The following is a 144,179-nucleotide window of genomic DNA, read 5'->3' on the forward strand; positions in this document are numbered from 1 at the left end:
TAACACAAAAGCGACCATATTACATTACATGATGTTTCGACCCATCCAGAGTCTTAATCATTATGTTGTTGGTTGCTGTATGACACAGCTATTCGGTTATTAAGAAGAAAGGTCCCAAGTTCAGGGTGTCATAGAAAAGATACTTTATAGTCGTCAGTGCAGGGTGTTGTGTGATATTTTCGATTCACGGCTTTATGCAGTGCTCTCGCGCCTTGCTGTGCTGCTGTCTGCGTCAGTTTTATGCACTTCGGAAAACAAGAAAAAAGCTGATTGGAGGCCAGAGTAACTCTGCTGCCTCTTTATACTGAGTGGGTCCCTCGGGGGTTTCATCTGTCGTGTCACTCGGCGATTTAGATGGAAACCTCAAAGTGCTCAGCATAGAGCGCCGGATACATGTGATCCTAAACGTTATGTAAAATGTTCCCAATAAAAGCTTCAACTCAATCCACAAAAGTAGCAAGTCTCCACTCAGGTCTGTCATCTGTCAATGGAAATATAGGGGGCTTCCACGTTACTGGTAGCACAAAGGCTCTGAAAAGCAAAATGGCTCCTCACCCCTCATAAGAAATTCAGCAAATTCTGCGCTCTGAAATCCAAATGCCCCCCTCCCTTCTGAGAACCCCAGTGTGCCTAAACCACATATAGCGCCCACGTTTGGCATTTCTGTAGTGATGAGAGCCCACCTAACTTACGGGTGCATGTCTGCAGAAGCAGGAGCTGGGCATAATGTACTGGTCACTACAACAGCAGTTTGCAATTTACTCAGTAACATCAATTACAGCTTGTTTCTGGAAAACACCCATGGAGTCAAAATGGTCACTACACCTGGAGATAAATTCCCATAGGAGCATAATTACCAAAATGGGGTCACTTGAAGGGGGATTCTGCTCCTCTAGCCCTTAGGGGCTCTGTATATTAGGTTCACAAACTGTTCTAGGAAAATCTGCGCTAAAGAGACAAATAGCGCTCCGTCCCTCCTGAGTTTCTCCGCATGGCTAAGGCTACTTTCACACATCCGTTGGTACGGGTCCGTCGCTATGCGTCGGGCCGACGTATCGACGCACGTTGTGAAATTTGTGCCCGACGTGGGCAGTGGATGCAGTTTTACAACGCATCCGCAGCCCATTCTGCAGTCCGGGGAGGAGGGCGCAAATGGGGGCCGCCGTGGCATTGTGAGGGTCTCTACTGCCTTTGGTATCTCAGAGAATTGCATCAGTGGAATAAATCCTAGCTATTATGGAGGCAGTTCCTTACAGCGCTAACCCGGACCACTTTCTCTGAGCCCCTTTGCCCAATGCTATGCCCCCCGCTGATTTTCCTTTATACAGTTGGGCGTAGACCGCATGCCTTCTCTGTAGGCTCCGCCGTGTTTTGATTGGCTGGAGTCAGGAGAAAAAGAGACTCCTCATAGAGATGTTCTGTGGTACACGCCCAGTTGGCTGAAAGGGAAAATGTGCATCTTTATTTGTGGGGGCCATAACTGTGTTTAATAGAGGGACACAAAAGAAAAGCTGTTCCCGGATCTGTGGAGCAGGAGATGCCCAGTGAAAGACCCCTAGAACGGACAGGACACACAGCTGGGGAGTGTAGGCTCTGGGAGCAGCGCCCGGCTGAGGAGCACGGGATGACGTCACTGGCGCTGTCCCTCCCCCGGTGCTGATTCCGGCTCCCGCACCTGCGCTCACCTCCGCCATCACATCCCTGAGCCGCCGCCGCCATGCTCCGGCCTCGGGCGGCACAATGACACTGCCAGGCTCCGCACCGCACTGACCTGCCGGGCCAGGACTCGCCATGATCTCCCCCGTCCTGGGCCTCGGCCTGCTGCTCTGCTCCCATCTGGGGGGCTGCCGGAGGGTCTCCTCGGGCTCCCCTGCTCCGCAGCTGACGGATCTCAGGTCCCAGATCTCCGGGGTGGAGGAGCTGCTGGAAGAATTCCGCAAACAGCTGCAGCAGCAGAGACCACCGCAGGAGCCGGGGCAGGAGGCGGAGGACCGGCCGCAGGGCAATGGCCGGGAGGCGGAGGAGGAGGCGGCAGCGATGCAGGAGCAGCTGCAGGAGGTGGCCGTCCGCCCCTCCGGGGACTCCGGCCAGGATGTGTGCAACTTCAACCGGCTGGAGGACTACATCATCCGCACCAAGGACTCGCTGGAGGCCGGCGCCACCTTCCTGCAGGCCCCGGGCGAGGTGTACAGCTGGAAGCAATGCCTGCAGGTGTGCTGCTCCCTGCCCCGGTGCTCGGCCGCGGTGGCGGAGAGGTCCGGCCGGGGCACAAGCTGCTTCCTCTTTGACTGCAGCCACCGTGGGCACAGTGTGTGCCAGTTCTCCCCGCACAGGGACTACAGCAGCTTCACCCTGACGGGCCGCAATGCTTCCGGGGCCTCTCCTGGCACTGTGACCGGCAGCCTGGGTAAGAGGTGGAGGGTCAGGGTAGACCCTTGTCCCAATCCCAGGACCTCTTGTCGTCTAGTGAGCAAATAAGCTATTAATTGTCCACAGAATTCGCAAATGTTCACATTTCCTGCCCACCCATCCAGGTGCCCAGTCACCCACCCATCCAGGTGCCCAGTCACCCACCCATGCAGGTGCCCAGTCACGCACCTATCCCGATGCCCAGTCACCCACCCAGGTGCCCAATCACCCACCCATCCCAATGCCCAGTCACCCACCCAGGTGCTCAGTCACTTACCCATGCAGGTACCCATGCAGGTGCCCAATCACCCACCCAGGTGCCCAGTCACCAACCTATCCTAGTGCCCAGTCACCCACCCACTCAGTCACCCACCCAGGTGCCCACCCACCCATCCATCCCGATGCCCAGACACACCCACCCAGGAGCCGTTACCCATCCAACTAGGTGCGCTGTCGTCCATAAATCCAGGTGCCCAGTCAGCCACCCACTCGTCCAGGCTCCCCAGTCACCCATCTATCCAGGTACCCAGTCACCCACCCAAAGGGGAAAACGAGACAGAACCAATAATTAAGTAAGGCACCAGCTGGGCATCTTCTCCAGATCTATGACCATAGGATATGAGCAAATGACCAATAGTATGTCCACCGCTGACTGAGGGTACAGTGTCACTGATGCCAAAGCTCCTATTCATAAATGCCTTCATTGATACACTTATAGGGGTTGTTTTTCTTTATTTTTACTTATATGTATGTATTTTTGGCTACAAATTATCTTTGCGTTTCAGTAAAAATGTGGCCCCAGTTACCAATCATAGCCTATGTTATAGTTTATAGGAGAATGAGTAAACTGAGAATAAGTCAGTGAGCCCACTATGACAGTTTGATGGGAATTTAGAACTCTTACCTGTCTCGTAGATGGGATGGGGTGTGATAGCGCCCATCCACCAAAATTATTAATAATTAAACCTCTACTTATGCCAAAAATGTTACTCCAGTCCCTGTCTGAGGTAACATTTCTGGTAAGGCTCAAGGAGGTGCACACCACCCCATCTCATATTTTATACAGCAGTCCATCCTAGTCACTTGTCAGGATGAGCTGAAGTCTGAAGAAACAAAGCTCCTGAGACCTGTGTCTCAACTGACAGAAGATGTAAGCACACATACCTATGGTGAACTGAGAAGTGTGTGACAGGAGAAGAAATAAATCTCGCTGACTGAGCACAAAGGATTTTTTTCTCCAGTCTCAGTCCTTTGTATTCAGTCAGCCCGTGAGAAGATTATTTTCTTCTATCACACACACATCTCTGGCAACTGTGGTATGTACGCTTATGATACAGCTCCTGTCGTTGAGACACAGATGTCAGGATCAGTGTTACTTCAGATTTAAGTCCATTCTGACACGTGACTAGAATGAGCTGCCATTTAAATTATGTGACAAGGGTCATTCTGTTACATTCTTAGAGGACCCCCAAGTTCTCTGTATATTCCCTCACACTGAATGATCATGTTGGCCGGGTTACCTTGAGCTGACCATCCACCTATAACGAGCTGGTGCCCCTTAAGTTAGCTAATCTATGATAATCATCACACATAACATAACAACAAGAAAGATATTGGTGAAATAAACAAAAAAAGTGATTAAGTGAAGTACTATGGTTTAGCTATGGCTAGATTATTATTATTATAGATTTTTTATAGCACCATTTATTCCATGGCGCTTTACATGTGAAAAAGGGGGCAAATATAGACAAATACATTAAACATGAGCAAAAAACAAGGCACACAGGTACATAAGGAGCTGTCCTCGAGGGCTCACAGTCTGCAGGGGATGGGTGATGATACACTAGGAGAGGGTAGATCTGGTTGTGCGGTGGTTCAGTAGGTTGAGGATCGCTGCAGGCTGTAGGCTTGTCAGAAGAGTTGAGTCTTCAGGTTCTTTTTGAAGGTTTCTATGGTAGGCGATAGTCTGATGTGTTGGGGTAGAGCGTTCCAGAGTATGGGGGAAGCACGGGAGAAGTCTTGGATGCTTTTGTGAGAAGAAGAGATGAGAGGGGAGTAGAGAAGGAGATCTTGTGAGGATCAAAGGTTGCGTGTAGGTAAGTACCGGGAGACCATGTCACAGATGTATGGAGGAGACAGGTTGTGGTTGACTTTGTATGTCATTGTAAGGGTTTTGAACTGGAGTCTCTGGGCGATAGGAAGCCACTGAAGGGCTTGGCATAGGGGAGAGGCTGGGGAATAGTGGGAAGACCGGTAGATTAGTCGGGCAGCAGAGTGTAGGATGGATTGGAGTGGTGCCAGAGTGCTAGAGGGGAGGCCAGAGAGTAGGAAGTTGCAGTAGTCAAGGCGGGAGATGATAATGGCATGCACTAGTGTTTTTGTGGTGTCACGGTCAAGGAATGCGCGGATTCGGGAAATATTTTTGAGTTTGAGATGGCAGGAGGAGGCAAGGGCTTGGATATGTGGCTTGAAAGAGAGGGCAGAGTCAAGGATCACCCCGAGGCATCGGGCATGTGGGACTGGGGAAAGTGAGCAGCTATTGACATTGATGGATAGGTCTAGTGGAGGGGTAGAGTGAGATGGGGAAAGATGATGAATTCTGTTTTGTCCATGTTCAGTTTTAGAAAGCGAGCAGAGAAGAAGGATGAAATAGCGGACAGACAGTGCAGCATTTTGGTAAGTAAGGAGGTGAGGTCAGGTCCGGATAGGTAGATCTGCGTGTCATCGGCGTAGAGATGATACTGCATACCGTGGGATTCTATGAGCTGTCTCTGGTCTGGTTGTCACTCGACTTTTAGGTTTATACCGATTTTTCCAGAAATACACCTGAAGGATAATACTGCCAATAGCTTAACATCCAGACTATGCCGTTTCTTTTACATGGAGGAAAATGAGATACAGTAGGATAGATAGATATACATGATATTTGATAACATATTACCATCATATCAACAGTTCAGCTAATTAGTCGTTTTCGGAAAGGAACATTCACTTCCTGAGAGTCAGCAGATGGCACAGCAGATGGTGATGTAGCCCACCACTGTATATTATGTGCGCACCGATGTCCAATACAAAATATGTTCACAATATGTTTCTAGTACTAACCGTGCTCCAGATCGAAGATTTACCAAAGACGTTAGATGTGGAGTTCATGTCACGGAATTTTAACAAGTGTCTTTACGAGACACATAGAAGATACCTGATGTTAAAGAAAGTGAATCTTATTCTTACAGATGCTGACAGACCGCCCCACAGCAATGCAGGACAAGATGTGGTTCTTCAGCTGCCTGTCGATTGGGTTATCCTGGATGGACGTGAGAGCAGTGATGACCACGCTATCATTCGATATGAATGGACTCTGCTTCAAGGGGACCCTTCAGTAGAGATGAAGGTAGTATAGTATAGATTATTTTATGCATTATAGTAGTGTTCACACTAAGTCTTTTTTCTGAGTTTTTTAAACGGAGAACGTTTTTGCGGAGTCGGCGGTCGTTTTCCTGAGGTGGCCGCACGTCATTCTTCCATTGGTGCTGCCACCAACAGCTTCACTCTATTCTGTTAAGGATGATGAGAAGGATGCTTTAATTAACTTCCTCTAGAACTGACATAATATTAAATATGTGCACAGCAAAACGTTGTGTGAATTTACCCTCAGGGTTTCTTCATCCTAAGATGTTTTTCAGGAGTTTTTGTTTTTTTAAGAGTGGATCATTTCTTAAATTGTCACGAGTGTGTCCCATCTGAGTGTAGAAGGTCACTGTGTATTGTGAGTTGCAGATATTCCATTTAGCCTGTGTGTTTGAATCCCATATTAAATGAATATGGTTTCCTTTGGTGCTGAAGAGGTTAACGACCCATTCTATGCTGGTCAGAAACGTGCAGCTCCATTTCCAGCTGCTTTTTATGTGGTCATTACCTCTTCCTATAAAACCTGGCCAGACCCTCTCTGTCTTTGCTTCCTAGCTCTTTGGAGACACTGTGCTGAATAGCAGTTTGTTGTTGTCACTGGAGAGTTGTCTTCCTGTGCTGTGTGCTAAAGCTAAGTGGTACAGGAGTGGAGTTTTTGTATAAGTGTTATGTGGTTTGCTGTAGTACGTTTGTGTTTGTCTCCTGGTCCCTGTTCCCATTTAGTTTATTCCTCCCTGTCCTGATCCTCCTCCTTATTGTTGGTGAGTGCTTTTGTATGACAGAGTGTTTCTGTTATCCCTGTTTTGTCTTTGTGTTTTGTTTACCTTACATTTCTGTCCCAGGCTCCATGGTATGGGGAAGGGGACAGGTCAGGGTTTAACAAGAGCACAGGAAGGTAAGAGATTCAGGCCTCTACCTTCATGAGTACCCCTGGGACAGGGATAGTTAAGGTCCCAGTTCCAGGGACAGTTTGAGGCCCCTGTTCTTTCACAAAGACAGTCACAGTAAATCCTCCTTAACCCCTTGCAGACATTGGGCATAATAGTACCCACATATCAGACTTCCCCTGTTTGGTGCAGGCTCCGGCGCTGAGCCCACACCTTTCCGGGCACATGACAGCTGACAATCCACCCGCGGCTGTTAACTAGTTAAATGCCGCTGTGAGTGTCTGACAGTGGTATTTAACTTGCGCTTACCAGAAGTGCGTCGCTAATCTGCCCCCCATCGGTGACCCCGTCACATGATCGCAAGTCACCAATGAAAACAATTCAAAATGCCAGAATTAAGGTTTTTTGGTCGCTGCTACATAATAATAATAATAATAATAATAATAATAATAATAATTTTATTTATATAGTGCCAACATATTCCGCAGCGCTTTACAATTATAGAGGGGATTTGTACAGACAATAGACATTACAGCATAACAGAAATCACAGTTCAAAACAGATACCAGGAGGAATGAGGGCCCTGCTCGCAAGCTTACAATCTGTGAGGAAAAGGGGAGACACGAGAGGTGGATGGTAACAATTGCTTTCGTTGTTCAGACCAGTCATAGTGTAAGGATCAGGTGTTCATGTAAGGGTGCATGAACCACTTAACAGCCTAAATATGTAGCAGTACAGACACAGAGGCTATTAACTGCATAAAGCATGTGAGAACATGATGCGAGGAACCTGGTTATGGTTTCAGTTTTGTGAATGGGCCACACAGGGATAGTTAGGTTAATGCGTTGAGGCGGTAGGCCAGTCTGAACAAATGCATTTTTAGGGCACACTTAAAACTGTGGGGATTGGGGATTAATCGTATTAACCTGGGTAGTGCAATCCAAAGAATTGGCGCAGCACGTGAAAAGTCTTGGAGACGGGAGTAGGAGGTTCTGATTATTGAGGATGTTAACCTCAGGTCATTAGCGGAGCGGAGGGCACGGGTAGGGTGGTAGGCTAAGACCAGGGAGGAGATGTAGGGTGGTGCTGAGCCATGGAGTGCTTTGTGGATGAGGGTAATAAGTTTGTACTGGATTCTGGAGTGGATGGGTAACCAGGGTAATGACTGGCACAAGGTAGAGGCATCGGTGTAACGGTTGGTGAGGAATATGATCCTGGCTGCAGCATTCATGACAGATTGGAGAGGGGAGAGTTTGGTAAGAGGGAGGCCGATTAGTAGAGAGTTACTATAGTCCAGACGAGAATGAATAAGAGAAACAGTATTTTTTGCAGAGTTGACAGTAAGAAAAGGGCAAATTCTAAGCCAGTGATCGGATATGGGGGTTGAATGAAAGCTCAGAATCAAGTATGACCCCAAGGCAGGGGGCATGTTGCTTGGGAGTAATGGTGGAACCACACACAGAGATGGCAATGTCAGGCAAAGGTAGGTTAATAGAGGGAGGAAACACGAGAAGTTCAGTTTTTGACAGGTTCAGTTTCAGATAGAGGGAGGACATGATGTTAGAGACAGCGGTAAGACAATCACTGGTGTTTTCTAAAAAGGCAGGCGTGATATCAGAAGAAGTGTATAATTGGGTGTCGTCAGCATAGAGATGGTACTGGGAACCAAATCTACTGATTGTTTCACCAATAGGGGCAGTATACAAAGAAGAGGAGGGGGCCTAGGGCTGATCCTTGAGGAACCCCAACAGTAAGAGGAAGATGAAAGGAGGAGGAGCCAGCAAAAGATACAGTGAAAGAGCGGTCAGAGAGATAGGAGGAGAACCAGGAGAGAATGGTGTCCTTGAGGCCGATGGAGTGTAACATAGTGAGGAAGAGCTGATGATCCACAGTGTCGAATGCTGCGGAGAGATCTAAGAGAATTAGCATGGAGTAGTGACCATTAGATACATTGCATTAAAATGTAATAACAGGCGATCAAAAGATCATATACACCGAAATGGCATCAATAAAAACATTAGCTCGGTGCGCAAAAAATAAGCCCTCATCCAAACCCACTCTTTAAGCCCCCCATCCTTGCTGAATTCCGGATATTAACTGCCTATTTTCTTTTTAACCACTATGTATGCGACTATTCTAGTAGCTATAGTTCTGTTGGATATAATCTACAAACACATACTGATTCAGACTCTTCAAAAATTATGCAGCCATCAAAATATCAAATTTCTACTGCATTGCAAATGTGAACAAAGAAGATGCAGATGGAAAGGTAGGAGCCCAATGACCCATGATCAGCAGGGTGGATTTACAACAATGGCTCATTGTGCTGTACCTGGGAACTCTGTCTAAAGGTTATGAGATCGGTCACTTTGCCTCGGAAAATATATGCTGGCCCAATAAAGTATTCTAACCTGCTGCTGTGGCATCATTTCTTCAGAAGACAAATAATTCTGCACATTTGATCGATGGATGGTCTATACTCTATCCCATTGTTGGGGTTCATTCGTGTGTGTACCGACATGCAAATATTATTAAACTAACCTGTCAGGTCGGATAACGCTATTAACCAGTAGATATTGGCAGGTTTTGCGTTGGGCAGATGCCCGGCTGCAGTCATAGAACAGGGGATAGAGTTATGTTAACCTGAGACAGAATTGATCATATGTTTCAAACAATTTCTGTGCTTTGTCTGACAAGGGGGCATGACCTTGCTGAGAAGGGGCCAAAAGCCAAGCCAACTTGGACTAGGCTGTCTAAAGATGCTCCCAACAGCACAAACCACTGATGAATGTGCCTCTTTACTTGGACAACCCATTCTCAATCACTAGGTTTCCTCCAATTAAAATAAAAACACATCTATTCCCCATCGGTGTCATCACTGGCTCTCTTGGGGCTCAATATCCCAATGTAGCAAGGTCACGTGATCCTTGGAGCCAATCAGCAGCCACTTTACTCTCCCATCAGTAGGCAGAAAACGGACTTTCAGAGCCACGGCTGCTCACTCAATTCCTCCGGATGTCAGATTTATCTTAAGGAGCAGACAGGAAAGTGGCCACTTATTGGTTATGTCATGTGAGCCTCGGGAGAGCCAGTGGTGACACTGCTAGGACGGCACTGACATCGGAGGTTAGTACAGGTGTTATTATGAAGTTTGCAATTCTGAAGTTTGTTTTATTAGTGTTTCTGACCACCAACGTGTATTTTTGTATTCACATTTTTCTGAACTTTTTTTAAATCTCATTCCATAATGAGGAGACCATTAGCAAGTTATTAAAGCAAAGTCTTTGGAAAAAGACGCCCTGGCATCTTCCGGGCATCTTATGAACCTTTCCATTGACTTGTATTGTAACGATAGAACGGCTTCTGAGTGGAAACCACCTGAAGAATGGTCGGATATCTTTGTTTAACAGCTTGGCGTGTTTGGAAACCTGAAGCGGCATAAAAGACGCTCAAAAGATGGAACATATGAACAGCAAATCTACAGGGTGGGCCATGCATATGGATACACCTGGGTGGGCCCTGTATATGGATACACCTAAATAAAATGGTAATGGTTGGTGATATCAACTTCCTGTTTGTGGCACATTAGTATATGGGAGGGGGAAAACTTTTCAAGATGGGTGGTGACCATGGTGGCCATTTTGAAGTCGGCCATTTTGGATCCAACTTTATAAATGACCCACCCAGGTGTATCCATATAAATGGTCCACCCTGTATTTAAGGCTTTGTTCACACTGTGTATTTGCCAACTGTGGAAAAAAATGGGTAAATCTGGTACGTGAAAAATTGACATCTGAATGAACTCTTAAAAGCATCTGCAATACTGGACATAGGAGGAAAAGCTCTCTAATCCCACAGAACCCCTTATCCAGTACATCACAACAGGTCATATACTGTTGTGCTCAAAAGTTTACATACCCCGGCAGAATTTTTGCTTTCTTGGCCTTTTTTCAGAGAATATGAATGATAATACCCAAACTTTTTCTTCACTCATGGTTAGTGGTTGGGTGAGTTGGCGAGTGATGGGCAACTAACAAAATCAACAGTCCTCACATTCACACTGCTAATTGGGCATAATTGACACATTTAATGAAAGGGGGTGTTCTAAGTAATAGTAGTGTGGAGTTCAATTAGTGAGGTAATTCATTCTGTGAAGAAACAGGTGTCAATTATGACCCTTATTTACAGAATTAGGGCAGAAAATGTGTCTGCTGGTTTTAGCTTTTGCTCAGTGAGTAAAATGGGTCATTCCAGACATTGTACTCAAGGAGAAAGAACGTTGATCAAGAAGTTGATTAGAGAGGGGAAAAGAATATAAAGAAGTGCAGAAAATAATTGGCTGCTTAGCTAAAAAGATTTGCAATGATTTAAAATGGAAAACAAAACCCCAAAACACATGGTAAGAAAATATATACTACCATCTGCACAGCTCATAGAATCTCAAGAATGGCAAGGAAGCATCCATGATCATCTTCAGGGAGATCAAAGAAGATCTTCAGTTACCGTACTTGTGAGTCCTGCAACCATCAGAAGACGCCTACGTGAAGCCAAACTATTTGCAAGAAACCCTCGTAAAGTATTAGACGTGTTGAAAGGGTTACAGTTTGTCAAAGAACACATTGACTGGCCTAAAGAGAAATGGCACAACATGCTACGGACAGATGAGACCAAGATTGTTCTTACTGGATCTAGAGGTTGCAGACAGTTTGTGAGACGAACCATTAACATTGAATTCAAGTCACAGTACACTGTGAAGACTGTAAAACATGGAGGTGCAAGCATAGTGGTTTGGGGATGTTTCATATACTATGGAGTTGGGCTCATTTATCGCATGCAGAACACCATGGACCTGTTTGAATATATCAAAATACTGGAAGAGGTCATGTTGCCGTATGCTGAAGCAGAAATGCCCTTGAAATGGTTGTTTCAGGAGGACAACGACCCCAAGCACACCAGCAAGTGGGCCACATCATGGTTCCAGACCAACAAGATTGATGATATGAAGTCCCCAGACCTCAATCTGATTGACAATATGTGGAGTGACATCAAAAATGCTGTTTTTAATACAAGACCTAAGAATACAAAAGAACTGTGGAATGTAGTTTACGCAGCTATCTGTTTGCAGGTGTCCGATGTTGGTTGACTCCTTGCCGCACAAATGTACAGCAGTTACCAGAAGAATATTAGTTCAGGGAAGCAAGTTCTGTAAACAAACTTCAGACAAAAATGCAGACACTGCTATTTTTTAAGTAGCCTATTATTCGTTTTCTGCATTTTCAATCAAAAATTGGTGTTTTGTTCATGTTTTCATTTGGAAGTGAATGTGCAGTGCTCACAGTGCCTTAGCGTATTTGGAAATACTGTAATGAGGATTGACTTTTTTCACAATTCTTTTCAACACACTGCTGTTATTTGGCACTTAACTGTTCATCCATGCAGACTGTAGCAAAATGAAATGTAGAGCGTAGAGCATATTCTTCCGGCAACTGTTTGGTAAGTACTCATGGGTGACACATTAACCGACGTCCATGAAGAACAGATGGCGGATGATAAGGCGATGTGTTTGTAGAAATATGGCTGCTAGACCTTGTACAGACAGCTAATGGCCCGGCAATATCTGTTCACCTGCTTCGGTGACACCTGCTGCTTCCTCCAGTTACAGTCACTGTCGTCTTGGTTTTATGTTGTCGTATTGATCTGCGTCCACAGACTCATGTGCTATACAAATAGTAGGATATTATATAGGGCTTGTCAGAGATTTCTAACCAGACAACCCTTAGGTTTTTTTGTGTTAACTTGGCCATAAGTGACCATTTCAGTAGAATTCGTATACGTTTGTATATTTTCCTTCACTACTTTTAGTCTTTACATATCTCCCTGAGTGTGTCGGGCACAAGCCTCACTGCATCGGTCCCACTATGCCTGCCATATAGAAAATAGCACATCCCTAAAGATTATTCTATCACAAATCCAACATAACAGTTGTGACTCCGCTGCCAGACAACCCAGTGCCTTTACACCATCGAAAGACGCAAGTTCTGAGCCGAAAGAGGCGTTCTAGTTTTAATGGATAAATGTTATTTTTTTTATTTTACAATGAAGAGTAATATGGGGGTCAAGCAAAATAAATCTCCATTTGGTGCTGACGTGGGAGACAATAACTTGTTACTCAGGTAGGTTTCTGGTTACTCGGGCCTATTTATTGGTTGGAGCGTGAATCACAAATAAATTGAACCTTATTAATGATAGAAAAATTAACATAACAGTTTCTGTGAAGCAACAAGTAGCCCAATAAGTGACACATCACTGGAATCTGGGTCTCTGCTTTTACATCATGCTTCTGTCAGATAGCGTAGCAAAAAACTGGTGAGAGATTCCTTTCAACGTTGTTGTTGGTATGGTTCTCCAAATTACATTTATTAGGGCAACCTCACATTGTGGTTAAATGAGTGGGACCCAGCAGATGGCTGAGGTTTTTTTTCCAATGATGATAGTATCACATTAGCCTGGCTCAGAGATTTACTTATCTCTAAACTACACATTGAGCCTCTCTATTAAATATTTTTTGTTTCATGCCCCCAAATGGGGTTAATTTTGCAGGTTAATAGCGTTCTAAAGCTGTGCGACTGCCACACTGAAAGCCCCGCTGCCAGGAGGAAATTAACTTTATTCCTTCCAGCAGCTTCCCGCTTTCAGTCATAGAGGTGCAGCCAATGCGGCTTCAGTCATGGCTCAGTGTATAGAGAACGGCCGCTGTAATCACGTCCCGACGCTGACTGATAGCTGGATCTGCAGTACATCATTGCTGAGATGACTGTCAGTCAGTGCCAGGGCGAGGTTACAGCGACCGCTCTCTATTCACTGAGGCCTTGACTTTATGACTGAAAGCAATGGGCTGCCCAGAGGAATAAAGCTCATTTCCTTCTGGCAGTGGGGCTTTCAGTGCGGGCACCGGGCAGCTTCCGAACGCTATTAACCTGCAGATTAACCCCATATCTGCAGGCTAATAGCATTTGGGGATATGACAATTTCCCATTAAATGGGGATGTAATGTATTGCTGACCCGCTTGTTGGTATGGTTTGTGGAGGTTTGATGTAACCCTCACTAATGCTCTGACCAGACTTTACTGTATGTCAGATGTTACATTGAATCCTATTATTTACTTTGTGATTGCGTCCTAAGGCTACTTTCACACTAGCGTCGGGCTCGGCCTGTCGCGGTGCGTCGGGCCGAGGTTCCTGACGCTAGCGTTGTCTCCGCCGCACAACGGGGGCAGCGGATGCATTTTTCCAGCGCATCTGCCGCCCCATTGTGAAGTGCGGGGAGGCGGGGGCGGAGTTCCGGCCGCGCATGCGCGGTCGGAAAAAGCGGACCGTCGGGAGCAAAAAACGTTACATGTAACGTTTTTTGCTCCCGACGGTCCGCCACAGCACAGCGCAACCGTCGCACGACGGTTGCGACGTGTGTCATTGCGTCGCAAATGCATCGCTAATGCGTCGCTAATGTTAGTCAATGCAGAAAAACCGCATCCTGCAAGCACTTTTGCAGGATGCGTTTTTTCGGCAAAACGACGCATTGCGACGTAACGCAGTTAACGCCAGTGTGAAAGTAGCCTAATGTGTGCTGTATCCCAACATGTGGCTCAGATATGTGGTACCGTCTACTAATAAAAGCTCTGTATGTTTTACCTTTCTAAGGCTACGTTCACATTTGCGGTCAGGGCCGCAGCGTCGGGCGCCGCAGCGGCGCCGCATGCGTCATGCGCCCCTATACTTAACATGGGGGCGCATGGACATGCGTTGTGCTGCGTTTTGCGCCGCATGGCCGCAAGCGTTGGACGCAAGAAACGCTTCAAGTTGCATTTTTTTTGCGTCCAACTTGCGGGCAAAAACGACGCATGCGGCGCAAAACGCAGCGTTTTAGCGTGCGTTTTGCCGCGTTTTTGTTTGCGTTGTGCGCTGCGGCGCCGACGCTGCGGCGCACAACGCAAATGTGAACGTAGCCTAATATGCACCTCATAGAGGAGGACATCTTATTTAGTGGAGGGCAGGATCTTTTTTGAGAAGAAGTTGGTTTAGTGAGTGTAAGTTATATGTACTATGTGTTAAATAACGGCAGTAATATCTCGATCATTTCCATATGAATGGTTACAGGAACTGGACAAAATTGTCAACAGTTAATGACCACTTGGTGTTTGTATAGGTTCCCCAACCAGGGACACTTAGGCTTTCCCACTTGGAAGAAGGAGCTTATACCCTGCAGCTGACTGTCACTGACACATCTGGTCAGAAGAGCTCAGACAACGTCTCCGTCAGCGTCCTCCCTGAAGAACGCCATAAGTCAGGTAGGTCCCTTCATATTACTCATAGTATACCAGTCTATTACCCAACGTTTTCTTCTGTTACGGGCTTCTCCCATGTTACTATATGACTGACAATGAGTAGGATATACCATCATTTACCGGCAGCCCGGGACGGAGTTAATCTTTTAGTTTATCTTCCCTATATAGTGTAACACTAAACTGACTCTGCATTGCTGGACGTTGGAATAGTCAGGCTTCAGATCCTCTAGACACATGTACCAGTGTGTGACTGATGGGCTGTACTGTCTCCAACATCATGTCGGACAGATCTGACGCATGCGAGCAGGTCATGGTGGGACGCCTGTCAATCACCGCTGATTCCTGAGCATACACAGTGCGCCAATGAAGCTGGGGAGCACACCCGACTTATGTGTGGAGGCTTGGGGAGACAGTAGTCAGGGAGCATACTAAGCCAATCAGTCACCAGTCGGCGCATTCTGAGGCTTGACTCTTCTGTGATCCAGCTCCTCCCACTTGACTGAAAGCAGGTAACTAAGTTAGGAGGAGAAAACACCCTATGAATGTCAGTGTTTGTTTCAGAAATTCATGTAGGGATTACAGGTTACAAAACTAATACAATACTGCAGGACGTTTAGAGGGGGAAAATGATCCAACATGTTCACTTTAAATTATGGGTTTTTTTTCACTTCAGATACTCCTTCTTTATTAAACTTCAGAAATCATCTGCTATTCATGCAGATAACTTCCCAATCGCTGGGACCCGCACCCCCAATTACAGGGAGACCATTGTAACCTGATAATATTGTAACCTCATAGGTCCATACCCGCTCCGCTCCAGTTTGATAAGACTGCCAATTGGCATGGGACAGGAGAAGCCCCTTGTCTCTGACCCTTGCAGGGTCTTCTGACTTTGCAGATTGGATAATTGTTTAGGGATCTATCACTTTGCTGTGAGAAATTTTAATATATGGCCTTTGTCTGCACGTTGGAGAAAGCATGGACTTATGTATTCAATAAAACTTAAATCTTCTAGAGGTGACATTATAATTGCCTTTCTTCCAGATTGTTTGGGAGCAAGCAAATCTTCAAAAAAAAGTTGCTGGTGGCTACACGAGGTTGCACTTTTCATTATTCGGGGCGGTGTGCTTGTCCTGAGTTCCCTATTAATGGAATCATATATGCTGTCATTAGATGGGTACAACCTTTATATGTGGGCAAAGCTTATATCTCCCACCTGCCTCTCCCCTCTCAAAAAAAAATCTACCTAAGGCCGGGGTCACACTTGCGAGTTCAATGCGAGAAAGTCCCGCACATCAATACCCGGCACTGCCGCCGGCACTCGAGAATGGAGCGTTCAGCTGCATAGAAATACATGCAGCCGCACACTCCGGTCCCGAGTGCCGGCGGCAGTGCCGGGTATTGATGCGCGGGTTTCTCGCATTGAACTCGTAAGTGTGACCCCGGCCTAAAAGAGATTCTTAGAATTATGTAAATCAGTTGTCTCATGCTCATAAATGCATGAAATTGCAAAATACTTGTAAAGACAAGCAACTTACTTTTCGAGAATGGAGGGTTTTTCAGTTTCATTGTTTACTACTTGTAGCCACCTCTGCAGTCTATCAGGGCTGGCCGGATTATGAATACTCCCATCAGCCGCTCCTGCTGTCACTGCTATTAGCGGCAACAGGTGCAGGCTGATGGGAGTAAGGCTAGGTTCACATTGCGCTAGGTGAGTCCGTCTAACGAACACGTTTTTAAGTACTGAAAACGCAATATAACGCACATACTAACGCGCCCATAGACTTGCATTGTCTGACGCATCGTGACGCATGCTAAAATTGGCATGCGTTAGTCACATAACGTTTTTTTCTGACGGACCTTGGAACGTGGCTTGCAGCGTTTTCGGGTGCGGCCAAGCTAACGCAATACTAACGGAAGCGTTAATTCTGCCATTGATGGCTATGGCAAACGCAGCCAGACGCAAATCTTAAAAAATTTCCAAATAGAACCATACGTTTTAATAGCGTTTGAGGGAGGTCCATGTGGTCATATGACAGGAAACAGGATTTCGACCATTTTAATGTCACAAGCACACATCCTGAGGCCTGCTGCACGTGAGAAAGTGTATAGCAAGAGATCACAGGAAATGTAAGTACATTTGTATCTATATATATATATATATATATATATATATATATATATATATATATACACTCACTGGCCACTTTATTAGGTACACCTGTCCAACTTCTTGTTAACACTTAATTTCTAATCAGCCAATCACATGGCGGCAACTCAGTGCATTTAGGCATGTAGACATGGTCAAGACAATCTCCTGCAGTTCAAACCGAGCATCAGTATGGGGAAGAAAGGTGATTTGAGTGCCTTTGAACGTGGCATGGTTGTTGGTGCCAGAAGGGCTGGTCTGAGTATTTCAGAAACTGCTGATCTACTGGGATTTTCACGCACAACCATCTCTAGGGTTTACAGAGAATGGTCCGAAAAAGAAAAAAAATCCAGTGAGCGGCAGTTCTGTGGGCGGAAATGCCTTGTTGATGCCAGAGGTCAGAGGAGAATGGGCAGACTGGTTCGAGCTGATAGAAAGGCAACAGTGACTCAAATCGCCACCCGTTACAACCAAGGTAGGCCTAAGAGCATCTCTGAACGCACAGTGCGTCGAACTTTGAGGCAGATGGGCTACAGCAGCAGAAGACCACACCGGGTACCACTCCTTTCAGCTAAGAACAGGAAACTGAGGCTACAATTTGTACAAGCTCATCGAAATTGGACAGTAGAAGATTGGAAAAACGTTGCTTGGTCTGATGAGTCTCGATTTCTGCTGCGACATTCGGATGGTAGGGTCAGAATTTGGCGTAAACAACATGAAAGCATGGATCCATCCTGCCTTGTATGGAGCATCTTTGGGATGTGCAGCCGACAAATCTGCGGCAACTGTGTGATGCCATCATGTCAATATGGACCAAAATCTCTGAGGAATGCTTCCAGCACCTTGTTGAATCTATGCCACGAAGAATTGAGGCAGTTCTGAAGGCAAAAGGGGGTCCAACCCGTTACTAGCATGGTGTACCTAATAAAGTGGCCGGTGAGTGTATATATATCTCTGTATACATCATGGGAGTCTGTATTGTCCAACGTATGTGTGTGTACTACAAATGTATTGCTTTGTTGCAGATGTCGGATAGTGAGGGAAGCAGCAGCAGCGTGTCTGCGGTTTTTTCTTCTAAGTCGGTAGGCTTGCACTTTAAAAAAACACTAAAATTTGTGTGAAAAACCAGTGTTTTGAGCGCGTCTATAATCATGTTTTTATTGCAAATAGGAGTCTTCGGAGCCCGAGGCTGCTAGGCCTCCCCCAAAAAACAGGCAAAACCCACAAAGGTACATGGAAGGCATTTTTAGTCTAGCAAGCATAAATTTATTGATTCAAGAAATGTAATTTTTTTTTTTCATGTACATACACAATAGGTTGTGGCTCAAGGAGGACACAAGAGGAAGAAGGTTCCTCGCCGTCTGTCGTCGCCACAAGTGCCAGTGGTAAATATAAAACAAGAAAATATCCAACCAATATTTATCTTCAATATATCTATTCACTTTCTATCTGTATATCTATAAACTATCTATCCTTTATCTATCTTGCTCTCTCGCTTTTTCTATCTATCTATGTATCTATCTATCTATGTATCTATCTATGTATCTATCTATGTATCTATCTAGCTATCTATCTATGTATCTATCTATGTATCTATCTAGCTATCTATCTATCAATATATCTATCTATTTATCTATCTATTTATCTATCTACCTATCAGTCTACCCAAAAACTGATATTGAACCTTTCGACATAACGTTTTGTGTTTACATAGTCCAAGTCAGCGAGCCAAAAAAAGAAAAGGATTGTGGTTGACGAAGAGCCGTTGACCATTCACAACGAGACACTGATCAACCTTGTGGAAGCCAACCCCTCAATATGGGACCAAAGCGACAGCTCCCACCATGACATCGTGAAAAACCACAAGTTGTGGGATCAAATTATCTCTCACTTCGATCCCCGATACATGGAGAAGTCGTCAACCTCAAAGAAAAAAAATTGGTAAATATTGGTGATGTTAAATTGTCTACTGTCTATGTGTCAACTCTCAACTATCTATACACTATTTCTTAAACCATTTCTCTATTCTATCTAATAACTACTATCTATCAACTATCTATCTACTATCTATATCTATATATTAACTATCTTAACTAACTATACACAATTTTAAAACTATCAATATAAGAAGTATCTATCTACTATTTATACTTTTTTTTTTTTTTATTTTATTTTTTTAAATTTAAAGCCGATGCGGTCCATACCCGTTGGAAATCAATAAGGGACCGCTTTGTCCGTGACTACTGGAACAGTCAAAATCCACCAAGCGGATCAGGTGCCAAACGGGTGACCCCGTATGTGCATCACGAGCAATTGCTCTTTCTGCAAAAAACAGTGTCTCAGCGCTCGTAAGTACAAATAGGTCTGTGTGCGAGACAAAATTTTTTGATTCAAGCAAAATAATTTTATTTTTGGGGGGGGTTTACAGCATGATATGCAGTACCGCCGCGCCTAGACAGGCAGAGGAACTGGAGCCATCTCCACTGGAACCAAGCCAGCAGACGGACGCTGAAGATGTGTCTGGCATCAGCGAGCCACGATCTGGGGAGAGAAGCACTGTGGCTTCAGGTGTGAGTGCCCGGTTGCAATTGCAGCGTGGACGCAAGCGAGCATCACAAAAAGATGAAGCTGATGCCATTATTGTCGATGGACTCCAACGGGTTGAGGACATGTGTCGTAGTGAACTCAAAGACCTGAGGCGGGAAATTACCGACTTGCAATCCCGCGAGTCTGTTTATTCTGCAAATGAGTGGAAGCTACTTTTTTTGTCCTATGTGCCTGTTGCACAAAATATCCCGGCACACAGAAACCTTTTGTTTAGGCAAAGACTGAATGACCTTCTTGAGGAATTTGTGGGCCCCCAGGAACCCGCTCCATCGAGAACAAGAAGCCTAGACATGCCGGCCTACAACCCTCAATATAGAGGCCGGGGTGAAACGAGCATGGAACATCAGAGACAAAGTAGCAGTCCATCATACAGTTGGGCAGACAATACGCCCGCACAATACCAGAGTCTATAGTACTGCTCACTGTCCACAGCCAGGTGCATCCTACTGCGTTTCACGTTTTGTTGGTGAATAATTTTTGGCACCCAATGTTATGTGTGTTTTTTTACATCCCTATGGGATATCATATTAAAATGTGTAGCAACAGTTCTTTCATACACATTCTGAAACTTTAGTAAAATGTTTAAAATATATGATTCTTGTATGACTTTAACTTTGAGCACAACATAATAACATGAAAGTAATAACTTTTTACAAGACATAAGGTTGTGGGAAATAAAACAAACCAAAAAAAACCCAAACACTTTAAAACAAAACAGCAGGACACAGCTTCAGACTTTAAATAAATTTCACACGTGTCTGTCTTGCCATGGAACATGCCCTTCATGTGTGAAGTAGTGTGCAAATTGGTCACGAATCCTCATTATTTGAGCTGTAGACCGAACTGCAGTAGATTCAATGCTAATGAGGTTCGACTCGCATTCATCGGGGTCAACCACCTGGGGTTCATGTCTGGCCACAAAATTATGCAGACAGATGCATGCCTTCACAACACGGTCCACATTTTCTGGTTGCAGTTGCATGCAAGTTAGTAGAATTCGCAATTTTAATGTCAAAATACCAAATGCACACTCCACATAACGTCCTGCCCGGCTCAAGCGATAATTAAAAATGCGCTTGGTGGAGTTCAGACTGCGGCTTGAGTACGGCTTGAGGAGATTTTGTCCAAGTTGGAACGCCTCATCACCAACTAAAACATATGGCAAACTTGGGTCTTCGGTCCCCGGTAGAGGTCGTGATGAGGGTAAGTTAAAATTGTTGCTGTACAAACATCTCCCCGTGTTGGAGTCTCTGAAGACTCTGGAATCGTGTCACCACCTCGCGGTCCGGGGCACCTACTTTCTCTTCCCCGCCTGTTCTTACCTCCTCCGGTTCTGTCCTGAGCCAGCAGGGTCACGCTCCGGTCATCCGCCGGCGCTCCGGGGTCCATCCCTGCAGACATGCGGCCCGGGTCCTTGCTCCCATGTCTGCTGCACTTCCTCGTTCCTCTCCCTCTCCTAGGGAGTGCATAGGGGGCGGGCAGGCCAGCTCTCTGGCTTCTTAAACGGCCAGCCCGTTCCTACTCACTGCCCCTCCTCCCGGCCTATCACCTGCAGGCTGGAGGGATAAAAGGATCTCAGTCACTCCTGGACTCCGCCTGGGCAACTTCTATTATCCTGAAGTTGCTGCTCCAGGTCTTGTCCTGCTATGCTTACCAATCCAGTTTGCTTGCCTTACTCTGTGTTCCTTTTTCCCCTAGGATCGTGTCTGGCCTTCTCGGCATCCTGTGTCCTGGATCCTGGACGATTCCCTGCAGTCTTCAGCCTGCTTCCTAGTTCCACGTTCTGCCCTGTCTTTTCAGTTCATTTCTCCCCAGCCTCGCAGGTCGGTTTAACACAGGTGTCTGCTTCATCGGACCCTCTATTGGTGGTCAAGGGGAAATCCCTGTATAGGGGTCACTCCAAGCCTTGGACTCCTTAGAGGCACCCTGGTGTTGTGGTCCTGTGGCCCTCCTTTGGGGAGTCTCCCCTAGTATTTGTATTACTTTACAATAAACCTTTTGAACCTGCTTTCTTGGTCTGGCTCTCCCTTCCTGGTATCAGCAACCGCTGTATTTGCGGTCCAGAGGGTCCACCCGATAGACCCATCTGTAGGGCGTGACAGATTTTGCCCAGGCCATGGACCCCGCTGATGCCAGGTTCGATGCTCAGAGGGAGCTTGCTAGTCTCCGCCAGAGCCAGGAACAGGTTGTTGTGTTCATGCGGACCCTTGAGGCCCGTCTAGGTTCCCCTCAGGGGGTGGATGCATCTTACTCCTCTCATCTTGCAGATCTACATCAGGAGCTGGATCAACAAGGACGGATACAGACCCAGATGCTGGAGTACATGACGTCTGTTGACGAGCGGCTCTCGAATCTACAGCGGTCTCCTCCTGCCCCGGTTACTGCACCCGTGTTGGATCCCGTTGCCGTAGGAGGCGTCTTCTCTTCCCCTCGTCTCTGCAAACCCACCAGGTACTCTGGGGATCCAAAAATGTGCAGGGGTTTCATCAACCAATGCCAGCAGCATTTCAGGCTTCTCCCTCATCAATACCCTACGGATGTGGCGAAAGTGGCCTTTCTGGCATCACACCTGGAGGGCGAGGCCTTGGCCTGGTTCAACCCACTACTGGAGAGAGAGGACCCCATTGTATCTGATCTGCGGTCCTTCTTGGACACCTTCCGGAAGATCTTTGATGAGCCAGGTCGATTGGCTTCGGCCACGGAGGAGTTGTTCAGCTTACAGCAAGGTACTCTCTCGGTTGGCCAATACGCCATACAGTTTCGCACTTTGGCTTCGGAGCTTCGCTGGTCTGACGAGCCCCTGATCGGTGTCTTCCGGAGAGGGTTATCCAGTCGCCTGAAGGACGAGCTTGCCGTACGAGACCTCCCCGATACCCTGGACGAATACATCTCCCTTGCCGTCCGGATGGACCGCCGCCTACAAGAACGCACCAAGGAGAGAGCCCAGGAGAGAAGACCACCTCGATTGGCACCCTCTTTACAGAGGCCCCTGTTACCAGGTAACGCCTCGTCTGCCGAAGCATCCGAACCCATGGAGGTGGATCGTCTCCGGCTGAGTCCCCGGGAGCGTGAGGAGAGAGTCGCCCGGAGGTTGTGTCTCTATTGTGGTGGCTCCAACCACTTCCGCCGGCAATGTCCCAGAAGACCGGAAAACTCCTCCACCTAGGACAGGTAAGAGAGGCCATCCTAGGTGAGAGTGATACCTCTCTACCATTAACTGTTTCCATACAGGTGAAAATTGGTGACAGGCGGTTCTCAGAGTTGGCGTATTTGGACTCGGGATCTGCAGGTAACTTTATTCAGCGAGACATGGCTCTCCGCCTCGGCATCCCTATACACCCCCTGCAGCATCCCCGCACCATCACCTCCGTTGATGGGAGACCCATACAAGACTCCGTTGAGGGCATTACCAGTGAGGTGGAGATTCAGATCGGAGCTCTCCATACTGAGAGGATTGCCTTTCTCGTGCTACCCACTCTCTCCCCACCTTTCTTGCTCGGTCTGCCATGGCTGCGTATGCATGAGCCAGTCATAGACTGGCGAAGTGGGGAGATCCAGCGTTGGGGTTCGGCCTGCCATAGCCATTGCCTGCTGTCCGTCCGGCCTATCCGTTTGCCTCCCTCACCTACGTCCTTGCCTGGACTTCCGGAGGCCTACTGGGCATATGCGGACGTCTTCGATAAACGAGAAGCAGAGGTCTTGCCCCCGCACAGGCCTTATGATTGTCCCATCGATTTGGTTCCAGGTGCCTCTTTTCCTACAGGACGAATCTACCCACTGTCCCCTGCTGAGACCCAGGCGATGTCAGAATACGTCACAGACAGCTTGGCCCGGGGATTCATCCAGAGGTCCACATCCCCTGTCGGAGCCGGGTTCTTCTACGTGAAAAAGAAGGACGGGTCTTTGCGTCCTTGCATTGACTACCGTGGATTAAACGCCATCACGGTAAAGAATAAATACCCTCTGCCTCTTATTCCAGAACTCTTCGATCGGCTCCGGGGAGCCCGGTTGTTCACCAAGCTGGACCTGCGAGGGGCTTACAACCTTGTCCGCATCCGGGCCGGTGACGAGTGGAAAACCGCCTTCAACACCCGTGATGGGCACTTCGAATACCGGGTGATGCCCTTCGGACTGTGCAATTCACCAGCCGTCTTCCAGGAGTTCGTGAACGACGTCTTCCGTGACTTGCTGTACGTATGTGTTGTGGTATACCTAGATGACATCTTGGTTTTCTCCCCAGACCTACCCACACACAGAAGAGACGTCCGACGAGTTCTCCTTCGATTACGGGAGAACCGTTTGTACGCCAAGTATGAGAAATGCCTCTTCGAGCGGTCTTCTCTGCCGTTCCTTGGATACATCGTCTCTGACTCTGGGCTGGAGATGGATCCTGATAAAGTGTCGGCCATCATGAACTGGCCTCGGCCGGTCGGGATCAAAGCCATCCAGCGCTTCTTGGGATTCGCCAACTACTACCGGCAGTTTATCCCGCACTTCTCGGATCTGGTCAAACCCCTCACTGCACTCACACGCAAGGGAACACCTGCTAATGGATGGGCTCCAGAGGCTGAGTGCTCCTTCCAGGCACTCAAACGGGCCTTCTCCGCCGCACCAGCCCTGCACAGGCCCGTCGCTGAGAAGCAGTTCTTTCTGGAGGTGGACGCATCCTCCACAGGTGCCGGGGCCGTCCTCACGCAGAGAGCCGCCTCCGGACGTAAGGTCTCTTGCGGCTTCTTTTCGAAGGCCTTTTCCCCCTGTGAGCGGAATTACTCCATTGGTGACCGTGAGTTGCTTGCCATCAAAATGGCCTTGGAGGAGTGGCGTTACCTCCTAGAGGGAGCAGTGCACCCGGTGGTGATCTACACTGACCACAAGAACTTGGCCTATCTCCACTCTGCCCAGAGGCTCAATCCTCGCCAGGCCCGTTGGTCTTTATTCTTTGCTCGGTTTGATTACCGTCTTCATTTTCGTCCCGCAGCTAAGAATGTCAAGGCTGACGCCCTCTCCCGCTCTTTTCTTACCGACGATCATGAGGAGGAACCTCGTCCCATCATCGATCCATCCAAGGTGATCATGGTTGCACCGCTCCGACTGTCGCAGGTACCCCCAGGGAAGACGCTGGTGCCTGAACCTAATCGAGAACGCATCCTCCGCTGGGGACATTCCTCCTTACTAGCTGGGCACGCGGGTCTGACTAAGACCCTACAGTTGATCGGCCGGTACTACTGGTGGCCTGGGATGCGTCAAGAGGTGACAGACTACGTCTCTGCCTGTTCTTCCTGTGCCTGCAACAAGACCCCCAAACGGCTTCCCGCCGGTCAACTCTTGCCCTTGCCTGTACCATCAAAACCATGGCAACACATTGCAATGGACTTCATCACGGATCTTCCTGCATCCTCCGGGAATACTGTCATCTGGGTCGTGGTGGACAGATTTTCCAAGATGGGTCACTTCGTTTCTCTGCCTGGTCTTCCTTCGGCACCCAAGCTGGCCGAGTTGTTTGTTCTACATATCCTCCGGTTGCATGGGTTACCCTCCAACATTGTTTCCGATAGGGGAGTTCAATTCGTGTCCCGATTCTGGCGGTCTCTCTGCAGGAAACTCGATATTACCTTGGACTTCTCTTCGGCTTATCATCCACAGACTAACGGACAGGTGGAACGGGTAAACCAGGTGTTGGCAGGTTATCTACGGCACTTTGTCAACGCACACCACGACAACTGGACGTCCCTACTGCCTTGGGCGGAGTTCTCGTACAATAATCATGTTGGTGAGTCTTCACGTAACACTCCATTCTTTATTGTATATGGGCAGCACCCGAGGATCCCGACCCCCTTGGACATCGCTACTACCAATCCTGCAGCAGAGGCCGTGGCTCGTGACTTCGCCGACATCTGGAACAAGACTCGTGTAGCTCTTGAGAAAGCATCCCAGCGTATGAAGGACCATGCCAACAAAAGAAGACTTGATGCCCAGATGTTTCAACCGGGTGACAAGGTATGGTTATCAGCCAAGTACGTCCGCCTTAAGGTGCCCTCCTTCAAGCTCGGACCTCGGTACATCGGACCGTTCGAGGTGTCCCGGAGACTCAACGATGTGTGCTATCAGCTACGACTGCCTCCTTCTCTGCGAATACATAATTCTTTCCACCGTTCCCTCCTCAAGCCTGTGATCCTCAACCGCTTCTCCCAGGATCCGGGAGAGCGTCCTCCTCCTATATCGGCCAATGACGAGTATGAGGTCAGTGCCATTCTGGACGTGAAGAAGAGAGGGCGTGCCACATGGTACCTGGTCGACTGGAAGGGGTTTGGTCCTGAGGAGAGGTCCTGGGAACCGGAGGGCAACATCCATGCTCCTCGTCTCCTACGTCGGTTCCTTGCCAGTCGCCGCCCGGGGGGGCCTGGAGGGGGGGGTACTGTCACCACCTCGCGGTCCGGGGCACCTACTTTCTCTTCCCCGCCTGTTCTTACCTCCTCCGGTTCTGTCCTGAGCCAGCAGGGTCACGCTCCGGTCATCCGCCGGCGCTCCGGGGTCCATCCCTGCAGACATGCGGCCCGGGTCCTTGCTCCCATGTCTGCTGCACTTCCTCGTTCCTCTCCCTCTCCTAGGGAGTGCATAGGGGGCGGGCAGGCCAGCTCTCTGGCTTCTTAAACGGCCAGCCCGTTCCTACTCACTGCCCCTCCTCCCGGCCTATCACCTGCAGGCTGGAGGGATAAAAGGATCTCAGTCACTCCTGGACTCCGCCTGGGCAACTTCTATTATCCTGAAGTTGCTGCTCCAGGTCTTGTCCTGCTATGCTTACCAATCCAGTTTGCTTGCCTTACTCTGTGTTCCTTTTTCCCCTAGGATCGTGTCTGGCCTTCTCGGCATCCTGTGTCCTGGATCCTGGACGATTCCCTGCAGTCTTCAGCCTGCTTCCTAGTTCCACGTTCTGCCCTGTCTTTTCAGTTCATTTCTCCCCAGCCTCGCAGGTCGGTTTAACACAGGTGTCTGCTTCATCGGACCCTCTATTGGTGGTCAAGGGGAAATCCCTGTATAGGGGTCACTCCAAGCCTTGGACTCCTTAGAGGCACCCTGGTGTTGTGGTCCTGTGGCCCTCCTTTGGGGAGTCTCCCCTAGTATTTGTATTACTTTACAATAAACCTTTTGAACCTGCTTTCTTGGTCTGGCTCTCCCTTCCTGGTATCAGCAACCGCTGTATTTGCGGTCCAGAGGGTCCACCCGATAGACCCATCTGTAGGGCGTGACAGATTGTTTGTCCGGCCATACGCACCAATATCCACAGCTACGAAACGGTATCTTGCATCCGCAATAGCCATCAAGATTATCGAGAAGTATTTTTTATAATTATAGTACAGGGACCCACTATGTGCTAGTTTCTGAATCCGAATGTGCTTGCCGTCAACGGCACCAATACAATTGGGGAAATTAGCCACATCCTCGAACTGTTGGGAAATCGCTAGCCACATTTCTGATGTCGGGGTTGGTAGCACAAGTGGTTGCAAGTTGTTCCAAATGGCATCACAAGTTTCCCGAACCAGTTGGCAAATTGTTGACTTCCCCAGTCTAAATTGGTAATGCAGTGACGCAAAAGATTCTCCGGTAGCCAGATATCTGTCGGCATTGAAAAAGAAAAAAAAAAAGGAAATTGTTTAGGATTTTAAAGGACAACTAAAAGGCTACATACAATAGAATATTCAAATGAACATTATGCCCCACGATACCTACATCTAGTCTTTGTCATTAGAATGAGAAAAAAAATGTATAACTAGATGGGTATTTCCTGAAGGAACTACAGATAGTGCTTTGGAATGGTGCCCGGGCTGCCCCTGCAAGACTTTCACACTTGGGTGCCCCTCAGGCGCTGGTTTGGTAGTTGTAGCCCCTCAGGGTTGAGGCTTGGTGGGCCGGGTCACTCTGGGTCCCATTTGGTGGGCCGGGTCACTCTGGGTCCGATTTGGTGGGCCGGGTCACTCTGGGTCCCATTTGGTGGGCCGGGTCACTCTGGGTCCCATTTGGTGGCCCGGGTCACTCTGGGTCCCATTTGGTGGCCCGGGTCACTCTGGGTCCCATTTGGTGGCCCGGGTCACTCTGGGTCCCATTTGGTGGCCCGGGTCACTCTGGGTCCCATTTGGTGGCCCGGGTCACTCTGGGTCCCATTTGGTGGGCCGGGTCACTCTGGGTCCCATTTGGTGGGCCGGGTCACTCTGGGTCCCATTTGGTGGGCCGGGTCACTCTGGGTCCCATTTGGTGGGCCGGGTCACTCTGGGTCCCATTTGGTGGGCCGGGTCACTCTGGGTCCCATTTGGTGGGCCGGGTCACTCTGGGTCCCATTTGGTGGGCCGGGTCACTCTGGGTCCCATTTGGTGGCCCGGGTCACTCTGGGTCCCATTTGGTGGCCCGGGTCACTCTGGGTCCCATTTGGTGGCCCGGGTCACTCTGGGTCCCATTTGGTGGCCCGGGTCACTCTGGGTCCCATTTGGTGGCCCGGGTCACTCTGGGTCCCATTTGGTGGCCCGGGTCACTCTGGGTCCCATTTGGTGGGCCGGGTCACTCTGGGTCCCATTTGGTGGGCCGGGTCACTCTGGGTCCCATTTGGTGGGCCGGGTCACTCTGGGTCCCATTTGGTGGGCCGGGTCACTCTGGGTCCCATTTGGTGGGCCGGGTCACTCTGGGTCCCATTTGGTGGGCCGGGTCACTCTGGGTCCCATTTGGTGGGCCGGGTCACTCTGGGTCCCATTTGGTGGCCCGGGTCACTCTGGGTCCCATTTGGTGGCCCGGGTCACTCTGGGTCCCATTTGGTGGCCCGGGTCACTCTGGGTCCCATTTGGTGGCCCGGGTCACTCTGGGTCCCATTTGGTGGCCCGGGTCACTCTGGGTCCCATTTGGTGGGCCGGGTCACTCTGGGTCCCATTTGGTGGGCCGGGTCACTCTGGGTCCCATTTGGTGGCCCGGGTCACTCTGGGTCCCATTTGGTGGCCCGGGTCACTCTGGGTCCCATTTGGTGGGCCGGGTCACTCTGGGTCCCATTTGGTGGGCCGGGTCACTCTGGGTCCCATTTGGTGGGCCGGGTCACTCTGGGTCCCATTTGGTGGGCCGGGTCACTCTGGGTCCCATTTGGTGGGCCGGGTCACTCTGGGTCCCATTTGGTGGGCCGGGTCACTCTGGGTCCCATTTGGTGGCCCGGGTCACTCTGGGTCCCATTTGGTGGCCCGGGTCACTCTGGGTCCCATTTGGTGGCCCGGGTCACTCTGGGTCCCATTTGGTGGCCCGGGTCACTCTGGGTCCCATTTGGTGGCCCGGGTCACTCTGGGTCCCATTTGGTGGCCCGGGTCACTCTGGGTCCCATTTGGTGGCCCGGGTCACTCTGGGTCCCATTTGGTGGCCCGGGTCACTCTGGGTCCCATTTGGTGGCCCGGGTCACTCTGGGTCCCATTTGGTGGCCCGGGTCACTCTGGGTCCCATTTGGTGGCCCGGGTCACTCTGGGTCCCATTTGGTGGCCCGGGTCACTCTGGGTCCCATTTGGTGGCCCGGGTCACTCTGGGTCCCATTTGGTGGCCCGGGTCACTCTGGGTCCCATTTGGTGGCCCGGGTCACTCTGGGTCCCATTTGGTGGCTCGGGTCACTCTGGGTCCCATTTGGTGGCCCGGGTCACTCTGGGTCCCATTTGGTGGCCCGGGTCACTCTGGGTCCCATTTGGTGGCCCGGGTCACTCTGGGTCCCATTTGGTGGCCCGGGTCACTCTGGGTCCCATTTGGTGGCCCGGGTCACTCTGGGTCCCATTTGGTGGCCCGGGTCACTCTGGGTCCGATTTGGTGGCCCGGGTCACTCTGGGTCCGATTTGGTGGCCCGGGTCACTCTGGGTCCGATTTGGTGGCCCGGGTCACTCTGGGTCCGATTTGACGGGCGGCGCCACTCTGGGTCCGATTTGGCGGGCGGCGCCACTCTGGGTCCGATTTGGCGGGTGGCGCCACTCTGGGTCCGATTTGGCGGCCCGGGTCACTCTGGGTCCGATTTGGCGGGCGGCGCCACTCTGGGTCCGATTTGGCGGGCGGCGCCACTCTGGGTCCGATTTTGCGGGCGGCGCCTCTCTGGGTCCGATTTGGCGGGCGGCGCCACTCTGGGTCCGATTTGGCGGGCGGCGCCACTCTGGGTCCGATTTGGCGGGCGGCGCCACTCTGGGTCCGATTTGGCGGGCGGCGCCACTCTGGGTCCGATTTTGCGGGCGGCGCCACTCTGGGTCCGATTTGGCGGGCGGCGCCTCTCTGGGTCCGATTTGGCGGGCGGCGCAACTCTGGGTCCGATTTGGCGGGCGGCGCCACTCTGGGTCCGATTTGGCGGGCGGCGCCACTCTGGGTCCGATTTGGCGGGCGGCGCCACTCTGGGTCCGATTAGGCGGGCGGCGCCACTCTGGGTCCGATTTGGCGGGCGGCGCCACTCTGGGTCCGATTTGGCGGGCGGCGCCACTCTGGGTCCGATTTGGCGGGCGGCGCCACTCTGGGTCCGATTTGGCGGGCGGCGCCACTCTGGGTCCGATTTGGCGGGCGGCGCCACTCTGGGTCCGACTTGACGGGCGGCGCCACTCTGGGTCCGATTTGGCAAGCGGGGGCACTCTGGTCCGATTTGGTGGGCTGGGTCCGATTTGGTGAGCGGGGCAATAATGATAAGACTACAGATAGGGCTTTGTAATTGTGCTGTACTGTCACTTTAAGAGCTGATATTATCTGACAAAACTTGTGACCTGGTGGGCTGGTAGAGTTTATAGGCGTTGGCATAGTAACTGGGTCTCACTGCGCATATCAATGAGGTAATCAGCCAGGTGGCAGTTATTTTTAGAAATTGCCTCAGAAATCAGGCCCATTGTAAACGTATTGGAAAATTTCCCTATTGAAATGCATTGAGACACTTTTTTCAAACGCAAATTGCGCCAAAACTACAAATCCGATCGACACGAAAAATACTTAGCACACCTCTCAAGAACGCTGGCTTCGAAATGACACCTCACTGGAGTCTGTGAGTTTAGCGGTTCGGGCCGCATTACGTGCGGACTGAATAATAATAATAAGAATAAGAAGTTTACCACGGTGGAATAACAGTATAGTGCTTTGTTCCAAAGCACTATAATTACCTCACAGTCACTACTAAACGTTCCTCCGCACAGATGCTTTCAAGGAAAGTGCTGCGATGATGATGTATCTCAGCCTTCACGTGTGAGAGCAGAACATCAAAGGTCTCAATGGACATCCGTAGATAGCGTTGGAATTTTGAAGGGTGATCCCGAAGCTGAAGGTACAGGGTGTGAAAGGCACCATATGTACTCCGCAAGAAATTCACTTCGTGGATCCAATATCTCCTTTGCGAACTACGCTTTCTCTGGCGAAGTCGCAACCGCATCAAGCGAAATCTAACGAGCTCAGACACAAACATCTTGCTAGCAAAAGTTCACTCAATGCTTTCAAAATGGAGAATGAGTCTACACCCACACCCCGATGATGACAAAAGGAGAAAAAAAAAAAACAACAAAAAAAAAAACTTTATTGACTGTGACAAACGCAGACAAACGGATACATCGCGAACGGACATCCAAATGAGGGAAAACGGGGTCACAATCGTTAACGCAAGCGTTAACGTGATGCCGATTTTTCAACAAAATTTAACCTTTTCTGTACATGCGTTTAACGGATCCGTTTAACGCCATGTACTTGATGCAATGTGAACCTAGCCTAAGGCTGCCGTCACACTAGCAGTATTTGGTCAGTATTTTACATCAGTATTTGTAAGCTAAAACCAGGAATGGAACAATCAGAGGAAAAGTATAATAGAAACATATGCACCACTTCTGCATTTATCACCCACTCCTGGTTTTGGCTTACAAATACTGATGTAAAATACTGACCAAATACTGCTAGTGTGATGGCAGCCTAATAGTCCTGTCAGCCGCCACCTGCTCTCATTGTTCTCACTTGAATACAACTCTCATCATTCTCCTCTGCTCGCGCTGATTACCGGCAGAGCAGGGGAGAATGATGAGAGTGGTCTTCAGCGCCGGGGAACAGCGCTTACTGTAGTGCTGCTTCTCAGGGGCCTGGACGTGTCACACGGATGACATCCGAGTGTGTCATCCATTTGCACGTGTGCGGGACATTTTGCGGTAAAAAACGGACATGTCTACGTGTGGGTCACAAGGACACATGGTCTGTGGAAACACACTGACATATGCACAGACCCATTCACTTGAATTGGTCTACCTGTGTTAGTGTCTCTGGTACATGTGAAACCTGTCACCACACGTACCGGAGACACGGACATTTGAAAGAGACCTAAGTCAGAGTTACTAAAGTTCACATCTGATCCATGGGAAAATATTGCCATCTAGTGTCAAACACAGGAACTTCACATGCAATGCATTAAGAAAATATTTACATGTAAGGCCAAATTCACACATCGCAGATTCGGAATAATTTACTGAACGATGCAAGTCAATGGGTTTTTAAAAAAAAAAATCTGCACAAAAATAAAAGCATGCTGCGGATTGCAAGGTTGCAGCATTCTCATTTTTGTTTGGATTTTCAATGCAGATTTATTTATTTTTCTTACCTATTAATTCCCAAAATTCATCATAGTTTCCACTGGGGTTCATGATCTAAATTCCCTATCATTGGAGTGTAGAAGGAAACTGGAGACTTCAGAGGAAACCCTTGCGAAGGTGGGGAAAGAATGCAAACACCGTGCAGATGTGGTCGCAGATGGGATTTTATCTCCGGACCCAGTGCTACAAGGGTACATCACCCGACTCAGTGCTTAGTAATGGACTTGGGTGACACTTCTATTTCTGCAGCATACATTTTCTGCAATGTGTGTATGTATGCATAATGAGAATTACTTAAAGAAAATGTGCAATAAAAATATTATTTATCGCCATTCAACCTCCAAAAATCAAACCAGCAAATCCACATAGAATTATTTGTCTATTCAATGTCCAAACATTATTAGACTTAGGCCTGGACATAGATGAAGAACACAAAGCATGGCTGTCCATTTCACCACGTCTGCAGAAGCAGGGCTGTGGAGTCAGTCGGAGCCCAATTTGGTGGAGTCGGTGTCATGGAAATGGAGTAGTCGGAGTTTTGGCTTACCGACTCCACACCCTGTGCAGGAGGGCCCACACCTAGTGATAGATAGACCTGCAGGCCTCTAAAACAAGAGTGTGTCCACCTACGTATCTAACATCTAGTATACCAATATATCAGCACAGCTCTGGTCCCCTTCTGTTAGCAGGACTGACACACACCTTTAGTATCGGAGACGTGTAGCCCCCCAGAGCTTTCCCCAGTAATAGGCAGTCGGGGCATTTCTATAGGTAATCCCCCCACTGATATAATGTACACTGTCTCCTTCTCTCGCAGCGTCCACATCCTGCAGCGGAGCCTGTTCCCGCTACCAGTTTATCTGTGACGACGGCTGCTGCATAGATATCACACTGGCCTGTGACCGAGTGGTGCAGTGTCCGGATGGCTCTGACGAAGCCTTCTGCCAGAACCGTGAGTCATTCTGCACCACATTCAGGAGCATCAAGTCATGACTTGAGGCATCACACCTGCTGATGCTTCATGAAAGCTGCCATCGTATGTCTTGTCAACAGCAGCCATAATCTTGTCTTCAGAAGGACGGACTCGTTCACATGTGTTCGGTATTTGCGGCCCACTTCATTATTGCTTTTAGTCTCGTTCTTTTGCATTTGTGCCCAATTCTGGTTTTAATTTTTACCTTTTTTGAAAGTCTATTTAATGTGTTTTCTTTATCGCCTCTCATTGGGGGACACAGGAACCATGGGGTGTATGCTGCTGCCACTAGGAGGCTGACACTATGCAAATAAAAAAGTTAGCTCCTCCTCTGCAGTGTACACCCCACCGACTGGCATTATACTCTCCAGTTTAGCTTAGTGTCAGTAGGAGGTGGACACGGGTCTTTCATTAGACCCTTTTCTACCTCAATGTGCGTCGTTTCTTTTCAGGTTTTCCGGAGGGATACAGGGTGAACAGTCACACCTGTAGTCCCACAAGGCGGACTATGAGTACGGCGTGTACTGCCACCCCGTATCCTCATAGATCCCTATCCAGGACCAAGATCCTAGCACACAAGCGTGCTCAGAAGTCCGGTCCTGGCTCCGTCCCCCAACCCACTCGCCCACCAGAGCCTGTCGGTCGGAGGAGACGAGGACGTCCATCACAGAGCCGTGGACGTCTCATTCCCCCCAGGTTAGTAGCGGACGACGTGGGATGTTTAGGTGAGTATTTCCCTAAACTTCCCAGATTTTCCCCTGTTCTCCCCCGCAATGTGGGGGAATAGAAGTTCCATTAATGCGCGGGGGGCTCCCAAGCAAGACTGGAGGCGCCTTGCGTTCACCGAGCAGAGGAGCTCACGCAGCACTCCCTCATCTCTTCTGCACAGCACGATCTGCGCAGAATACAGCATCTCAGGGCAGGACTTCTCCATCGACAAGTGGGACTTCTTACAGGACCGGGTCCGTGAGTAGCTGCTCTGCAGACTGACACCCCCCTCTGCCCCACTGTCCCCTAACCGCTGGCATTTTCTTCAGGGACCTCTCAAGATGTCTAACTCTAAAGGGGGCCGCTCTCGTCCTCCTACTTCTTCAGCTTCTGTCTTAGTCAAGTACTTTGCATGTTCGTCCTGTAACAGCAAACTTCCCTCAGGTCAGTCCTCTCCGCTCTGTCAGGCCTGCAGCAACCCAATTGTTCCCACTGCCCAGGTTCCCCCGGCTGATCCGCCCGAGAGTGATACCCCCATCCCAGGCTGGGCCTCCACTCTGTCTCAATCGGTGGCCGATTTAACACGGGTGTCTCAAACTCTGGTGTCCGTGCTGGATCGATTACCTCTGCAGACCCCCGCAGTAGCCAGCGGGTCCCAGGAACCACCGCCCGAGCCCTCCTTGATACGCCACAAAAGGTCCAGGCAGGACTGTCGGTCTGAGTCCTCTTCGCGTTCCATCTCGCCACACGGCCCTCCCCTGCGGTCGGTGTCCCCCCGATCCTCCTCCCCTGAGTCAGGCGAGGCTCTCTCTGATGCGCCCTCGGAGGATATTTCGGAGCTGGATTCTAACCAAATCGCCACTATGAGGGATATGGTCCAGAATCTCATTGGGGCAATAAACCAAACCTGTGGCATCAAGGATCCCTCTACGGAACCCGCAGATCAGGCGGTTTCGTTTAGACGGGCCAAACCACCTTCCAAGTTTTTTGCTCCTCATCCTGAATTCGTGGAAATCTTGTCCAGAGAGAGAGAGAGAGAACCCGACCAGACGTTTTCAGAGGGGAAAACGCCTGGGTGTGTTATATCCTTTTCCTCCAGAACTTACCGCCAATTGGACGGTCTCTCCCTCGGTGGATCCCCCTGTTTCCAGGCTGTCCACCAACACGGTGCTTCCACTGTCTGGCGGAGCATCTCTGAAGGACTCTAACGATAGAGTTGTAGAATCCTTTGCGAAGTCAGCCTTTGAAGCGGCTGCGGCAGCGCTATGCCCAGCTTTTGCTTCTACTTGGGTTTCTAAATCTATTTCCAAATGGGCCAAAGATCTCCGTCGAGGTATCCTGGACGGGGCGCCTCCCGCGCAACTAGCGGAGCTTGCCAACCAAATTTCCCACGCTGGTGAATACCTGGTCTCCGCCTCCCTGGATACCGCGTCTTGTGCGGCTCAGGCTTCCAGCAATGCTGTTGCCATCCGCCGGACCGTTTGGCTCAAGGCCTGGCAGGCGGACTTATCTTCCAAGAAGTCACTTACCAGCCTGCCCTTCCAGGGCTCTTGTCTATTTGGTTCCCAGCTGGACCAAATCATTAAGGACGCCACCGGAGGTACAAGTTCTCTTCTCCCCCAGGCTAAGCCTCGTCGCCCTCCTAGACGGCAGTTTCGTCCCTTCCGGCCTTTTCGCCGTTTTGCGGCGTCTAGCTCCTTTTCCCAGCAGCAACAGAGGCCACAGGCACGTCAAGAGAAGAAGGCGGTGTCCTTTAGACCCACTCCGTCCTGGCGTCCTCGCTATTCCCAGGGTAGATCCTCCAGGTCCAGGACTGGAAGATCCACCTCTGCATGACTCTCAGCAAGACTCCAGCCCAACTCCCAGGATGGGCGGCCGTCTTCTCTTTTTCAGGGACGTCTGGCTTTCCGCAGTAGAGGACGCATGGGTCAGGGAAGTTGTATCTTCGGGATACAAGATCGAGTTCGTTTCACGACCCCGGGATCGTTTCTTCGAATCCCGTCCTCCAAGAGATCCCGCTTTAGTTCCGGGCTTCTTTGCAGCCATCGCTTCTCTCCTCAAAGCCGGGGTTATCGTTCCCGTACCAGAAAAAGAACGTTTCACGGGTTTCTACTCGAACCTTTTTGTGGTACCGAAAAAGGACGGCAAGGTTCGTCCCATTCTGGACCTCAAATTGCTGAACAGGAGAGTTCATCTGAGACGCTTCAGGATGGAATCTCTTCGTTTCAGTAATTGCTTCCATGGAGGCCCAGGAATTTCTGTGCTCAATCGACATCCAGGACGCCTACCTACATGTCCCGATTTTTCCTGGACATCACCGTTTCCTGCGCTTTGCAGTGCTCCGGGAACATTTTCAGTTCGTTGCCCTGCCGTTCGGCCTCGCAACCGCGCCAAGGGTGTTCACAAAGATCATGGCAGCACTGATGGCCATCTTGAGGGTCAGAGGCCTGGTCCTTTTTCCTTACCTCGACGACATCCTCATCAAGGCTCCGTCCTTTGCTCAGGCTCACGAAAGCCTGTCTATTCTTATCGACACCTTAGTCCGTTTCGGGTGGCTGGTCAACCGGAAGAAGTCCTGCCTTATCCCTTCTCAGCGCATCATCTTTCTGGGCATGCTCTTCGACACTCGCCAGTCCAGAGTCTTCCTTCCCAAAGACAAGAAATCCACTCTTTTTCGGGACATACGCTTGCTCCAGGGTCCTCGGCCTCTCTCTCTCCGTTCGGCCATGAGGGCTCTGGGGAGGATGGTAGCAACATTGGAAGCGATTCCCTTCGCCCAATTTCACTCGCGGCCCCTCCAGCAAGCCATTCTGTCTCAATGGGACAGGTCTGTCTTCTCCCTGGATCGGCCAATCCGTCTCTCTTCTCGGGTCAAACAGTCTCAACTGGTGGCTGACGTCACCTCTTGTCTCCCAGGGCAGGTCCTTTCTTCCAGTTCACTGGCAGGTGGTAACGACAGACGCCAGCCTGCTCGGCTGGGGTGCGGTGTTTCGCCACCTAACAGTCCAGGGCCGTTGGTCGTCGCAGGAGTCGTCTCTGCCAATCAATGTCCTCGAAATTCGGGCCATTTTTCTGTCCCTCCGCCACTGGGAAACTATTCTCAGGGGCCTGCCAGTCCGGGTCCAGACGGACAACGCCACGGCCGTGGCATATGTCAACCATCAGGGGGGGACCCGGAGCTCCCTAGTCCTTGCCGAGGTCTCCAGGATCCTCCTTTGGGCAGAGGCTACAGTTCCAGTGATATCGGCGGTGCATATCCCCGGCGTGGACAACTGGGCCGCCGACTTCCTCAGCCGCGAGGGCCTCGCGGCAGGGGAATGGTCCTTGCATTCGGAGGTCTTCCATCAGATTTGTCTTCGATGGGGGACTCCGGACGTGGACCTCACGGCGTCTCGAATGAACAGGAAGGTTCCGCAGTTCGTCTCCAGGTCTCGCGATCCTCTCGCAGTGGGCGTCGATGCTCTGGCCATCCCTTGGTCACAGTTCGGGCTGCCTTACCTGTTTCCACCCCTCCCACTTCTTCCCAAACTGTTGAAGAAGATCAAAGCGGAAGGAGTGCCGGTCATCCTGATCGCCCCGGATTGGCCCAGGAGAGCTTGGTTCGCAGAGCTCGTCAACCTTCTCGCGGACGCCCCCTGGCGCCTTCCAGACAGGCCCGATCTGCTGTCTCAGGGTCCGATCTGCCACCCGAATTCTCGGTCGCTCAGTTTAACGGCGTGGCTGTTGAGACCGCGGTTCTAAGAGCGTCCGGCCTTTCAGACCGGGTGATTCATACCATGATTCAGGCTCGGAAGCCTTCGTCTTCCAGGATCTACTACCGTACTTGGAAGGCTTACTTCCGTTGGTGCGAGTCCAACCGCGTTCCATCCATGACCTTTTCCCTGCCTTCTCTTTTGGCCTTCCTTCAGGCAGGACTGGATTCGGGCCTGGCTCTTAGCTCCCTGAAGGGCCAGGTTTCTGCGCTTTCCATCCTCTTTCAGAAGACTTCTCGGCCACAGGTTAAGACCTTCCTTCAAGGAGTGGCCCACACTGTCCCGCCGTACAGGGCCCCTGTGGATGCATGGGATTTGAACCTGGTACTGGACGTCCTGAGGGTTTCTCCCTTTGAGCCCCTTCGGGAGATTCCTCTATCAGTTCTATCTTGGAAGGTGTCCTTTCTTGTGGCCATCACGTCTATTCGCCGCGTTTCCGAGTTGGCGGCTCTGTCTTGCCGACCTCCGTTTTTGGTCATTCACCAGGATAAGGTGGTCTTCCGACCTCCACCTTCTTTTCTTCCTATTTCAACCTTCCACCTCAACGAGGACATCATTTTACCTTCCTATTGCCCAGCTCCGACTCATCCTCTGGAGCGCTCTTTGAACAAGCTGGACCTTGTCAGGGCTGTGAGGATCTACCTGGATAGAACCTCCACTTTTCGAAAGACTGATTCCTTTTTCGTCATTCCTGATGGCACGCGCAGAGGCCAACCGGCTTCTAAGGCGACTATTGCTCGCTGGATCAGAATGGCAATTTTCGAGGCTTACCGGGTCAAGAACAGAGTGCCCCCTCCTGGGATTAAAGCTCACTCTACCCGGGCAGTTGGCGCCTCCTGGGCGGTGCGCCACAGGGCTTCCGCTCTACAGCTTTGCAAAGCGGCAACTTGGTCTTCCATCCACACGTTCGCCAAATTTTACAAGGTCCATACCTACGCTTCGGCGGATGCCAGCCTAGGCAGAAGGATCTTGCAGGCGGCAGTGGTGAGTCCTCTGACCTGATGGAAGTCTGTTTTTCCCGCCCTTGGGACTGCTTTGGGACGTCCCATGGTTCCTGTGTCCCCCAATGAGAGGCGATAAAGAAAACAGGATTTTTTGGTTGCTTACCGTAAAATCTGTTTCTTGGAGCCTCCATTGGGGGACACAGCTCCCTCCCAATGTTTTCTGTTATATGTTTTTATGACTGTTCTTATGTTTACAATTCTCAAGTTTGTGGTTATGGTTTTTCAATCTTGTTTCTTATCTCCTACTGCTTTCTCACTAACTGAAGAGTATAATGCCAGTCGGTGGGGTGTACACTGCAGAGGAGGAGCTAACTTTTTTATTTGCATAGTGTCAGCCTCCTAGTGGCAGCAGCATACACCCCATGGTTCCTGTGTCCCCCAATGGAGGCTCCAAGAAACAGATTTTACGGTAAGCAACCAAAAAAATCCTGTTTTTGTTGTTGTTGTTTTTTCTACATTTATCATTGTGAGTGGGGTTTAGTGTTTCCAGATTTTTTTTGGGCCGATTCATAAAGTGCGATTTTTTTTTTTTTTTTTAAAGTTTCAACATTTTGGCAAAAATGTACTCCAGAATCCCCCTTCTCACCCACAGTAATTTTACATACGCCTGAACCTTTTTTTGTGCAAAATTTTACAATGTTTTAGTGGAACATGCAACATTTTGTGCTAAAAAGTCGCAAAAAGGAAAAGCCAAAAATAAAGATCATTTTTCAGTTTGTGCAAAATTCATGGCATTTTGAAGAATTTGGAGCCCAAAAAATTAATAATAATTAATACCACAAAAATGAAGAAAAGCACAGATGATGAATCTGGCCCTTTTATCTTCTTACGTGCAGACGTGCACAGTACACTATAGCCAGCTCCATGGGGTTACTATACTTTGTATATAGTATATACTGCAGAGCATGCAACTGCAGAACCTGTGGTGCTGCAGAGCCACTGCTAATCTCTTCCTACACAGCTACCAAATCTTCTCTTGTGCCTACACCTTATTGAATGACATATATAACTTTCTCATTTAGCCAAAAGAGGTTCTTCAGCAGCTGCTCTGTGTATTAGACAGTTTTGTGCCCCAGCTGCTGCAGCTCCTCTTTTGTATTGAAAAATGATCACATCTCACTTGTACACACAGAAACATGGCAGGATGCCGCTTGCAGTTTGTTGTTACTGTTAGCTTTGGATGCTGATGTCCGTATGTGTGATATATAACTAGTCAATCATATGTACTGCAGTCAGTTCTGGTCGGAAGACTGTGATTCACGTATCTGACAAGACGAACAACCATGGCACGGGAGGTGAGGTCAATAAAGAGCGAGAATCCGCTGTGGAAAAATCAAGAATCTCAGGACAGAAGATTTCAGTGTCCACCGGTGTAAAAAATCGGACGCTTCTCGAGGAACTGAATGTGGATAATAAATTCAAGACTGGTAAGATATTTAATGTAGCAGGTATGTGTCATATAGACAATCAAGAGATAGGACCTGGTGGTTCCAACATGGTTCCTAACATCCGGATTCCTTTTAATATCTTTATAGAGGTCGGAACTCTGATTTTCAGATCCCGTCCTCTATGTCTATGTATGAACACTGACTTATACAGCTCTAGTAGATCTGCCTGGAAAAAGTTCCTCAGCTCCCCCTAGTGGCAGCTGCCGGCAGAAGAATTTTTTTTTTTTTTAAAGGGAACCTGTCAGTAGGTTTTTATACCCCAAACTAATATGATCTATATTATGTTGCTGTAATACTGAATACCTTTGTTTTAGCAATTTGTGTTTCCTTTTCAAAGAAATTCCTGGTCCACTTTTTATGATAATGAGCCACAAGTGAAGGAATGACTGCTCCTGCCTGAGATTTCGGGTGGGGGGGCAGGTCACTGAAAGAAGATGGACCTGTCAGTCCGTGATGGGAGACCGTCAGCGGGCAGGGAATGAGGGAGAGACTCTGGAGAGCTGTAAGTGCAGGACCAAGCCCCTGCGGCTCATTAGCATAAAAATTGGATTTATCTGAAAAGGAAATGCAGATTGCTAAAATAAAGTTATTAATTTACTCTGCATTACAGCGACTTAAAATAAATATTATTTTGGGTTATAAAAAACTGCTGACAGGTTACAGATAAGCTAAGAAGTGGCAGCATGACATTATCTTCAGTATTATTGTTTCCTATGATTCACTTTGAAATGCTTTTAGGAGTGGTCATAAAACATTTTAGGGATCATCCGAAAAATAAATTACTCAAATACTTCAGATGTCTAGAAATAATATATAAGCCAATGAATAAGAATTAATTCATACAATTACTAAACTTATAATGGCCACTATGGTTTATATGACCGTAATGTTTAGCAAAGGAAATATATCTGTTCTTAGATATTATGTATTTTGCCTTTGTGTAGGAGCCATTATACCTTCCACAACGTTGGACCCAAGTGGAAGCATGAAAGTGGAACCAGGTATATTTCTGATTTTGTATATTTCCAGTTACAAAAACAACTTGCTTTTTAATGCTGTTATTGAGTGACCTGTAGATGGATTAAAGGGGTTTTTGAGTACGCAAAGAGAACCTGTTACCTACAGAAACACTATTTTCCTGTAGATATAGGGTCAATCTGCAGGTAAATAGCATTTATACCCAGGGTGCAGCGCCTACAGGGAGAAAATAAAGTTTTATTTTCTCTGCAGCTGCTGACCTCCAGTCATCAGGATGGTGCGGGGAGCAGTTACAATCACTGCTGACCATGTACTGACTGTACTGGAATCACTCCCTGGCACTTTGATTGACAGTCTGCCCTGCACGCATACTCTGCCCGGCAGGCTGCCAGTTGAAATGCTCTTTGGATGATTACAGTTGTGCACACTGAGTAGTGCGCGATAATGGTAACTGCTTCCTACACCACCCCAATGATTGGAACTGAGCTGCTACATTGAAAACGCAACCTTATTTTCTCCCTTTCAAACAGAAAAACATGGCGCATACGAACCACCAGAAAATATTCTAAAAGGTGTATTTTTAATGACAAGTAATTTATAGTATACAATGCAATACATGTAACACAACAGATTTATCATTAACAGAGCTTTTCAAATCAGGTCAAAGGTGCACCAAAAATGTGGTGTCACCCCACAGGAATGAATACTGGAAAAACAGGCCTTCACATTAGATTCAATGTATACATAAAGTGACATTGCAGATACTTGTAAAAAATGGCATACTCCTAACATCACATAAGGTGTAATATACAAGTGCTTCTCACAAAATTAGAATATCATCAAAAAGTTAATTTATTTTAGTTATTCAATATAAAAAGTGAAACTCGTATGGTATATAGAATCATTACAGAATGATCTATTTCAAGTGTTTATTTCTGTTAATGTTGATGATTATAGCTTACAGCCAATGAAAACCCAAAAGTCATTATCTCAGTAAATTAGAATAATTGCCAAAAACACCTGCAAAGGCTACCTAATTGTTTAAAATGGTCCCTTAGTCTGTTTCAGTAGGCTCCACAATCATGGGGAAGACTGCTGACTTGACAGATCTCCAGAAGGCAGTCATTGACACACTCCACAAGGAGGGTAAGCCACAAAAACTCATTGCTTAAGAAGCTAGTTGTTCACACAGTGCTGTATCCAAGCATATTAATGGAAAGTTGAGTGGAAGGAAAAAGTGTGGTAGAAAAAGGTGCACAAGCAATCGGGATAACCGCAGCCTGGTAAGGATTGTTAAGAAAAGGCCATTCAAAAATTTTGGGGAGATTCACAAGGAATGGACTTTTGCTGGAGTAATTGCTTCAAGAGCCACCACACACAGACGTATCCAAAACATGGGCTACAAGTGTCACATTCCTTGTGCCAAGCCACTCATGACCAATAGACAATGCCAGAAGTGTCTTACTTGAGCCAAGGAGAACAAGAACTGGACTGTTGCTCAGTGGTCCAAGGTGTTGTTTTCAGATGAAATTAAATTTTGCATTTCATTTGGAAATCAAGGTCCCAGAGTCTTGAACAAGAGTGGAGAGACCACAATCCAAGCTGCTTGAGGTCTAGTGTGAAGTTTCCACAATCAGTGATGGTTTGGGGAGCCATGTCATCTGCTGGTGTAGCTCCACTGTGTTTTATCAAGACCAAAGTCAGCACAGCCGTCTACCAGGAAATTTTAGAGACCTTCATGCTTCCCTCTGCCGACAAGCTTTTTGGAGATGGAACTGTCATTCTCCAGCAGGACTTGGCACCTGTCCACACTGCCAAAAGTTCCAATACCTGGTTTAAGAACAACAGTATCACTGTGCTTGATTGGCCAGGAAACTCGCCTGACCTTAACCCATAGAGAATCTGTGGGGTATTGTCAAGAGGAAGATGAGACACCGGACCCAACAATGCAGACGAGCTGAAGGCTGCTATCAAAGCAACCTGGGCTTCCATAACACCTCAGCAGTGCCACAGGCTGATCCCCTCCATGTCACGCTGCATTGATGCAGTAATTGATGCAATAGGAGCTACGACCAAGTATAGAGTGCATTTGCTGAACATACATTTCAGTAGGTCAACATTTCAGATTTTAAAATCATTTTTCAAGCTTGTGTTATAAAGTATTCTAATTTACTGAGATAATGACTTTTGGATTTTCATTGGCTGTAAGCCATAATCATCAACATTAACAGAAATAAACACTTGAAATAGATCACGCTGTAATGGTTCTGTATAATATATGATACTCACTTTTTGTATGGAAGAACTGAAATAGATTAACATTTTGATGATACTCTAATTTTTGGAGAAGCAAAATTATATGTTATAAAGTCAGTGACCATCAAAGTACTATCCCAAATGGTGGTGGAGCAAGTCATATCATTAATGACTCTTACCCATATTTATAGCTGTAGAAGTAACACGCTCCCCTACTGGCTTTTTGTACAGGTATCTCCTCTGTCACTTTATGTGTACATAGAATCTAACCCCTTCCCGACCTTTGACGCCACGTAGGCATCATGAAAACCCGTGCCAATCCGACCCATGACGCCTATGTGGCGTCATGGAATGATCGCGTCCCTGCAGAGCGGGTGAAAGGGTTAACTCCAATTTCACCCGATCTGCAGGGACAGGGGGAGTGGTACTTCAGCCCAGGGGGTGTGGCTTCACCCCCCAGTGGCTACGATCGCTCTGATTGGCTGTTGAAAGTGAAACTGCCAATCAGAGCGATTTGTAATATTTCACCTAAAAAACTGGTGAAATATTACAATCCAGCCATGGCCGATGCTGCAATATCATCGGCCATGGCTGGAAACCCTGATGTGAGCCCCCCCCCACCCCACCGATCGCCCCCCCCATCTGTCCCGTAGTCCCCTCCGTCCTGTGCTCCGCTCCCCCATCCTCCTGTCCACTCCCCCCGTGCTCCTATGCCACCCCCCTGTGCTCCGACGCCCCCCCCGTGCCCCGATCTCCCCCCCGTGCCCCGATCTCCCCCCCTTATACTTACCGAGGCTCCCGGTGCCCGTCCGTCTTCTCCATGGGCGCCGCCATCTTCCAAAATGGCGGGCGCATGCGTAGTGCGCCCGCCGAATCTGCCGGTCGGCAGATTCGTTACAAGTACATTTTGATCGCTGTGATAGAACCTATCACAGCGATCAAAATAAAAAATATTATAAATAACCCCCCCCCCCTTTATCACCCCCATAGGTAGGGACAATAATAAAAAAAAGAAAATATATATTTTTTTTTTCCACTAGGGTTAGGGTTAGGGGTAGGGTTAGGGTTAGGGCATGTGCACACAGTGCGGATTTGGCTGCGGATCCGCAGCGGATTGGCCGCGGATGCGCAGCAGATTGGCCGCGGATGCGCAGCGGATTGGCCGCTGCGAATTCGTAGCAGTTTTCCATGAGGTTTACAGTACCATGTAAACCTATGGAAAACCAAATCCGCTGTGCCCATGGTGTGGAAAATTCCGTGCGGAAACGCTGCGTTGTATTTTCCGCAGCATGTCAATTCTTTGTGCGAATTCCGCAGCGTTTTACACCTGTTCCTCAATAGGAATCCGCAGGTGAAATCCGCACAAAAAAACACTGGAAATCCTCTGTAAATCTGTAGGTAAAACGCAGTGCCTTTTACCTGCAGATTTTTCAAAAATCGTGCGGAAAAATCTCACACGAATCCGCAACGTTGCCACATGTATGCAGTCCTGCCACATGTATGCAGTCCTTGACCAGCTGGTCGAGGGTGCATACTGCTGTGCGAGATGTGAGCACATTGTGCATTTGGAAACCCAGATACTGGATCTAAATGTGCAGCTGGCAACACTGAGATCCATAGACAATATGGAGAGGAGTCTTCTGCTCACAGAGCAGACGCTCAATGGGGTAGATGAGGGGGGGGATGGTAGGATGGAGCTGCAGGACAGTGTGGCAGTTAGCTGGGTGACAGATAGAAGGCGGGGTAGAGGGAAGAGTGCCAGGGAGGCTAGTCCTGATCTGGCACACCCCAATAAGTTTGCTAAGTTGGCAGATGAGGGGGGTGCCAGTACAGGGGTAGCACTGCTGCAGCCAGGCATGTCCTCTGAAAGCCGGAGGAGTGACTGCTCCAGTAAGGAGGGAAATAGGAGAGCAGGGCAGGCCAGACAGGTGCTGGTAGTGGGGGACTCAATTATTAGGGGAACAGATAGGGCAATCTGTCACAAAGACAGGGATCGTCGGACGGTGTGCTGCCTACCTGGCGCTCGAGTCCGACACATCGCTGATCGGGTGGACAGATTACTGGGAGGGGCTGGTGAGGACCCAGCGGTCATGGTGCACATTGGCACAAATGACAAAGTTAGAGGTAGGTGGAAGGTCCTTAAAGATGATTTCAGGGAATTAGGCTGCAAGCTGAAAGCAAGGACCTCCAACGTGGTATTTTCCGAAATACTGCCTGTACCACGTGCCACGCCAGAGAGGCAACGGGAGATTAGGGAGGTTAATAAGTGGCTCAAGAATTGGTGTAGGAAGGAGGGGTTTGGGTTCCTGCAGAACTGGGCCGACTTCTCAGTTGGCTACAGGCTCTACGCTAGGGACGGGCTGCACCTCAATGGGGAAGGGGCAGCTGTGCTGGGGGAGAAAATGGTTAGAAGGTTGGAGGAGTGTTTAAACTAGGGATTGGGGGGGAGGGTATTCATTTTATAGGAGGGGAAGATAGTGCAGATAGAGACCTGGGCACAAATAAGGAAGTTGGGGGTGGCGGTGGCATGGGGGGTGGGGTTAGAACAGTTAGTAATTTAAGAAAGAATAGAGGTACAGAGAGTAACGTCAAGTGCATGTATACTAATGCCAGAAGCCTCGCCAACAAAATGGATGAATTAGAACTAATGTTGTTGGAGCATAATTATGACATGGTGGGGATATCTGAGACGTGGCTGGATGAGAGCCATGACTGGGCTGTTAACTTGCAGGGCTATAGCCTGTTCAGAAATGACCGTACAGATAAGCAAGGGGGAGGGGTGTGTCTATATGTAAAATCTTCCTTAAAACCCATCCTGCGTGATAATATAGGTGAATTTAATGAAAATGTAGAGTCCCTGTGGGTGGAGATAAGGGGAGGGGGAAAAAATAATAAATTACTGATAGGGATTTGTTATAAATCTCCAAAAATAATGGAAGCAATGGAGAATATCCTCGTAAAGCAAATAGATGAAGCTGTGACTCAAGGAGAAGTCATTATTATGGGGGACTTCAACTACCCTGAAATAGATTGGGGAACAGAAACCTGCAATTCCAGCAAAGGTAATCGGTTTTTGACAACTATGAGAGACAATTACCTTTCACAACTGGTTCAGGACCCAACAAGAAGGGGGGCACTGCTAGACCTAATATTAACCAACAGGCCAGACCGCATATCAAATATAAGGGTTGGGGGTCACTTGGGGAATAGTGATCACAAAATAATAAGTTTTCATGTAACCTTTAATAAGATGGGTAGTAGGGGGGTGACAAGGACACTAAACTTCAGGAGGGCAAATTTCCAACGGATGAGAGAGGATCTTGGTGCAATTAACTGGGATGATATCCTGAGACACAAAAATACACAAAGAAAATGGGAGACGTTTATTAGCATCCTGGATAGGACCTGTGCACAGTATATACCGTATGGGAATAAACATACTAGAAATAGGAGGAAACCAATATGGCTAAATAGAGCTGTAAGGGGCGCAATAAGGGACAAAAAGAAAGCATTTAGAGAATTAAAGGAAGTAGGTAGTGAGGAGGCATTAAATAAATACAGAAAATTAAATAAATTCTGTAAAAAGCAAATCAAGGCAGCAAAGATTGAGACAGAGACTCATTGCCAGAGAGAGTAAAAATAATCCCAAAATATTCTTTAACTATATAAATAGTAAGAAACTAAAAAATGACAGTGTTGGCCCCCTTAAAAATAATCTGGGGGAAATGGTGGATGAGGATGAGGAAAAAGCCAATATGCTAAATGACTTTTTTTCATCAGTATTTACAAAAGAAAATCCCATGGCAGACAAAATGACTAGTGATAAAAATTCCCCATTAAATGTCACCTGCTTAACCCAGCAGGAAGTACAGCGGCGTCTAAAAATAACTAAAATTGACAAATCTCCGGGCCCGGATGGGATACATCCCCGAGTACTGCAGGAACTAAGTACAGTCATTGATAGACCATTATTTTTAATCTTTAAAGACTCCATAATAACAGGGTCTGTACCACAGGACTGGCGTATAGCAAATGTGGTGCCAATATTAAAAAAAGGGGCAAAAACTGAACTCGGTAATTATAGGCCAGTAAGCTTAACCTCTACTGTGGGTAAAATCCTGGGGGGCATTCTAAGGGATACTATACTGGAGTATCTGAAGAGGAATAACCTTATGACCCAGTATCAGCACGGGTTTACTAGGGACCGTTCATGTCAGACTAATTTGATCAGCTTCTATGAAGAGGTAAGTTCCGGACTGGACCAAGGGAACCCAGTGGACGTAGTGTATATGGACTTTTCCAAAGCTTTTGATACGGTGCCACACAAAAGGTTGCTACATAAAATGAGAGTAATGGGGATAGGGGAAAATATGTGTAAGTGGGTTGAGAGCTGGCTCAGGGATAGGAAACAAAGGGTGGTTATTAATGGAGCACACTCGGACTGGGTTGCGGTTAGCAGTGGGGTACCACAGGGGTCAGTATTGGGCCCTCTTCTTTTTAACATATTTATTAATGACCTTGTAGGGGGCATTCAGAGTAGAATTTCAATATTTGCAGATGACACTAAACTCTGCAGGGTAATCAATACAGGGGAGGACAATTTTATATTACAGGATGATTTATGTAAACTAGAAGCTTGGGCTGATAAATGGCAAATGAGCTTTAATGGGGATAAATGTAAGGGCCCCTTCACACTGTGCAATCAAAGTCTGAACGAGCGTTCGATTTGTGACGTTTATCCGTCCTCGTTCCGAGGTTGCAAAGTGTGACATGGCGTTACGATCTGCGACGCAGCCCAGCATCGTACGATGTGAAAGAAAGAGCAGAACTTTCTTTCGTCGTAAATGTCTCGCTGTGGCGGTCGAAATCGTAGTATGTGACGGCGGTCATACGAGCTCGTAATGCGACTACGTGGGTTGGGCTTCCGCATACCTGTCTCCTGATTGGGCGTGACGTTTTAGCACGCCCATGCTGGTAATACGTCACGCTCGGAGTCGTAGGACTATGGCGGTGTGAAGGGTAGCGTACGATTGCGACGCGTGACGTTCACATCGCAACTACGTCAGAAAAAGCGTTAACATCGTAGAGTGTGACCGCTGGCTACGAGCTCGTACTGCGATGTCGAATATGACGCAAATGCGTCGTAATCGTAGCAGAATCGACCAGTGTGAAGGGGCCCTAAGGTCATGCACTTGGGTAGAAGTAATAAGATGTATAACTATGTGCTTAATTCTAAAACTCTGGGCAAAACCGTCAATGAAAAAGACCTGGGTATATGGGTGGATGACAAACTCCTATTCAGTGGCCAGTGTCAGGCAGCTGCTACAAAGGCAAATAAAATAATGGGTTGTATTAAAAGAGGCATAGATGCTCATGAGGAGAACATAATTTTACCTCTATACAAGTCACTAGTTCGACCACACTTAGAATACTGTGTACAGTTCTGGTCTCCGGTGTATAAGAAAGACATAGCTGAACTGGAGCGGGTGCAGAGAAGAGCGACCAAGGTTATTATAGGACTGGGGGGTCTGCAATACCAAGATAGGTTATTACACTTGGGGCTATTTAGTTTGGAAAATTGAAGACTAAGGGGTGATCTTATTTTAATGTATAAATATATGAGGGGACAGTACAAAGACCTTTCTGATGATCTTTTTAATCATAGACCTGAGACAGGGACAAGGGGGCATCCTCTACGTCTGGAGGAAAGAATAATAATAATAATAATAATTTTTATTTATATAGCGCCAACATATTCCGCAGCGCTTTACAACTTATAGAGGGGACTTGTACAGACAATAGACATTACAGCATAACAGAAATCACAGTTTAAAATAGATACCAGGAGGAATGAGGGCCCTGCTCGCAAGCTTACAAACTATGAGGAAAAGGGGAGACACGAGAGGTGGATGGTAACAATTGCTTTAGTTATTCGGACCATCCATAGTGTAAGGCTCGGGTGTTCATGTAAAGCTGCATGAACCAGTTAACAGCCTAAGTATGTAGCAGTACAGACACAGAGGGCTATTAACTGCATAAAGTGTATGAGAACACGATGCAAGGAACCTGATTATGTGTTTTGTTTTTTTTCTATTTTTAATAGGCCACACAGGGATAGTTAGGTTAATGCGTTGAGGCGGTAGGCCAGTCTGAACAAATGCGTTTTTAGGGCACGCTTAAAACTGTGGGGATTGGGGATTAATCGTATTAACCTAGGTAGTGCATTCCAAAGAATCGGCGCAGCACGTGTAAAGTCTTGGAGACGGGAGTGGGAGGTTCTGATTATTGAGGATGCTAACCTGAGGTCATTAGCGGAGCGGAGGGCACGGGTAGGGTGGTAGACTGAGACCAGAGAGGAGATGTAGGGTGGTGCTGAGCCATGGAGTGCTTTGTGGATGAGGGTAGTAGTTTTGTACTGGATTCTGGAGCGGATGGGTAGCCAGTGTAATGACTGGCACAAGGTAGAGGCATCGGTGTAACGGTTGGTGAGGAATATGATCCTGGCAGCAGCATTCAGGACAGATTGGAGCGGGGAGAGTTTGGTAAGAGGGAGGCCGATTAGTAGAGAGTTACAATAGTCCAGACGGGAATGAATAAGAGAAACAGTAAGAGTTTTTGCCGAGTCGAAAGTAAGAAAAGGGCGAATTCTAGAAATGTTTTTGAGATGCAGATAAGAAGAGCGAGCCAGTGATCGGATGTGGGGGGTGAATGAAAGCTCGGAATCAAGGATGACCCCAAGGCAGCGGGCATGTTGCTTTGGAGTAATGATTGAACCGCACACGGAGATGGCAATGTCAGGCAAAGGTAGGTTAGTAGAGGGAGAGAACACGAGGAGTTCAGTTTTTGACAGGTTCAGTTTCAGATAGAGGGAGGACATGATGTTAGAGACAGCGGTAAGACAATCACTGGTGTTTTCTAAGAAGGTCGGAGTGAAAGCAGGAGAAGAGGTGTATAATTGGGTGTCATCAGCATAGAGATGGTACTGGAAACCAAATCTACTGATTGTTTGTCCAATAGGGGCAGTATACAAAGAGAAGAGGAGGGGGCCTAGGACTGATCCTTGAGGAACCCCAACAGTAAGGGGAAGGTGAGAGGAGGAGGAACCAGCAAAACATACAGTGAAGGATCGGTCAGAGAGATAGGAGGAGAACCAAGAGAGAACGGTGTCCTTGATGCCAATGGAGCGGAGCATAGTGAGGAGGAGCTGATGATCCACAGTGTCGAATGCTGCGGAAAGATCCAAGAGAATTAGCATGGAGTAGTGACCATTAGATTTAGCTGTTAGTAGGTCATTAGAGACTTTAGTGAGGGCAGTTTCAGTAGAGTGTAAAGAGCGGAAGCCAGATTGAAGAGGGTCGAGAAGAGAGTTATCTGAGAGATAGCGGGTAAGACGGGAGTGGACCAGGCGTTCCAGGAGTTTAGAGATGAAGGGAAGATTAGAGACAGGTCTATAATTAGCGGCACAGTTTTGGTCGAGGGAGGGTTTTTTAAGTAATGGATGTATGATGGCATGCTTAAATGAGGAGGGAAAAATACCGGAAGTGAGGGAAAGGTTGAATATTTTTGTTAGGCGAGAGGTGACAGCCGGGGAAAGGGACTGGAGGAGATGTGACGGAAAGAAGGTTTAAGCATAATAACAGACGCGGATTCTTTACTGTAAGAGCAGTGAGACTATGGAACTCTCTGCCGTATGATGTTGTAATGAGTGATTCATTAATTAAATTTAAGAGGGGACTGGATACCTTTCTGTAAAAGTATAATGTTACAGGGTATATACACTAGATTCCTTGATAAGGCGTTGATCCAGGGAACTAGTCTGATTGCCGTATGTGGAGTCGGGAAGGAATTTTTTTCCCCATGGTGGAGTTACTCTTGCCACATGGTTTTTTTTGCCTTCCTCTGGATCAACATGTTAGGGCATGTTAGGTTAGGCTATGGGTTGAACTAGATGGACTTACAGTCTTCCTTCAACCTTAATAACTATGTAACTATGTAACGTGGGCACATAGCCTTAGGGTTAGGATTGGAATTAGAGTTAGGGTTGGAATTAGGGCTAGGGTTGGAAATAGGGTTAAGATTAGGCTTGTGGTTAGGGTTACGGATAGGGTTAGGGGTGTGTTGGGGTTACAGTTGTGGTTAGAGTTGGGATTAGGGTTAGGGTTGGGATTAGGGTTACGGCTGTGTTGGGGTTAGGGTTGTGGTTAGGGTTATGGCTACAGTTGGGATTAGGGTTAGGGGTGTGTTGGGGTTAGCGTTGAAGTTAGAATTGAGGGGTTTCCACTGTTTAGGCACATCAGGGGTCTACAAACGTAACATGGCGCCACCATTGATTCCAACCAATCTTGCGTTCAAAAAGTCAAATAGTGCTCCCTCCCTTCCAAGCCCCGACGTGCGCCCAAACAGTGGTTTACCCCCACATATGGGGTACCAGCGTACTCAGGACAAACTGGGCAACAACTATTGGGGTCCAATTTCTCCTGTTACCCTTGCAAAAATAAAAAATTACTTGCTAAAACATAATTTTTGAGGAAAGAACAATTATTTTTTATTTTCACGGCTCTGCGTTATAAACTTCTGTGAAACACTTGGGGGTTGAAAGTGCTCACCACACATCTAGATAAGATCCTTTTGGGGTCTAGTTTCCAAAATGGGGTCACTTGTGGGGGGTTTCTACTGTTTAGGCACATCAGGGGCTCTGCAAATGGAATGTGACGCCTGCAGACCATTCCATCAAAGTCTGCATTTCAAATGTCACTACTTCCCTTCCGAGCCCTGACGTGCGCCCAAACAGTGGTTCCCCCCCACATATGGGGTATCAGCGTACTCAGGAGAAACTGGACAACAACTTTTGGGGTCAAATTTCTCCTGTTACCCTTGGGAAAATAAAAAATTGCGGGCTAAAAAATAATTTTTGAGAAAAGAAAAATTATTTTTTATTTTCATGGCTCTGCGTTATAAACTTCTGTGAAGCACTTGGGAGTTCAAAGTGCTCACCACACATCTAGATTAGTTCCTTGGGGGGTCTAGTTTCCAAAATGGGGTCACTTGTGGGGGAGCTCCAATGTTTAGGCACACAGGGGCTCTCCAAACGTGACATGGTGTCCGCTAGCAATGGAGATAATTTTTCATTCAAAAAGTCAAATGGCGCTCCTTCCCTTCCGAGCCTTACCATGTGCCCAAACAGTGGTTTACCCCCACATGTGAGGTATCGGTGTACTCAGGAGAAATTGTCCAACAAATTTTAGGATCCATTTTATCCTGTTGCCCATGTGAAAATGAAAAAATTGAGGCTAAAATAATTTTTTTGTGAAAAAAAAGTACTTTTTCATTTTTACGGATCAATTTGTGAAGCACCTGGGGGTTTAAAGTGCTCACTATGCTTCTAGATAAGTTCCTTGGGGGGTCTAGTTTCCAAAATGGGGTCACTTGTGGGGGAGCTCCAATGTTTAGGCACACGGGGGCTCTTCAAACGCGACATGGTGTCCGCTAAAGATTGGAGCCAATTTTTCATTCAAAAAGTCAAATGGCGCTCCTTTCTTTCCGAGCCCTGCCGTGTGCCCAAACAGTGGTTTACCCCCACATATGAGGTATCAGCGTACTAAGGACAAATTGGACAACATCGTTCGTGGTCCAGTTTCTCCTTTTACCCTTGGGAAAATAAAAAAATTGTTGCTAAAAGATCATTTTTGTGACTAAAAAGTTAAATGTTCATTTTTTACTTCCATGTTGCTTCTGCTGCTGTGAAACACCTGAAGGGTTAATAAACTTCTTGAATGTGGTTTTGAGCACCTTGAGGGGTGCAGTTTTTAGAATGGTGTCACTTTTGGGTATTTTCAGCCATATAGAACCCTCAAAAAGACTTCAAATGTGAGGTGGTCCCTAAAAAAAATGGTTTTGTAAATTTTGTTGTAAAAATGAGAAATCACTGGTCAAATTTTAACCCTTATAACTTCCTAGCAAAAAAAAAATTTGTTTCCAAAATTGTGCTGATGTAAAGTAGGCATGTGGGGAATGTTATTTATTAACTATTTTGTGTCACATAACTCTCTGGTTTAACAGAATAAAAATTCAAAATGTGAAAATTGCAAAATTTTCAAAATTTTCGCCAAATTTCCATTTTTTTCACAAATAAACTCAGAAATTATCGACCTAAATTTAACACTAACATGATGCCCAATATGTCACGAAAAAACATTCTCAGAAACGCTAGGATCCGTTGAAGCGTTCCTGAGTTATTACCTCATAAAGGGACACTGGTCAGAATTGCAAAAAACGGCAAGGTCATTAAGGCCAAAATAGGCTGGGTCATGAAGGGGCTAATGTGAAGGCCCTTTTTCCTGTATTCATGCCTGTGGGATGACCCTATGTCTGCAGGTACATAGCATTTCTGGAAGTGACAGGTCCCCTTAAATAATAATGACCCATAGATGGCTATTAATATTCAATGACCACTGCTGATGAACAGAATAAAGAGGCTGTGAGATTCTAGTGAGCGACATGTCCCAGCATCATACATACTGCTAGTACGGTGTCTGGCATAGCACCCCTGTCCTATCCAAGGGAATTCCGGGATCCCCATCCAACATACGGGATAGGTCATTAATATTTTAGTCCTGGAAAATCTCTTTAGATATTACATAGTAAGATAAATCACGTGGTAGTCAGTATTGGCATGCAGTTATTTTATGTTGCAGTTGTCGGACTCAGACTTTCTGTGCCCAAGATATAATTGTGATGTAATACAATGGAGCTGTAGGGTGTAAGCGGGGCGCATTGACACAAACATGCGAGCAGGGCCCTCACTCCTTTTGGTATCTGAGTTGTGTTATTCCGTAATATCTTTATGGACTGTACAAGTCCCCTCTAAAATTGTAAAGTGCTGCAGAATATTTTGATGCTATCAAAATAAAAATGTATGTGTTATGAAATATATGTACTAGATGGAGGCCTGATGCTATCACATCGGGAGGGCGGTAATGTCACGATGGCGGCAGGCTTTGCAGCGTTGAGAATCTTCCCCCCTCCATGTACTCTCCCACCTATCCACTCTGTCTTTCCCCATGTGCTGACTTCTCCATGTGCTCTCTTCTTTGACCTGTCTACCCCATTTGCTATCCCCCTATTGGCGTTGATATTTGCTTTTTAAAGGGGTTTTCCCACGAACAAAAGTTCATTTTATAAATTGTCTGTGTCTGACTGTGTACAGAACATACCACATCTCCTGGGCAGGGGAGGAAGCAAAAGACAATACTGACGTTATAGCAGATCACAGAGGATACATTTTGTGAGGTAAAACATTGTTTAAAAACAGTCAGTAAAATATTTTACCTCACAAAATGAATCCACTGTGATCCCCTGCTGTAGTGTCAGTATTATCTTTTGCTTCCTCCCCTGCCCAGGCGATGTGGTATGCTCCATACACGGTCAGAGTCAATTTTTAAAATGAACTTTTGTTTGTGGGAAAACCCCTTTAATGTGACCGGCTTCCTCTGCTTGTAGTCAGGTTGCGCATCTGCCGCCGGGATCAGCCGAATGATTCACGTGGAATTCGCTCAGGCACAGTAAATCAGACCGCCACCAGCTTTGTGCAGACAGATAGCAGCGGTCACATTAAAACGGCGCATGCCCTCCTCCTGTACGGAGATGGCAGTGGTCAGTGAATCATTCGGCTGATCCCGGCGGTGGCGTGTTTGTGATGGTGTTCCGCTGGTGGTACCGCACGAGAAGCTACCTACAGCATATACAGTGTGTGAGTGTGTGTGTGTGTGTGTGTGTGTGTGTGTTGCGATGGTGTTCTGCTGGTGGTACCGCGCAAGAGGCTGGTACCACCAACAGTTTCCATATTGAGACACCCATCACTTGGGTGTCCCAATATGGAGGTCGGTGAACTTCCGCCGCTTGGATTTCTGGGATCCGGACACATCTGGACAGAATAGGATGTGAAGACATTACAAGGTAAGTATATCTTAAGATACACATACATATACACACACACACACGATGGTAGGTTAATGCTAGGCCTCACTTATATTGGAAAGTCATACTTAAAGAAGCCATGACACCAGTAACACACACAAAAATATTTAAGTGATTATGTAACTATTACAGTGCCGGCTAAAAAAAAAAATCTGTACACTTGGGAGGCAAAAAAAAAAATACTTTATATGTAAAATCCGTGTCATGATTTCACTTAAAAGTGCACAGAATGCAAAACCTGTCTGATAGCAAAACTGGCTTACGACTGCAGATAGTGATAAAATGTAAGCGTGACATGACGAAAAACTAGTAATAATGAAATATCCACAATAAAACACTGGAATGTTAAGATTTTTGTGGTTTTGTTGAACTCGTAAAGCTTTTTTTTCGCTGGCTCTGTAGTATATTAGTATTAGATTTTTGGAATGATATACCAGTTAGGCCGGCGTCACACTCAGCGTAAGACAATACGGTCCGTTTTTTACGGCCGTAATACGCAGAAAAGTCCCCAAAATAGTGATCCGTATGCCATCCGTAGGCAGGGTGTTTCAGCGTATTTTGCGTATGGCATCCTCCGTATGTAATCCGTATGGCATCCGTACTGCGATATTTTCTCGCAGGCTTGCAAAACCGACATCTAATGGATTTATGTGCTCAAATGTTCGTTAAAAATATATACAGTATATATATATATATATATCTATATATCTATCATTGAGATAGAGAGAGAGATATATATATATATATATATATATATATATATATATATATATATTCTGTATTTATATTTAATTCAGCGCGATATATGTGAAAAGCCGGTAATTCAATTGCCGGCTTTTCATTTCTCCTTCACAAACCCGACAGGATATGAGACATGGTTTACATACAGTAAACCATCTCATATCCCTTTTTTTTTTGCATATTCCACACTACTAATGTTAGTAGTGTGTATGTGCAAAATTTGTGTGCTGTAGCTGCTAAAATAAAGGGTTAAATGGCGGAAAAAATTGGCGTGGGCTCCCGCACAGTTTTCTCCGCTAGAGTGGTAAAGCCAGTGACTGAGGGCAGATATTAATAGCCAGGAGAGGGTCCATGGTTATTGGCCCCCCCTGGCTACAAACATCTGCCCCCAGCCACCCCAGAAAAGGCACATCTGGAAGATGCACCTATTCTGGCACTTGGCCACTCTCTTCCCACTCCCTTGTAGCGGTGGGATATGGGGTAATGAAGGGTTAATGTCACCGTGCTATTGTAAGGTGACATTAAGCCAGATTAATAATGGAGAGGCGTCAATTATGACACCTATCCATTATTAATCCAATTGTATGACAGGGTTAAAAAACACACACACAATTATTAAAAATTATTTTAATGAAATAAACACACACGTTGTTTTAATATTTTATTGCTCTCTCAATCCACCTGAAGACCCTCGCTTGGCAAAATAATAAACCAACAATATACATACCTTCTGATGAACTGTCACGTCCCACGAAGTAAATCCATCTGAAGGGGTTAAATCAATTTACAGGCAGGAGCTGTGCTAAAGCACTCGCTCGTGCCTGTAAACCCCGGGTGCTGAAAGGAAAGCTGGGTGATCTGTACTTACATTGAGTCGCAGAGAGGCGCCCTCTGCAGGATGAACTCACATGAACTCGAGCGTGGGAACTTTTCCAAGGCTGCAGTTCATGAGAACATCCAGCAGAGGGCGCCTCACCGCAACTCAATGTAAGTACAGATCACCCAGCTTTCCTTTCAGCACCCGGGTTTTACAGGTACGAGCGAGTGCTTTAGCACAGCTCCTGCCTGTAAACTGATTTAACCCCTTCAGATGGATTTACTTCGTGGGACGTGACAGTTCATCAGAAGGTATGTATATTGTTGGTTTATTATTTTGCCAAGCGAGGGTCTTCAGGTGGATTGAGAGAGCAATAAAATATTAAAACAACCTGTGTGTTTATTTCATTAAAATAATTTTTAATAATGTGTGTGTGTGTGTGTTTTAACCCTTTCATACAATTGGATTAATAATGGATAGGTGTCATAATTGACGCCTCTCCATTATTAATCTGGCTTAATGTCACCTTACAATAGCAAGGTGACATTAACCCTTCATTACCCCATATCCCACCGCTACACGGGAGTGGGAAGAGAGTGGCCAAGTGCCAGAATAGGCACATCTTCCAGATGGACCCTCTCCTGGCTATTAATATCTGCCGTCAGTCACTGGCTTTACCACTCTGGCGGAGAAAATTGTGCGGGAGCCCACGCCAATTTTTTCCGCCATTTAACCCTTTATTTTAGCAGCTACAGCACCCAAATTTGGCACATACACACTACTAACATTAGTAGTGTGGAATATGCAAAAAAAAGGGGATATGAGATGGTTTACTGTATGTAAACCATGTCTCATATCATGTCGGGTTTGGGAAGGAGAAATGAAAAGCCGGCAATTGAATTACCGGCTTTTCACTAACACCGCTGCGTATTTCTCGCAAGTCACACTGCTGGTCCGTGTGGAAGCCGTATTTTTCTCGCCCCCATAGACTTTCATTGGCGAATTTTTTGCGCAATACGGTGACAAACGCAGCATGCTGCGATTTTCTACGGCCGTACAAGACCGTATATTACGGATGCGTAATATACGGCTGATAGCCCCATAGAGATTAATTGGGCCGTGTGTAATGCGTTTTTTACGGACGTATTTTCGGCGCTCATACGTCCGTAAAACTCGCTAGTGTGACGCCGGCCTTAGTCTGTAGTGGTTTTAGGATATGCTCCGATATAGCAAATGGATGGAATAAAGACATTATCTTATTGAGGCATACACTTTATTTTTCTAGATACCGTTTCATTAAAAATGGACAAAGGTGAAGCGGAGAATTTCTTAATCTCGAAAAATACTGTAAAGGGAAATGGACACCCTGCACCTGAAGCCGGTAACTTTTAGATTTCTTTTATGGTCAATAGCCACAAGTCAAAGCTGCACATCTCCTTTCCGTTGAATAAGTGTCATTTGGAGGATCTGTACACAAGTCACACAAACACAGTGTACATATTATACAAAAACAATGCCCAAGGTATACAAGCTCAACGTGCATTCAGTATTCAAGCAGAGCGCACACAGGATAAAAGCACGGCGCACGTCATACAAGCAGAGCGCATACAGGATAAAAAGGAGATTTTTGTGTACTCACCGTAAAATCTTTTTCTCCGAGTCATCATTGGGGGACACAGGACGAATGGGTGTTATGCTGCTGCCACCAGGAGGACACTAAGTTAAACACACACAAAAGATTAACTCCTCCCCTGCAGTATACACCCACAGGCTGGACAATCCAGAGCCAGTTCGGTAACAAAGCAGTAGGAGTAAGCCAGTTAACAAACAGAAAACATGTCATAGTCAAAACACAGACTGAAAAGAACAATTGAGCCAACTAGGCTAACAGGGAGGGTGCTGTGTCCCCCAATGATGACTCGGAGAAAAAGATTTTACGGTGAGTACACAAAAATCTCCTTTTCTCCTACGTATCATTGGGGGACACAGGACGAATGGGACGTCCCAAAGCAGTCCCTGGGTGGGTCACCAGAAGTTATAAATGCTGAGCGAGCCTACAAACTACAGATGAGACACAGCCGCTTGTAGGATTCGCCTACCGACGGAAGCGTCTGCCGAAGCCTGAAAGTGCACCTGGTAGTGCTTCGTGAACGTATGTAGACTGGACCATGTAGCAGCCTTGCAGACCTGTGCTGCCGATGCCTGGTGCCGGATGGCCCAGGACGCGCCGACTGACCGGGTAGAATGAGCCTTGATCCCCGGAGGTGCGGCGTGACCCTTGACACGGTAGGACTCTTGGATGGCGGAACGAATCCACTTGGCAATGGAGGCCTTGGAAGCGGGTAGTCCCTTCCGTGGCCCCTTCGGAAGAACGAACAAGGCGTCTGACCTACGGAGAGACGCAGTCCTGGAGACGTAACGTCTGAGACCCCTCACTAAGTCCAGAGTGTGGAGCGCCCTTTCCGTGCGGTGGGAAGGAGCAGGGCACAGTGAGGGAAGGACAATCTCCTCATTAAGATGGAAGGAGGAAACGACCTTCGGAAGAAAAGTCGGACATGTCCGCAGAACCACCTTGTCCTGGTGGAACACGAGGAAAGGAGGTCGGCACGACAGAGCTGCCAGCTCAGAGACACGTCTAATAGACGTGACAGCCACGAGGAAGGCAATCTTCCAAGACAAGAACAGCAAAGACACTTCATGCAAGGGCTCAAAGGGGGGCTCTTGAAGAGCACAGAGAACTAGGTTCAGGTCCCATGGTTCCAAGGGCATCTTGTAAGGCGGAGCCATATGAGAAACACCCTGGATGAAGGTCCTGACCTGCAATCTGTTTGCAATCTTTCTCTGAAAAAGAACCGAGAGAGCAGAAATTTGGCCCTTAAGAGAGCTGAGAGCAAGACCCAAGTCTACGCCTGATTGGAGGAATTCCAAAATGTGAGGGATAGAAAAACGGAGGGGGAAACGTCCCCGCTTCCTGCACCAGGCGAAGTATGCCTTCCAGGCGCGGTGGTAGATGCGCATAGAAGAAGGCTTGCGTGCGCGGAGCATGGTAGATATCACCGTCTGGGGCAACCCCTTCTGCCTCAGTACCCAGGACTCAACGGCCACACCGTTAAACACAGGGCCTCTGAGTTCGGGTGGTAAATGGGCCCTTGAGACAGGAGGTCTGCGCGACTCGGCAGCCTCCAAGGTACGTCTGAGACCAGTTGAACCATCTCGGCATACCATGTCCTGCGCGGCCAGTCCGGAGCGATGAGAAGTACTGGGATCCGTTCTGCCTTGATCTTCCTGATCACCTTTGTCAGAAGAGGAATTGGGGGAAAGATGTATGGGAGTCTGAAACCCTGCCATGAGAGGACGAGAGCGTCGGCTCCGAAGGCTGAGGGGTCGTGAGACCTGGCCATGAAGACGGGAACCTGGCAATTGAGGCGAGATGCCATTAGGTCCACGTCCGGGGTCCCCCATCGAGAGCATATCTGGTGAAAGATTGCGGGATGGAGAGACCACTCTCCGGGATCGAGGCTGTGGCGACTGAGAAAGTCCGCTTCCCAGTTTTCCACGCCTGGGATAAAAACTGCTGAGAGTATGGAATGATGTGTCTCGGCCCAGCGGAGAATTAGCGTCACCTCGACCATGGCCGCCTTGCTGCGAGTGCCCCCTTGGCGGTTGATGTAGGCTACCGCAGTGGCGTTGTCGGACTGGACTCTGACCGCACGGCCGGAGAGGAACGGCTGAAAATGACGGAGAGCCAGTCTGATTGCCCGAATCTCTAGGATATTGATGGGCAGCTGGGACTCCTGCGGAGACCAGCGACCCTGAGTCGAGTGGCGCTGGAACACTGCACCCCAGCCGAAGAGACTGGCGTCCGTTGTGACAACCAGCCAGTGCACCGGAAGGAAAGACTTCCCCCGAGTCAGGGAGGACCTCTTGGTCCACCACCTGAGGGACTGTCTGATTGGGCGAGAGAGAAGGAGACGGCGGTCGAGCGAGGCGGGATTCCTGTCCCATACTGCCAGAATGGCGTGTTGTAAGGGACGGAGGTGAAAAACCGCAAAGGGCACTGCCTCCATTGCCGCCACCATCCTGCCGAGTACCCTCATGGAGAAGCGTAGGGAGTGAGAGCGAGGTTGAGTAAGCTTCCGGACTTCTCTCTGAAGAGTGGATACCTTTTCCGGAGGCAAAAGTACTAGACCCTGAGAGGAGTCTAAGATCATTCCCAGGTAGGATATGGTTTGGGCCGGGACTGGGGAAGATTTTTTGAAATTGATTTTCCAGCCCAGGCGCAAAAAGGTATTTATAGTGACGTCTACCGCTTCTGAACAGGACCGGAAAGAGGGGCCTTTTATGAGGATGTCGTCCAAGTAGGGCAACACCACTATGCCTCGAGCATGTAGAATGGCCACGGCAGCTGCCATGACCTTGGTGAACACCCGAGGAGCAGTGGCCAGCCCGAAAGGTAGGGCGACAAACTGAAAATGGTGCCCCTGGACCGCGAAGCGGAGGAAGCGCTGATGAGACGGTAGGATGGGAATGTGCAAGTAAGCGTCTTGAACATCTAGAGATGCAAGGAACTCGCCCTCTTCCAGAGAGGCAATTACCGAGCGGAGGGACTCCATACGGAATTGACGTACACGGACGTACTTGTTGAGGAGCTTGAGGTCCAATATTGGACGTACTGAGCCGTCCTTCTTTGGTACAATGAAAAGATTGGAATAGAAACCTTGGTACCTCTCGTTCTGAGGTACCGGGATGATGACCCCGTCTTCCCATAGCGATCTTATGGCCTGAAAATACTGACGGACCCTTGCTCTGGGAGGAGGGGACTGGAAAAAACGAGATGGGGGAAGAGAGACAAACTCTATCTTGTAACCGAAGGATACCAGTTCGCGGACCCATCGGTCGGGAACTACCGAGAGCCACGCGTCCCGAAAGAAGAGTAGGCGGCCGCCAACTCTGTCGGTGTCCTTTGGCGTCTGCCAAGAGTCATTGAGGTGGAGACCTGTTAGGTCTGGGCCCCCTGGACCCCTGTTGTCTGGGTCTGCCTCTCCAAGAGGGAGAAGGTTTGTAAGATGGCTGGGAGGTTCTGTCCTTGCGCTGACCTCTCCCGGCGCCGGGTGGCGCGGAGGGAGGATTGGACCAATTGGAGCCGAAATGGAAATATCGGCCTCGGCCCTGTTGGTTGCGAAAGGGGCGAAAGGTCCGTTGCTGGGGAAGGAATTTGCTCTTTCCCCCTGTGGAGTCTGCGATTATTTTATCTAGTTTGTCCCCAAAAAGGCGTTCGCCCTGGTATGGAAGGGACGTGAGAGATTTTTTGGATCCTGAGTCCGCTTTCCAGTCCCTGAGCCAAAGGGATCTGCGGATCGTGACAGCATTGGCCGCTGCCTGTGAGGCACAGTTGGCCGCGTCTAAGGATGCGGAAACTACAAAGTCCCCCGCTCTGGCAATCTGAGTGGCCAGGTGTGAAACCTCGGGGGGTAAGTCGGCGTGTAGTGCTGTAGAGGCTAAAGACTCGGCCCAATGGGTCATGGTTTTTGCAACCCATGTGGCGGCAAAAGAAGGGAAGAGAGAAGCCGAGGAAGCTTCAAAAGCCGAGCGAGCCATCTGGTCAATTTGTCTATCAGTGGGATGCTTGATGGACGCGCCCTCGGAGGAGGATAGAACCGCCTTGGTGGCTAGCCGCGACACTGGCGGGTCCACGGAGGGTGACTGAGACCACTCCTTAGCAAGGTCCTGAGCAAACGGATACTTCAATTGCATAGCCTTCTGACCTGAGAAGCGTTTATCCGGACGGACTCTGTGGAGATCGACAATGTCCTTGAATTGAGGATGCGTAGGAAAAAATCTATGAGCCTTTGTGGTTCGCCCGAATGACATGGGATGAACCGCCTTGGACGGGGTTTCCTCCTCTAACTGTAGCGTCTGACTTACCGAGTCTATGAGAGAATCTAGGGTCTCTTGGTCGTGACGATACTCTGGGGAACAGGACACGCTGGATGCGTCGTCCAGAAAGGATTCCCTGCTATGAGCTGGGGATGAGTGACGAGAGACTTCGCTCTCTGAGCCGGAGGGCTGATCACGGACCGGAGATATTACCCTGGACTTCTTTCTAGATGAGAGAGGGCTTCTGGAAACGGTACGACCTCTAGGCCGAGAGGGGTTTTTAGGCCGCGTTACATCATCCGTGGAAGCGCCCTGGGTAAGGGACGGGTCACGGAGGGACTGTACCGTCCTTTCCAAGGATGCCACAGATCGAGCAAGGGAGGACGCCCATGCGGGGGTACTAGGCTCACTACATTCCGGGTCAGAGGCCGGAGTATCCTGTGCCGCAGACATTTCGCAGGCGGAGCACAGCGGGGTAGTGTGACCTCGGGGCAGAGATACCTTGCAGGAGGTGCACACAGCAAAAATAACAGAGTGGGTCTTTCCAGTCCGTTTTTGCTTAGACTGTGACATCTTTGCCATAAAGTGAGCGTACTGGCAGGGGAAGAGACAATCCTACTGAGTGCGTCTCACCAAGTTCTGCGGTGCTTGGCAGGGAGATCCTGAAGTCCTGTGCGCTGTGGTGCTGCAGAGCCGCCAGCGCACTTCCTGGTCCAAGATGGCCGCCGAGATGTGAGAAGGGCGCTTCTCGGGAACGAGAAGCGCCCAGAGAGAGAGAGGGAGGGGGGCGTGTCGTGGGCGGGCGGTGGATTCCCTGCTATGCGCGTCGGAACGCTGCCATTGCCACCGCCATCCTGCTGTATGAGGGAGGGAGTCTGATTGTCCGTGTTGGAGTCCGGCCCAGGGCCGGTAAACTGTGCCACCGCCCTAACAGAGCGCCGGATTGCCCGCCATGCCTCCATTATAAAGCTGCCCCGCGGCTGCAGCGCCGCATTAGAAAGAGGATAAGGGATCCCTGAACGGGCGGTCCCCTGTCAGCTGGTCGGCCCCCGCACTTACCTTGTGCGATGGGGCCGATGCTCCATCCACCTTCACCTTAGTAGGGAGAGGGTGGAGAGCTTCTGCCGCCGTGCAACATCCGCTATGTTCAGTGGTGATGCAGTGGGCGGCTGCACGGACGCCATGGCATTCTGTCCGGCTGTGCCCTGGCTCCAGGAAACTTAGGTGGATGATTAGTCCCCGTGGTCGCCTGACAGGGAGGGAGGGAGATCGGAACGCTAAGGAACAGTCGCCACACTGGAAAGTGAGCCAGGGCTGGCATCCATCGTCGCGGGAAAGGATACAGGAGGAACGCTCCATGTACTTGCCCGTTGTTGGTGCGGGAGAGATCAGAGCTGAAAATTTGCCTGTCGCTCCCTTCCGTTAAAAACAAAAATTGGTGGGGTCCTGAGGACCCAAGTGCCTCCTGAGACACTAAGTAAGAACTGGCTCTGGATTGTCCAGCCTGTGGGTGTATACTGCAGGGGAAGAGTTAATCTTTTGTGTGTGTTTAACTTAGTGTCCTCCTGGTGGCAGCAGCATAACACCCATTCGTCCTGTGTCCCCCAATGATACGTAGGAGAAAGTACGGCGCACATCATACAAGCAGAGTGCATACAGGATAAAAGCACGGCGCACGTCATACAAGCAGAGCGCATACAGGATAAAAGCATGGCGCACATCATACAAGCAGTGTGCATACAGGATAAAAGCACGGCACACGTCATACAAGCAGAGCACATATGGGATAAAAGCACGGCGCACGTCATACAAGCAAAGCACATATGGGATAAAAGCTCTGCGCACCTCATACAAGCAGAGCACATATGGGATAAAAGCACGGCGCACCTCATACAAGCAGTGCGCATACAGGATAAAAGCACGGCGCATGTCATACAAGCAGCGCATACGGGATAAAAGCCCGGCGCACGTCATACAAGCAGCGCATACGGGATAAAAGCACGGCGCACGTCATACAAGCAGAGCACATATGGGATAAAAGCACGGCGCACCTCATACAAGCAGTGCGCATACAGGATAAAAGCACGGCGCACGTCATACAAGCAGCGCATACGGGATAAAAGCACGGCGCACGTCCTACAAGCAGAGCGCATACGGGGTAAAAGCACGGCGCATGTCATACAAGCAGAGCACATATGGGATAAAAGCACGGCGCACGTCATACAAGCAGAGCGCATACGGGATAAAAGCACGGCGCACATCATACAAGCAGAGCGCATACGGGATAAAAGCACGGCGCACGTCATACAAGCAGAGCGCATACAGGATAAAAGCACGGCGCACGTCATACAAGCAGCGCATACGGGATAAAAGCACGGCGCACGTCATACAAGCAGCGCACATATGGGATAAAAGCACGGCGCACCTCATACAAGCAGAGCGTATACGGGATAAAAGCACGGCGCACATCATAAGAGCACAGTGGAAACAGAATACAAGCATAGCACATTTGTCATACAAGCACAGTGCATGCAGTATATAAGCACAGCGCACAACCATGCACACGTTATACAAGCAATGCACATCATGCACACGTCATGCAAGCACAGTGCATACAGAATGCAAACACAGTGCTCATGTCACAGAAGCACTATGCCAAAGAGATAGAGATAGATAAAAAGAACATGTTACACGATGTATTCAAGCATGGTACACACATCATACAAGCATTATGCACACTTCACACAAGCACAGTGCACACATTACATAAGTATAGCACATACATCGCACAAGCACTAGGCACGAGTCATAACAGCACAGCATTTGTCCCATAAGCACTATGCACAATGCATAAAAGCACAGCACATGTCATACATGCACATCACACAAGCACATTGCACCTGTCATAATGGCACAGTACACAGTATGCAATGCACACCTCATCATGGCTTAGTGCACGTGTCACACAACCACAGTGCATGTCAGACACCTGGAACAAATACAGCACACACAGTTACAGAAACCACAAACACACCCGATGTTACTGCACAAACCACATTTAACCATGTCAGTAAAGCGTTACATTGTAATGAATAATGACCACATTCACAGCTATCTCCAACAAGCTGAATCCCACAGAAGCTCATCTTGATTATTAAGTTCCACCTCATTCCAACTGTCTATAAGCTTTTCCTTCTAAGAATGTCTTTGCGCAGCTCCCCTCCGGGCCCCAGTGCAGCGGCACTGGCAGTATAGGAAAATAAATGCCCCTCTCCTCCCAGATCAAAGTCTGCTGTTAGAAGCAGGTGCCACATGTATAACATCCCACCACTGAGTTCGCGTTTCTAGGCTTTCCCGAGCCCATACGTTTGCGGGGACAACAGAGGTGTGGAGGCGGGCGAGGGGGTTCTCACATTGGGGTGTACCCCCACCCGACCACCGCCACCTTCGCCCTCAACTGTTGTCTTCTGAGGCGGCTCGGCAGGGAGAAAGAGAGAACAATAGCGAGGGAAGATGGAGAAAAGGTAAAAAAAAAAAAAAGGGCAAAAGGGGATAAAAAAGGGGCCCCCCACATCCCATTCCTGCCAGGCAGGGAACAGCCTGGGAAGAAAAGCCGCTCGGGCATCTGTTAAGGCATGCGTGCAAGCAGCATAGAGACTGTCGGAGGGAGAAGCCTACATGGCCAGGCCGATTCCTCTAGGCAACCTCATCATTGCTTGATTTGCTCCGGAGCTGTGGTGGACCCAGACAGCCAGTCTCCCCTCCCAATCTCTGCGCCTGTACACTTGTGGGTCAAGGACTCCCAGCAGCAAAGGCCGCTCTAAGTCAGACGATGGCACCACATAGGCCCTCACCCCTCTCCCAAGCGATGCTATGTCATCTTAGATGTGGTGAGTGATGAGGCAGGGCGGCTGTGATGTTCCCTGCAGGACAGTCACCTCGTCAAAGTGGCTCATGATGTTGGGCTAATGTACCAGATTTATCAAAGTACATAGAATATTAGTTGGCTTGCTATGTGCCTGAAACTTACATCAAAAGTTTGATCTTTTTTAGTGAACAGAATTGCACATTAAACCATGTTTCCTTGTTGCAGCGGGCACATTAGTGCAACATTATTCAAAACTATATCTTCAGTTTCTCCCAGCTCCATCAAAATAGATGGAGCTGGGGCGGAACGGGGCATGACACCACAGTTCGTATAATTCATGACGAGCCATGGCATTCCTTAAGCCAGAAATCTAACTCTGATACCAGAATTCTTACTCCATTCTGACCGAACACTTCAGATTCCTGAAAAGACGTTCACCTCTTTATGGATCAGGAGCGTCTGACTCCACCACATCCCCTCATCAAGACCAGCAATTGCCAGTATTGATGAATTGGGGCCAATGTGTCTAAAACAAGTAATAAACATAGTGCAAGTAATGAATACAGTTTTTGGGGCACGAATTGCAACAGAATTCTAGCCCATTTACATTGATTAATTCAAGAATTCCTCCATTGTGTGTATTCTGAAAACCATAACATAGCTGTGGTTAGATTGAAGAGCTACAGACAACTTGTCCATACCTAAAGTAGGTCCCATGGATCGTAATAGAAGTCTTAAGAATACATGGGATCTTGATATATTAAAATGTTACCCAGCACATTAGTTTTTAAAGTAGCACTCCATGTTTTAGTTGTTTTTTTTTTTTATTTTGTCACTAGTCCTCCAATACATGTAACTGAACAAGTATTTTCTTATGTAAATATCACCTTTCTCGTGTTTTTTTTAATTGAAAATGCAAAGATACTTTCTCTTCCGTTAGGTCATGTCTCATGGTAACCCCCTGGAAAGGAAGTTCATATTTAATTGAACTGCAGAAATTGTACCACACATACGCACTTTTACTACAGGAGGGAGAGAAACTACTCTCACAGTTACTGATGATGATTACAAAGCTCCAGTCAAAATGATGACTGTACAGGCCTCTCTGACTTTATACTTCCATATTAGTGGATTTAGAAAATTATTGTGGGAAGGATAATTATAGTGTTACCACAGTAGGCAGAGGTGGTACTGGTTCTATCTGGTAATGTGATGCATTATTGATGTATCATAAGGTATATAGCAGAGCATAAAGGAAAAATGCAGGATGAGATCTAGGAATCAAGATGAAAACTGAAGATAAAAAAAAAAAAAAACCCAGGAGATGAAATGCAGACAAGTGCCATATATCAAAAACATAAGATAGAAACAAAGTGAACATATATCTTGCTGTAAGTAAAAATCAGCAGTTCATATGAATAACATAAGGGTACTTACTAACCACTGTTTTTCATCAGAAAAGTGTAAGTCATTCCATCCCAGTGACAGTGTACCCAATTAGGATGATTCTAACCTCTAGTATTAAAACCTTACTATGTCGAAAAGAGACCGCAATGTAAATAAAGGCCGAGCAGGCCTGGGGCCTGACTGTGGACACCCAGCCATGAGAAGCTATATAAACGTAATGCCCAGCTCAAAGAAAGGGAGACCATGAAAACTTGTGATGAGCGAACGTGCAGGGACAAGGTCTTATCCAAGCATGATCTGGTGCTAACAGTACCTTTGGCGTGCTGCATGTGGTACGGCTGTCGAACAGCCACGAGACAAGCAGCTGGCAGTACTCAGATTTTTCAAGCATGCCGAAGATACTCTGTTAGCAATTGAGCGTGCTCAAATAACGCCATATTTGAGCACGTTCACTCATCAAGAGCATAAAGTAAAAAATGCAGGATGAGATCTAGGAATCGAGATGGAGGCTGGCGAAAAACAAAAAAGTACCATCATATATATGCTATAAATGCTATCGGTAATGTATGCAGTAAGTTTCAGACTTCCACAACTGCGGTCACATTATGCAGCAGAGGGACTGGAATCTTCGGCCGATATTATGATGCATACATTGAACATATATTACTGATAGCTAAGGGATGGGGACATTATTTTTAAACGTTGATAGTAAATTAGTGTTACTTTTAGTAATATTAGTTTGGTGTGTATATAAAATAAAGCTGAATCTGTAGATTTCTCATTGTATTTGTGCTCTCTTTCAGGCGCGGTTTTACCATTGGCCCTTGGTTTGGCCATTACGTCTTTCCTGCTGTTGATGGTGGTCTGTCGTCTCCAGCTCGTGAGACAGAAACTGAAAAAAGCTCGTCCATTGACGTCTGAAGAGTCTGATTATCTCATAAATGGCATGTATCTGTAACGTTTGTGCCCCTTCTTTGTTTTCCTGCATACCTTAACTTATTGTCTGTACACCAGAAAGCTGAAAATACTTGTGATAATAAAGGGACCATATCCTCATTGTATTGTTTCTTTTTATATGGTATAACAAAAGGAAACTAAATGTGAACATATATGCGGATTCTTTGGATAAAATAAAAATAAATTATTTAAAACTACATGAACTTATCCTCGAGGTGAAACTAAAACTTTCCACATTCCCTGACCTCATTGGTCTGATAATAAAGAACTTTCTGTATGAACTTGCTGCTACATAGAAGGTGAGGAAGGTGGAAAGCGTATGAAGACCGGTGGGGAGCACTGCAGCTCCGGGAAATAAAACACTAGTATAAGTTAGGTCTTTGTTTTATTCCATTTCATCTTCATGGCTCATTTTCTTGAAATATTGGAAACCATTTTACCTGGGTTTTTTTTTCGTCTCAGACTTTTATGCTAGCAAATAGACACAATAGGACACTGATCTGTGAATCAGTGATCACCGTGAGCCCTATTGCTCCCCTCGCCCATCTGTTTAGCATACAGTATGCAGCCCAATGGGTGCGTTCTGGTACTCTTCATGTAGACACAAGGGAATAGGTGTACCAAAAATATCTGGATTTGCTTTTCCATTATGAATGAATTTCTTTCCTATCACTCCTACAGAACTTTCCCCAAATATACACATTTATATCCATTGCATGTGCCCTGGTGGCAATAATGAGCCATTAGTCACCCTTCATTACAGTGTACTAAAGATAAGGCAACAGATAAGCACTCGTGATGAGCGAGTGTGCACGCCACTCGATCGTGCAGCGGGGTGCTCGGTACATTGAGTATCGCATTTTGCATGTTTACCTTGTAGGGCAGGCAATTCCCACATGTCTATTGGTTAATAGAGGCTAAACATGCAGGGTGGGGCCTCAGCTTGGCGCTCGAGGACCCTCAATCGAGTGGCGAGCACACTCACTCATCACTAATAAGCACAATTTACTCAGCCGTTTCCATATGCAGTCACGTTCACATGGAAGATGATCACCAATGGTCTAAAGTGAACCTCTGGGCTTTGACTTTCAGTAGAGTGCTGGAGGAAACCCTAGAGATATAATTTCCTATCTGTCCCTCTGAAAAAGATCTCATTGCATGAAAAGTGTGAATAACTTTGGGTTCACATGACAGATTTGTTTCAGAAATGTCAGCCACTCATCCATCAGTTCCATGTATGTGGATTGCTATAAACCCTATTGAGATAAATGGGACTCTCAGAAAGGTCTGCACCCAATCTGGTACACTTACCGTTACCGCTGTCCTTGATATTGTATGTACAATGCCTAACAACCAGAGGCAATCATTACCGGAAGCACTTTGATGAGTTCCCCGAGGCGGTTTTCCTTGTCGCTTAGCAGATGGTGTTCTGCCATTTGGTCTTGACGGAAGGTTTGATTTGTTGTACTTTGCACTTACAGTACTTCCAGCAAAGCTGTTCTGTACAAGTTGGATCCTTCCTGTGATCATGTCTAAATTAAGGGTTGCACAAGTACGTGACACCTCAACGTGCTGTGCCAGAATCCAGCCGTGTTCTCAAATTTACCACCTGTTCCACAGACAACAGCGTCTACTGTACAAAGGGGAAATTAACATGGCGGTTATGACTGACAAGCAGAGCAAGAACTTGTCCTTATTTTCACACCGTGAACCTCAATCTTTTCATTCGTGTCACAGCCTTCAGCACTAACACAAAAGACGTCCAGGCGCATTTTTTAGGGGGGTTTGTACTTTATTTGGCAAAGCGTAACTGCATAAACTGTTCGAGAACATGGCTTACACAGCACGTGCTGTACACAGCAGTGAACTATAAACTGCATCAACAGAAAAAGCTCGGATGTAGCAGTGGCTGCCAAGTGTTACCTTTCTCAAAAACCATGAAAACTATTTCTTACATGTTGAGTATGACCAGCATCGTTCCAGGTGGTCTACAGCTCACTCTGATGCACTGGGCTATGAGTGTCATGACCTGGTAGCACAGAGACTAGAAAGGACAGAAATATTCCCTGGTGTTAAGACAAAGCTGCTGACTGCATCCACATGCTATTCTACGACACCACGTCAAAAAGCTCTGAGAGGGAAGCTCAGTTCTATATGTTTAGCAGCACTTAGCGGAGACTTGACGTTATGCATTGTAGTGTCATTTGGTGATGGTCTGAACATTGTACAGTGATGCTGACATTATATGTATCCAGAAATTAAAACAAAATAAGTGCTTTTTTTTTTTTTTAAATAGTTCGCAATGGTGAGCGAGTAGCTGCACTACGTCAGTCAAACACTCCGGTATTTTCAAACTCAAAAAAAATAAAAATCTTAAATTAGAATATTTTATAAGGGATCTGCACAGTTTAACATTTGTTTTTAAAAGCCAAAATGAAAAAAAATATGAAAAAACACTCATGCCAATTCAGCAGGGGAAAAAAAAAATCCAGAAGAAGCTGCGCTGCCGATGAGTCTGAAGAAGAAGCTTTTGGAGGTGCGTGAGAGCACCACACCATAACACTATGTTTGGTTCGGAGTGATGGAGCCGTTACAATTCATCCCTGAAAGGACAAAAACAGAAGTTAGACAGCTTTGTTACTGGGAGATGTGCCAAAACAGAACATGGTTTAAAGACTGGATAAAAGCAAAGCAACAAAAAGTAAAAGCTTGTTATATAAGTATCTTATTAAAAAAAAAAAAAAAAAGACAACAAAAAAGTGATGCAGAGCAGAAGAAATAATGTGCGGCGGTGCAAACTGGAAGCTTATCTCATGTGACATGTTTTCTTAATTGCAGCATTTGGGGCCACAGTGAAATACATTTTCAGAATGTGAAATGTCCATCGCCTTTACATTGTACCTCAATAGACTCTCCTATCAGAATAGGGCTAAAAAGTATGTCCAGAAGATAAATTGTATTTTTTACGCTCTACTTAAAGTGTACCTCCAAAACTGAAATTTTCTTAAGGGCTGCTTTGCAAGTGTAAAGTTCACAGCTGACATACTCCTTCCGAGTTGGTCAACAGTCTGTCCAACATATAGAAGCGTAGAACCTCTACAATATGGTGTGGGGTGCCATAATGTATGGAGGGCAATATCCAACCCAGGGAACTGAGACATCAAGCCGCGACTATTTTACAAAAGCCTCCTGCCTCAGAAGGAGTATGAAATGTAAATGCTACTCAAGAAAGGCAATCTTGGGAAAAAGGCCTATGTGCAAAGTAAAAGAATACATTTTTATTGATACATTTTCTATTAAAAATTAGGCTTCTAATTCAAGCAAGAAAGACAGTCAGTAGCAAGTTACAATAGTCAAGTCTAGGCATAATTTTATATATACCACTGAGACAATGGAGTAATAGCTCAGAATATTTATTCAAGGTTCATGTATCCGGTTCAAACCACTGTTAAATGGTTAAGCAAAAAACAAAATGTTGATTACAGATAATGGAATATAAAACTTTTTTTAAAAAAAGTGCAAGTGCTTTTAATTATAATCATTATTGCTGTGAATATATAGTATGGTGTTGATCTGGCCAGAGAAACCTCAATTGTCTATAAGAAAGAAATGACACACATGAGAATGGAGCCATTCAAAGTGGAGTCTGAGGATCTATAAATACATATCAGGTGCAAATGCTTTTTGTATCTGTCCTACAGAGCCCCATAATTTGGGTTTGGGATATATATCAAATGTCAGCGCCAAAGAAAGGAGGCACGTCAAGGATAAGATGCATAATCTCCAAATAGAAGTTTCTATGGAGTTGAGCTGTCCTGTGGGAGGGGGGGATGTTGGGATTGTTGAGGTTGTTGGAAAATGAGAAAATTTGTATGTAACAAATTGAAAGGTAATTGAAATGTAATGTTTTTGTTTATTCTTAATAAAAACCTATTTAAATAAAAAAAAAAAAAGATGCATAATCTCCGTCAAGTGGGTAGAGTGTATACTCACAAAGTGACGAGTGCCTTGTCTGTATATGTAACAGCTACCAGCTAAATGCCGTCATTTCGCCTGAGCTTTTTTCAAGGGGCAAAACGGAAAAAGCTCAGGCGAAACAGAGTAGTCGGGGTGGTAGCTGTTATATATACAGACAAGGCACTCATCATTTTGTGAATATACCTTCTACACACTTTATTTATCTTACCCTTGGCACTATTGACATGTGTTATATATCTCTAACCCAAATTATGGAGATTTTTTAAACACAGATACAAAAAGCACTTGCACCTTATATGTATTTATAGATCCTCAGAATCTGCTTTGAATGGCTCTTCTCATGCGTTCCATTTCTTTATTATAGCTAATTGATGTTTCTCTGACCAGATCAACACTGTACAATATATTCACAGCAATAGGAATCTATGATAATAATTAAAAGCACTTGCACTTTAATAAAAATAATAATAATTATTAACTTTATTTTGCTTAACCAGTTAACAATGGTTTGACCTACATTAAATTTTATATAAATATAAGGACTCCAATATCTCCGTGGTATATATTAAATTATGCCTAGAATGTGCCTATCTATTGTAACTTGCTACTAACTGTCTTTCTTGGATGAATTATAAGTCTAATTTTTTTTTTTATATATATATAGAAAAACGTCTTATGTTTTTACTTTGCACATAGGCCTCTTTTCCCAAGATTGTCTTTCTTGAGTAGTGTTTACATTTCATACTCCTGAGGAAGGGAGCTTTTGTGACATGGAGTCACAGATTGATGTCTCAGTTCCCTGGGTTGAATATTGCCCTCCATACATTATGGTACCCCACACCATAATCCCCAAGGACTGGTGTAAAATTCCCTCATGAAGGGTTTCCAGACCAATGTCTGGCTATCATTGCATCCAAGACAAAAGCGGGAATCAGCGCTGAAGAGGACAGACCTCCATTTCACTTTCTATTATCGTCTTACTCTGTACCATGATCGCTTTTGAGTGCGGTGGAGTGAGGTCAATGAAGAAGCATTCAAAAGGGAACATCACACCTCTCCTACTCATTGGACTGTGGGGTGGGGTGGCATAATATAAAGTAGCCAGACCCTTCTCACTAACAGCTCAGCAATACATTGATTTGGTCATGGAACCACAATAGTACGGCCATTTCTGCCAAGCGTCCAAGGAGCCACTTTTTTTTTTTTTTTAACATGTCAACACCAGACCACATGTTGATCGTGCTACTGTGAGCAGCCTGACTGGCCTAAATATGCTACCATAGCCTGCAGCATCACTGGACTTGTCTGCGACTGAGTAGATCTAGGATGTCATTGGTCGGCAATGATAAGGAACTGCCAGCAGTGGATCTTGATGATTTGTGTGCACAAGTGCATTCAGTGTGGCTTAACATTCCTCATTACAACCATGAATAACCTCATTGACAGCAGCCAAAGTGTGCAAGTAAATCTGAGTATGGCCCTCGCTTGTTACTGGATAAATCAAAATGTTTTGAAAATGTTGTTTCTATTTTTTCATTATGTGCATATCATTAACATGAATGTTTCAATTTTTGGGTGGATAAAGGTATATGTTTAGCAGTAACTAAAATATCACTTGTTGCTCCCCTTTTACAAAGTATAGGTTCTTGTTTATTTGCAGGTTGTTTGACTGAAGCATTCTAAATATCTGATATAAACCACTTATTTTTTAAAATATAGCAATCACAAATACCAATGCACCTCATGTGGACAGGTTCCAATGCCTCTTTTTAACAGGTAACAAACAATTTATTTGTAGATGTGAGACCAAATGCTGAATTAGATAAAAAACATGTTGGGGAAAAAAGAAGCTATACAAGATTGGCAAATAGTGTGTTAATTTGCACGTGGACCATGCACACCAATTCTTTCAACGTGTTGTAGGATCTACCCTTCCATCGTGTACTAGTGTTAGATGGTATGGAAGTAGCAGAAAGCAGTGACAGCAGCTAATGCAGTCATTCCAGTTATCTGCTAATATCCAGACCTTTCACCTTGTGTGTAACTGGAAGGAGAAAGAGTGGGACAGAAAATCACTTCCACCTTGACCATTGCTTTTCTTTGTCTGTTAAAGGCACATAGATCACCCCCATTAGAGGTTTCATTTTGACACTTCCGTCTTCTAACTTATCGTATTGCTCCAACATTTGGTTTCCTCCGGCAGGTCCGACAGGTAGGATTAATCTTCCTCCAGGTTTAAGCTGATCTATAAGCTGAAAGAACAAATCATAGGTGAATAAAACTAAACTGTGAAAGCGCCAAAACAGAAACAATGGATCGTGCAGTCAGTATACATCAACCTAAGAGAAGCCACCAGACTTGATCTTTGGTGATCCGCAATGAGAAGGGATAAATCTAGAAGAGTCCACTATTATACACAAGAGGTATATATTTTACTGATGTGCTTTAAGGGCAACTGTTCCAATTGGAATTCCCTGCCGCGTACCACTAGGATCTCTCCTGCTGGGTGATGGAACATTGTGGACTAATGAAGGTACAGGGGGTTTTCTATGTGTGCACTAACAAGCTTTAGGTACAACTTTAAAAACATCAGTCCCCGAATCAAACATTTATATGTCAAGCATTCGGATACTATTGAAAGTGAGAAAACGCACTAGAAGGCCAGAATGTTGGTCTACTGGTGTAATGGTCTCAGCAACATGAAACAACATGGACCCTCTGGTTCTCTACGACAGAGCTGGATGCAATCTGTGTGTATACAGTGCAGTATCCAGCATCGGCCTCAATGCTATGGAGAGTGCTGTCCAATCTCCATAACTCAACCCCCTTCACCATCCTCAGATATGCCAGTGCTGATGATACCAAGGAGGGCACCAGGTATGTTCACTAAACATGTGCCAACTTTAGTGAAATTTTAGGTTCTGCCTGGAAGGTCATTTTAAGAGAGTTCTTAAGTTCTTTCTTCAGTAGAGCACTGCAGCATGGTCGCGCTGCTGGTCAAATTGAGCGCTCCCCCATGGTGCTAGTAGAGGCAGCATGGGAGACACGCAGGGGGACTCCAGCTAGCCGAATTCAGCCAGCTTCAGAGCAGCAATTACATGCTCTAGCATAGAACCCGAGAGCGGAGCATACTCCTTACCTAGGTAACTGGCTTCTCCGAGACTGCAGAGTGGCCGGTAACCTAGGTAACGGGCTGTACACAATAGAATTAAATATCCCTCAGTTTAAAATGGCCACTGTTATCATAATGACAATTGCAAAGTTGCTTGATTTTACAAGAACTCAGCAATTTTAACTATTTAAACACTCAACTGATCACCTTTAATATTTTAAGTGTTTTAAGAGTGTTCATCAACATTCCTGTTGCTGCAAATTAGATATTTACCTACTTGTACCAACTTTAAATGGTAAGCTTTACAGAACGCCTAACAGGATTAGGATTGCTCCTTTTTATATTGCTATATCAGGGTTTTCCATGTGCAATATACTTTGTAAGGTCCTCTAAGCCCATTCAAATGCTAATTTCTCAGTTCTAAGGCTGAAAGCTGCATCTCCAGGACTGTGTTTTAAAGAACTAACAAGCCATTTAAGACTATACAACGTAATTTGTTTGCCCAAAACTAGTAAAATAAAGTACGTACAGCTTGTGGCACTACCGGCGCGGCAGCTCCAACGTGAATAGCATCATATGGTGCTTCTTCAAGATGACCCATTCGTCCATCCCCAACTAAGGATACACAAAAAAGCAGGACATTAGAATGTCAATATAGAGACTACCTGTCATGCTGATCACGTCCAACCGATACAGGAGTAGAGCTTGTACACAAACCCAGCACAATCTCTTGTAAGGGTTCGTACACCCAACTAGCACAATCTCTTGTAAGGGCTCGTACTCCCACAGTGCGCTTTCTTGTAAGGGATCGTACACCTACCCAGCACAATCTCTTGTAAGGGCTCATACAACCAACCCAGCGCGCTCTCTTATAAGGGTTCGTACACCCAACCAGCACAATCTCTTGTAAGGGCTCGTACTCCCACAGTGCGCTTTCTTGTAAGGGATCGTACACCTACCCAGCACAATCTCTTGTAAGGGCTCGTACTCCCACAGTGCGCTCTCTTGTAAGGGATCGTACACCTACCCAGCACAATCTCTTGTAAGGGCTCGTACTCCCACAGTGCGCTTTCTTGTAAGGGATCGTACACCTACCCAGCACAATCTCTTGTAAGGGCTCGTACTCCCACAGTGCGCTCTCTTGTAAGGGATCGTACACCTACCCAGCATAATCTCTTGTAAGGGCTCGTACTCCCACAGTGCGCTCTCTTGTAAGGGCTTGTACACCCAACCAGCACAATCTCTTGTAAGGGCTCGTACACCTACCCAGCACGCTCTCTTGTAAGGGCTTGTACACCCAACCAGCACAATCTCTTGTAAGGGCTTGTACACCTACCCAGCACGCTCTCTTGTAAGGGCTTGTACACCCAACCAGCACAATCTCTTGTAAGGGCTCGTACACCTACCCAGTGTGCTCTCTTGTAAGGGTTCGTACACCCAACTAGCACAATCTCTTGTAAGGGCTCGTACTCCCACAGTGCGCTTTCTTGTAAGGGATCGTACACCTACCCAGCACAATCTCTTGTAAGGGCTCGTACTCCCACAGTGCGCTCTCTTGTAAGGGATCGTACACCTACCCAGCACAATCTCTTGTAAGGGCTCGTACTCCCACAGTGCACTCTCTTGTAAGGGCTCGTACTCCCACAGTGCGCTCTCTTGTAAGGGATCGTACACCTACCCAGCACAATCTCTTGTAAGGGCTCGTACTCCCACAGTGCGCTCTCTTGTAAGAGCTTGTACACCCAACCAGTACACGTTCTTGTTAGAGCGCATTTACTTACCAATCGCGCTTTCTCATGTAAGGGCCCTTACACATACCCAGTGGGCGCTCTCTTGTAAGGGCACATACACATAACCAATGCTCTCTTTTTTTTGTAAGGGATTGTACACATACCCAGTGCTCGCTCTTGTAAAGTCTTGCACTTATATCTGGTTCTCTCTCATGTAATGGCTCAAACAGTAACCTAGCGTGCTCTCTTGTAAAGGCTTGTACACATACCCAGGTTGCGCTCTCTCTTAAGGGCTCATACACATACCCAGTGCTCTCTTTTTTGTAAGGGCTCATACACATACCCAGGTTGTGCTCTCTCATAAGGGCTTTCAGATACCCAATGTTTCTTCTTGTAAGAGCTTGTAAACATACCCAGCGCATACTCTAAAAGGGCTTACAAAACCATATTACAGAACTTCATACAGACCTAAAATAAAGCTTTGATAGAGGCTATTCGCCTGTATTTTAATTGTGCCATGTGTGTATGAAGTATGTATTAAGTGAGTCAGAAACAGCACTTAGGAAGGGTTGGGCGATAAATCACATTTTTAATTACTGTATTTGCCATTTTAATTAAGAACAATTTTCATTTTTATTTAAATCCACATTCAAAGTGATCCAGCAGGTAAAGCTAATATTAAGGCCAAAGGGAGATGGAAGCACAGTGCAGTGAAGCCCGAGGGCATAAATCTGTCCTTTTCATAGTGCCTGGGTGACAGATAGCATGCCATACAACCAGACACGGCCACATATCCTCCTATATCAGACCAGCCTGTCTGAGGTATTGCGTCTGAGGTAGCTATTACTAAGCTCAATTACACAAGTAAGAAAATGTATGGCTGCAGGCTCATATTACATGTACATTGCCTGTTAGAACATGCAATAATCATTTCTGCACTCTACCGGTACAGGAGACCAGGCGTTCCTCACCCCCTTAGCTCACATTCTCCTCATACCTCTGTAAGGAGGACGACTACAGAGCTCAGAGATGCCATCATCAGGAGAATATCCAATAAGCGGTACATTGTACTGACAGCGTGAGCTTGTCACAGACTAATATTATAAAAGTCAGATGATGAGGAGGCAGGCATTATAAAAGGTCTCCCTGCATTTGGTCAGTGACAATCAGCAGGACTCCTCTGGGGTTTGCCGTAGGTCCACTCCCCTATTATTCATTGCCCTGCGGGATAATCCAGAAATTGAGCTCTACCCTCTGTGATAACCTCCTGCACCCTTACACTATGGGGCACATTGTGACGAGTGCTCAGGGTCTCCTCTGTATCCTTCCTCCAGCTCAGTGACATTGTGGGCTGAAGGCCAGAGGTGCACACACCAGACTTTCTGAGAGGGGCATGACAGGCGGCAGACCAGCCTGAAAGAGTCATGGGTACAGTGGGGACACATGACAGAGGTTTACTGATATATACTTGAAACTGAGGCTCTTTCTGTAATGTGATCATAGCCTAAGGGAGGGATATTTGCAGCAAATAGCATAGCGTGAGTCATTGTCCATTATTGAACCCCAATACTGATGCAATTACACTTTGCCCATCTTGATTTTTTTTCTGTACTGTATACAGGGCCGGTTTTAGGCAAAGTGGGGCCCCAGGCAAAGTTTAATATGGGGCCCCAAATGCTAACATATTGCACATCACACAGAAGCATTTCAGTTGTATTTAGATGCACTGATCTCAGGCCGCTAAACGAGTGTGATCGACAATACTGAAGTCGTTGGACGCTTGTTTCCTGGCCTCTTTCCACCGTCTAAGGCTACTTTCACACTAGCGTTAACTGCAATCCGCCACAATGCGTCGTTTTGCCGAAAAAACGCATCCTGCAAAAGTGCTTGCAGGATGCGTTTTTTCCCCATAGACTAACATTAAGCGACGTATTGCGACGGATTGACACACGTCGCAACCGTCGTGCGACGGTTGCGCCGTGTTGTGGCGGACCGTCGGGACCAAAAAATGCTACATGTAACGTTTTTTGCTCACGACGGTCCGCTTTTTCCGACCGCGCATGCGCGGCCGGAACTCCGCCCCCACCTCCCCGCACCTCACAATGGGGCAGCGGATGCGCTGGAAAAATGCATCCGCTGCCCCCGTTGTGCGGCGGAGACAACGCTAGCGTCGGGAACCTCGGCCCGACGCACCGCGACGGGCCGAGCCCGACGCTAGTGTGAAAGTAGCCTAAGAAAGAATGATGGGAAAGAACCATCACTAATAGATCACTAACAGATCACCATACAGTATCATGTTATCAGCAGCACATCTACAGTTTACACCGGCTATGTGCTGCTGAGAACAAGGATTTTTATTCCGGCATAAACAATCCAATCACCCAATGAATATGCAGCATTTTGCTTGTTTAGTATAATACACCCCATACTCCTCCATATATTATAATGTGCACCACAGTCCTCCATATTGTAAAACGTATAATACACTCCTCATAATCCTCCATATAGTATTATACACTTCCCATAGTCCTCCATATAGTATAATACACTCCGCATAGTCCTCCATATATTAAAATATACTCCTCAGTCCTCCATATAGCATAATACACTCCTCACAGTGCTCCATAAAGTATAATGCACCGCCATAGTCATCCATCTAGTACAATTCACTTCCCATAGTATAATGCACCCCATAGTTCTTCATATAGTATAATGTATTCCCCATAGTCCACGATACAGTATAATGCAGCCCACATATAGTATAATGCAGCCACCACCCCAGAGTATAATGCAGCCCCCCCACAGAGTATAATGTAACCTCCCCATAGAATACAATGCAGCCCCCCCATATAGTATAATGTAGCCCCCTCAGAGTATGATGCAATCACCCCTCATAGAATATAAATATAATACAGCCTCCCATAGAATGTAATGTAGCCCTGAACAGGATATAATACAGCCCACCTCCCCATAGAATATAATGTAGCCCCATCAAAGAGTATGATGCAATCATCCCTCATAAAATCTAATAAAGCCATCCCACAGAATATAATGCAGCCCCCATAGTACATAACACAGCCTCCTCCATAGAATATAATGTACTCCCCAAATATATAAGTCACATAGTATATAGCACAGCCCACATAGTAGTATATAGCACTGCCACGTAGTATACAGCAGTCCACACAGTAGTATACACAGCACAGCCCACACAGTAGTATACAGCACAGCCCACACAGTAGTATACAGCACAGCCCACACAGTAGTATACAGCACTGCCCACACAGTAGTATACAGCACTGCCCACACAGTAGTATACAGCACTGCCCACACAGTAGTATACAGCACTGCCCACACAGTAGTATACAGCACTGCCCACACAGTAGTATACAGCACTGCCCACACAGTAGTATACAGCACTGCCCACACAGTAGTATACAGCACTGCCCACACAGTAGTATACAGCACTGCCCACAACGTAGTATACAGCACTGCCCACAACGTAGTATACAGTAGAGCCCACACAGTAGTATACAGTACTGCCCACAGTAGTATACAGCACTGCCCACAACGTAGTATACAGCAGAGCCCACACAGTAGTGTACAGCAGAGCCCACACAGTAGTATATAGCACTGCCCACACAGTAGCATATAGCACTGGCCACATCCCCCCTTCCCTCCCCTCCCGAGAATGGCCCCACAGTCCAGTAAATAAAATAAAAAAACACAAGCTCCTCACCTCCCCTCGTGCCCGAAGTGCTCCCTGCTCCTGTCTCGGTGGCTGCTGCTGCACTGCCTGGGACACAGTGAGTGCGCGCGCACCCGCAGTGTCAGAGGCAGAGCGGGGAATGATGGGAGAGGGAGTGTCAGGTGACGCTCTCTCCTCCATCATTGCATTGAACTGTACCGGCAGACGCAGGTATAGTTCAATGCGGCGGGGGAGTGGGCGCTGGCGGCAGGCGGGCCCCCCTGGCTCACAGGGGCCCCATAGGGGCTGCGTGACTTGCTGCTAGCGGGGGCCCCTGGGGAAGCGGGGGCCCCAGGCAGCTGCCTGGTCTGCCTGCCCCCAACGCCGGCCCTGACTGCATGTTGCTGAAACCCAACATAAAACTTTAAAAATAAATACATTTCATTTTTTTTTCTTACATATTTCTGTAATAATTTTATCACTTAGCAAAAAATAAAACAAAAAAGGAGGGAAAATGTAAAACTTACTACAATGTTACAGGAAACACTTTCAATCACAAGTGAGAGGAAGACAGAGAACTGTGCACAAGATTCATTGGCTGCTCGCCTCTGTCACCTCGGTCGCTGCTTACGCAGAGCACAGCAGCCGACGTCAAATTCATATCAACTGCTGCATGCTCTATACACATACATTACGATCAAAACGTATGGTGCGGGCTCAGGAGCTGTACCATCATCATACCCTGGCAGCCGCCTGTAATACATCTGCTTGTAAAACCCACCTTGACTACTTAACAGAGGCATTTAAATTGCACAATCAACGAGTATGCAGTCACAGGAACCCACCAGTCCTCCACGATAGCATGGTGAGGGACCACTGGGTTGCCATGACAGCTAGAGTCCTTCTGAAGGTGCCACCCGTCACCCCCATCTTGGGTACACCACTGAAGATCAGATATAGGCTGAACTTCAAAGGCTATAACTTCTACTATAACCTGCAGGTTAAATTCCCCTGGAAGAATTAAAAAAATAAAAAGTTTTTTAAAAATATTAAAATATAAAGTTTAAATCCCATCCCTTTTTCCAGTTTTCAAATAGCAAAATAAAATAGAGAACACATTTGGTATCACAGCATTGATTTTCATTAAATGTTTACCTTTTATCTTTGCATTGATTTAAACACCAATTAGATGGTTTCTGTAAATTGCATTATACAAGTGGAAAATAACATTTTGCTGACAGCATGTAACAATCTAGGAGCAAAGTGGCTGACACATCCCCCACCGCCGGTCTGGCTTTACTATGGATGTAAAACACCACCTGGCTACTTAATCTAGGATTGGTAGAACATGAATTTTACAGTCACTGCCATCATTGGTCACAGGAGATGCTCTTTATAGATACTACGCTTTAATATATGGATCTCCAACAGCACTTATGTCCATATACTGAAAGCGTACACGACACTTACCTAAAAGGTTCACCCGACCAGAAGATAGTAACAACGGATCGTCTTTTTTCACGTTATTTACAGAATCATCTACTAACTCCTTAATGTGATCAATTCCTACCACTCTGCCCTTGGCGCCAACCTAAGAATATACAAAGAAAAAAAAAAAGATTGCCATGGTCAATTTGAGACAATTAACAGAGTGCATTCAACTTCATGAAACCTACCCATTTACGCCTATAAAGGGGTTTGCCGACAAAGTTCGTTTTAATCAACATTTGAATCAACAGATCTTGGAATAATAAGTTCCAAAATTTGATGTGTTAAAAAATGTTCCTGTGCTGAGATAATCTTATACATGTGCCCCTGCTGTGTACTGGAATATGGTCTGATCATACAACAGCTACTGGGCAGGGGGGGGGAGAAAAAGGGAGTATACAGACATTACAGCACCTAATCACAGCTGATTCTTTCTGTGGGGGAAACATTGCTTAACCCCCTTCACGTCCATTGAATTTTCCATTTTTGCCCTTTTGTTTTTTACTCCCCTTCTTGCCACAGCCATGACTCTTAGTTTTTCCATCAATCTAGAAGTATGAAAGCTTGATTATTAAGGGACGATTCCTACCTTTGAATAACAACCTTTGATTTTACCATATTTGTGTACTGGAAAATGTGAAAAAAAAAATTCAAATGTAGTGAAATCACAAAGAAAAACCATGCAATTCCACAATTATTGTTACTTTTTTTATTTTATTTACCATGTTCATTAAATGCTTAAACTGTCTTGGCAATATGAGTCTCCAGGTCAGTACGAGTACGCAGATAATAAACATGCATAGGGTTCTTTTAATTCAATTGGTGAAAAAAAATTCTAACATTTTTCGGGATCTGGGGCTTGGTAATTATTTTTTGCGCCCTTAGCTAATGTTTTTATTAATACCTTTTTGGGGTAGATGCAATGTTTTGATCGCCATTATTGCATTTTATTGTTTAAAAAAAAAAAAAAAATATGACTTGCCAAATTAAAAAAAAAAAGGTAACTTTTTACTGGCTTCAACAGTCCCTTATGAGACTTGGAAGATCCGATTGCCTGTGCTACAGATAGCAGGGCTTAAAGCTGGTTTCACACTTGTGTTCCTGTACGCTGCGGATGGCGGCGTACTTCCTCCTTCCTTCCTCCGTGAAGCTCCACCTACTGCCTACTGCGTGCAGAATTTCCCTGCGTACCAATCTTTAACATTGGGTACGCAGGGACAGGCGTTGCATGCGGATAGGATAGGTACGCAGGGAAACGCTGCATGCAGCCGGCAGTAGGCGGAGCTTCACAGAGGAAGCGAGGAGAAAGTACGATGCCATTCGCAGCGCACAGGAACGCAAGTCTGAAACCAGCCTAAGGTCTGTTATGTGTAGCAAAAATCTCCTATAACCCTGTATGTACCCCCTTTTCTCATGTACAGCACCATGGAATTAATGGTGCTATAAAAATAAATAGTAATAATAATGAACGCCGGCCGCGAATCGGCGTTCACAGGAGATTTGCATTAACAGGCACAGGGGGTCTTCTGCAGACTCCCTGCTGTCATGACAACCCTTCGGTGCCCCATGATCAAGTGACAGAAGCGACTATGGGTGGGACTTGAGATGCGCTTCCGGCCAGTGCTTGTTAAATGCCGCTGTGTGTCAGTGATTGACAGTGGCATTTAACTGGTTAATAGCTGTGGGTGGATCTCTGATTCACCAGCGGCTGTTAAAAGGCACATGACTGCTAAACAGATCAGCTGTCATGTGTGGGGAAAGAGGCGGGCTTAGCACCAGAGCCAACGTCAAAGGCAGAGAGACATGATCTTTGACATATCTATATGTCAAAGGTCATGAAGGGGTCAAAAACAGGTAGTGAAATGCTTTGCCCGACAAACAATCAGCTGCGATCCCATGCAGGAGATGTGGTAAGATCAGACCATGTTCCTGTATGGTCAGACACAGTACACAGCAGGGGCACACGTATAAGATTATCTCGGCACAGGAACATTGTATTTAAACACATCCAATTGTGGATGTTATTATTCCAATCTACTTTCTTTGTGAGAAAACCCCTTCTACTATATCATTTCTGTGAAGCAGTAGGTATCGTCAGCTATGAAATCAGTCTGATGAAGACATTAATAAGTAATACAAACTATACTATGTGATTTTCTTTAGAAAACGACCTTGCACTTACTAAAAGGTATAGCACTGTGCAAATGTCAGAAACAACCCTACAGCTTTACCAGAAAATGCCACCATTTGCTATGCGGTTTTGACATCCCAGCTGGCACAGAGGAAACCTTCTATTTCAATAGGCCATCAATATACTGGTAGAGGTCAGTCTTTCAGAATCCCATCTAATCAACAAAGGGGCCAAGGTGCTTCTGTGGGAGCGGTGGCCCATTCAGTATTCACATATGCTGGTCCATACAAGTGCCTGGTACAACATGAAGTGAGGACCCCCAACCACCTAACATCAATGGCTTATCTGGCAGCACAAGATAGGGGGCACACGGAGCTGGAGAGACTATAGGTTTCGATTTAGTTTTCCATGTAACTGTCTGGGAAGTCTGAGTCCTGCTTGCTCGGCTTTCACAAAAAGATTGACAGCTTTTATGTATGACTCTGTATGGCCACCATAATTGCATAATGTGGGCAACCACTCAAGCTTTTAGCTTTGTAGTGTACAGCCATTAGCCAGTTGTGTAGTGAAATCTTCTTTTACAGAGGATCTTTCATCAGTTTTAGCATATTACACTGGCCACATCATGGAATAGTGGCTGCAGATCGATTTTTTTTTTCTTTTTCAAATTTCTCATCTCCTTTGCGGATATATTAGCTATTAAAGTTTATGGCGCCTAATAAGCCAATTTCTACTACTACAAAGGGGATAAAAGCAGAAATTCTTTCTCTGGGGGCAGTTACTGCAGGAAAAAAATAACGTCCCAGGAATAATGTCCCGATATGAAATGGACCACAAAGTTTGTTGTGCAATTTCTCCTGAGTACACAGATACCCCATATGTAGGGGAAAACTACTGTTTTGGAGCGCAGACTTTGATGGAATGGTCTGCAGGTGCCATGTCATGTTTGGAGAGCCCTTGATGTGCCTATAGAGTGGAACCCCCCATAGTATTATAGTAGTAATGCCTTTGGTTTTACGGGTGTATACATTTATAATGTGTTGGTATGTGTAAGTTCAGAGGAGTACATCAGATTATAAAAGTATGCAGTGTTAACAGGGTAAAACAAAATCTTATCAATTTATGGACATTTGATACGCTTTGAAACAATCTTTAAAGGGAATCTGTCACCACTTTTATGGCATAGCAGCTGCAAATATCGCCTTATTAAGCGTCTGCTATGCATTCCCTACATAGTTATAGAACCCCGTGACTCCTCTTGCATACTGTATAATGTGTCCCGCGCTGTATGTTAATTTATCAGTCCGGTCCGATGGGCTTGGTTTCGGGTCTCTACATCAAGCCTAACGGCTATTGGTCGCTGTCCTACTTCATAGGTACCGAAAGCCGAAAAACAGAAGTGCACATGCACTGGCAAACATGAGCTAATGTACGGGAACTACGTTTGCCAGTGCATACGCACTTCTGTTTTTCGGCTTTGCCCGCAGTTGGGCAAGGTGTATTGCACAGGAGCACAAGGCTATATTTCTGAACAAGCATGAGTTGGCACATGGCAAGTAGGACGGCGACTAACAACCAATGGGCATGATGTAAAGACCCGAAACCACGCCCATCGGACCGGACTGAGAAATTACCATACAGCGCAAGACACATTAAAACACGTTTTTGTGAGTATACAAGAGGAGTCAGGGGGTTCTATAACGATGTAGGGAATGCATAGCAGATGCTTAATAGGGCGAGATGTTTTAGCTGCTATGCCATAAAATTGGTGACAGATTCCCTTTAATGTAAGAGCGCACTTCCCGAGATAAGGAGTAAGATCTTGGACGAGAGAGAGACCTGGAAGATGAGGTAATCTCGGTGGGGCATGGCAGGAGGGTCTGAGTCACCCACAGAGGCAGTAGGAGCCCGACGGCCCGTACCGACGGACTAGTGTGAAAGTAGCCTAAGGATGCGCCGATTGCCTGGGTTCAGTGGCTGTGTGAATTGGCCACATCACACTGGAGAATTTGACTGACCAGCAGCACGCCTGAGGGTTAAATACAGTGTTACCATGGTATCAGCAATGCCAGCCACACAGGACCATTGCGCCGGGGCAGAGAGGAGGTGCCGCCAAGCAATGGCAACCACGCAGTCCACCCCGCCTGACCCAGGAAGTCGCGCAACCCCCGTACAGAGTGTAGGGGGGGGATCCCTGAAGGCAAGCAGAGCAGACCAAAACAGTACGCTGCACAGCATCGACTTGCCTACTGCGCCTGGCAGCAGCCTGGAAGAAATCATTACCAAAAGTTTAAAACTCAATTTCTCAACAACTAGACCACAGCTATGAGGCATACAGGTAAGAATATTTTAACAATTCTATCACCTGTATGCCCATGGTAATAGGTTATACACGTCCCAGGGGGTGACAGATTCCCTTTAACTGGCCAATCACAGTGATCGCCGCCGCAGGGAAACTGTACAGCCCTGTGGGCCTGTCAGAGACGGCAGTCAACTCCTCGTCACAGCGTGATGCAGTGCGGCGCCCCGAACTAGCGGCGCCGTACATGTGCTGCGGTATCTATGGCGAATGTTGTGAAGGGGTTAACTAAAGCAATGTAATATGAAAATACTCTTTCAGAAAATAAATTCAGTCTTGAATTGTGTAGTCCGGAATAAAGTGGCATTTGAACCAAAGCACAACTAAGGATTCTTGTATCACATTGCACATCCTTTTTCCTCCTATCTATATTAGACATTGAAAACTAGTGACCTTTCAGAATCTGTTGCCAGTAGCTAACAGCCACCATTATCTTTTCTGATATCTACATGCTGATCTCAGGGGATATGGTTTTTCCTACTGACAATTGGAGGATTGCAGAAGGCATTTTTCTCCTATGCTCTCAATAGGGTTGTACCTGTATTCGCACAACTTCCATCAGGACAGCAGCTCCAATGAGGAGGAATGAGTCATTTGCTTTTTGGTAATTTTTTTTTTTACTGGATGCAGAATAAACATTTTATCAGTCTGTTATTTCCAATGAAAAAAACCCCAAAACAAAATGACTTAAAATAACACATTATGTATCACCATATTTTCACATGGGGAAGCATGGCCAAGTTCTGAGTTCAAATCCCACCAAGGGTAACATCTGCAAGGAGTTGGTATGTTCTCCCCGTGTTTTTGTGGGTTTCCTCCCACACTCCAAAGACATACTGATAGGGGATTCAGATTGTGAGCCTCAATGGGGACAGTGATGTCTGTAAAGTGCTGCGGAATATGATGGCGCTGAACAGGTTAAATGCATGAAATGTTTGCAGCAACAGACTGATCTTTCAGGTTTTCTGCAGTAAATTAAATGTCTTGCTTTGTTCTTCGTCTAAATAGTGACTATATGTATGTGAAATGCTTACAAGTTTACCAGACTTGGAGATGCCATCATTAAACCCCACAGGACTGACAACACTGAACAAGACGGGTTTTAGCTTAGTAGATGAGCACAACAGAGGAGTACCAGGAGAGCAGCCCCATGGGAACACTACAACCATAGGTTACGGTTTGTTTGGGAGACGCCTGGCATTAGACGTTGGCAAGGAGGCAGCAGTGTCCCTGTAAGGATTCCATGGAGGGAGACGCCAGCTGACAGCAGGCCCTGCGCTCAGCAGAAAGAGGCTATTTGTGTAATGCAATGTTTGGAATCATCCCCATGTTCAGAGTCCGTCACTGAGACTATGCCAATGTACGTACATTAAAGCAGAGCCCTACGATTAATTCACTCTGAAACCAGCAGACACTTATTGGAACTTGCCAGGGGGTGATCTGGACTCATGAAAACTAAAATATAGCAATGGCATTAATAGCATTCAATCACACAATACTTAGGGGAGACATGGCAGGGAATTCTGGACAAGTGTGTCTGCATAATGTTAGGCTGAAACATTTTTTCTTTTAAAGGGAATCTGTCAGCAGAATCAACACTTCTACGTCATCTATTTGGGCATGTAGGTCACAGGAAGCTGAATATTATGATACAGTACACTGATACCTGCAATCCGATGTCTTATTCCAGAGATAGCTACAATTTTCTTATATAAAGAGACAGTTACCAGTGTGAGACATGTAACCGACACAAAAGTAGAACGGAACTTTGTCTTCTTGCAAACAAACTTTGCAGCTCTCTGAGATCTGCTGTATTGTAACAATATTACAACACTGTATACCTGTGAGACGGAGGCTGAAGCTGAAAGGAACCTACAGATGTATCAGTTAGGCTGGGGTCACACCTGCGAGAAACTCACACAAGTCTCGCATCTCAATACCCAGACTGGAGCGCTCAGCTGCATAGAAATACATGAGTGCTGGCGGCAGTGCCGGGTATTGAGATGCGAGACTCGTGCGAGTTTTTCACAAGTGTGATCCCGGCCTTACAATCATACACAGCTCTGCAGTGAGATCAGGAGAGTGGAGAGCGGCCATTGCCCATCGCACTGGTTAACCATTCCGCATCCCACCGGTAACCAATCCGCATCCCACCGGTAACCATTACACATCACACTGGTAACACCTCCTTTTATTTAAAATAAGATGGAAGCAGATTCTCATGCAGATCAGTGTCAGGCCCATGGATCCTAACAGCTCATTAGATAAGACACCAGATCACAGATATCATGTCAGCTTCCTATGACCTATGTCCATATAGAATGCTTAGGAGGGTTGAACTGACTCCTCTTACCCCCCTTCCAGCCACGGCCAATTTCTGTTTTTTCCTCCCCTTTCTCCAAGAGCCATAACGTTTATACTTTTCCATCCAATATAGCCGTATGAGGGCTTGTTTTTTGCGGGACGAGTTGTACTTTGGAATTACATCATTTTATCATGTGATGCACTGGAAAGCGAAAGACAATTTCCAAGTGCGTTGAAATTGTAAAAACAAATCCACATTTGTTTTTACCATGTTCACTACATGGTAAAACTAACAGGGCAAAAGGATTCTCCAGGACAGTATGATTATGTAAATACCAACCTTGTAGATTTTTTTTTTTTCAATTAGTTTAAGCGGTGAAAAAAATAATTTTTAAGCTTGTGTTGCCATTTTCCAACACCCGCATCTTTTTCATTTTTCAGGATATGAATGTAGATGTAATGTTTTGATTGCCTCTTATTGTATTTTATTGCAATGTTGAAGCAGCCGAAAACTAATTCTGGCATTTCTATCTAATTTCTCGTTATACTGTTTACTGATTGGATTAATTTATTTAAAGGGAACCTGTCACCCCCAAAATCGATGGGTGAGGTAAGCTCACTGTCATCGGGGGCTTATCTATAGCATTCTGTAATGCTGTAGATAAGCCCCCGATGTTACCTGAAAGAGGAGAAAAAGAGGTTAGATTATACTCACCCAGGGGCGGTCCCGCTGAGGTCCGGTCTGATGGGCGTCTCAGGTCCGCTCCGGCGCCTCCTATCTTCATTCCATGACGTCCTCTTCTGGTCTTCCTGCCGCGGCTCCGGCGCAAGGGTACTTTGTCTGCCCTGTTGAGGGCAGAGCAAAGCACTGCAGTGCGCAGGCGCCGGGCCTCTCTGATCTTTCCCTACGCACTGCAGCACTTTGCTTTGCCCTCAACAGGGCAGACAAAGTACCCCTGCGCCGGAGCCGCGGCGTGAAGACGAGAAGAGGAAGTCATGGAATGAAGATGGGAGGCACTGTACCGGACCTGAGACGCCCATCGGAGCAGGACCGCCCCTGGGTGAGTATAATCTAACGTCTTTTTCTCCTCTTTCAGGATACATCGGCTGTAGATAAGCCCCTGATGACGGTGAGCTTACCTCACCATCGATTTTGGGGGTGACAGGTTCCCTTTAATATTTTGATAGGTTGGACTTTTTACAAACACATGGATACCAAATATGTGCATTTTTTTTTATGTTCAATCGGGCAAAAGGGAGATGATTTGATCTTTCGGACCCATCCGTGCCCCAGTAGCTCATCACAGCTACACAGGTGGGGGGGCATGGAATGTCGCACCCCCTGTCGACAAGTGTTAACCGCCGATATTAAAGATAACACCCACGGCTGTTAGAGGCAGAAGATGGCTGAGTAATTCAGCTAACAACAGCTGGGAAAGATGCGGGCTCTCACGCTGAGCTCAGTCAGGGACACTGCATATGGTGTAACTGTACGTCATATGTCGTGAAGGGGTTAACCGGGACATACACAATAAAAAAAAAAATGCTTTTATTTCCTATAACAGAGTCTTGTTTTTCCATGGTTTGCATTTTGGGGAAAAAGAAAATAGATCCATTTTTGTAATCCTGGACACGCCTCTTTAGGGGACTAAAACCACCTAAAACATTTATCTCCCATTCTGTGGATAAGTGTATGATCAGTTGTGGTCTGATCATGGGAGGAGCTTTGTAACTTCCCTGCGTAATATACATATCACCCATAAGTGATCACTGCTCAAGTCGCTGTCTATAGGAACGCTGGTCTCACAAGCACTCTACTGGGCAGCATGGTGGCTCAGTGGTTAGCACTGCAGCCTTGCAGCGCTGGGTTCTTGGGTTCAAATCCAACCAAGGACAACATCTAGCAGGACTTTTATGTTCTCCCCGTGTTTGGGCCCCGATTCAAAGTATTTACAACAGAGTCTGGAGGAAAATACTTTGGAAAGTTGCAAAATGTTTGCACAATGGGAGATTGCGCAAACATTTTACCTTTAGTGTATTCGTCCAGCTCCGAAAAATGGGCACAGCTGATGTGGCGATGCCCACTCATCAAATTCATGATGAGCTGTGGCTCACCTTACGCCACAAAACTTACTCCTTACTCCAGTCCCTGACTGGAGTAAAATCTGTAGTGCAGCGCACAGAGATTCACGCCATTTCTAAGATGCACGTGGTTCACTAAAAAAACATGCGTCTCTTACTGATCCCGGCGTTTCTGAGGCCAATACATCCTCTCATCAGGACTGGTGTAAACAACACTGGTATTGGTGTATCGAGGGCCTTCGTGCACAACTAAAAAAACGTGGTTTGCAAAAATCCTAGGGGGTTATCTGAACTACAGATTACTATTTTACACAAAAAGCAATGTCCCTAAAAGAAATGTCAGCTATGAAGAGCAACGTGGTCCAATATTAGGAAAACCACGCAAATCAATTCTGCACAGTAAAGCCCCCCAAAATTAAAGTCTCTTTATTTTCCATATCAGTGTGCCTTCACGTTGGGTTGTTGCCCGCGTTCAGTCGTTCTGTTGGATCTGGCGTCCGACCCCCCCGCAAAGCATGCGCCGAAAGGGCCACTGACTATAATGGTGCCAACTGAGTCATCGTGTACTCAGTCATGCAAAATCTTCGGGCGTGTACGCCTACTGGAGGCTAACACTGCGTCTGGGTCCCCAGGAGGTGTACATGCCTGAAAATGATGCACTACTCAGCCCCTTCAGCTCATATGCCCAAATCACATATTGTTTGGGGGGGTTCGGACACGAGCCCTTACGGGACCACTGAACGTGTGCAAAAACGCAATGTGAAAGCCCCCTTAGGGTGTCCTCACATTTTCATTTGCCAGTTAATATGCCATGGATTTCTACTAGAATACTAAAATTAGTAATGATCGGGGGGAGAATATATAGAAAAGGGTTACCATTCTGGCGAAACATGCGGTAAGAATTCCACTCCCAGAGCCTACATCCAGGGCTTTGGCACCATCATGTAACTGATCGTGGAGGAGTTCTAATGCATATGCGTGCTAAATGAAAAAAAATATTGACATGTCAGCAATAAACAGTTTCTGCATTTCCAGTAGTGGTGACATTTTTCTTCACATACAGCCACTAGACATAATACCAAACGAGAGGCCTGTAGTGGCAATCCTGTATTCACATAGTAGCCTGAACTGAAGTACGGCAGTATTGGCCACTTTATAGTAACATCATATTCTGTAATTACTTCCTGGCTGACTCACATTTACCCAGAGAGATGATTGCCTCGCCTACTTCACGGATTCACAGCTCCTACCAGGTTATGATGGGTATATATAGCCAGCGCCAACACCGCGGGAAGAGCACTGGCATCGGAGGCAAGTATATAATATCTTGTGAGGGGATGGAGGGGCGTTACATATTGATTGAGAAAAGGTGGTTCCAAGTAGTGGACAACCCATTTCAATGTTAAATGTCTAGCTCCCTGTCTATGAAGGATGCCTTGCCATGGCAGATGGGCCCAGGAGATTTGGCCAATTTGAGAACTCACTACCTTAATTCTATAAACGTAGCCTATATAGCATTCATACAGTTCAAAACTCATCCACTCAATGCACATTAATACCTTATGGCACTAAGTGGGCTGCGGTTGCCGACATCAAACAGAAAAACGGCCCACACTGCGCTTGTATTTACAACAACTGGCTGGACAAGAGACATATGACAGCCGCAAATTATCTTACTAAACATGGATAAAATCCCACAAATAATAATACATACCATGTGAGGGGCGCTAATTGTTGCTTGATAACCTGTAAGAGGACAAAAATAAAAAAAAAAACATTTAATTTACACAGCTTTAATCAGCATGGCAGTCTGCATTACAGCTATAAGGAAGGGCATTTTTTGTTTTATATGGTGCTACAATTAAGAATAAGCAGAGCACCACATTTAACCTGATGTATGTAAATGCTGCAGAGCTCCTGAATCTGGCATTTTGTTCCTGTGCCTTTTCGCTCCTGAGATATGGCCACCTCTTCCCGGTTCATGAGATAGTCTTTTTAGTCAAGTGTAGTACAGTTCTTCTGATTTGAAATGTCTCGTACCTCGTGTGCAGGGCATTGAAGTCCCTTAGGTATCCATGGTTATGACCACTAGCAAGATATATATCTTGGTACCATATTAGCCAGTAGATAGACAAATATTTAGAATTGAGAGTCCTCTGTGGTTGATACCTTTTAATGGCTAACTGAAAAGATGGTAACAAATTGCAAGCTTTCGAGACTACACAGGTCTCTTCATCAGGCATAGACTAATACAAATTCTGAAGAATTTGTATGTGATTCTTCAGAATTTGTATTAGTCTTTGCCTGATGAAGAGACCTGAGTAGTCTCGAAAGCTTGCAATTTGTTACCATCTTTTCAGTTAGCCATTAAAAGGTATCAACCACTGAGGACTCTCAATTCTAAATATTTTTCCAAATCTGCATACATTATCACTAGTTCATTACAGTGTATACAATGCTCAAGAAGGTAAACATAGAAAACCATTGGCTCTGAGGGAAGTCAGTGTATTACAGCCAGCTCCCTGTCCCCAACAGCTGCACAATCTCATGCACGCTGCTCACTCTGCACTGACATTTTATAACATCAGTGCAGAGTAAATGTGTGGACTGCCTAGACGTTTTTTAATCTACTAGATGGTGGCCCGATTCTAACGCATCGGGTATTCTAGAATATGCATGTTCACGCAGTATATAGCACAGCCACGTAGTATATTGCCAAGCCCACGTAGTATATTGGCCAGTTACGTAGTATATTGCCCAGCCCATGTAGTATATTGCCCAGCCCATGTAGTATATTGCCCAGCCCATGTAGTATATTGCCCAGCCCATGTAGTATATTGCCCAGCCCATGTAGTATATTGCCCAGCCACGTAGTATATTGCCCAGCCACGTAGTATATAGCACAGGCCATGTAGTATATTGCCCAGCCCATGTAGTATATTGCCCAGCCCATGTAGTATATTGCCCAGCCCATGTAGTATATTGCCCAGCCCATGTAGTATATTGCCCAGCCCATGTAGTATATTGCCCAGCCCATGTAGTATATTGCCCAGCCACGTAGTATATTGCCCAGCCACGTAGTATATAGCACAGGCCATGTAGTATATTGCCCAGCCCATGTAGTATATTGCCCAGCCCACGTAGTATATTGCCCAGCCCATGTAGTATATTGCCCAGCCCATGTAGTATATTGCCCAGCCCATGTAGTATATTGCCCAGCCCATGTAGTATATTGCCCAGCCCATGTAGTATATTGCCCAGCCACGTAGTATATTGCCCAGCCACGTAGTATATAGCACAGGCCATGTAGTATATTGCCCAGCCCATGTAGTATATTGCCCAGCCCATGTAGTATATTGCCCAGCCCATGTAGTATATTGCACAGCCCATGTAGTATATTGCACAGCCCATGTAGTATATTGCACAGCCCATGTAGTATATTGCCCAGCCACGTAGTATATTGCCCAGCCCATGTAGTATATTGCCCAGCCCATGTAGTATATTGCCCAGCCCATGTAGTATATTGCCCAGCCACGTAGTATATAGCACAGCCCATGTAGTATATTGCCCAGCCACGTAGTATATAGCACAGCCCACGTAGTATATAGCACAGCCCATGTAGTATATTGCCCAGCCACGTAGTATATTGCCCAGCCACGTAGTATATAGCACAGCCTATGTAGTATATTGCCCAGCCACGTAGTATATAGCACAGCCCACGTAGTATATAGCACAGCCCATGTAGTATATTGCCCAGCCACGTAGTATATTGCCCAGCCACGTAGTATATAGCACAGCCCATGTAGTATATTGCCCAGCCCATGTAGTATATTGCACAACCCACGCAGTATATAGCAATGTGGGCATCATAACCCTGTTAAAAAAAAAAAAAAAAGAAATAAAATAAAAAATTGTTATATACTCACCTTCCGGAGCCCCCGGATCCAAGCGAAGCGGTTACCGACGCTGCTCGTGCGCTCCGGTCTCAAGAGTGCATTGCATTCTCGCGAGATGATGACGTAGCGGTCTCGCGAGACCGCTACGTCATCATCTCACGAGATCGCAGCACGGACCGGTTACCGGAGCGTCGCGAGCGGGAAAGGCCTGTTGTCGATCCGGGGGCCGAAGGACGGTGAGTATATAATGATTTTTTTTTATTTTTAACATTAGATCGTTTTACTATTCATGCTGCATAGGCAGCATGAATAGTAAAAAGTTGGTCACACAGGGTTAATAGCAGCGTTAACAGAGTGCGTTACACCGCGGTCAACGCTGCCATTAACCCTGTGTGAGCGCAGACTGGAGGGGAGTACGGAGCGGGCACTGACTCTGGGGAGGAAGGAGCGGCCATTTTTCCGCCGGACTATGCCCGTCGCTGATTGGTCGTGGCTGTTTTGCCACGACCAATCTGCGACTTGGATTACATGACAGACAGAGGCTGCGACCAATGAATATCCGTGACAGACAGAGACAGAAGGACAGACGGAAGTGACCCTTAGACAATTATATAGTAGATGGGCACTCCAGAAGTAGCTAATGGGGTATTTTCATTATGCACATTCACAACAAATCAACAGAACATTATTAGATGTACATGTCCCACATCTGGGACACACTTTTCTTAAAAATGGAGAGCTGACTTGTGAACAAAGTGGTAGTTATGGATTCACTCCAATGAGAGATCTGAGAATAGACTATTTCTTAAGACAGAAACAGATCCCACTTGAGACTTCCACCTTAGATCTTTATGAATATACGATTCATGCCTGAAATAAGAATACCCCATTATCATTGCCTATTTTAATGTATATGTGATTGAATGATTTGTAATTAGATACATTTATTTATTTTTGCTTATATAGCGCCATTATGTTCCACAGCGCTTTACAGACATTATCCCGACTAACTAAATATCCTACTCCGCAGTGCGGGAAAAAGGCAGAGTACCCAGAGAAAACGCACACAGACAAAATAAAACTCACACAAACATGGAGAACAAACCAAAGTACCCTGAGGAAATGCACACAAACACAGAACATAACCAGAGCAGCCAGGGGAAACCCACACAAACAAATCCGGAGAACTCTGATGAAACCCACACCACACAAAGGGAGAGCAAATCCAGTGTGCCCAGAGGAAACCCACACAAACACAGAGAACAAAGCAGAGTGCCCAGAGGAAACCCAGACAAACACATGGAGGACATACCAGAGTGCCCAGAGGAACCCTACACAAGCACAGGGAGAGCAAAACCAGAGTGCCCAGAGGAAACCTACACAAGCACAAGAAGAACATAACCAGAGTACCGAGAGGAAACCCACAAACACTGGGAGAACAAAACCAGAGTATCCAGCGGAAACCCACACAAACACATGAAGAACAAAACCAGAGAGCTGACAGGAAACCCACACACACAGGGAGAACAAACCATAGCGCCCAGAGGAAACCTACACAAACACATGGAGAACAAAACCAGAGTACCAAGAGGAAACCCACAAACACATGGAGAACAAAACCAGAGTATCCAGCGGAAACCCACACAAACACATGAAGAACAAAACCTGAGTGTCACGATATGGTATGAAATATCATATAAGTCTAGTTCTGTTGCTAGCATGCTGTGGGTTAAAAACCCCCCTTCCCTTTCACTCAGCCAAGAGCTGCCTTGTCAATGTACATGGGGAAGAGAGTTTTATTGACGAAAGGTATTTACGACCAGTATTTCCTGTGGGGGAAAGTGCCCAGCTTTAACTAGATTAGAACCTTCCAGAAAATGAAAGTCATTTGTTCTGTTTTTGGAAGATATTAGGCAAATCGTTTAAGTTAAGACCACGAAAACATATATTTGTAATCTCCATCGAAGGAGCTACCCATCACTCTAAACATGAGCTTTTAACTCCATCAGGGGAAGAAGTAGGGATTTCTCTGTAAATATACATCCCAAATAGGACATATTTGGTCTCACTAGAATGCCAGCGATAATACGAGATGAATGCTGGTTGTATTACGGCTATGAGATGTTCAGCAGCGGAATTACAAGTCTTAGAAAGATTTAGCTTATACTTAGTCAGAATGCAGAGAGAGGAGGGACTGGGATAGCCAGCCCTTTTGGTGAGGTCACCAGGCTAAAACTATAACTGTTTTGGCCGGACTCCAGCAGCGAGTCTGTTGCTGGAAGAACATGTGGGTCTGACCTGAAGAGCTGTACCTCATGCATTGGGATTTTTGTCAGCTCCGCCCACCAGCATGGTGTTTGCCTGAACTGATATGAACTAAGAACATGTGAGTTATCTTTTCTTCCTTTAATCCTTTTATTTTCATAATTACCTTGTACATATTTGCAATTGTCTCATTTGTAACATCTTTGTAAAATATTTTGATAAACACTGCATAAACTTTATGGGTATATTATTTCATGCCAGTTATTTCTCCATGCTCTAAAAACGTACCCTGTCTTTGAAGGGAAATTACGCTACTGTTTTGGGGTTAGCTTCGGACCCGTTTAATCGAGGCTGGTGGCAGTGATACCGTGTACTGTGCAGGCTTTTGGGGGTTGTTTCAGCGACTGCGGCTTGATAATTATTGTTCCTGCCTGAGTGGGAGTAGTTATCGCGTCGCTGCAGCGCGCCCAATAGCCAGTACATAGCAGGCAGCCTTTCTGGCGACTAATTACCCTAGGTGCAGTACCTAATCTGACCTGAGAGTAAGGGGGGCGCCAGAGAGCTGCAAGTGTTAAGTGGAACTGTAAGCGGGATATACACAACTCCCTGCAGTTCATGGTATATCGAAGAGCAGTGGGATACCTAAAATAAGCCCCTGCTGTAAACTAAGAGGTCAATAGCCTCGTGTGTGTTCTTTTCATCACATTGTGGCAGTGGAGGGATAACTAGGATAAGCCCCCTGCACATGTGATAGCCGTCTGCTGGTCTAAAGTCACCCCAATCCGTGACATATTGTGGGCAGCGGCTAAGGGATCTTGACAGTCACGGTGTGAATCGTGACACTGAGTGCTGACAGGAAACCCACACAAACACAGGGAGAACAAAACCATAGCGCCCAGAGAAAACCTACACAAACACATGGAGAACAAAACCAGAGTGCTGACAGGAAACCCACACAAACACAGGGAGAACAAAACCATAGCGCCCAGAGGAAACCTACACAAACACATGGAGAACATAACCAGAGTACCAAGAGGAAACCCACGAACACATGGAGAACAAAACCAGAGTATCCAGCGGAAACCCACACAAACACAGGGAGAACATACCAGAGTGCCCAGAGGAAACCTAGACAAACACAGGGAGAACAAAACTAGAGTGCCGACAGGAAACCCACACAAACACAGGGAGAACAAAACCAGAGTGCCCAGAGGAAACCCACACAAACACAGGGAGAACAAACCAGAGTGCCCGGAGGAAACCCACACAAAACACAGGGAGAACATACCAGAGTGCCCAGAGGAAACCCACACAAATACATGGAGAACCAACCAGAGTGCCCAGAGGAAACCCACACAAACATGGAGAACAGACCAGAGTGCTCAGAGGAAACCCACACAAACACAGGGAGAACAAACCAGAGTACCCAGAGGAAACCCACACAAACATGGAGAACAGACCAGAGTGCTCAGAGGAAACCCACACAAACAAAGGGAGAACAAAACCAGAGTACCCAGAGGAAACCCACACAAACACAGGGAGAACAAGCCAGGGTACCAGGGGAAACTCACACAAACACACGGAGAACAAAGCCAGAGTGCCCAGAGGAAACCCACACAAGCGCAGGGAGAACAAAACCAGAGTGCCGACAGAAAACCCACACAAACACAGGGAGAACAAAACCAGAGTGCCCAGAGGAAACCCACACAAGCGCAGGGAGAACAAAACCAGAGTACCGACAGAAAACCCACACAAACACAGGGAGAACAAAACCAGAGTGCCCAGAGGAAACGCACACAAACACAGGGAGAACAAACCAGAGTGCCCGGAGGAAACCCACACAAAACACAGGGAGAACATACCAGAGTGCCCAGAGGAAACCCACACAAATACATGGAGAACCAACCAGAGTGCCCAGAGGAAACCCACACAAACATGGAGAACAGACCAGAGTGCTCAGAGGAAACCCACACAAACACAGGGAGAACAAACCAGAGTACCCAGAGGAAACCCACACAAACATGGAGAACAGACCAGAGTGCTCAGAGGAAACCCACACAAACAAAGGGAGAACAAAACCAGAGTACCCAGAGGAAACCCACACAAACACAGGGAGAACAAGCCAGGGTACCAGGGGAAACTCACACAAACACACGGAGAACAAAGCCAGAGTGCCCAGAGGAAACCCACACAAGCGCAGGGAGAACAAAACCAGAGTGCCGACAGAAAACCCACACAAACACAGGGAGAACAAAACCAGAGTGACCAGAGGAAACTCACACAAACACAGGGAGAATGAAAGCAGAGTGCCCAGAGGAAACCCACACAAACATAGGAAGAACAAACCAGAGTACCAGGAGGAAACCCACACAAACACAGGGAGAACATACCAGAGTGCCCAGAGGAAACCCACACAAGCGCAGGGAGAACAAAACCAGAGTGCCCAGAGGAACCCCACACAAGCACAGCGAGAACAAAACCAGAGTTTCCAGAGGAAACCCACACAAACACATGGAGAACAAACCAGAGTACCAGGAGGAAACCCACACAAAACACAGGGAGAACATACCAGAGTGCCCAGAGGAAACCTAGACAAACACAGGGAGAACAAAACTAGAGTGCCGACAGGAAACCCACACAAACACAGGGAGAACAAAACCAGAGTGCCCAGAGGAAACCCACACAAACACAGGGAGAACAAACCAGAGTGCCCGGAGGAAACCCACACAAAACACATGGAGAACAAAACCAGAGTATCCAGCGGAAACCCACACAAACACAGGGAGAACATACCAGAGTGCCCAGAGGAAACCTAGACAAACACAGGGAGAACAAAACTAGAGTGCCGACAGGAAACCCACACAAACACAGGGAGAACAAAACCAGAGTGCCCAGAGGAAACCCACACAAACACAGGGAGAACAAACCAGAGTGCCCGGAGGAAACCCACACAAAACACAGGGAGAACATACCAGAGTGCCCAGAGGAAACCCACACAAATACATGGAGAACCAACCAGAGTGCCCAGAGGAAACCCACACAAACATGGAGAACAGACCAGAGTGCTCAGAGGAAACCCACACAAACACAGGGAGAACAAACCAGAGTACCCAGAGGAAACCCACACAAACATGGAGAACAGACCAGAGTGCTCAGAGGAAACCCACACAAACAAAGGGAGAACAAAACCAGAGTACCCAGAGGAAACCCACACAAACACAGGGAGAACAAGCCAGGGTACCAGGGGAAACTCACACAAACACACGGAGAACAAAGCCAGAGTGCCCAGAGGAAACCCACACAAGCGCAGGGAGAACAAAACCAGAGTGCCGACAGAAAACCCACACAAACACAGGGAGAACAAAACCAGAGTGCCCAGAGGAAACCCACACAAGCGCAGGGAGAACAAAACCAGAGTACCGACAGAAAACCCACACAAACACAGGGAGAACAAAACCAGAGTGCCCAGAGGAAACGCACACAAACACAGGGAGAACAAACCAGAGTGCCCGGAGGAAACCCACACAAAACACAGGGAGAACATACCAGAGTGCCCAGAGGAAACCCACACAAATACATGGAGAACCAACCAGAGTGCCCAGAGGAAACCCACACAAACATGGAGAACAGACTAGAGTGCTCAGAGGAAACCCACACAAACACAGGGAGAACAAACCAGAGTACCCAGAGGAAACCCACACAAACATGGAGAACAGACCAGAGTGCTCAGAGGAAACCCACACAAACAAAGGGAGAACAAAACCAGAGTACCCAGAGGAAACCCACACAAACACAGGGAGAACAAGCCAGAGTGCCCAGAGGAAACCCACACAAGCGCAGGGAGAACAAAACCAGAGTGCCGACAGAAAACCCACACAAACACAGGGAGAACAAAACCAGAGTGACCAGAGGAAACTCACACAAACACAGGGAGAATGAAAGCAGAGTGCCCAGAGGAAACCCACACAAACATAGGAAGAACAAACCAGAGTACCAGGAGGAAACCCACACAAACACAGGGAGAACATACCAGAGTGCCCAGAGGAAACCCACACAAGCGCAGGGAGAACAAAACCAGAGTGCCCAGAGGAACCCCACACAAGCACAGCGAGAACAAAACCAGAGTTTCCAGAGGAAACCCACACAAACACATGGAGAACAAACCAGAGTACCAGGAGGAAACCCACACAAAACACAGGGAGAACATACCAGAGTGCCCAGAGGAAACCCACACAAATACATGGAGAACCAACCAGAGTGCCCAGAGGAAACCCACACAAACATGGAGAACAGACCAGAGTGCTCAGAGGAACCCCACACAAACACAGGGAGAACAAACCAGAGTGCCCAGAGGAAACCCACACAAACACAGGGAGAACAAAATCAGAGTGCTGACAGGAAACCCACACAAATACAGGGAGAACAAACCAGAGTGCCCAGAGGAAACCCACACAAGCGCAGGGAGAACAAAACCAGAGTGCCCAGAGGAAACCCACACAAACACAGGGAGAACAAACCAGAGTGCCCAGAGGAAACCCACACAAGCACAGCGAGAACAAAACCAGAGTTTCCAGAGGAAACCCACACAAACACATGGAGAACAAAATCAGAGTGCTGACAGGAAACCCACACAAATACAGGGAGAACAAACCAGAGTGCCCAGAGGAAACCCACACAAGCGCAGGGAGAACAAAACCAGAGTGCCCAGAGGAAACCCACACAAACACAGGGAGAACAAACCAGAGTGCCCAGAGGAAACCCACACAAGCACAGCGAGAACAAAACCAGAGTTTCCAGAGGAAACCCACACAAACACATGGAGAACAAAATCAGAGTGCTGACAGGAAACCCACACAAATACAGGGAGAACAAACCAGAGTACCGAGAGGAAACCCACACAAACACAGGGAGAATACCGTAAACCAGAGTGCCCAGAGGAAACCCACACAAACACAGGGAGAACAAACCAGAGTGCCCAGAGGAAACCCACACAAGCACAGCGAGAACAAAACCAGAGTTTCCAGAGGAAACCCACACAAACACATGGAGAACAAAATCAGAGTGCTGACAGGAAACCCACACAAATACAGGGAGAACAAACCAGAGTGCCCAGAGGAAACCCACACAAGCGCAGGGAGAACAAAACCAGAGTGCCCAGAGGAAACCCACACAAACACAGGGAGAACAAACCAGAGTGCCCAGAGGAAACCCACACAAGCACAGCGAGAACAAAACCAGAGTTTCCAGAGGAAACCCACACAAACACATGGAGAACAAAATCAGAGTGCTGACAGGAAACCCACACAAATACAGGGAGAACAAACCAGAGTACCGAGAGGAAACCCACACAAACACAGGGAGAATACCGTAAACCAGAGTGTCCAGAGGAAACCCACACAAACACAGGGAGAACAAACCAGAGTGCCCAGAGGAAACCCACACAAACACAGGGAGAACAGACCAGAGTGCCCACAGGAAACCCACACAAACAGGGAGAATAAACCAGAGTGCCCAGAGGAAACCTACACAAACACATGGAGAACAAACCAGAGAGCCCAGAGGAAACCCACACAAACACTGGGAGCACATAACCAATGACATTTGTAGCAATCATCAAAGTTAAAAGCAAGAGTTGTCTTACCTATTGATTGCGGAGAGTCCATATAAGGATTGCATTTTGCATAATGTTTGCGGTCAGTAGCCAACATGACTTCATATACTTTGTCTGATTTTATAATAGAATTTTCTAAAGAAAAAAAAATACATATTTTTTTAGAACAGTTGCAATCATTCCGCAGAGGAAATAAAATACATACTTATTAAACGAGTTTCAAGATTTTTTTTTTTAAAGGTTATGACACTTTATAACATGATTTGTGTTTCCATTTCTCAGCACCTACAATTTATAGTTAATGGGAATGTTTTTTGCCACCAGTGACATAAACCCACAGACAAGCACAAATCTCATTCCGGTGTGAAATTAGTCTGTGTACCAGCAGAAAACCCTCCGCTGTATATTGCATCTTTACTGTTTCACACTCAGGTTATCAACATAAGGTTTTCTTTTAATATTAAAAATGATTATTACTGCCATACTGTGACAGCTGTGTACAAGAATGTCATCCATTCGCCAGATGCATCAACAGACCTGATGGTACAAGCGTATATATATAAATACATATAATGGAGGTTAGCAGGAGACTAAGGCCTTAATTCATCATTTGTGGGGTTCATTTTTAAGTCACTTTTTTTGTCTTGTGCTATTCATTGCAGTTTATTGCACCAAAATCTTCAAAATTGTGCACATTATTTATTTTGCTCAAAATTAATGAACATATATAAAAAAAAAAAAAACACACAAACTTCTAGACTTAAAAAAAAAAAAGGTGTAAATTAAAGGAAGAATTAGGTGTAAATAAGACACGGGGGTCAGGGTGGGGAGGATCACCACAAACTAGACTAAAGACCAGACACGAATGCAATAAATGAATTGGACCCTATATTTTTTGATGTAGTGATGCTGTATTCATACATAAAATATACAGATGAGTGGCTTGGGTCATGTGCACACTATTTTCTGGCATATACATTCATGGCCATGCAGCAGGTTCCATCTAAAGATCTGAAAAACGGTTTCGCATGGAACTTCAGTGGTTCTGCAAAATCATAGTCAACTGTTATTTTGTGCCTGACTCAAAACGGTGCAAACTACCGAAATAGCGGTCAGAGACTGAGGTGAGCAGTCTCTGTCTGTCTCATTACAATAAGGGGTTTTGTCAGGATTTCCAGCCAAATCCTGTTTTAATAGTGTCAAAAACGTGTGGCCCCAACGTAATGTGAAACATAGCCCAAATCATTAAAACCAGTAAAAAAATAAGGAAAAAATATGAAAAGATACTTTTGCCCAAAAAGTATTTCTGAAACTCAGTCTTAGTACAATAATAAGCTATGAGAAAGATGGCAGGGAGAATGCGGCCCTTTTTCAGAGGCCGAGAGATGGAAAATACTAAGATGGGTCCTAGAATAATATTCCCTTTATGATCTCAATACATGCTGGTATAGGGCTCTAGACCACCACTCAACTGTTTCATTTTGAAGACTACCTTTTATTAATGTGTGACTTTCATTTAAGAACAGGCATCAGCTATGCAGAAAATTGTCCCAATACAGCCTAGCAGAAGTTCTATGTTGTAGGACCTAAGCATGCTGTGTGACTTCCCACCACCGTCCACTGCCGCATTTCCCATCACCGTTTTGTGCAACTGCAGCTTGCGCTTTAAGACCGCTATTGACTGCTAATGTTATTGCAGCAGTTACTGATTGGTAAGAATGGTTTCACAATTTATATATAATTTATTTATACACAAACCGCAATGCTCGGACCAACTGCAGGTCTCCTGGACCGAACTAACAACCTCATGTCAAACGTTCAGATCAGAAGACCCATGGTTGGCACTGGCATTGAGGACCATATATGAAATGCCCCATTATCGATAAAATGAATGCTATGATCTTCTGCAAGTGATCCCTTGACACAGTTCTCCATATTCACCATGTCAATATAAACACTAAGAATAGGAATCTTAAAAGGTTTGTCCATTCTTGCCTACCAGGAGTCCACTCCTCCCCGATCTCCCACCTGACTGAGTGACAGCTTTAGTATTATATAAATTGCATAAGCCATTGAATAATGTCAATAGTTGTTGGATATCCAAGTGCTGTTGGGAGTCGAGCTAACCTTTTGTCAGTTCTGTAAATTACTGGCCTGAGAGGTGGAGAGCTAGTGGCCCTCAAGAATACACCAGATTGAACTATCGGCATAACGCTTCACGCACCCATTAGCCAAGCAGCACAACGTTTTTGTTTTTTGCTATTAGGGTTATAGAGGATAGGATATTATATTTAAGGGATTTTCTAACTTACAAATGTCACCCATCCATCTCCTCCTTTTGGGGGATATCCCCTTGCGGCTGTGTGCCCAACATAAACTTTTGGTGAGTTTTGCCACTGTGTATATTTACTCCACCAAAAACGCAACGTCTTACAGTTCCAGAAAAGTGGATAGGATTTATAGAAATCTCCTGCCCACTGCGCTTCTTTACTACTCCACATAATCTGACCTGCGGTGCGTGTTTCATATCCGTAACACGTCACTTTCTCTTGCAGGTACGCTGATATTTATGTGCAGATTTTCCCCTTAGACTTGCATTAGGTGTGAAAAATCTACAGGTCAAAAATGTGCTTGCATTTGTGTGCCTTTCTGTGGCGGAAACGGACCAAAAATGCATGTAATCCAAACGACTATCAATAAAAGTTGTCAAAGCCAAATATCAAAAAGTATTAAAAAAAAGTAGCTGTATTTAAAGAATGACACACAAAAAACACGATCAAAAACGCAAGTAACTCAACGGACATAATAGTTGCAGAAATTCTCATCAAAAACTCAACAAATGTCATGAGAACATAGGAGTATGTGCCCACACATTTGGCGTACCTAAGGAGTTGTGCCAGGGGACGACGCCTCAGAAGACACCAGTATCTTTTGTTCTGAAATATCTTTTTGGTGTCTTTTAGATTAAGGGTTTTTTTTATGTTTTTTGTCCTTTTAGAAATTGATATAAAACATTGAACAGCTTCAAAGAGGAAGCCACCTGAAGAATGGTCAAGTCACTTTACTTGTTTCTTGGCTTTTGAAGCCTGAAGCGGTTCAAGGAGGCTTGAAGGACTGATCATGAGCAAAGCAAGTCGTCCGGTCGTTGGTGTACATACGTTCATTCTTTTTAGCATTCTTTAAGCGTTTTTTCAGGCAGGTTTCAGGTAGAATCCAGCTAAAAAGGATGTGTGAACATAGCCTTAGGGCTCATACTCACCTGCGAGAAACTCGGATGAGTCTCGGCAATACCCACCACTCAGATCGGAGCGTGCGGCCGCATAGCAATACATGCAGACACACGCTCCACTCCTGAGTGTCGGGTATTGCCGTGTGAGACTTATTAGAGTTTCTCGCACGTATGAGCCCTTAGGGTGGTTTTCAAGCAGGCATTTAATTTGTTCTCATTTCTTACTCTTTTAATGCATTTTTGGATACTTAGCATTTTTTCTCACAAAAGCAGTATATTATAGATGTTACTTTTTAATGTCATTTCCTGCATGAAATAATTTGTATTTCTATAGTGCCAACATATTCGGCAGCACTTTACATTTCAGAGGGGACAATAACGACATTAGAGAATGTAGAAAAAGAACGCCTCCTAAGGAACTTCGGGGTATTTTAGCTGTTAGATTGCCATACCTGTGTAATAATCCTACATTATAAACAGGTGCTATTAATATATTCCCTTGTTGCATTGTATCAGCAGCCGGTCTACCGTGAATTCCACACTCCTAAGTATGAAATGCGAGAACATCCGAGCTTTTTTTTTGCTACGTGGTTGTGGATTATTTGAGTGACCTGATGAAGTTGGGTTCTGTTATCTTATGCTTCCTTTCTATGATTTTAGTATGGCGAGTGAAAGCTGGAGAAAACAAGCTTACTGTGCAGATTCCAGCTGTGTTCCAAAACATGGTCGGCAGTGGTGGCCTACCCTGGGTTTCTGAAAGCCAGCGTTATTCCCATTGCCCACGCATAGCTGGCAGGACACACAAGTCTTTCTTTTTATTACTCTTGATGAGCTGTCACACAATAAATGTATATATAATGCTCTTAAAGGGAACCAGTCATGTCCTTTTTGGGTATTAAACTGCCCCCAGTGTGTTGTTACTGACGCAATCTGCATCACAGTCATGGTCCTGTTCAAAATTATTCACACCCACCGCATAGTGATTGATTGCAGTGACTGGACTGACACCACGGGCTCGGGCTCAGAAATACCGCGCTTGCGCACTGCCCATTGGCTCCCCAGGCATGTGCACTCTGCATTCTTTTCATGTGTGCGCATGCAAATATGCTGTTAATAGCGTTCCGAAGTTGCCCAGTGCCCTACCAGAGAGCACCACTGCTAGGAGAAAATTAACTTTATTCCTTCCGGAATCCTCGGGATTTCAGTCATGGGGGGCGGCCGGCGCGACTTCAATAAACGCTCAGTACATAGTGATTGGTGGCTGTAACCACACCCCGACAGTGACTGACAGCTGGCTCTAATGCTGAGCTGACTATCAGTCAGTGCAGGACCTCTGTTGCAGCCGTCACTGACTTTAGACTGAGCGGTGACAAAAGGCATGTAGGCCCACCTCCGTGACTGAAAGCCCAAGACTGTCAGTAGTACGGTTCATTTCCTCCTGGCAGAGGGGCTCTCAGTGCAGAGACACCAGGCAGCTTCAGAATGCCATTGACCTACATATTAACCCCATATCTGCAGGTTAGTAGCACTTTTTTTTTTAACCTGACAGGTTCCCGCTAAGTAAGAAAACCGTATGTGACAAGTTATAACAATGGTATGTTGCGAGTCATGACAACCTTTGCTACATAGGTTGCATACATAGTAGCCTGCAAGTCATCGCAATGAGGGTTATGCGTGGGGTAATAGGGGACACTCTGCTCTTTAATACGTTCAATTAAAAAGTCCATTATACTTTGCGTGCTCCTATTCTGTCTTTCTGTCCTCTTGACTACTAGGCATACAGATCAACCTGACCGATTGGCTGTAATGAGCCCATATTCATGTAGGAGCTCCGGGACTCATTAAGACAAGATTGTAGCAAGGAACACATCTCACCACAATATGGAAATTCACATAGCAGTACGTTGTTGGCTCCTTTCATGGATACTTGAGTGCTCATATCAACAGTAATGGATACCCACTCAAATATTCACTAGTGTGCTGCACACTGCATGAAAAAGTCATCAAGCTCCTTGAATGTTCTTTACATTGAAGACGACCTAAAAAGTTGGGAGCCATGAGAAGCCGCCTGAGGGCACTCAGGAATCGGTTATATCTATGCTGTATGCACTCACAGTGGCATCCAATTTACAGGGGGTAATACAGCAAGGACCTCTTTTATCCTCAGCACTGTCGCTACGCACCTATAAGTCACACTGGAGGTCCACCACATGTATCTGTACAGAAATGGACATTCTGAACTTCTGACCAGCAGGTTTAGATTGAGGAGCATATTAACCCGGGGCTGGAAGCAAAGCAGGAAGGGACTAGATGTACAGGTGGGATCTCAGCCACACTGCGCTGGCAATTGGTAATAAGGAAAAGCTGTATAAGCACAAGTACACTTATAGCCCACTGAGGCTGTGGGGGACATTTATTATTAGTGTCAGAAAATCCATTCATTTGCGAGTATTATCGTATTTTGGTTCCGAGTGCAATCCGACAAAACACTGGATGACACTCAGACAATATTATTCTATGGGGCTGTGCACGTCAGATTTTTGTTCTTCAGATGGCGCTGATCAGAGGAAGAAAAAATAAAATAAAAATTCCTGACTGCCCAAGTTTGGTCCGATATTCAGATTGCACTCGCCATGTAAGTCAATGTGTGTGTTGGAAACCTCGGACTGCACTTGGACGACACCTAAGTGAAAACCATTTTCCATGGACTTACAAAAGAAAAAAAAAAAAAAAAAAATGGAGAATTGTGTTTTCTCCATCTTCTCATCCAAGAAAAAGAGATCAAACTATGCTCACACTGTGATCAAACTCTGATCAGTGAGATTTGCATAATTGGCCTAATTCTCTTGGATAAGAGAATACGCGCCCTGAAAAAAGAAAATCCAGAACTGCCAATTCTTTTACAAAAACAGGTCTCCACAAAAATAGTGGTTTAGAAAGTGGCACTGGGGGCTACAGGACACTACAAACGGAAGGAGAAAAAAGTGCTGATGCATTTAGATAAGGCAATGTAAAAAATATATATTTTTGGTTTATGGAAAAACAGTAAATGATACTGCTAGAAAGACAAAGTTGGCACTCATCTAAAGTGATTTATTCTGTCTATGGCCATAAAATACACACCGATAACATGGACCACAACATTGGTGACGCATGAATCTTACATGTAAAGCCTTGGAGAACAACTCTTACTAGAAAATTAACCTACACACGTGCATCATTGGCAAAAGCTACGGATAACAAACAATATAGTACAATGTTAGGCCAGTTTCACCCATCCATGGACCACAAATCATTGTCGCATTTAAAGACCCAACCGAACATCTGGGTGTCCAGGCCTGAGCTGATCCACAGGCCTACATGAAGCCCAGTAGATGGTTCAGATCTTCTGATGAGAGCTTGGACCTGGCCTTACTCCAAGTCTGTCTGAGGAAGATCTGCTCCTTCCAGCTGCTGTCTATTCTGATTGCTAGAGGAGGTCTCAGGCAGTAAGTCCAACCTCTCAGTCTTCCTAGGTTGGACAGGTGTTGTCCTACAAGTTCTTCTACCATACTACACTCAGCAGGGAGCCTCAAGTGGTAGGAGCACAAAGGTAATATCTTCTATGGACCTCCACTCGGCACATAGTGCCACCCAAGAGTCATGGCCTGGCCCAGGTTTCATTTTAGAACCAGAAGATGGTTGGAGATCTTTGGAATCACAAGAAGTTTAAGTAGAGGACTATTTCAGCCATGAGAATGGAATAGTTTTCTATATGCAGTGGCTGAAAAAACAAACAACCTTCTCAAAAACACAAAACACTCAAAAACTTGGGAGTTTCTACTCTGAAAATTTAGTAAGGCTCAGTGTGCACATAGTATAAGGGCGTTTTCACTCGAATTTGAGTAGAAACTGAGTGAAAATTCACTAAAATCCTTAAAAGGAAAAAAAAAAACAACTCAGCAAAAACCCTCAGTGTGAACACACCCTTTCTGTGGGGGAAACACTGCTGACCGTTCCATAGGGTTACCTCTGGAGACAAGTGATAAAGGAGCCACACGATGACTATGTGCAAAAAGCCAAGCTGTCCGCACGCCCGAGGTACATGGCCTTCTGTTGGGGCCACAGAGAAAGGCGGCCGGTGACTGCCCACAGGGACCTTACCGATTCCATAAGTGGAAGCCCACCTTCATCTCCAGGAGCATATACCGTACATTTATTCTATACACAAGGGTCACAACTTATTCCACAATATCACTGTACATTCCTGAGACACCCAGGGATCGGTTGCAGCGCCGCCCGAGGGTAAACGAAACACTGCAGCCCATCCAAAGGTTCTGCTTACACTTGTATCTTAGTTTTTGAGGTAAAGCTTTAGTCCAGTTTTGGGTTTATAGTCCATGGTCATTCTATGTGACTGCTTCTGTGCATGGTCAGGAGTCTCCGGCGGTGTCAGTGAGAGCGGGCAGCCAGTTGTCACCAAGCGTGCCATTTGCATACTTCCGCTCACATTCAGACTAGACGTGCTCGGGCTCTCAGCGCACATCTATTGGGAGAAGACGAGCACGTCTAGTGGGCATGCAGGGGGCCAGAACAGACCAGTACTATTATACACTTGCAATAATCGGGGCACCCCTTGGTGCTTTTGCATTGGGGCCCATTAGCTTCAACTTACGCGGCTGTCGGCCAAAAGTATGCAAACCACCCACCGTCAGCACCGGAGAATCCTGACAGCGCGCTCTCCGCACACCATCAGGATTCAGCAGAGGACTGGACAGCCCCGGGGAGGACTGTGGACTCTCCGGCCGGTGAGATCAGCCGTGGATCTCCGTAGGGGGAGACACCTGGTCAGGTTGGAGGTCAGCTGCCCGCCATCCAGTGCACCGGGGACCCTTACAATGGAAGCAGCTGTGACCTTATGTCCCCCTAACCCTAATGCTTGGCAAGGGACCCGACACCACGGTGGCCAACGCCATGCCCGGTCGCTGAGCGCTACCTGCCAATGACCAGCACCTTGGCTCAGGCTGCAGGAGTCACTGGCCCCCATGCCCACACTACAGCCAGCACCAGCCACCTGCAGATGAGGGCAGTCATCCCCAGCGCCATGTGCACACCGGCCGGCATTCCGCCGCACAGCCCAGCGGCAGCCATCACACGGCAGCGGTACATGTCAGGTCACTGTGTTTCTGATAGGACCGGCCGTCGCACACTCACTGCGCAGGTTGCCGACCAGCTCCGAGTGGCTGGCTCCCCCTGACTTCCAGGCCATGGCTACACACAGCGCACGGAGCAGGTACTCTGCTGCTTTCAGAGCGGCGACTGCGCCCAGCAGTTTGCCCAGGAAGCCCAACACCTCCAGCCAGGAGACGTCATCCGCGGGCCCGCCGGAGAAGGAGTGGGCGGGGCCACGCAAGAGCTCAGCGCCGTGTGGAGGCCCTGTGGCCACGCCCTCCTCTAGCACACAGGACGCATTATCGACCACGCCCAGCGCTGGCATGGGTTACGTCACCGCTTCTCCCGCATGCGCAATGCGTCGCGGTAGTTGATATTGTTGGCACTTGGCAGAGGTCGGTTCGGCTGCTGCAGTTGCTTGTCTGTCTGCAGAACGTGTGAGCGGTGCGTGTCAGTGTGTCCGCGCTCTCCGGGGAGATGACTGAGGGCCGCGGCAGCTGTACCGAGCGGTGACCGTGCTGGGTGCCCGCCGCGGTGCGGAATACCATTCCCAGGCTCCGCCCTCTGCCATGGCCGGCCCACGTAGGCTGTAGGCGAGCAGGCCACATGGCCTCTGGTGCTGTCACAGCTGCTGCTCGTTACAGTGTGTTAGTGCGCACTGCAGAAGGCCGCACATGGCGGCGGGCTGTGTGCACATGTGGCGTTTTAATGCATTTTTTTTTTATTTTGCAGCAGCTTCGATGAGACCTAGGAAATGTGCACAGTTGTTTTTTGCTGTGTGACTTGGAAATTCCTGCATCTTATAAGTCTGCAGCATGTCAATTCATTAGGCTCTGTTCACATGTTGCGTTTTGCACTCGTTTTTCTACATTAAAAGCTGCGATTTACCAACAAAGGGTATGAGACTTCAGGAATCTCATCACACAGTTTGTTTTCCTGACTGATTTGGGGAAACCGCAGCATGTCACTTCTCTGTGTTTTTCATCCTATTTGCAGCGCTTTTTTCGCCCATAGGAAATAATGGGCGAGTGTAAAGATGCAGGTATCAGTTGTTTGTTTTTTTTGTGCAAAAACATAAGCAAGTCAAATCAGGCTTTTGTGAGGGGCCACTAGACTATCAACATCCAGAACAGATGACAAAAATGCAGCAAAAACCTCAGCGGAAGCGGCCTCTTGTAAACAGCTTTTTCTTTACTGCCAGGAGAGCGGGTTTTGGCTGCAGAAGAAAAGTGCAACTAAAAAGTAATGTCTGAACGTTAAATGTGAAAGGCTGTGTTAAAAGCAGCACAAGATGACCCAAACAACTGCATCCTCAATACCGACTTCACTACACTTGCCTTCAAACTAGCCCTCACTTGTGCTAAACAGACCTATTTCACTAACCTTGTATCTTCATTATCATACAACCCAAAACAACTGGTCAGGACATTTAACTCCACGCACCACTGCCACCTCCCCTCATCTCTTCTTCGGAGTTTGCCACCTACTTCAAAAGCAAGATCGGCCAAACAAGATAAACCTTTAGGCCATGTTCACACTTGGCGGTTTTTACCGCGGAACCGCAGCGATTATGCCGCTGCGGGTCCGCTGCAGTTTCCATTGCGTTTACAGTAACATGGAAACCGCAATCCGCTGTGCACATGCTGTGGGAAAAACCGCACAGAAACGCAGCGGTTTACATTCCGCAGCATGTCACTTCTTTGTGCGGAACTGCAGTGGTGCTGCACCCATAGACCTCCATTGTGAGGGTCAAACCCGCAGATGAAAAACTGCGGGTTTTCTGCGGTTTGGGTGTAGAAACCGCTGCAGCAGGAAGTGCGGGGAAGCGGGAGGAAGTGCGTGGGCGGAGTGTGGTCCTGTAGTCGGATGTGACCGTCAGCATGGAGGCATATCGTCGCATGGGGATCGATGTCGGTCGTTTGATCGATCTGGTATGTATGTGTGTGTGTGTGTCTTTGTGTGTGCGTCTGTGTGTGTGTGTCCCCATGCGACGATAGTGCCACCCAATTGTGCTAAATCGCTGTATGGGATTACTACTCCCATCCGGTATAGGATGGGAGAGTTGTCCCTGTGTCTGGCGACTTGGCACAATTGTCAGTAAAACACATACGCATACAATAAACGTAACATACATGACACACAGTACATGCAACATATAACAGAGTATATACTCACCATACAGCACACTGGTACGCGAAGCCCTCGGTCCCCTAGGAAAAAATCCAAAAAAAAATAAACCAAATCCATACTCCCTGTCCGCAGATATCCCAACGAGTGTCCCACGCCGATCGCTTGCTCTCTGGCGATACACTACCAGGAGCGAAGCTCCTAGCAGCGTATCGCATCCTTTACCGGAGTTCAGCGGCTCCGGCATCTCTATTTACGGCATTAGAGCTGCGTGTGAACTTTCCCACACAGCACTGCCGTAAAGCGAGAATACCGGGGTCAATGAACGCCGGTAAACTCACGCGCATGCGCAATTAACCACCGACAGGAGCCAGAGCTCCTGTCGTGTGTTGCTGCAGCCGTGGAGAGCAGACACATCTCCGGATGTGTCTGTTCTCCATGGCAGATCGTCGTGGGACACTCGTTGGATTTCTGCGGACAGGGCCAGGGAGTATGAATTTGGTTTGTTTTTTTATTTCTTTTGCAGGTCGAGGGTCTTCAGGTGGATTGAGCGTAGAATAAAAGACTGGTCAAAAAGTTTGTGTCTTTATTTCATTAAAATATTTTTTTCTACTGTCTGTGTTTTTTTTAACCTTTTCATAGGATTAATAATGGATAGGCGTCTTATAGATGCCTCTCCATTATTAACCGGGCTTAATGCCACCTTACAATAGCAAGGTGACATTAACCCCTTATTACCCCATATCCCACCACTACACGGGAGTGGGAAGAGAGGGGCTAAGTGCCGGAATTGGCACATCTTTTAGATGCGCCTTTTCTGGGGTGGCTGGGCGCTTCTATTTGTAGCCAGGGGGGGGCAAATATCCATGGCCCCTTTCTTGGCTATGAGTATAAGCCCACAGCTGTGTGCGTAGCCTTTCTGGCCTAAAAATATAGGGGGACCCCAACACTTTTTTTTTTTTTTTTTGGGGGGGGGGGGGGGGCTCTCCCTATATTTCAGAGCCAGAAAGGCTACGCAGACAGCTGTGGGATTAATATTCATGGCCTGGGAACAGGCAGTGGTATTTTAACCCCTTCCCAGGCCACAAATATTGGCCCACAGCTGTCTGCCTAGCCTTTCTGGCCTAAAAATATAGGGGGACCCTACACAATTTGTTTTTCGGGCCCCCCTGTAGTTTAGAGCCAGAAAGGCTACGCAGACAGCTGTGGGCTAATATTCCTAGCCTGGGAACAGCCATGGGTATTTTAACCCCTTCCCAGGCCACAAATATTGGCCCACAGCTGTCTGCCTAGCCTTTCTGGCCAAAAAATATAGGGGGACCCAACATCTTTTTTTTTTGGGTCCCATGTGTGGGATCCGTGTGATGTCCGTGTGTCTGTTTTTGTGTCTGTGTGCTGTGCGTGTTTCCGTGTTCGTATCCAGCAACAATTTTTAAAATGTTAACACTATGACAGGAAAAATGCACACGGACAGCACACGGATGGCACACAGCATCTGTGTGTGGTACGTGTTTACACGGACCCATTGACTTTATGGGTCTGCGTGATCCGTGCGCTCCCACAAACACAGACATGTCTCCGTGTTTTGCAATATGACACACGGTGCGTGATATCACACTGACATCTGCAGAGACACATTTATTTTAATGCGTCTACGTCTTTCATTGTCTCTGGTACGTGAGGAAACTGTCACCACACGTACCCGAGCCACTGATGTGTGAAACTGGCAACTATTGGTGTTTGCCTTGCTTGTTTGACTTTGGGTTAGGGTAGGGGTGATGTTAATATATATCCAAATTTTTTTAAATTTTTGCTGTAAAGGAAACCTCCAACCTCCAACATGGAAGTAGAGCTAAGCCCACCGGCATCATGGGCTTATCTACCCATTCTGGTATACTGTAGATAAGCCCCCAATGTATCCTCAAAGATGATTAAAAGAGGTTAGATTATACACACCCAGAGGCGGTACCGGTCCAATGGGCGTCGTGGTCCGGTCCAGCGCCTCCCATTTTGTTATGATGACGTCCTCTTGTATTCACGATGCGGCTCCGGCGCAGGCGTACTTTATCTCCCTGTTGAGGGTAGAGCAAAGTACTGCAGTGCGGAGTTGCTGGTCCTCTCTGACCTTTCACGGCACCTGCGCACTGCAGTACTTTGGTCTGCCCTCAACAGGGAGATAAAGTACGCCTGCGCCGGAGCCGCATCGTGAATACAAGATGACATCATCACAACAAGATGTGAGACGCTGGACCGGACCACGACGCCCATCGGACCGGACCGGCCCCCCAGGTGAGTATAATCTAACCTCTTTTGATCATCTTTGAGGATACATCGGGGGCTTATCTACAGCATTACAGAATGCATTACAGAATGCTGTAGATAAGCCCCTGATGCTGGTGGGCTTAGCTCATCTTCGATTTTGGGGGTGACAGGTTCCCTTTAAGATTACTTAGCAGTTGGATGTAGTATGTAATGACACTATTCTATTCATTGTAGGTTCGCGACATACCTGCTATATGGGATGCCGCAGATGTGTCCTATAAAGACAAATATTAGCGTGACCATTGCTGGACCAAGATTTTGAGGGACCTTTATCCCAAGTGGGATTCCCTGTCCATTGCCAACCAATTGGAAATTGGTAATTATAATGTTACCGATTATCATTAGAGTTTATTTTAAATTTACTTTGACAATATATATATATATGTTTTTTTTCTCTGGAGGTCAGTGAGGGACCGGTTTAACAAATTTATAAATTCCTGTGACCGAAGTGGATCATCCCCAAGCCGAAAAACATTTCCCTTTTATGATGAGCTGCAATTTCTGATGACAGGCCGGACTTTGCGGAGGTATGTTATACACCACTAATATATGTAGCCTCATCAATGTTGCCATGTGGTGTAGCACATTTGGCTGCGTATTGAATGCTGTCTCCTGCCGCAGCGTTCAATACACAGCATCCAGATGTTATACCATAGTGAAGAGAGGATTTTCAGAAATCCTGTCTGCACTATGATTCCAAAGATGGAGTTGTGAGACCTATGGCACCACACCATGTCTATTTATCTTGTGTTGGCACTTTGACTGCGCAAGATAACTAGCACATTGTTTGGATAGCATGTGGTGATAACGCATGTGTTAAATGAAAACATGCATTATCAGCACACATGCAAAAAAGTGAACAGCGTTTTGGACAAAGCGGCCTTTATGCTGTCCCAAAAATGTTGCTCCTCCGCAGTGGTCATAATTAATTATTTTTTTCCTTTTCTCACACAGGACTGAGGGAAACCTTTCTACCCCGCCTCCTGTGGATGACACCTCCGAAGATGGAGCAGGCAGTTCCTCTGGAGCGGGAGGGACAATATCTCCATCTGTTACCACAGCTTCTGCTGCTGCCACATGTTCAGCAGCTGCTGCAGGAAAAAAAATGAGGATAAGGCCAATCTCACACGTCCAGATAATTCCGGTACCGGAAAAAATCGGTACCGGAGTTATCCGTGAGCTCACGTAGGCCATCCATGTGGCACACGTGCGGCAGCCGTGTGCCGCCTGGGTACCACACGGACCGTGCAGGAGAGACAGCGCTAAAGTTTAGCGCTGTCCCCTGCATCGTGCTGAAGCCGCGATTCATATCTTCTGTGCAGCAGCGTTTGCTGTAAAGAAGATATGAATAATCCATTTTTTTAGTGGTATTTCGTGTTTAAAATAAAGCTCCATGTCCCCACCCCCTGTGCGCCCCCCCCGCTGTTCTGAAAATACTCACCCGCCTCCCTCGCAGTGTCCTGTCCTGGCCGCAGCTTCTCCTGTATGCGGTCACGTGGGGCCGCTCATTTACAGTAATGAATATGCGTCTCCACCCCTATGGGAGGTGGAGCCGCATATTCATGACTGTAATCGGCGGCCCCACGTGACCGCATACAGTAGAAGGTGCGGCCAGGACAGGAAGCAGCGACAGCCAACGAGGGAGGCGGGTGAGTATTTTCAGAACAGCGAGGGGGCGCACAGGGGGTGGGGACATGGAGCTTTATTTTAAACACGAAATACCACTAAAAAAATGGATTATTCATATCTTCTTTACAGCAAACGCTGCTGCACAGAAGATATGAATCGCGGCTTCAGCACCATGTGGGGGGGACAGCGCTTACTGGAGCGCTGTCTTCTGCACGGCACATGGAGAACGTCCGTGTGCGTACGTGTTTTACACGGACCCACTGACTTTAATGGGTCCATGTAATACGTGCGCTCCCACGAACACTGACATGTCTCCGTGTTTGGCACACGGAGACACGGTCCGCAAAAAATCAATGACATCTGCACAGATGCATTGATTTTAATGTGTCTACGTGTGTCAGTGGCTCCGGTACGTGAGGAAACTGTCACCTCACGTACCGGAGCCACTGACGTGTGAAACCGGCCTAAAACTGAGAAAATTGCTAGTGACACACTAGATTTACTTAAAAAATCCTCAACTGAGGACCATTGTGATTTTTTTGCTTTGACCATTGCACAAAAGGCTCGGTCACTGCCACCGGATAGGCAGTCTCTATGTCTATATGCCAAATGTCCCTCACCGCTCTGGAGGACCCTGCTCCAATTCAGTCATATGAGGATGTATTGACGGGGGTTTTGGGACTCTTTCGGCCCCGATTGAAACCCAGGGAACCTCAAGCTAGAGCGCCTTCCTACAACCAACCGGCCATAAATTTTTCGGAAGGAGGAAATACACACCTGGGACCATCTCCAACTCAAAATTTCTGCACAGACCCAACTAGCTCTTATGGGTATTCGCAGGAATACACCTTCATTGCATTAAGATGCAATTGTTTTTCCAAAAATTTATAGTTTCACAGGGCATGTTGCCGCCAATTCTGTTTTTCATATTGAAAAAATATTGACAACTGTTTGTCAAAATGTATTTATTTGTTAAATTAATGTGATAAAATGTCATCTCTGATTTTTATATACTTAACGTACTTAGCGGACAAGGCCTCTATGTTGGACGGTGTCATGGGTATATGGGCGCTGGACTGTGGGATGGAGGTAGTGTCGTGGGTATATGGGCGCTGGACTATGGGATGGAGATAGTGTGATGGGTGTATGGGCACTGGACAATGGGATGGAGAAGAATCAATCATTAAAAAATTTCTACAAACAATACTTATTTGATTGAAAAATAACCACATGAAAGTAACAATGTTTTTTATTAACCAGAAATAAAAATTAACAATTTTTTGGTTCCCCAAAAAAATTACAATAAACAAAATTGAATATCGATCTTGAATTCGATTAATAGGGATCTTGACTTCTTCTAGGTTTTGGTATAGATCTTGCCATCTTTTATAGGTCGGTCAATGTTCTTCCATCCTTCTCTGCTGCTCAGGCTGCCCAACACCAGCACAGGAGTATTGCCAGTGCACGGCACCTTCTGGACTCATAAAGTAGTCAGTGAAGGATTCTCTCACACGCACACCCGAGTTGGATGGCCTGCCCAGACCCACGTTGACCACTGGATTAAATACTGGCTGCTGGTACTCCACATCTACGTCAGTGTTGTACTCACGAGCGTAGTTGTGGAGTACACAGCAAGCCTTAATCACAGTGTCAACGGTGTCAGTATCCAACTGGATGGCAGTGCGAAAGATCCTCCACTGACTAGTCATGATCCCAAATGTGCATTCCACATATCTGCGTGCACGACTCAGCCGATAATTAAAAATCCTCCGCCGGGCATTCAGTCCCCTTCGTGGGTATGGGCGCAGCAGGGTTGTCGTTAAGGGAAACGCCTCATCCGATACCATCACAAAGGGTACTGGATGTGTGGAACCCGGCAAAGGTCTTGGGGCTGGGAGCGTTCCGCCATCTTGAAGAATTTGCATCCCAATCTGTGAAGTTCGCAACACCCGAGAATCCCCAGTACTACCATAGGCACCAACATCAATGGCAACAAGTTTGTAATGGGCATCAGCCACCGCCATCAGGACCACAGAAAAATACTTCTTATAATTAAAGAAGCGTGATCCTGATCGTGGTGGCTGCTGAACCCTTACATGTTTACCATCGACTGCACCTATGCAGTTTGGGAAATTGGCCACAGACTGAAAGCCTGCTGCAACCTGCAGCCAAGTCTCCTCGGTTGGGGAAGGCATCATGATGGGCTGCAACTTCTGCCAGATGACGGTACATGTGCACCTCACAATTTTAGAGATGGTGGATTTACCAACCCTAAATTGGAGGTGCAGGGATGTATAGCTCTCTCCTGTGGCCAAAAATCTGCAAAGAAACAAAAATGAATATTAGAAATGTCACACAAAAAATTAAGTAAACATGTCAGCAGTTATGGGCGCTATAATATGTGTCCAGCACCTTTCATGCTTTATATAAAGCATTCTATAAAGGTACTGTCACACAGTGCAAGTTTGATCGCTACGACGGCACGATCCGTGACGTCGCAGCATCGTATGATTATCGCTCCAGCGTCGTAGACTGCTGTCACACTGTGCAATCACGGCGCTGGAGCGATGCCGAAGTCCCCGGGTAACCAGGGTAAACATCGGGTTACTAAGCGCAGGGCCGCGCTTAGTAACCCGATGTTTACCCTGGTTACCAGCGTAAACGTAAAAAAAGCAAACAGTACATACTTACATTCCGGTGTCTGTCCCACGGCGTTCTGCTTCTCTCCACTGTGTAAGCGCCATAGCCGGAAAGCACAGCGGTGACGTCACCGCTGTGCTCGCTTTCCGGCTGGCAGGCGCTCACAGTGCAGAGAAGCTGAGACGCCGGAGGACAGACACCGGAATGTGAGTATGTACTGTTTGTTTTTTTTACGTTTACGCTGGTAACCAGGGTAAACACCGGGTTACTAAGCGCGGCCCTGCGCTTAGTTACCCGATGTTTACCCTGGTTACAAGCGAACACATCGCTGGATCGCTGTCACACACAACGATCCAGCGATGTCAGCGGGTGATCAAGCGACGAAAGAAAGTTCCATACGATCTGCTACGACGTACGATTCTCAGCAGGGTCCCTGATCGCTGCTGCGTGTCAGACACTGCGATATTGTATGGATATTGCTAGAACGTCACGAATCGTACCGTCGTAGCGATTAAAATGGCACTGTGTGACAGTACCCTTAGGTTGCCCATAGCAACCCGGCACAACACAAAGGGTATCAATAAATAAACCGCCAGTCACATCAGAAGGGACTTGCAGGTCCGTGTCCAGCCACTCCAATGTTTAGCCAACGACGCCGCCCTCCTGCTTGCTTCAACGCACTAATCCGGCCTGTTGAGGGCAGAAGTAAGTCCTGCAGTGAGCGAAGGCAAGGAAAGGAGAGAGGCCCAGCGCATGCTCATCTGCGCACTTAGCTCTATCCTCATCAGGACAATAAAGTACGTCTGCGCAGAAGAGTGGGATCGCAAGAAGGGAGGCGCACGACCTGGACACAGCAAGATGGGATAAGATTACACGATAGCACCCCACACACGGGTATGATCTATCTCCACTGACCCAGGGCCTTAATTATAGAATGCTGTAGATAAGGCGTAAAATACAGTGGGCACATGTGCTAGCAAGCAAAAATGGTTACAGTTTGCTGGTGTGTTTTAAACATGATATATCCGGTACCGTAAAACACAGTACCAGAGATATCCATGTCCATGTGTGTGTGCGGCCCATGTGCTGAATCCTTCCCACACGAATGGCTAGCAGGGATCAAAGCAATACAGTAAGCGGAGTTAGCGATGGCAGGTGATGAAGACAAATCCCATTCTTCCCTGATGGCGCTGAAATCATGCAGAGCAGGGAAGAATGCTGACAGCATCTTCATCACCTGCCGCCAGGGAACAGCGCTTCCTGTAGCACTTCAACAGTGCAATGCGTGTCACAGAGAGGACATCAATGTGTGTTCTCCATGTGCACGTGTGCGGGACACTTTGTTGAACATGCAAATGGAAAAAAAGGGCATGTCAGCATGTTTTGCCCGCAGTCATACGGCAGACGAAAACGCGCTGACATGTCCATAGATGACTGTGTCTAAGTTTGTCAGTATCTCCGGGACATGTGAAAACTTTCATCGCACATACCGGACACACTGACATGTGAAAGAGCCCTAATGACATTCAACCCAAAAATTAGTTACTTACCGCAAGGTGATGAGCAGCCTTTCCTCAGCAGAGATGGCCTTCCTCATAAAAGTGTCATGTGAGATGGGGGAAACTATTGCCAGAAGTCGGTCGAACGCCGGGATGGGTAGACGGCAGAATGATATGAACTTTTTAGGGTTTCTGAAAATGTAAAAAGAAAACAAATGGTTACGTAACATATCATAACATTTGTGGAAAAACATAATTTGTCTTCTCATGTATTTCAACTTACTTCCTCAAATCATGTCCTTTACAGGACATAAAAGTGGCCCTTTTATGCACGTTCGGTGACAAGCGGGTGCACCCAGAGTCTTTTCCGTAAATGTCTTCTCTCCTGCTACTGCTGCCTCTAAAATAAAAACAAATATATATATTTTGTAGAACAGAACAGTGTGAAAAATAAAAAACAAAAGAAAGAGATGTGGGTAAAGCACTGCGGAATAAGTTTAGCGCTACAAAAAAAAAATGCGCTTTAGCTTACCTGCTGTCTATGATTATTCAATATTTGCAGCAGCAACCCCAGAATAAGTATACAGTGTGGCCTGCGGAGCTGTATCTGCGGCATGCTGTGGTTGCTTCCACTCATTTTGATGTTTTCACAAAATGGAGGATGAAAGAAAAAGGGGTTGGACAAGGAAATTACATCATTTTTTTTTTTTTTTGTTACTGAAGTTTGTCAAGTTTCAAAAGCTTTATTTATGTAAAAAACGCAGACAATCTGCAGAGAAAACCGCACTGAAAACCGCACTAAAAACGCACCAAAAACGCACCTGCGTTTTCTGCCAAGAGCTGCGGATTTAGTGCAGAAAAATCCGCAGGCAAATCTGCAATGTGTGCACATAGCCCTAGGCTATGTGCACACTTTGCGGCGTCCTCTGCGGGTTCTCCCGCAGCGGAATTGATAAAATTGCAGGGCAAAACCGCTGCGGTTATCCCTGCAGATTTATCGCGGTTTTGCGGTTTCCGCTGCGGGTTTTACTCCTATACTATTGATGCTGCATATGCAGCAATATGCAGCATCAATAGTAATGTTAAAAATAATAAAACATGGTTTATACTCACCCTCTGACGTCTCGATCGCCTCGGCGCTGCACGCGGCGGTCCGGTTCCAAAGATGCTGTGCGAGAAGGACCTTCGTGACGTCACGGTCATGTGACCGCGACGTCATCTCAGGCCCTGCTCGCACAGCAACCCAGACCGGACGGCCGCGTGCAGCGCTGAGAGGTGAGTATATCATTATTTTTTATTTTAATTCTTTTTTTTTTACACTAATATGGTTCCCAGGGCCTGGAGGAGAGTCTCCTCTCCTCCACCCCGGGTACCATCTGCACATTATCCGCTTACTTCCCGCATCGTAGGCACAGCCCCATGTGGGAAGTAAGCGTATCAATGCATTCCTATGGGTGCAGAATCGCAGCGATTCTGCACAAAGAAGTGACATGCTGCGGAATGTAAACCGCTGCGTTTCTGCGCGGTTTTTCCCCCAGCATGTGCACAGCGGATTGCGGTTTCCATAGGGTTTACATGTAAATGTAAACGCAATGGAAACTGCTGCGGACCCGCAGCTGCAAAAAAGCTGCGGATCCACGGTAAAACCCGCAAAGTGTGAACATGGCCTTTCTGTTCCAACACCCCAACCACTCCATATACCAGACCTCTGCCCTTCCCTAATAACTTCCCTCTCCAACATCACTGAAGGAGAACTTACCTCCTTCCAAATCACACCTCACCACCTGTGCACTTGACCCCATGCCTTCCCACCTGCTCCCCAACCTCACTAACATGCTCATTCCAGCCCTAACCCATCTCTTCATCCTCAAAAAAGCTAACCTTGACCCAACTGCTATGCTCAGCTATTGCCACATATCACTGCTCCCATTTGCTTCCAAACTCCTTGAGTAGCATGGCCATGCTCAACTTTCCTCCCACCTCTCATCTAACTCTCTTCTTGACGGCCTCCAATCTGGCTTCCGCCCCCACCACTCCACCTAAACTGCTCTGACCAAAATTACTAATGACTTACAGCCAAAGCTAACAGACAGTTCTCCATCCTCCTCCTTCTCGACCTGTCCTCTGCTTTTGACACAGTCAACCACTGCCTACTGCTACAGATTCTTTCGTCCCTTGGCATCAAAGGCCTTGCCCTGTCCTGGATTGCTTCATACCTTTCCAACCGCACATTTAGCGTTTCCCACTCCCGCACTACCTCCTCATCCCGCCCTCTCTCTGCTTGAGTCCCTCAAGGCTCTGTCCTAGGGCCCCTACTTTTTTTCCATCTATACCCTTGGCCTAGGACAAGTCATAAAGTCACATGGCTTCCAGTACCACCTGTATGCGGACGACACTCAGATCTACCTCTCTGGCCCAGATGTCACCTCTCTGCTGGAGTGTCTATCAGCCATATCTTCCTTCTTCAACTCTCGCTTCCTAAAACTCAATGTAGACAAAGCCGAACTCATCATCTTTCCCCCATCTCGCGTATCCCCCCTACCTGATCTATCTATTATGGTAAACGGCATCACACTCTCTCCTGCACCTGAAATATGCTGCCTCGGGGTAACTCTCGACGGTGCCCTGTCCTTGAAGCCGCACGTCCAAACTATTGCTACCTCCTGTCACCTCCAACTCAAAAATATTACCAGAATCCGTCCCTTCCTCAGCCCACAATCTACTAAAACTCTTGTGCATGCCCTCATCATCTCCCGCCTCGATTACTGCAACACCCTCCTCTGTGGCCTCCCCTGCTAACTCTTGCACTGCTCCAGTCTGTCCTCAACTCTGCTGCCCGGCTAATCCACCTCTTTCCTCGCTACTCCCCTGCTTCTCCCCTCTGCAAATCCCTCCACTGGCTCCCAATTCCCCAACGAATCCAGTTCAAACTACTAACACTGACCTACAAAGCCATCCACAACCTGTCCCCTCCCTATATCTCTGAACTAGTCTCCCAATATCTTCCCTCACGTAATCTTTGATCCTCCCAAGACCTCCTTCTCTCCTCCACACTTATTTGTTCCTCAACCGCCTCCAAGATTTCTCCCGAATATCCCCCATCCTCTGGAACTCCACGCCTCAACACGTCCGATTATCCACCACCCTCGGATCCTTCAGACGAAACCTGAAAACCCATCTCTTCAGGAAAGCCTACAGCCTGCAATAACCATTCTGCCGCGTCACCAACCGCCAGAGCTGCTGCGTCACCAACCGCCAGAGCTGCTGCGTCACTAACCGCCAGAGCTGCCGCGTCACCAACCGCCAGAGCTGCCGCCTCACCACCGGCAGAGCTGCCGCACCCCGGCCTGTCTCTTCCCCATTATCTTGTAGAATGTAAGTCTGCAAGGACAGGGTCCTCTCCCTTCTGCACCAGTCTGTCATTGTAAATTTGTTTACTGTTAATGATATCTATAACCCTGTACGTAACACCTTTTCTCATGTACAGCACAATAGAATTAATGGTGCTATATAAATTAATAATAATAAGGCCCCAAAAATATACGTGATACAAATGGAGAACAAAAAGTGGGGCGTATGGACCCTGACTAATACCACAATAAATAGAAAGATCTATATATAAAATATAAAGAAAGTCATAATAAAGCTGGTTGACCCCTAGAGTACAATACAGCAGACCCCTGTGTGTACATTTATATATATATATATATATATATATATATATATATATATATATATATATATATACTGTATATATATATATATATATATATATATATATATATATATATATATATATATATATATATATATATATATGTATAACTAGCTGTACTACCCGGCTTCGCCCGGGTTAATGACTGCTGTTAGCAAAATAGAATGTGTTAACAAAAATTTATTCTGCACACAAAAACCACAAAACAAATAGATAGAAATGTAATTATTAAAAGGCAAAAACTAAGCAAATAGAAGCATTTCACAACATATATTAGCTTTGTTATACTGAGAATGTCTTTGTTGCCTATATTAACCAATCAGAGCTCAGGTTAATTAACTGTAGCAAAATAGAAGCTGAGCTGTGATTGGTTGCTATTGGCAGCCTGATAAATCCCCAGCCAACAGGAAGCCCTCCCCCCTGGCAGTATATATTAGCTCACACATACACATAATAGACAGGTCATGTGACTGACAGCTGCCGTATTTCCTATATGGTACATTTGTTGCTCTTGTAGTTTGCTTATTAATCAGATTTTTATTTTTGAAGGACAATACCAGACTTGTGTGTGTTTTAGGGCGAGTTTTATGTGTCAAGTTGTGTGTGTTGAGTTGCGTGTGGCGACATGCATGTAGCGACTTTTGTGAGATGAGTTTTGTGTGGCGACATGCGTGTAGCAACATTTTGTGTGTTGAGTTGCATGTGACAGGTTAGTGTAGCAAGTTGTGTGCAGCAAGATTTGTGCATGGCGAGTTTTGCGCGTGGCGAGTTTTATGTGTGGTGCATTTTGAGTATGTGCAAGTTTTGTGTGAGGCAACTTTTGCATGTGGTGCAACTTTTGTACATGTGGCAATTTTTCTGTGTGTGCAAGTTTTGCATGAGGTGAGTTTTCCATGAGGTGAGTTTTGCACGTGTGGCGAGTTTTGCGTGAGCCTAGTTTTGCATATGGCGAGTTTTGCATGTAGCGAGTTTTGAGTGGTGACTTTTGTGTTTCGACTTTTATGTGGCGAGGTTGGTGTGTGTGTGTGGTGAAATGTGTGCTGAGGGTGGTATATGTGTTCAAGCACGTGGTAGTGTGTGGCGCATTTTGTGTTTGTGTTCATATCCCCGTGTGTGGTGAGTATCCCATGTCGGGGCCCCACCTTAGCAACTGTACGGTATATACTCTTTGTCGCCATCGCTCTCATTCTTTAAGTCCTCATTGTTCACATCTGGCAGCTGTCAATTTTCCTCCAACACTTTTCCCTTCACTTTTTCCCCATTATGTAGATAGGAGCAAAATTGTTTGGTGAATTGGAACGCGCGGGGTTAAAATTTCACCTCACAACATAGCCTATGATGCTCTCGGGGTCCAGACGTGTGACTGTGCAAAATTTTGTGGCTGTAGCTGCGACGGTACAGATGCCAATCCCGGACATACACACATACATACATACACACATTCAGCTTTATATATTAGATATACCTGTATGTAATCTCCTGTATATAGTATATACCTGTGTGTCATCTCACCTATATATAGTATATATCTGTGTGTCATCTCCTGTATATAGTATATACCTGTATGTCATCTCCTCCTATACATAGCATATACCTGTGTCATCTCCTCCTGTATATACTATATACCTGTAGGTAATCTGCTCCTGTATATAGTATATACCTGTGTGTCATCTCCTCCTGTATATAGTATATACCTGTATGTCATCTCCTCCTGTATGTAGTATGTACCTGTATGTCATCTCCTCCTCTATATAGTATATACCTGTGTGTCATCTCTCCTGTATATAGTATATATCTGTGTGTCATCTCCTCCTGTATATAGTATATACCTGTGTGTCATCTCCCCTGTAAATAGTATATACCTGTGTGTCATCTCCTGTATATAGTATATAGCTGTATGCCATCTCCTCCTGTATTAGCCCTCGTTCACACGTTATTTGGTCAGTATTTTTACCTCAGTATTTGTAAGCTAAAATGGCAGCCTGATAAATCCCCAGCCAACAGTAAGCCCACCCCCTGGCAGTATATATTAGCTCACACATACACATAATAGACTGGTCATGTGACTGACAGCTGCCGGATTCCTATATGGTACATTTGTTGCTCTTGTAGTTTGTCTGCTTATTAATCAGATTTTTATTTTTGAAGGATACCAGACTTGTGTGTGTTTTAGGGCGAGTTTCGTGTGTCAAGTTGTGTGTGTTGAGTTGCGTGTGGCGACATGCATGTAGGGACTTTTGTGAGATGAGTTTTGTGTGGCGACATGCGTGTAGCAACTTTTTGTGTGTCGAGTTGCATGTGACAGGTTAGTGTAGCAAGTTGTGTGCAGCAAGTTTTGCGCATGGCGAGTTTTGCGCGTGGCGAGTTTTATGTGTGGTGCCTTTTGAGTATGTGCAAGTTTTGTGTGAGGCAACTTTTGCATGTGTTGCAACTTTTGTGCATGTGGCAATTTTTCTGCGTGTGGCAATTTTTCTGCGTGTGCAAGTTTTGCGTGTGGCGAGTTTTGCACGTGTGGCGAGTTTTGCATGTGGAGAGTTTTGCGCGTGGCGAGTTTTGAGCGGCGACTTTTGTGTTTCTACTTTTATGTGGCGAGGTTGGTGTATGTGTGGTGAAATGTGCACTGAGGGTGGTATATGTGTTCGAGCACGTGGTAGTGTGTGGCGCATTTTGTGTGTGTGTTCATATCCCCGTGGTGGTGTGATTATCCCATGTTGGGGCCCCACCTTAGCAACTGTACAGTATATACTCTTTGGTGCCATCGCTGTCATTCTTTAAGTCCCCCTTGTTCACATCTGGCAGCTGTTAATTTGCCTCCAACACTTTTCCTTTCATTTTTTCCCCATTATGTAGATAGGGGCAAAATTGTTTGGTGACTTGGAAAGCGCGGGGTTAAAATTTCACCTCACAATATAGCTTTGACGCTCTCAGGGTCCAGACGTGTGACTGTGCAAAATTTTGTGCCTGTAGCTGCGACGCCTCCAACACTTTTCCTTTCACTTTTTCCCCATTATGTAGATAGGGGCAAAATTGTTTGGTGAATTGGAAAGCGCGGGGTTAAAATTTCACCTCACAACATAGCCTATGACGCTCTCGGGGTCCAGACGTGTGACTGTGCAAAATTTTGTGGCTGTAGCTGCTACGGTTCAGATGCCAATCCCGGACATACATACATACATACATACATACACACACACACACATTCAGCTTTATATATTAGATAAAACATAAATGCCCATATGCATCAAAAAGCAGTAGCACAAGAAGTGAGGACTAGAGATGACTCCTGTAATAACAGTTTTGATGTTGTTTAACCAATTGTGATGTGCGCCAATGCTTGTTACTTGAGTTTGCCTTGGGAGCTTGGGTATGCACCAAGTATGACGAGTGCTCGAGAAACATGTTTGGGTATGTGTCCACGTTCAGGATTGCATCAGGATTTGGTCAGGATTTTACACAGGTAAGGCTAGTTTCACATTTGCGTTTAAAAACGCAGCGTTTAAAACGCAAACGCAGGTGGTGAAAAAAACGCATGTAAACGCGTGCAAACGCTGCATTTTTAGACGCATGCGTTTTCTCATGCGGTAAAAAAAAAACGCGGCGTTTTGACGCGTTTACATGCGTTTTTTCCTGCGTTTGCGTTTTTGAAACGCATGCTGAGAAGTGTGTGACAGCTGCCAATCATCAAAATCATCTAGAAAACCCACTATAAATAGAAATAGCTAGGGTTAGGGGTAGGGTTAGGGTTTGGATCCCTTTATCACCTTGATGGTGGGGGGTGGCTTATCAGGGTTAGGGTTAGGGTTAGGATCCCTTTATCACCTTGATGGTTGGGGGTGGCTTATCAGGGTTAGGGGTAGGGGTAGGGTTAGGGTTTGGATCCCTTTATCACCTTGATGGTGGGGGGTGGCTTATTAGGGTTAGGGGTAGGGTTAGGGTTTGGATCCCTTTATCACCTTGATGGTTGGGGGTGGCTTATCAGGGTTAGGGTTAGGGTTAGGGTTTGGATCCCTTTATCACCTTGATGGTGGGGGGTGGCTTATCAGGGTTAGGGTTAAGGGTAGGGTTAGGGGTAGGGTTTGGATCCCTTTATCACCTTGATGGTGGGGGGTGGCTTATCAGGGTTAGGGGTAGGGTTAGGGTTAGGGTTTGGATCCCTTTATCACCTTGATGGTGGGGGGTGGCTTATCAGGGTTAGGGTTAGGGGTAGGGTTAGGGGTAGGGTTAGGGTTTGGATCCCTTTATCACCTTGATGGTGGGGGGTGGCTTATCAGGGTTAGGGGTAGGGTTAGGTTTAGGGTTTGGATCCCTTTATCACCTTGATGGTTGGGGGTGGCTTATCAGTGTGTATTCTTGTTTTTTTTCTATTGAAACGCATGCGTTTAAAACGCAACCAAACGCATGTGCTTAAAAACGCATGCGTTTACATAGACAGCAATAAGTTTTTTTGCCGCAAAAAAACGTCTCTAGAAATTACTACATGTTGCATTTCTGCAACCAAACGCAAGCATAGAAAAGACGCATGCGTCGTCAAACGCGGCAAAACGCATACAAAAAAATGCATGCGTTTTTAATGTTAAATATAGGAAAAAAAACGCATGCGTTTTTTTGTGCTTAAACGCAGCGGCAAAAAACGCAAATGTGAAACCAGCCTAAAATCTGCACCAAATCTGCACCTGAGGTCACCGGCAGGTCACCTGCGTTGTTCATGTATTGTTTGAGCATGTAAGGACATGCTGCATTCTGAAAAGACGCGCTGCATGTCCGTTTCCGCGGGTCTGCCGCATGCGTCTTTTAATGCATAGTGGAGACGGGATTTCATAAAATCCCCTCCACTATGCTGTAACATCTGGATGCTGCGTGTTTGACGCTGCGGCTCTACGCAGCGTCAAACACGCAGCGTTTCCTGAACATGGAAACATACCCTTTGAGTCCCCACGGCGGTCTAACAGCCGTGAAACATGCAGCCGGGGGAACTCAAACATGTCTCTCGAGCACCCGTCATACTTGGTGCATACCCAAGCTCCCAAGGCAAACTTGAGTAACGAGCACTGGCACTCATCACTAGTCAGGGCCACCATCATAGTAATACTGCCCATACTGGCATATGGGGCATGGCTAGCAAAGGGGGCCCACAGCTGCAGGTTCCTGCCTCTTCAGTAACTGATTGTGCGTCCTCAGACGCACGTTCAGTTAAAATCTGTTGCCCTGTGGGAGATTCCTCCAGCGCGGCAACAGTTAGCAGCCGCCAGCCAATCACAGGTCGGCAGCTGACGTCAGCGACATATGATGTTACTGTCATTCGCCAGAACAATGGTACGCGTCATAGATGAATCCTAGCAGAGGACACTGCTGGACCTTGGCCAGGTAAGGAGAAACTTTTTCTTTTTTTTTTTGTCATAAAGCCGAACTATATACCATATTTTTCGATTGTAAGAGGCACCTTTTTCCCCCCAAATTTTGGGGGAAAACTAGGGTGCGTCTTATCATGCGGATATACCTTACCGGCCGCAGGCTGAGATGAAGGGGTGTTCGGATGTACGGTGCGGCGCGCCGCTGCAGGTGTTAGGTGCTGCCGGGGCTCTGCCGACATCTTGTGAAAGCCCAGAGCCCCTGCAGTCACATGGTTTCCTATGCGGTGGACTGGACTCTGGGAAAATGGCTGCCGGCCGGGGGCGGCGCATGCACAGATGGAGATCTCGGGAGATGAGGTCTCAGCGCTCAGATCTCATCTCCCGAGATCTTGCTGCCGAGATTTCCATCTGTGCATGCGCCGACCCCGACAGCAGCCATTTTCCCGGAGTCCAGTCCACCGCACAGGAAACCATGTGACTGCGGGGGCTCTGGGCTTTCACAAGATGTCGACAGAGCCCCCACAGTACCAAACACCCACAACACCGGCAGCACCGAACACCCACAGGACCAAGCACCCGCAGCAGTGCGCCGCACCGCACATCTGAACACCCCCTCATTCCAGCCTGTGGCCTGCAGCAATGCTCCACTCTTGCCTCCTCCAGCAGCGACCCTGGGACCCCGCTTCACCGCAACCACTCCCGGTAAGCAACAAGACGCTTGGATTATAAGAAGCTCCACCATTTTATTTAAAAAAGTTTTTTTTCCTATTTTTCTCCTCTAAATTTGGGGTGTGTCTTATGAAGCGAAAAATACGGTACTTATACTACTATGGGAGTGCATTATACTACTATTACTATGGGGCTGCAATATACTATGGGGGTGCATTATACTGCTATAGGGTTGCATTATTCTGCTATGTGGGGGTGCCTTATACTGCTATGGGGTGTATTATACTACTATGGGGGTGCATTATACTACTATGGGGCTGCAATATACTATGGGGGTGCATTATACTCCTATAGGGCTGCATTATACTGCTATGTGGGGGTGCTTTATACTGCTATGGGGGTGCATTATACTACTATGAGGCTGCCTTATACTGATATGGGGCTGCATTATACTACTATGGGGTGCATTATGCTGCTATGGGGGTACATTATGCTACTATGGGGTGCATTATACAGCTATGGAGATGCATTATACTGCTATGGGGGAGCATTATACTGCTGTGGGGGGCATTATACTGTAATGATATGGGGTGGATTATACTACTATGGGGCTGCATTATACTACTTTGGGGTGCATTCTACTGCTATGGGGGTGGATTATACTGCTATGGGGGTGCATTATACTGCTATGGAGGTGCATTATACTGCTATGGGGCTTCATTATACTGCAATGGGGTGCATTATAATATATATGACTATGGAGTGCATTATACTACTATGGGGGGTGCATTATACTTTATGTATGACTATGGGGGTGCATTATACTATTATGGATGACTATGGGGCAATATGGAGAGACATGAGGCAGAATGGGAGGACACGTTGGGTCCAGAATATGGGATATTATTACTGTAGGGGCTAATTGAAGGACATTATTTTTGAGGATACTGTTTTCAGTGTGGGGGAGGAGAGGTCCTGTTACTGTGCGGGGTGAGACGGTCGCTTTTTTTCTTCATCTGGAGTAGTGTAGAGGTTGGGGAATGTGCTCTAGATAACTTATTTTCTGCAGAGATAAGTCCTGGCTGGATGAAGTGATGGCAGTTTGCACTGGATGAAGATAAAAAGCGAAGATGAAGGACTTCAACTAGAGCAGTCACCGGTGAGTCAGTGTGTTACCTTTAACACTGACACTATACACTGTATACTATATACAGAGGTCCTGTGTATAATGTCACCGGTGATCACTGGATTATCTGTGCAATGACACCATATACAGAGCTCCTGTGTATAATGTCACTGGTGATCACTGTATATTACCTGTACACCGACACTATATACAGAGCTTCTGTGTATAAGGTCACCAGTAATCACTGTATTACGTGTACACTGACACTATACACTGTGTACTATATACAGAGCTCCTGTGTATAATGACATTTATAGTAAAATTAGCATTTTTTTTAAATTAAAGATCAGTATTGTAGTATTCGGTCACTATGTTGTTGTAATATATGGTCTGGCCATGGTGTGCCCGTATTTGTTCCTTATATGTGGCATTATTCAGAAACTATGTGGTGGTGATATGTGTTCTGGTCATGGTGTGGTGGTACTTGTCCCTTGTATTTGGTATTATTTGGTCACTATGTGGTGATAATGTAGTCTTGTCATGAAATTCATAAGTCACTTATGGTAAGTGAGTATACAGACAAAACAAAAATGGCTGTGTGATGTAACATATTTACGTGACTGTTTTATCACAGGAGTGCTTCTGCTGCGTCACCAGTCCTCTGAGACCATCATAAATCAAATCAGTGACATATAAGGTCAGTAGCCGCTGGGCTCCTACTGACTTGATTTATGATGAGCTCACAGGACTGATGAGGCGACACAAACACTCTTGTAATAAAGCAGACAGGAAATGTGTTACCTAAGAAAGTAGCAGCTGCAAGGCCCTGCTGTTTCATCTGTATATTCACTTATCATAAGTGACTTAGAGAATTTGTTAGAAGGATCAACCCTCTTAAGAAAGCTGCATGGCCATGTTGGTCATAGGAAGCTGAATAAAATAATACCTTGGACCCTGGACTATGTGGCGGACACTGATCTGCATGAGAATCTGCCTCCAGAGCTTATGTTTATTAAAGGGGGAGTTACCAGTGTGAGACAAGTAACTAACAAAGGACAGTAGAACTGAACTTCTTCTTAGGGTATGTTTCCACGGTCAGTAAATGCTGTGAGTAGTGTTGAGCGATACCTTCCGATATGCAAAGGTATCGGTATCGGATTGGATCGGCCGATATCCAAAAAATATCGGATATCGCCGATACCGATACCCGATACCAATGCATATCAATGGGACACAAAATATCGGAATGGTTCCCAGGGTCTGAAGGAGAGGAAACTCTCCTTCAGGCCCGGGGATCCATATTCATGTATAAAATAAAGAATAAAAAAAAAAAATATTGATATACTCACCCCTCCGACGGCCCCGGCTCTCACCGGTCCAAGCGTCTGCCTCCGTTCCTAAGAATGCAGGGAGTGAAGGACCTGCGATGATGTCGCGGTCTTGTGATTGGTCGCGTGACCGCTCATGTGACCGCACACGCGACCAATCACAAGCCGCGACGTCATCGCAGGTCCTACACTCACTGCATTCTTAGGAACGGAGGCACCGCTAAGAGCCAGGGTCCGCCGGAGGGGTGAGAATATCCATATTTTTTATTTTTATTATTTATTTTTTACATGAATATGGATCCCAGGGCCTGAAGGAGAGTCTCCTCTCCTCCAGACCCTGGGAACCATACGCACCGCAAACTTCCGATTCCGATATCGCAAAAATATCGGAACTCGGTATCGGAATTCCGATACAGGAAATATCGGCCGATACCCGATATTTGCAGTATCGGAATGCTCAACACTAGCTGCGAGTTTGACGCTGCGTACAGCCGCATTGTCAAACACGCAGCGTCCAGATGTTACAGCATAGTGGATGGAATTTCATGAAATCCCATCTCCACTATGCATTCAGATATGCAGGCAGCAGACCTGCATAACCGGACATGCGGAGTGTCTTTATAGACAGCTGCATGTATATTTACGATGCGGAGAGGCTCCATCCCTGCAGCGTAAATTTCCCATTGACTATCATTAGATACAGTAAAACCACATCTAATTATTAGTCACATGCGTAATAACTGCAGAAACACAGCTTACAATGCATGCGTACTCATTTAAATAAGGTCTTACCTTGTGACCGCCAGAAGTCTGCGTCCACTGCAGTTCTCGCGATGACTGAGCTCACCGCGAGAACTGCCCGTGCACGTGACCATCGTGGTTATCTCTGGTCACTCAGCAATTTCTCACGGTCAGCTGATCCTGCGAACTGCAGTGCAGGTGACCGCCAGAGACCAAGTTATCTCCGGTAGTCATCTACAAGGTCTGCTACTAGGGTTGAGCGACTTTCATTTTTTTAAGGTCGAGTCGGGTTTTGTGAAACCCGACTTTGTCCAGAGTCGAGTCGAGTGCAGTCGGCCGATTATCGCTAAAAGTCGGGGATCGACCGAAACACGAAACCCAATGCAAGTCAATGGGGAAGCATAGTCTGCAGTGAGTGGAGGCCAGGAAAACACCTACAATGCCCATTTTAATGCCAAAAACATCCACTCTTGTTTCTGAAGCTTGTCAATCTTAATTAACTTTATAATAATAGTTGGGCATTGGAACTTGGGGGTCATTTTGCAAAAGTTGTGGAGGGTAGGGCTGGTTCAAGCTTTTAGTGGGCCCAGGAAATGTGGACTACGTCACGGCGGTGGAGCAGTGAGAAGTAAGTATGTCAAGTTTGCAAGTGCTGTGATCCTAAGCAAGCAGGGAGGCCCCCTCGTTGGCATTGGCACTGGCACAGGGCCCCTCAAAGTACAGTGGTGTGTTTGCACGGCGGGGGCGCCTCCCACCAGCAGCGACACTTTTGCGTACTCTGAGGGGCCCTGTGCCAGTGACATCGCCAATGAGTATGCCCCCCCCACCTGATGAAGGAACCAGCACTTTCATCTGCACCTTCCTCTTTGTCCCTGTGTAAGGTGGTATAACATGCGGGAAGGGGAACCTTACTTTCAGCAGGGTCAGATTCTGGCTGTGTAGAGTGCAAGGGGAATGTAGTGGTCTAGGTCAATGTACCAGCAGACTCATCTAGCAGTGGCTGGGGAATGGGCAGGATGAGGAGGAAACAGATATAGGGCCAAAGAATAAAGTAGGCTAAATGCAGTTCAAAATTGGTAACAGGACTAAACAGGCGGCATTGCTTTGTTGAGTGGAGTAGCAAACCCAGGAGCAGCAGACACTGTTATAAGGGCCCAAACACACTAATAGGCCAAATGCAGTTTAATATTTGCTACTGTAGGCCAAAAGCCAGAAGGTAGAAGCTCAGCTTTATTCAGTTGAGGACAACACCAGGGAGGGGCAGACACCGTTAGTAGGCCGGAACCACCAATTTTTTAAAAAACAGCACTTAATGAGAGCCAGAAGGTAGAAGCTCAGCTTTGTTCAGTTGAGGACAACACCAGGGAGGGGCAGACACCGTTAGTAGGCCGGAACCACCAATCTTTTAAAAAACAGCACTTAATGAGAGCCAGAAGGTAGAAGCTCAGCTTTATTCAGTTGAGGACAACACCAGGCAGGGGCAGACACCGTTAGTAGGCCGGAACCACCAATCTTTTAAAAAAACAGCACTTAATGAGAGCCAGAAGGTAGAAGCTCAGCTTTATTCAGTTGAGGACAACACCAGGCAGGGGCAGACACCGTTAGTAGGCCGGAACCAACAATCTTTTAAAAAACAGCACTTAATGAGAGCCAGAAGGTAGAAGCTCAGCTTTATTCAGTTGAGGACAACACCAGGCAGGGGCAGACACCGTTAGTAGGCCGGAACCACCAATCTTTTAAAAAACAGCACTTAATGAGAGCCAGAAGGTGGAAGCTCAGATTTATTCATTTGAGGACAACTTGAATTAGGGACTGCAGACAGACTTACCAGGCTGTCCCCTGTGTGGACCATGCATCCAATACATTAACCCATTGCGCCACAAAGGACACGTAACCTTCCGTGGCCATGCCTACCGCTCCATGTGTCTGTTGTCAGGTGTACCTTTGGACTCACAGATTGACAGAATGAAAGGACAATGTGGTCTTTAACATGCTGGTGGAGGGGTGGGATGGCTTTTCTCGCAAAAGAATTGTCAACTGGGTAGCTCATAGCGTGGTACAGCGTAGTCCATCATGGCTTTATTAATATTAAATAAAATAAAAAAAATAGGCTCTATGCACTGTAAAATAGGTTCCAGGGGTACACGGGCAGCAGTGGTCAGGTCAGTGGAGGCCTAGTGGAAGGAGGGACCGCAGACAGGCTTCCAAGGCCTAACATAATAAAATGGGCTGGCTGTAGGCACTTTATAATTGGTTCCAGGGGTACACGGGCAGCAGTGGTCAGGTCAGTGGAGGCCTAGTGGAAGGAGGGACCGCAGACAGGCTTCCAAGGCCTAACATAATAAAATGGGCTGGCTGTAGGCACTTTATAATTGGTTCCAGGGGGACACGGGCAGCAGTGGTCTGGTCATTGGAGGCCTAGTGGAAGGAGGGACCGCAGACAGGCTTCCAAGGCCTAACATAATAAAATGGGCTGGCTGTAGGCACTTTATAATTGGTTCCAGGGGTACACGGGCAGCAGTGGTCAGGTCAGTGGAGGCCTAGTGGAAGGAGGGACCGCAGACAGGCTTCCAAGGCCTAACATAATAAAATGGGCTGGCTGTAGGCACTTTATAATTGGTTCCAGGGGTACACGGGCAGCAGTGGTCAGGTCAGTGGAGGCCTAGTGGAAGGAGGGACCGCAGACAGGCTTCCAAGGCCTAACATAATAAAATGGGCTGGCTGTAGGCACTTTATAATTGGTTCCAGGGGGACACGGGCAGCAGTGGTCTGGTCATTGGAGGCCTAGTGGAAGGAGGGACCGCAGACAGGCTTTGAAGGCCTAACATAATAAAATGGGCTGGCTGTAGGCACTTTATAATTGGTTCCAGGGGTACACGGGCAGCAGTGGTCAGGTCAGTGGAGGCCTAGTGGAAGGAGGGACCGCAGACAGGCTTCCAAGGCCTAACATAATAAAATGGGCTGGCTGTAGGCACTTTATAATTGGTTCCAGGGGGACACGGGCAGCAGTGGTCAGGTCAGTGGAGGCCTAGTGGAAGGAGGGACCGCAGACAGGCTTCCAAGGCCTAACATAATAAAATGGGCTGGCTGTAGGCACTTTATAATTGGTTCCAGGGGGACACGGGCAGCAGTGGTCTGGTCATTGGAGGCCTAGTGGAAGGAGGGACCGCAGACAGGCTTCCAAGGCCTAACATAATAAAATGGGCTGGCTGTAGGCACTTTATAATTGGTTCCAAGGGGACACGGGCAGCAGTGGTCTGGTCATTGGAGGCCTAGTGGAAGGAGGGACCGCAGACAGGCTTCCAAGGCCTAACATAATAAAATGGGCTGGCTGTAGGCACTTTATAATTGGTTCCAGGGGTACACGGGCAGCAGTGGTCTGGTCAACGGAGGCCGATTGTAATGAGTGTCTGCCAGTTAGTAGTCCAAAACAACAAATAAATGTGAATGTCTCGCATTAAAACAAAACAAAAACACTAAAGGGTGCAATCATTAGGTTCAGGGGTGGGATCCTCTGCGTTGTTTCAGACCTACTAATTTAGCGCAAAGTATTTACTGTGGTAAATAGAGGACACTGCCCCTGACTATGTTAAGTACCATCCTACATGTCAACACAATTCAATGGTATTGTCAGTGGCAGGTATGGAAGGATGTCAGCGCATAGACTAAACATTGGTGGAAGTGTGAGAGATAACTGTGGAAGTGGTAGAGCAATGTTTGACCTGGGGGTGGGTGAACTCTCTTGTGGCCGGCGGTACAGGCCCAGGGCCCCTCATGTTACAACAGTGTGTCTGACGTTGGGTGCGCACCACTACCGCCAGAGACACTTTATTGTAATATGAGGGACCCAGTAGCAATGCCGTCGACCAAAAGCGAGCACACCCACCTCTTCAGACAAACAGCAGTTTCACGGGTGCTTGCGCCAAGTCGCGATACCACGGCCCCGTGTGGGGAGTTTGGCCATTTAGGGAGGTGTAAACATGTCGTATGCTGGACAATCAGCTGCAGCAAATTAGACATTAGAAAAGTAATTCACAGTAGTCCACAGGCAAGAGCTTTTCATAGGAAAGCTAGGTGTCGGCCGGGCAAGGTGGGGCAAAAGATTTCGAAATCCAGTTGTGGTTCATTTTAATGAATGTTAGATCATCAACATTTTGGGTAGCCAGACGAGTCCTTTTTTCGGTTAATATTGAACCTGCAGCACTGAATACTCTTTCTGATAGGACACTAGCTGCCGGGCAAGCAAGCTCCTGCAATGCATATTCTGCCAATTCTGGCCAGGTGTCTAATTTTGATGCCCAGTAATCAAATGGGAATGACGGTTGAGGGAGAACATCGATAAGGGATGAAAAATAGTTAGTAACCATACTGGACAAATGTTGTCTCCTGTCACTTTCAATTGATGCAGCAGTACCTGTCCTGTCTGCGGTCATAGCAAAATCAGTCCACAACCTGGTCAGAAAACCCCTCTGTCCAACGCCACTTCTGATGTGTGCACCCCTAACACTCCTAGTCTGCTGGCCCCTGGAGCTCGTGTGAGAACGATCACGTGCGCTGTGTGCTGGGAATGCCTGAAGCAAACGGTCAACAAGAGTTGATTGTTTGGTTGCTAATATTAGTTCCAAGTTCTCATGTGGCATAATATTTTGCAATTTGCCTTTATAGCGTGGATCAAGGAGGCAGGCCAACCAGTAATCTTCATCGTTCATCATTTTCGTAATGCGTGTGTCCCTTTTTAGGATACGTAAGGCATAATCCGCCATGTGGGCCAAAGTTCCAGTTGACAAATCTCCGGTTGTGATTGGTTGAGGGGCAGTTTCAGGCAAATCTACGTCCCTTGTGTCCCTCAAAAAACCAGAACCCGGCCTTGCCACGCAACCAATTTCCAGTGCCCCCGGGAAAGCTTCCTCATTAAAAATAAACGCATCCCCATCATCCTCCTCGTCCTCCACCTCCTCTTCGCCCGCTACCTCGTCCTGTACACTGCCCTGACCAGACAATGGCTGACTGTCATCAAGGCTTTCCTCTTCCTCTGGTGCAGACGCCTGATCCTTTATGTGCGTCAAACTTTGCATCAGCAGACACATTAGGGGGATGCTCATGCTTATTATGGCGTTGTCTGCACTAACCAGCCGTGTGCATTCCTCAAAACACTGAAGGACTTGACACATGTCTTGTATCTTTGACCACTGCACACCAGACAACTCCATGTCTGCCATCCTACTGCCTGCCCGTGTATGTGTATCCTCCCACAAAAACATAACAGCCCGCCTCTGTTGGCACAGTCTCTGAAGCATGTGCAGTGTTGAGTTCCACCTTGTTGCAACGTCTATGATTAGGCGATGCTGGGGAAGGTTCAAAGACCGCTGATAGGTCTGCATACGGCTGGAGTGTACAGGCGAACGTCGGATATGTGAGCAAAGTCCACGCACTTTGAGGAGCAGGTCGGAGAACCCAGGATAAGTTTTCAATAAGCACTGCACCACCAGGTTTAAGGTGTGAGCCAGGCAAGGAATGTGTTTCAGTTGGGAAAGGGAGATGGCAGCCATGAAATTCCTTCCGTTATCACTCACTACCTTGCCTGCCTCAAGATCTACTGTGCCCAGCCACGACTGCGTTTCTTGTTGCAAGAACTCGGACAGAACTTCCGCGGTGTGTCTGTTGTCGCCCAAACACTTCATAGCCAATACAGCCTGCTGACGCTTGCCAGTAGCTGGCCCATAATGGGACAACTGGTGTGCAACAGTGTCATCTGCCGATGGAGTGGTTGGCCGACTGCGGTCTGTGGAAGAGCTGTCGCTTCTGCAGGAGGACGAGGAGGAGGAGGAGGGGGTGCGAACGCCTACAGCCAACTGTTTCCTAGACCGTGGGCTAGGCACAACTGTCCCGAAATTGATGTCCCCTGTGGACCCTGCATCCACCACATTCACCCAGTGTGCCGTGATGGACACATAACGTCCCTGGCCATGCCTACTGGTCCATGCATCTGTAGTCAGGTGCACCTTTGTACTCACAGATTGCCTGAGTGCATGGACGATGCGCTGTTTAACATGCTGGTGCAGGGCTGGGATGGCTTTTCTGGAAAAAAAGTGTCGACTGGGTAGCTCGTATCGTGGTTCAGCGTACTCCATCAGGGCTTTGAAAGCTTCGCTTTCAACTAAACGGTAGGGCATCATCTCTAACGAGATTAGTCTAGCTATGTGGGCGTTAAAACCCTGTGTATGCGGATGCGAGGATAAGTACTTCCTTTTTCTAACCAGAGTCTCATGTAGGGTGAGCTGGACTGGAGAGCTGGAGATCTTGGAACTTTCGGGTGTGCCGGTGCACATGGCAGACTGAGAGACGGTTGGAGACGGTATTGTTTCCGCCGGTGCCCTAGATGCAATATTTCCTCCTACAAAACTGGTGATTCCCTGACTGCTTTTGGCTGGCAAAGTAACCTGCACAGATACTGCCGGTGGTGCGGAAAATGGTGGCCTTACAGTGACGGAAGGGATGTTGCGTTGCTGACTAGCTTCATTGGCCGAGGGTGCTACAACCTTAAGGGACGTTTGGTAGTTAGTCCAGGCTTGAAAATGCATGGTGGTTAAGTGTCTATGCATGCAACTAGTATTTAGACTTTTCAGATTCTGACCTCTGCTTAAGCTAGTTGAACATTTTTGACAGATGACTTTGCGCTGATCAATTGGATGTTGTTTAAAAAAATGCCAGACTGCACTCTTCCTAGCATCGGATCCCTTTTCAGGGATTGCAGACTGAGCTTTAACCGGATGGCCACACTGTCCTCCAACAGGTTTTGGCTTTGACACGCGTTTTGGCCCAGATACGGGACCGGCAGATGGAACCTGTTGCGATGTTGATGCCTGCTGCGGCCCCTCCTCCACCTCCGCTTCTGAACTACTGCCGCCTGCACCCTGTTCCCCCAATGGCTGCCAATCGGGGTCAACAACTGGGTCATCTATTACCTCCTCTTCGAGCTCGTGTGCAACTTCGTCTGTGTCACCCTGTCGGTCGGTGGTATAGCGTTCGTGGCGGGGCAACATAGTCTCATCAGGGTCTGATTGTGGATCAGTACCCTGAGAGGGCAATGTTGTGGTCTGAGTCAAAGGAGCAGCATAGTACTCTGGCTGTGGCTGTGCATCAGTGCACTCCATGTCAGAATCTACTTGTAATGGGCATGGCCTGTTAAGTGTTTCACTTTGTAAGCCAGGGACGGTATGTGTAAAGAGCTCCATGGAGTAACCCGTTGTGTCGCCTGCTGCATCCTTCTCTCTTGTTGTTGTTTTTGCTGAAGAGGACAAGGAAGCGACTTGTCCCTGACCGTGAACATCCACAAGCGAAGCGCTGTTTTTACATTTACCAGTTTCAGAAGAGGAGGCAAAAGAGCTAGAGGCTGAGTCTGCAAGGTAAGCCAAAACTTGCTGTTGCTGCTCCGGCTTTAAAAGCGGTTTTCCTACTCCCAGAAAAGAGAGCGTTCGAGGCCTTGTGTAGCCAGACAACGAACCTGGCTCCACAGCTCCAGACTTAGGTGGAATATTTTTATCCCCATGACCACCTGATGCTCCACTACCACTACCATCATTACCAGCTGACAATGAACGCCCACGGCCACGACCTCTTGCACAAGACTTCCTCATTGTTTAAAAAACTTAACCAAAGTAACTTTATTTGTTGCTGTCAAAAAACTTACACGGTGAGCTATAACTTCAGTATGATTTCAATATCCCTTTACAGGTTGGTGAGACCACAAGGAAAATCAGGCCCAATGTTACACACTCTGTTTTCTGTGGCACCAAATCACAGAGATGCCACACACGCAGGACTGTCACTCAAGCACAAATGTCAATATTAATCTCCCACCTATTTTTTTTTTTTTTTTTTTCAGGGAGACTTTAGAAACCAAATAAGATAAAATGATTTTTTCAGGGACAATTTAGAAACCAAATAATAAAAAAAAAAAAAGGCTTTCTATGGCCCACTGAGTGAGAGATGGCACACAGGAGTCAGGAGTGGCACACAAGCCCTGAGGCCAATATTTTTCTCCCACTGATTGATGTAGTGATTTTTTTTCAGGTAGATTTTAGAACCCAAATCAAGCAAAAAAATTAATAGGCTCTCTATGGCCCACTGAGTGAGAGATGGCACACACAGGAGTCAGGAGTGGCACACAAGCCCTGAGGCCAATATTTTTCTCCTACTGATTGATGTAGTGATTTTTTTTCAGGTAGATTTTAGAACCCAAATCAAGCAAAAAAATTAATAGGCTTTCTATGGCCCACTGAGTGAGAGATGGCACACACAGGAGTCAGGAGTGGCACACAAGCCCTGAGGCCAATATTTTTCTCCCACTGATTGATGTAGTGATTTTTTTTCAGGTAGATTTTAGAACCCAAATCAAGCAAAAAAATTAATAGGCTTTCTATGGCCCACTGAGTGAGAGATGGCACACACAGGAGTCAGGAGTGGCACACAAGCCCTGAGGCCAATATTTTTCTCCCACTGATTGATGTAGTGATTTTTTTTCAGGTAGATTTTAGAACCCAAATCAAGCAAAAAAATTAATAGGCTTTCTATGGCCCACTGAGTGAGAGATGGCACACACAGGGATGGCACTCTAGCAGAAATGCCAATCTTAATCTCCCACAAAAAAAAAACAAAAAAACAGGGACTGTCCTACAATTACTATCTCCCTGCAGTAATCTCAGCCAGGTATGGCAGGCAGCAATAAGGAGTGGACTGATGCACAAATTAAATAAAAAGTGTGGACAAACAAAAAAGATAGCTGTGCAGAAAGGAAGGAACAAGAGGATTTGTGCTTTGAAAAAAGCAGTTGGTTTGCACAGTGGCGTACACA

At 46.7% G+C, this 144,179-nt stretch overlaps 2 protein-coding genes and 1 long non-coding RNA gene across 6 annotated transcripts; 2 read left to right on the forward strand and 1 right to left on the reverse strand.

Annotated features, from left to right (window-relative positions):
* Nucleotides 1–1,641: 1,641 nt before the first annotated feature.
* On the forward strand, nt 1,642–69,253 carry LRP11 (LDL receptor related protein 11). The gene is made up of 8 exons (XM_077289231.1): nt 1,642–2,407; nt 5,643–5,800; nt 14,908–15,049; nt 33,210–33,344; nt 40,062–40,256; nt 41,222–41,278; nt 58,331–58,426; nt 69,001–69,253. Exons 1-8 carry the CDS (start codon nt 1,792–1,794, stop codon nt 69,153–69,155), a joined length of 1,554 nt encoding a protein of 517 aa, XP_077145346.1. The 5' UTR covers nt 1,642–1,791; the 3' UTR covers nt 69,156–69,253.
* A 1,672-nt stretch (nt 69,254–70,925) lies between these two features.
* Nucleotides 70,926–112,739, reverse strand: PCMT1 (protein-L-isoaspartate (D-aspartate) O-methyltransferase). Of its 3 annotated transcripts, none has more exons than XM_077289234.1 (8): nt 112,221–112,739; nt 103,829–103,933; nt 93,741–93,772; nt 92,903–93,007; nt 83,133–83,253; nt 76,774–76,859; nt 75,166–75,384; nt 70,926–71,757 (listed from the first exon to the last, which is right to left on the reverse strand). In XM_077289234.1, exons 1-7 carry the CDS (start codon nt 112,501–112,503, stop codon nt 75,205–75,207), a joined length of 912 nt encoding a protein of 303 aa, XP_077145349.1. In that variant the 5' UTR covers nt 112,504–112,739; the 3' UTR covers nt 70,926–71,757; nt 75,166–75,204. The 3 variants fall into 3 exon arrangements, with proteins under 3 accessions (XP_077145349.1, XP_077145347.1, XP_077145350.1); XM_077289232.1 differs by having other exon boundaries at nt 75,215–75,384; nt 112,221–112,732; XM_077289235.1 differs by having other exon boundaries at nt 75,159–75,384; nt 112,221–112,518.
* Nucleotides 112,550–117,924, forward strand: LOC143807566 (uncharacterized). Of its 2 annotated transcripts, none has more exons than XR_013221767.1 (4): nt 112,550–112,622; nt 116,802–116,943; nt 117,029–117,154; nt 117,582–117,924. It is a non-coding gene; the product is annotated as an uncharacterized LOC143807566 (long non-coding RNA). The 2 variants fall into 2 exon arrangements; XR_013221768.1 differs by having other exon boundaries at nt 117,034–117,154.
* Nucleotides 117,925–144,179: the final 26,255 nt, after the last annotated feature.

The sequence above is a fragment of the Ranitomeya variabilis genome, chromosome 2 (genome assembly GCF_051348905.1).
Source record: "Ranitomeya variabilis isolate aRanVar5 chromosome 2, aRanVar5.hap1, whole genome shotgun sequence".
NCBI classification, from domain to species: Eukaryota; Metazoa; Chordata; class Amphibia; order Anura; family Dendrobatidae; genus Ranitomeya; species Ranitomeya variabilis.

Bases quoted from the DNA above. Each gene is read 5' to 3' on its own strand.
- PCMT1 (XM_077289232.1), bottom strand. From the start codon at position 112,503: ATGCCAGCGCTGGGCGTGGTCGATAATGCGTCCTGTGTGCTAGAGGAG. The intron at 83,254-92,902 runs GTAACCCTTTTC...GTATATTCTTAG, and splicing joins CCGCATGTTTCGCCAGAATG to GTTGGCGCCAAGGGCAGAGT. The intron at 76,860-83,132 runs GTAAGTGTCGTG...GTGTATCCTTAG, and splicing joins TGGTCGGGTGAACCTTTTAG to TTGGGGATGGACGAATGGGT.
- LRP11 (XM_077289231.1), top strand. From the start codon at position 1,792: ATGATCTCCCCCGTCCTGGGCCTCGGCCTGCTGCTCTGCTCCCATCTG. The intron at 2,408-5,642 runs GTAAGAGGTGGA...TTATTCTTACAG, and splicing joins CACTGTGACCGGCAGCCTGG to ATGCTGACAGACCGCCCCAC. The intron at 33,345-40,061 runs GTGAGTCATTCT...TATGTACTGCAG, and splicing joins CGAAGCCTTCTGCCAGAACC to TCAGTTCTGGTCGGAAGACT.